The sequence below is a fragment of the Oncorhynchus keta genome, chromosome 5 (genome assembly GCF_023373465.1).
Source record: "Oncorhynchus keta strain PuntledgeMale-10-30-2019 chromosome 5, Oket_V2, whole genome shotgun sequence".
Classification (NCBI taxonomy): domain Eukaryota; kingdom Metazoa; phylum Chordata; class Actinopteri; order Salmoniformes; family Salmonidae; genus Oncorhynchus; species Oncorhynchus keta.
Window position 1 is genome coordinate 20,682,998 of NC_068425.1, and position 123,049 is coordinate 20,806,046.

At 44.4% G+C, this 123,049-nt stretch overlaps 6 protein-coding genes, 1 long non-coding RNA gene and 1 pseudogene across 17 annotated transcripts; 6 read left to right on the forward strand and 2 right to left on the reverse strand.

The window, feature by feature from the left end:
• Positions 1-19,797: 19,797 nt before the first annotated feature.
• On the forward strand, positions 19,798-28,009 carry pecam1a (platelet and endothelial cell adhesion molecule 1a). 2 transcript variants are annotated; one of them, XM_052519040.1, is made up of 15 exons: positions 19,798-19,952; positions 20,092-20,115; positions 21,312-21,605; positions 21,907-22,188; positions 22,362-22,622; positions 22,766-23,053; positions 23,786-24,085; positions 25,009-25,290; positions 25,425-25,557; positions 25,732-25,802; positions 26,121-26,174; positions 26,273-26,362; positions 26,521-26,577; positions 27,470-27,498; positions 27,705-28,009. In XM_052519040.1, exons 1-15 carry the CDS (start codon positions 19,895-19,897, stop codon positions 27,819-27,821), a joined length of 2,340 nt encoding a protein of 779 aa, XP_052375000.1. In that variant the 5' UTR covers positions 19,798-19,894; the 3' UTR covers positions 27,822-28,009. The 2 variants fall into 2 exon arrangements, with proteins under 2 accessions (XP_052375000.1, XP_052375001.1); XM_052519041.1 differs by lacking the exon at positions 27,470-27,498.
• Positions 28,010-53,581: 25,572 nt separating this feature from the next.
• On the forward strand, positions 53,582-56,398 carry LOC118384693 (protein phosphatase 1 regulatory subunit 27-like). 2 transcript variants are annotated; one of them, XM_052519044.1, is made up of 4 exons: positions 53,583-53,995; positions 54,382-54,466; positions 54,845-54,995; positions 55,239-56,398. In XM_052519044.1, exons 2-4 carry the CDS (start codon positions 54,403-54,405, stop codon positions 55,357-55,359), a joined length of 336 nt encoding a protein of 111 aa, XP_052375004.1. In that variant the 5' UTR covers positions 53,583-53,995; positions 54,382-54,402; the 3' UTR covers positions 55,360-56,398. The 2 variants fall into 2 exon arrangements, with proteins under 2 accessions (XP_035627317.2, XP_052375004.1); XM_035771424.2 differs by having other exon boundaries at positions 53,582-54,466.
• A 7,270-nt stretch (positions 56,399-63,668) lies between these two features.
• On the forward strand, positions 63,669-66,679 carry LOC118384694 (mapk-regulated corepressor-interacting protein 1). Of its 5 annotated transcripts, XM_035771427.2 has the most exons (6): positions 63,669-63,982; positions 64,279-64,394; positions 65,065-65,159; positions 65,353-65,471; positions 65,673-65,777; positions 65,883-66,679. In XM_035771427.2, exons 3-6 carry the CDS (start codon positions 65,155-65,157, stop codon positions 65,945-65,947), a joined length of 294 nt encoding a protein of 97 aa, XP_035627320.1. In that variant the 5' UTR covers positions 63,669-63,982; positions 64,279-64,394; positions 65,065-65,154; the 3' UTR covers positions 65,948-66,679. The 5 variants fall into 5 exon arrangements, with proteins under 5 accessions (XP_035627320.1, XP_035627323.1, XP_035627322.1 ...); XM_035771429.2 differs by lacking the exon at positions 63,669-63,982 and having other exon boundaries at positions 64,082-64,394; positions 65,031-65,159; XM_035771426.2 differs by lacking the exon at positions 63,669-63,982 and having other exon boundaries at positions 64,082-64,394.
• A 3,624-nt stretch (positions 66,680-70,303) lies between these two features.
• LOC118384695 (THO complex subunit 4-like) lies at positions 70,304-73,580 on the forward strand. 2 transcript variants are annotated; one of them, XM_035771431.2, is made up of 6 exons: positions 70,304-70,682; positions 72,140-72,286; positions 72,408-72,555; positions 72,782-72,848; positions 72,940-73,114; positions 73,267-73,580. In XM_035771431.2, exons 1-6 carry the CDS (start codon positions 70,440-70,442, stop codon positions 73,279-73,281), a joined length of 795 nt encoding a protein of 264 aa, XP_035627324.1. In that variant the 5' UTR covers positions 70,304-70,439; the 3' UTR covers positions 73,282-73,580. The 2 variants fall into 2 exon arrangements, with proteins under 2 accessions (XP_035627324.1, XP_035627325.1); XM_035771432.2 differs by having other exon boundaries at positions 70,539-71,718.
• A 974-nt stretch (positions 73,581-74,554) lies between these two features.
• Positions 74,555-88,937, forward strand: LOC118384696 (rho GDP-dissociation inhibitor 1-like). Of its 3 annotated transcripts, none has more exons than XM_035771433.2 (6): positions 74,555-74,703; positions 83,881-84,076; positions 85,596-85,682; positions 86,393-86,469; positions 86,689-86,752; positions 87,178-88,937. In XM_035771433.2, the coding sequence occupies exons 2-6, from the start codon at positions 83,887-83,889 to the stop codon at positions 87,375-87,377; spliced, it is 618 nt and encodes a 205-aa protein (XP_035627326.1). In that variant the 5' UTR covers positions 74,555-74,703; positions 83,881-83,886; the 3' UTR covers positions 87,378-88,937. The 3 variants fall into 3 exon arrangements, with proteins under 3 accessions (XP_035627326.1, XP_035627328.1, XP_035627327.1); XM_035771435.2 differs by having other exon boundaries at positions 85,599-85,682; XM_035771434.2 differs by having other exon boundaries at positions 74,557-74,703; positions 83,884-84,076.
• Positions 88,897-102,333, reverse strand: LOC127930045 (cerebellar degeneration-related protein 2-like). Of its 2 annotated transcripts, XM_052519043.1 has the most exons (6): positions 99,494-102,333; positions 94,413-94,594; positions 93,548-93,660; positions 92,367-92,515; positions 91,904-92,068; positions 88,897-91,727 (listed from the first exon to the last, which is right to left on the reverse strand). In XM_052519043.1, the coding sequence occupies exons 2-6, from the start codon at positions 94,468-94,470 to the stop codon at positions 90,740-90,742; spliced, it is 1,473 nt and encodes a 490-aa protein (XP_052375003.1). In that variant the 5' UTR covers positions 94,471-94,594; positions 99,494-102,333; the 3' UTR covers positions 88,897-90,739. The 2 variants fall into 2 exon arrangements, with proteins under 2 accessions (XP_052375003.1, XP_052375002.1); XM_052519042.1 differs by lacking the exon at positions 94,413-94,594 and having other exon boundaries at positions 99,494-102,322.
• An 838-nt stretch (positions 102,334-103,171) lies between these two features.
• Positions 103,172-117,133, reverse strand: LOC118384697 (ATP-dependent DNA helicase Q5-like; annotated as a pseudogene).
• LOC118384699 (uncharacterized) lies at positions 108,131-112,813 on the forward strand. Its single transcript, XR_004825871.2, has 3 exons — positions 108,131-109,109; positions 110,832-111,021; positions 111,726-112,813. It is a non-coding gene; the product is annotated as an uncharacterized LOC118384699 (long non-coding RNA).
• Positions 117,134-123,049: the final 5,916 nt, after the last annotated feature.

Genomic DNA, 123,049 nt, shown 5'->3' on the forward strand with positions numbered 1-123,049 from the left:
GAGGAGCTGTAAAGCAGGCCAAGGTTTGACATTTAGAGGGTGACGTAGCTTTAAATCTGAACTGTCTGTCCTGCTCTGTGCCCAAGCTAAGGGGAGAGACAGGAATAGCAGCCCCACACTACAGAGATAAAAGGAGAGAATGCAACAATAGAGGAGCAGAAAGAAGGGTTGCGGAGAGAATGGTGGGATGTGAGAGAAGAGAGATTGATGTGGGGGCTGTGCTTTGGCAAAGTGGGAGGGGTTATATCCTTCCTGTTTGGCCCTGTCTGGGGGTGTCCTCGGATGGGGCCACAGTGTCTCCTGACCCCTCCTGTCTCAGCCTCCAGTATTTATGCTGCAGTAGTTTATGTGTCGGGGGGCTAGGGTCAGTTTGTTATATCTGGAGTACCTCTCCTGTCCTATTCGGTGTCCTGTGTGAATCTAAGTGTGCGTTCTCTAATTCTCTCCTTCTCTCTTTCTTTCTCTCTCTCGGAGGACCTGAGCCCTAGGACCATGTCCCAGGACTACCTGACATGATGACTCCTTGCTGTCCCCAGTCCACCTGGCCATGCTGCTGCTCCAGTTTCAACTGTTCTGCCTTACTATTATTCGACCATGCTGGTCATTTATGAACATTTGAACATCTTGGCCATGTTCTGTTATAATCTCCACCCGGCACAGCCAGAAGAGGACTGGCCACCCCACATATGCTCTCTCTAATTCTCTCTTTCTTTCTCTCTCTCTGAGGACCTGAGCCCTAGGACCCTTCCCCAGGACTACCTGAGTAGTAGGCTGGGTTTCAGGACTACCTGGGTTTTAGGCTGGGTTTCTGTACAGCACTTTGAGATATCAGCTGATGTACGAAGGGCTAAAAAATACATTTGATTTTATTTGATTTGATTGGCGTTTTAAGTTAATTGGAAGCTATGGCAATCCTCCATCTTCTCTATCTCTCTACTCTCTTTCTCTCTCAGTGAGGGTCTCGTGGCTCTCTGGAGTTGAAAGACCCCCCGGGCAGAAGCGTTTTCCCACAATCCCTCAGTGAACTCAGCCCTGGTATCAAACAAAATAGCTGAGATTAAAGTCTCGTGTCAGTCATGATTCCCCCTCATTTTTCTCATTGGGGTAATGGCGTCATCTCTCCCTGTTGTCTCTCACTCCATGTCTCTGTCACGCTCTCTGTCTCTCCCACTCTATTTTTTTCCTAGCTATCCCTTTCTCTCTTCCCTCACTCACACAAACTTATTTCCACCACTTTTTCACTATTTGGTTCAATGAAAGGTGCTGAATCAAATTAATTCATATTTTCATCCTGCTACAATATTCAGCCTGCTACAGTGTGAGAGACAATGGATGTGGCATATCACTCGGTACCCAAACAGTTACTATGGTTAGTCTGTCAGTACATTCTGGTAAAAATGTCATGTTCATAGACATAGTCTGAGAGGGATGGGGTGCTCTTAACACTGAGGACAGAGTGAATAGGCGGTATACAGCGTTGGGCAGACATTCCAGTAGCGGGAGACTATTTGAATTCCTGTTCTGTGCATAAGGTTTTAACAGGACTGCCACAGCTGTTAGATAATTGTAGATCCCCATGTCCTCCCAATGTGCTTAATTGTTCGCTTGGCTATTTTGGCTTCAGAGTTATTAGTCTGCTTGGATAATCACTTTTTTAGGAGCGGGAGTCTAGCATTAACATTAACAAACTAAAAAATACGGCTTTGGCCAATAATGTTAAGTGGAATTTCATTCCATGATGGGTAAAGTCTATTGAATAAAACCTTGCCATTCAACATAAGTCTGCAAGTTTGTAACTGCTCGGCATCTGACCATAAGGCACTACAGAGGGTAGTGCGTACAGCCCAGTACATCACTGGGGCCAAGCTGCCTGCCATCCAGGACCTCTATGGACCTCCATGTCAGAGGAAGGCCCAAAGAATTGTCAAAGACTCCAGTCACCAAAGTCATAGACTGTTCTGTCTGCTACCGCACAGAAAGCAGTACCTGAGCGTCAAGTCTAGGTCCAATAGGCCCCTTAACAGCTTCTAGGCCCAAGCCATAAGACTGCTGTAGACCATACTATTTATCAAGAGAGTTTTGACCTATATGTTTTGTAGTTGTCTATTTACCACCACAAACTGATGCTGCCACTTAGACTGCACTTAACGAGCTGTATAAGGCCATAAGCAAACAAGAAGATGCTCATTCAGAGGCGATGCTCCTAGTGGCCGGTTGATTTTAAAGGTGGAAAATGAAATACGTCTTCCCTGTATTCTACCAACATGTCACCTGTGCAACTAGAGGCTTGTCACCTTTATTCCACACACAGAGATGTATAAAAAGCTCTCCCTTGCCCTCAATTTGACTAATTTGACCATAACTGTATCCTCCTGATTCCTGCTTACAAGCAAAAACTCAAACAGGAAGTACCAGTGACACACTCGATACGGAAGTGGTCCCATGAAGCAGATGCTAAGCTACAGGACTGTTTTGCTAGCTCAGACTGGAATATGTTTCAGGACTCATCCGATGGCATTGAGGAGTTTACCACATCAGTGACCGGCTTCATTAATAAGTGCATCGACGACGTCGTCCCCACAGTGACCATACATACATATCCCAACCAGAGGCCATGGATTACAAAAAATATTGCATTGAGCTTCAGGCTAGAGCTGCCGCTTTCATGGAGCAGAATACTAATCTGGATGCTTATAAGAAATCCCGCTACGCCCTCTATAGAAACATAAAAACAGGCAACATCGAATCCTACTACACCGGCTCTGATGATCGTTGGAACCCTTGCGAACCCTCATGGATTACAAAGGGAAACTAAGTCGTGAGTGGCCCAGTGACGCGAGTCGACAACACAAACTTAATGCCTTCTATGTTAGCTTCGAGGCTTGCAACACTGAACCATGCATGAGAGCATCAGCTGTTCCGGACAAATGTGTGATCCCTCTCTCCTTAGCCGATGTGAGTAAGACCATTAAACAGGATAATATTCACATGGCTGCAGGTCCAGACGGATTACCAGGACGCATACTCAGAACATTCACTGGCCAGCTGGCAAGTGTCTTCCTTGACATGTTCAACCTCTCCCTGACCCAGTCTGTAATACCTACATGTTTCAAGCAGACCACCATAGTCCCTGTGCCCAAGAACGCCAAGATAACCTATCTAAATTCCAATCACCCCGTAGCATTCACATCTGTAGCCATGAAATGCTTTGAAAGACTGATCATGTCTCACATCAACACCATCATCCCAGACACCCTGGACCCACTCCAATTTGCATACCACCCCAACAGATCCACAGATGATGCAATCTCTATTGCACTCCACAATGCCCTTTCAGCTTGGACGAAAGGAACCCCTACCTGAGAATGCTGTTCATTGACTACAGCTCAGCATTCAACACCATAGTGCCCTCGAAGCTCATCACTAAGCTAAGGATTCTCAGACTGAACACCTCTTTCTAAAACTGGATTCTGGACTTCCTGACGGGCAGGTGGTGAGGGTAGGCAACAACACATCCGCCACGAGGCCCCTCAAGGGTGCGTGCTTAGTACCCCCTCCTGTACTCCCATGGCTGTATGGCTGCGCACGACTCCAATGACATCAATAAGTTTCCTGACAATACAACTTTTGTAGGCCTGATCACCGATGACGATGAGACAATCTATAGCAAGGAGGTCAGAGACCTGGCAGTGTGGTGCCAGGACAATAACCTCACCCTCAATGTCAGAAAGACAAAGGAGCTAATCAACAAGGAACTTGAAGCTCGCTCTCTCTCTCTCTCTCTCTCTCTCTCTCTCTCTCTCTCTCTCTCTCTCTCTCTCTCTCTCTCTCTCTCTCTCTCTCTCTCTCTCTCTCTCTCTCTCTCTCTCTCTCTCTAATCATGGACTAGAGGAAACAAATATTTTAATCTTCCTGAGAGAGAAGAGGCATTGTTGTGCCCTCTTCACGACTGTGTTGGTGTGTTTGGACCTAGATCCTTAGTTATGTGGACACCGAGGAACTTGAAGCTCTCGACCTGCTCCAATACAGCCCTGTTGATGTGAATGGGGGCATGCTCAGCCCTCTGTTCCCTGTAGTCCATGATTAGAGAGAGAGAGAGAGAGAGAGAGAGAGAGAGAGAGATATGGTTTGTGACTACTATGATTCCCCATTGTAGCCAATTCATTTGCAGTAATTCCGTTACGGATTTGTTGGTGAATCCATTAACAGCAGCACGGGCAGACAGCGGACGCCAGGACAGCGGAGTCAATCACCACCTTCCGGAGACACCTGAAACCCCACCTCTTTAAGGAATACCTAGGATAGGATAAAGTAATCCTTCTCACCCCCCTAAAAGATTTAGATGCACTATTGTAAAGTGGCTGTTCCACTGGATGTCATAAGGTGAATGCACCAATTTGTAAGTCGCTCTGGATAAGAGCGTCTGCTAAATGACTTAAATGTAATGTAAATGTAAATGTAGCCTAGTGCTTAAAGCGTTGGACTAATAACCAAAAGGTTGCAAGATCAAATCCCCGAGCTGACAAGGTACAAATCTGTCATTCTGCCCTTGAACAAGGCAGTTAACCAACTGTTCCTGGGCCATCATTGAAAATACTTGTTCTTAAATAACTTGCCTGGTTAGTTAAACAAAATTGACATCGGTAAAATTATTAGAACTAATTGGTAGGTCTTCCATTACTTGTTACTTCTGTGAACTTTCATTATCCTTCCTCCTCATGAGGGAGAGACATTTGAAAATATCTTAAAGATATGTTTGTTTTTGGTAACAGAATTACAAGGCACAAGGCAATATTTCTTAAACTTGAAGAAGGTAAAGAGTTTCTCAAAAACTAAATATAAGCATTAATATTAGTTGGCAGGGGTCTTTACGTCAACATTATTATATTTTGACGTATTTCTGATACGTTTTAAGACGTTTTCTGGCAGATGTACAATACCTCTTTTCCATCTGTTTATCCAGAAATGAGTCCTTAAAAGTAATTGATGGAATATGGTTGAAAAATGTAGACTTTCATTTGACACCCAATTTGATATGCTCCTATGAACTTCCCATGTTGGTGCTCATGGGTCCTTTTCTATGGAAATGCTCCTCTGTAAAGTTACAGAATGAATGTAATCAGTTTTAACTGGCAGCTGTTCCCAGAGCAGGCTCTTGGTTGCTAATACAGAAAGATGGGATGTGTTATTCCTCCCTGATGGAGGGATTATGCTGATGGTAAGGGTTTACATTTCTCTCTCTCTCTCTCTCTCTCTCTCTCTCTCTCTCTCTCTCTCTCTCTCTCATATCGGGTATTTTAGATGAGCTGTGAATGCTCTGTGCGCTCTGAGATGGTAGAGGACCCTGTCTCTTAATTGGTTCCTGCAAGGGCTCCTCCTGTGCAGCTGTGTGAGAGCAGAGGATACTGAGTAGTGGGGCTAGCCTCTCCACAACAAGGGGATTTTGACAAAGTCTTCTGCAATAATTGTTTGAGGAGCTACATTATCAAATGTCTGCTCAAATGTCTGTATCAAATGTCTGCTCCTTAAGGATTTTTGCTGGGCTTTTTCTATTTTGCTGCATTTGTGCCATTTTTAAAGACATGAGGTGTGAACTTAACTTCAACTTGGTCCATTTCTTCAAGTAATTTATGTTTGACAATGCAGTGCATTTCAAATTAAACATATTGTTCTGCCATAAAGGCTAACACTAGCTGAGTATATCTCAGTTGGAGCTCAAAATTACCATAATGTTATGTAACATCTCGCCCTGTCTCACTTAAGAGTCTACCACATTATCAGGCTCCGAAACATTCTGTTGGCATGTGAGTCATTTCAAAGTTCAGCGAGCTGGGCTTTTTCCTCTCCTGTCTGCTTCCACACATATATGATATTTGTATTGATTTGTGAGTGGGCTCTCCATAGAACTCCCCTGGTCGGCGGAAGGGGAACTGTTGGGTTTTAATAAACCTAAAAAGCTAAAATAGTAGAATGTCGCCAGAGAGGATGGCTGACGTTTTATGTGCTACTAACCAACTGTGTTATTTAGTTCGTGTCACGTGTCCCTTTCCGGCCTCTAGGTCACCAGGCTGCTCGTTATGGCACCATCGTTAAGCACACCTGCGATTATCAGACTCACCTGGACTCCATTACTTCCCTGATTACCTTCCCTATATATACAGTCGAAATTGGAAGTTAACATACACTTAGGTTGGAGTCATTAAAACTCATTTTTCAACCACTCCACAAATTTCTTGTTAACAAACTATAGTTTTGGCAACTCTGTTAGGACATCTACTTAGACCTCCACAAGTCTGGTTCATCCTTGGGAGCAATTTCCAAACGCCTGAAGGTACCATGTTCATCTGTACAAACAATAGTACGCAAGTATAAACACCATGGGACCACGCAGCCGTCATACCGCTCAGGAAGGAGACGCGTTCTGTCTCCTAGAGATGAACGTACTTTGGTGCGAAAAGTGCAAATCAATCCCAGAACAACAGCAAAGGACCCTGTGAAGATGCTGGAGGAAACAGGAGGAGACAGGTACAAAAGTATATATATCCACAGTAAAACGAGTCCTATATCGACATAACTTCAAAGGCTGTTCAGCAAGGAAGTAGCCACTGCTCCAAAACCGCCATTAAAAAGCCAGACTACGGTTTGCAACTGCACATGGGGACAAAGATTGTACTTTCTGGAGAAATGTCCTCTGGTCTGATGAAACAAAAATAGAACTGTTATCTGGATATCTTATGTTTCACCGAGTCGTGGCTGAACGACGACATGAACAACATACAGCTGGTGTGTTTTACACTGTATCGGCAGGATAGAACAGCAGTCTCCGGTAAGACAAAGGGTGGCGATCTATTTATATTTGATTTCTAAGGAAGTCTCGAGTTTTCATCTGTATTCTTCACAGCTGTCTACATACGACAACAGACCGATGCTGGCACTAAGACCGCACTCAGTGAGCTGTGTTCAGCCATAAGAAGACAGGAAAATGCTCATCCAGAGGCGGCGCTCCTAGTCGCCAGGGACTTTAATGCAGGGAAACTTAAATCCATTTTACCTCATTTCCACCAGCATGTTAAATGTGCAACCAGAGGGAAACAACTCTCGACCACCTTTACTTCACACACAGACACGAGTACAAAGCTCTCCGTCGTCCTCCATTTGGCAAATCTGACCATAATTATATCCTCCTGATTCCTGCTTACAAGCTCAAATTAAAGCAGGAAGCACCAATGACTCTGTCAAAAATAAAGTGGTCAGATGAAGCAGATGCTAAGCTACAGGACTGAAATACGTTTTGGGATTCTTCCGATGGCATTGAGGAGTACGCCACATCAGTCACTGGCTTCATCAATAAGTGCATTGATGACGTCGTCCCCACAGTGACTGTACGTACATACCCCAACCAGAAGCCATGGATTACAGGCAACATTCGCAATGAGCTAAAGGGCAGAGCTGTCGCTTTCAAGGAGTGGGACTCTAACCCGTAAGCTTATAAGAATTCCTGCTATGTCTTCCAACGAACCATCAAACAGGCAAAGTGTCAATACAGGACTAAGATTGAATCATACTACACTGGCTCCGGTGCTTGTCGGATGTGGCAGGGCTTGCAAACTATTACAGACTACAAAGGGAAGCACAGCCGCGAGCTGCCCAGTGACACAAGCCTACCAGACGAGCTAAATTACTTCCATGCTCGCTTCGAGGCAAGTAACACTGAAATATGCATGAGAGCGTCAGATGTTCCGGACGACTGTGTGAGCACACTCTCCACAGCCAATGTGAGTAAGACCTTTAAACAGGTCAACATTCACAAGGCCGCAGGGCCAGACGGATTACCAGGATGTGTACTCCGAGCATGCACTGACCAACTGGCAAGTGTCTTTACTGACATTTTCAACCTCTCTCTGTCTGAGTCTGTAATACCAACATGTTTCAAGCAGACCACCATTGTCCCTTGTGCCCAAGAACACTAAGGTAACCTGCCTAAATGACTACTGAACTGTACCACTCACGTCTGTAGCCATGAAATGCTTTGAAAGGCTGGTCATGGCTCACATCAACACCATTGTCCCAGAAACCGTGGACCCACTCAAATTTGCATACCACCCTAACAGATCCACAGATGATGCAATCTCTATTGCACTCCACACTGTCCTTTCCCACCTGGACAAAAGGAACACCTATGTGAGAATGCTATTCATTGACTACAGCTCAGCGTTCACCCCCATAATGCCCTCAAAGCTCATCACTAAGCTAAGGACCTTGGGACTAAACACCTCCCTCTGCAACTGGATACTGGACTTCCTGACGGGCCGCCCCCAGGTGGTAAGGGTAGGTAACAACACATCAGCCACGCTGATCCTCAACACGGGGGTCCCTCAGTGGTGCGTGCTCAGTCCCCTCTTGTACTCCCTGTTCACTCATGACTACACGGCCAGAGACTCCAACACCATCATCACAACAGTGGTTGTGTCACCGTCACTCTCTCTTTTACACTGCTGCTACTCTCTGTTATTATCTATGCATAGTCACTTTAATAACTCGACCTATATGTACATATTTTATCAATAACCTCGACTGACTGGTGCCTCCGCACATTTCACTGTCAGGTCTACCTATTGTATTCGGCACATATGACAAATAAAATTTGATTTGATTTCAAAGAGGGGCCTTACCTAATCACAAGCAGTGTGATTAGCGGGGGACGGGCAACCCTGGACCTTAAGGGGTTGACTATGCCACTGCTTGTCTATATAGCGCCCCTCACTGGACGGAGTAGCACATAGCAGGCCACTGTCTGCTGCTGGTCTTTAGAAACTCAAGGACATTAATGTTATACATGATACCACTGTCAGCCACTGATAGAGAAACGTCAATCATTTCTGCAGAGGGAAGAGTTATTATTCCAAATGGCGAGTCTTGACTATTTTGACAGATGTTACATTATATTTGGTGTCCTGCGTGGAAGAGATTTAGTGAGATTTAGAGATAGAGAGAGCAAGAGAAACGGGAAGAGCATTAATCTCTTGCTCCTTGCCCATCTCATGTCGTATGAGGACCCAAAGCCTCTATTCTGGGCAAGTTAATTAGAGACACTCCACTCAGCGCCAGCTGATGATTTTATGTGTTTGTGAATGTGTGGGGTCAACATGGTACTCCATGATACATTTATATCATAGAGTTTATTATTCATGTTTGATTTTCATTGACTCAGTCCTTTGTATGAGGGGGATTTCTCAAGACCGCAACCCTGTTACCGAAACTCTCCACATCTCTCTCTAGGAGAGCTCTCCTGCTCCCTCAAAGCAGGTCAGCAGCGAGAGAAGCTCTGAGTTGGAGATAGACAGTCTCAGTACACAAGCCTTGTTTAACAGCCCCTGTTTATCCGTCCCATCAGTTTAGCATTACATTGCCGGGTGACGTTGGATCACACAGCCCAGCTCTCTGTGACAAGTGTGCTCACAGCTCATAAACCCCTGTGGAGACTCAGGTGGAGCTGTCTGTGTAGCATGTGTGTTTGTGTTGGGTGTGTGTGTGTGTGTTTATCGTAGTGCCCCTCTGTTTTCATATCGCCAAAGCCCTATGTGTGACCCCCAAATGTTTTACTTCAATTGTTTCCCTGTTGCCGAGTTGCAGAATTTGGACTTGGTGCATTGTCTCAATTCTTCCTGACAACCATCAGAGAGCCAGAGAGGGAGAGAGAGAGGGAGAGAGAGAGAGAGAGAGAGAGAGGAGAGAGGGAGAGAGAGAGAGAGAGAGAGAGAGAGAGAGAGAGAGAGAGAGAGAGAGAGAGAGAGAGAGAGAGAGAGAGAGAGAGAGAGAGAGAGAGAGAGAGAGAGAGAGAGAGAGAGCCAGAGAGAGCCAGAGAGAGCCAGAGAGAGAGAGAGAGAGAGAGCCAGAGAGAGCCAGAGAGAGAGAGAGAGAGAGTGAGAGAGAGAGAGAGAGAGAGAGAGAGAGAGAGAGGCTATGTATTCTAGGATGAAACCGAAAAGCAAGAAAAAGAGGGTAGCAATGCGTTGATGAAAAAAGCAAGGGAGGGAGAAAAAGAGTCCAGATAGAGAGAGAAGTAGCATCCACACTGTAACAGCATCATCCTACAGGTGGTTGTGTGGGTGGGAGGCTGTAGCCATGTCTCATAATTCAGTGGTTGAGTCCCATGTCACGGTGAAAGAACATCCCCAGTCTACGGTTACTGTGCCTGGGAAGAGTGGCAGGCCACTACATGCTCCGGAGACAGAAGTGGACACTTACTGTCATAACAGACTAGACTCAGGAGGAGATGGACAGAGTGTGGCTTAGCCCGCTGAGTGGGGCTGTGTGTGGGAGAGAGGGAGCGAGGAGAGAGGGATGAGAGAGAGGAAGAGGTGGAGATAGGGCCATCACACAGAGATGTTCTGTAGTGATGCCATATAGAATTTTGGTTCATCATATCCAATGTGCATTATTAGATATTTGTGAATGGATGTCCCATCAAATGAGCACATTGAAAGCTTGGGACTATAAGGTTCTATCTGCAAAAATATGATTCTAAGGTAATTGGCATTCAATTCCGAAACACTCATTGGTTTGAATGGTGTCAGCAGTTTTTTTATTGTATTCTTTTATACTTAACAACATGAATTGGGGAAGACATTGAACCCCCGCCTGCACCAGGGTGCAGAGCGGTTGACTAGGTACATAGAGCCACGCAAGGGTCTTGGGCGAGACCCAAGCGCTTGATATTGGAGACCGAGGTGGGAATACTCAATTCACCGGCAGCCCCGATCCCCTTCGTACGCGGCTGGGCAGATGCACCATGCAGCCGTGCCTAACGGGGAAAGGGGGGATGGAGCCGATCGGGCGCAATCCAGGCGACATGGAGAAGCGGGGAACTAAGCTTGGACGAGAGCCACCCTCCCGGCCCAGAACCACACACAGAGGGAAGGGGGAACTAAGGTTGGACGAGAGCCACCCTCCCGGCCCAGAACCACACACAGAGGGAAGGGGGAACTAAGGTTGGACGAGAGCCAACCTCCCGGCCCAGAACCACACACAGAGGGAAGGGGGAACTAAGGTTGGACGAGAGCCACCCTCCCGGCCCAGAACCACACACAGAGGGAAGGGGGAACTAAGGTTGGACGAGAGCCACCCTCCCGGCCCAGAACCACACACAGAGGGAAGGGGGAACTAAGGTTGAACGAGAGCCACCCTCGCGGCCCAGAACCACACACAGAGGGAAGGGGGAACTAAGCTTGGACGAGAGCCACCCTCCCGGCCCAGAACCACACACAGAGGGAAGGGGGAACTAAGGTTGGACGAGAGCCACCCTCCCGGCCCAGAACCACACACAGAGGGAAGGGGGAAGCCTCTTCAGAGAGTCATAGATACTCCCGCCGTTTACCCGCGCTTCATTGGTCTGTTTCGCTTGATAGCCCTCCGATCTGCACTTGTTTCATGGCCCTCGGACCTGCAGACATTTTTTACGGTTATATATTTGTTCCCTTTCTTGAAGTTTAACTTATTGCCCGTTTTACTATCATCCTGGGCTGATTGGTCAAGGCAATCCCGAAGTTACAGATCTGACTTGCCAACCTCCCTTACCTACATTGTTCCAACATGCCAGAGGCTGTTCAGCTTGGAGGCCTGCAGCGGTTAAGGGTACGGCCCGGCGCGAGATTTACAGTGAGAGCTCACCGGACGCCGCCAGAACCACAACACTTTCCACTGTCATCCAGGACCTCTATACCAGGCAGTGTCAGAGGAAGGCCTAACAAATTGTCGAAGACTCCAGCCACCCCAGTCATAGACTGTTCTCTTTGCTATCGCACGGAAAGCAGTACCGGAGTGCCAAGTCCAGGTCCAAGAGACTTCTAAACAGCTTCTACCCCCAAGCCATAAGACTCCTGAATGTCAAATCAAATGGCTACCCAGACTATTTGCATTGCCCTCCCCCCTTTTACACCACTGCTATTCTCTGTTATTATCTATTCATAGTCACTTTATAACTCTACCTACATGTACATATTACCTCAATTACCTCGACTAACCGGTGCCCCCGCTCATTGAGTCTGTACCGGTACCCCCTGTATATAGCCTCCACATTGAGTCTGTACCGGTACCCCCTGTATATAGCCTCCACATTTAGTCTATACCGGTACCCCCTGTATATAGCCTCCACATTGAGTCTGTACCGGTACCCCCTGTATATAGCCTCCACATTGAGTCTGTACCGGTACCCCCTGTATATAGCCTCCACATTGAGTCTGTACCGGTACCCCCTGTATATAGCGTCCACATTGAGTCTGTACCGGTACCCCCTGTATATAGCCTCCACATTTAGTCTGTACCGGTACCCCTGTATATAGCCTCCACATTTAGTCTGTACCGGTACCCCTGTATATAGCCTCCACATTGAGTCTGTACCGGTACCCCCTGTATATAGCCTCCACATTGAGTCTGTACCGGTACCCCTGTATATAGCCTCCACATTGAGTCTATACCGGTACCCCCTGTATATAGCCTCCACATTTAGTCTGTACCGGTACCCCCTGTATATAGCCTCCACATTGAGTCTGTACCGGTACCCCCTGTATATAGCCTCCACATTGAGTCTGTACCGGTACCCCCTGTATATAGCCTCCACATTGAGTCTGTACCGGTACCCCCTGTATATAGCCTCCACATTGAGTCTGTACCGGTACCCCCTGTATATAGCCTCCACATTGAGTCTGTACCGGTACCCCCTGTATATAGCCTCCACATTTAGTCTGTACCGGTACCCCCTGTATATAGCCTCCACATTGAGTCTGTACCGGTACCCCCTGTATATAGCCTCCACATTGAGTCTGTACCGGTATCCCCTGTATATAGCCTCCACATTGAGTCTATACCGGTACCCCCTGTATATAGCCTCCACATTGAGTCTGTACCGGTACCCCCTGTATATAGCCTCCACATTGAGTCTGTACCGGTACCCCCTATATATAGCCTCCACATTGAGTATGTACCGGTACCCCCTGTATATAGCCTCCCTATTGTTATTTTGCTGCTGCTCTTTAATTATTTGTTACTTTTAATTCTTATTCTTATTTTTGTAGGTATTTTTTACAACTGCATTGTTGGTTAAGGGCTTGTAAGTAAGCATTTCACTGTAAGGTGTATTCAGCACGTGACAAATAACATTATATTTTTATTTGATTTCTTTAGAGTACTAAATGGGTAGAGAACATTGGTATAGGTAGAAAGCTATGCCAATACCTAAAGTTGGACTAAAATGCAGATAGAACCCAAATAGTCCCAGCTCTCGACATGAGAACCGTGGCTGTCAGCCTCGCTTGACTACACTGTTGAGGTGATGAGGAAAATGTTGTTTATGATATATATGATATATATGATATATATTTTTTTAAGTTAAGTCCTTGTTCTTCCTGTAGAGAAAGACCTCTGAGGTGTTTCTATTTGAATACTCTGATTTCTGACTTAATATATAACCTTAGATTCCAGTACAGCTTTTCCACGTCTTTTAAAGGGCTATTGGTCTATAGGGCACCAGAAACACAATTAAAACGTGAGAGCACAAACTAGGGAAACGAATGATTCAAAATGTGCCAGACTAACTTACTGTAAGAATGACTGATTGGCATCATTGTCTCTACTTCAGTGTGTCAGAAGCAAGAGAAATTTGGCAACTTCATTTGCTTTAGGAAAATCGTTAATGTCTGTGAAGTTGTTGACTCAGTAAAGGTTCACCTGTTGGTGGGAACTGTCAAACCATGGAGTAACGGTGTAATAGAATATCACTGCTTTCCGATAGCTGCCTATGTGAACTATAGTGCCACGTATTGATAAAAGGCTGTAGCTAGCGGTGGCTACATTGATCCTTGCAATGATTTATGTATATATCTGTGTTATTTTACTGTGTTACACCAATTCAATAATGACAATGTCAATAACAATTCACTCTCATACCAGTCCTATTGGACAGTAGGAAATGTTTGCGTTCAGCTAGAGATGTGCTCTACTGCTTCAAGGCCCAAACGTTGTCGTCATGTGTCATGCTACGTCACTAGTTGATGTGCAGAACCTATGAAAAAAATGTGATTTAGAAGCTTGAAATGAGGCTAGTACATTACAGTTTTTGAAGGTTGAATCTAATACAAGCTAAATTACAGTGCCTTGCGAAAGTATTCGCCCCCCTTGAACTTTGCGACCTTTTGCCACATTTCAGGCTTCAAACATAAAGATATAAAACTGTATTTTTTTGTGAAGAATCAACAATAAGTGGGACACAATCATGAAGTGGAACGAAATTTATTGGATATTTCAAACTTTTGTAAAAATCAAAAACTGAAGAATTGGGCGTGCAAAATTATTCAGCCCCTTTACTTTCAGTGCAGCAAACTCTCTCCAGAAGTTCAGTGAGGATCTCTGAATGATCCAATGTTGACCTAAATGACTAATGATGATAAATACAATCCACCTGTGTGTAATCAAGTCTCCGTATAAATGCACCTGCACTGTGATAGTCTCAGAGGTCCGTTAAAAGCGCAGAGAGCATCATGAAGAACAAGGAACGCACCAGGCAGGTCCGAGATACTGTTGTGAAGAAGTTTAAAGCCGGATTTGGATACAAATGTGTGTAGAGCCTGAGCCAGTCAGAAGAGAGGAGGGGAGATTTGGCAATGCCGCCCGGAGCTATGACATCAATCAGACCTCTGTACCCACGACCCACAGAGAACTGACCGCCTCAACAGCAGCGCTACAGGGCACCATCAATCACTCTCATATGTGAATGCTCTTTAATGGCGAATACAAACACATGCAGCCTGTCACTCTATTCTCTTAACAACACTATCGTCAGTTTTGGAGGTCATTCACTGAATGTAATGTATGCCTGATAAGAGAAACCATGAGAAAATGTCAAGTAGACAGACATTCTGCTCAAATAACACCCCCACCACCTCCCTGCTGCACTCAGCCCTGCCTCTGCCGCAGCAGGCGGGTGACTCTTCCCCTCCCTGTGGGACCTGTAGGATGATTTCCAAGTGACTGAGCATCATGACGAGGAGCTCAGCCAGATCCATTCAGACAGTCGGCTCCATCTCTACTGTACATCAGCCACAGTCAGCTGTGCACCTTCGTGTGGACAGACAGACAGACTGGCCATGGGCGCCAATTACACACAGCAGCATCCTGGGTAGAAGAATGTTTGACAACTACGCTGTTAATGACAATCTAGAGCAGCGAAACAGTATGTTTTAGTTTAAATTAGGTGCACAAGGAGTCTGTGTTAATATACAGTATGTGTAAGGCAGGTGACTTTGAAAAGTCTGTTTGTCCAATGTGTGAAAACTTAAAAGCATGAGTGCAAAACATGAAATAAGGCATTTTATGTAAGCAATGTAAGCAAATGACTGCACAGGGGATGTTACATCTATATATGCATGCTAACTTCCAGCTATATTGCAACATTGAGTCTGAAGGACTTAGGGTACAGTATGTGGGTGGGTGCTGGACCCCTCAGTGAATTTGTGAGAAAACAAAGCTTTTTGACACTAACCCATGAGCCAGCGGGTCAATTAAACACTGACCTGTCCCATGAATGTTTAACGAATACAGGTCGTAACTCAGGTCCTGGGTCATATGGAGATGCAAAGACACACACCACACCGCACCACAACACACCACACCACAACACAGCAGAGTAAAACATAACAGAAAACAACACAGCAAAACAGAACACAACACACCACAACACAACACAGCACAGCAAAACAGAACAAAGCAGAACACAACACAACACAGCACAGCAAAACAGAACAGAACACAACACACCACAACACAGCACAGCAAAACAGAACAAAGCAGAACACAACACAACACAGCACAGCACAGCACAGCAAAACAGAACACAACACAACACAGCACAGCACAGCACAGCAAAACACAACACAACACAGCACAGCAAAACAGAACACAACACAACACAACACAGCACAGCAAAACAGAACACAACACAACACAACACAGCACAGCAAAACAGAACACAACACAACACAACACAGCACAGCAAAACAGAACACAACACAACACAGCACAGCACAGCAAAACAGAACAGAACACAGCACAGCACAGCAAAACAGAACAGAACACAACACAACACAACACAGCACAGCAAAACAGAACACAACACAGCACAGCACAGCAAAACAGAACAGAACACAACACAACACAACACAGCACAGCAAAACAGAACAGAACACAGCACAGCACAGCAAAACAGAACACAACACAACACAACACAACACAGCACAGCAAAACAGAACACAACACAGCACAGCACAGCAAAACAGAACAGAACACAACACAACACAACACAGCACAGCAAAACAGAACACAACACAACACAGCACAGCACAGCACAGCAAAACACAACACAACACAGCACAGCAAAACAGAACACAACACAACACAGCACAGCACAGCACAGCACAGCACAAACAGAAGCAAACAGAACACAACACAACACAGCACAGCACAGCAAAACACAACACAACACAGCACAGCAAAACAGAACACAACACAACACAGCACAGCACAGCACAGCAAAACAGAACACAACACAACACAGCACAGCACAGCAAAACAGAACAGAACACAACACAACACAACACAGCACAGCAAAACAGAACACAACACAACACAACACAACACAGCACAGCAAAACAGAACACAACACAACACAGCACAGCACAGCAAAACAGAACAGAACACAACACAACACAACACAGCACAGCAAAACAGAACACAACACAACACAACACAGCACAGCACAGCAAAAAACAGAACAGAACACAACACAACACAGCACAGCACAGCAAAACAGAACAGAACAGAACACAACACAACACAGCACAGCAAAACAGAACACAACACAACACAGCAGCAGCAATTAGGGCAACACCTCAGGCTCTGTACTGGCTTTGGGTTTCATTACATGACTCCTGTAGTAATACCTACAGCAAAGGTATAATTCCAGAATGTTGGCAGGTTCATTCCAGCTACCCCCAATTTCACTTAATATTTCAATGCTACATAACCATTACAGGCTACGGGCATATGCAGATATGGATGCGGTGATAAGAACGTAAAGTAGGTGATGTTGCTGCTGTAGCCCTTTCCATGTGAGCCTTTAGCACCTCTTAGTGGTGAGATATGAGAATTGCAATCAGGACTGAGCAGGAATTCACACTACAATGTGGACAGACAGACAGTTTGTGTAAAATGCCCCTATATGCTCTTTGGACAGAGTGGTTATTTCAGACATTCTCTGTTTGTCAAGTCCCTATTAGTGTACTATGTAGATCTCATCAGAACCACACTAGCCCAAGGCTTTTGTCTGAGGGGGAGAAAAGAAGTTGTCCTCACAAGGTAAGCAGTAATGAAGCACAGTCTTTCGGTTTGACTTTCTCCCACTGACTGTAAAATTGAATTTCCTGGCTACAGACATAACCTTTTAGGTTAACCCTTTATGTGTTGTATGGTCATACTGCCTTAAAACCTAGCGAGGGTTTTGTTGGAGTTGCCAATCATTCAGAAACAATAAGCACATGAGCAAAGTACATTTTGGTCTGTATTTGGGGATATCTAATTAAAAACTCAATTTCCATTAGCAGACATGAGTGATGGAGAGTTGACGTTAATGACGAAGATGATATTGATAAATGACTTAAATGTAAATGTAAATATTGCTAAGAATATCTTGAAGGAGTTCATCTAAGGATTCGTGTCATCTTTCATTATTTTGAACAACATTGTAATGAGAGGTTAGAATAAGATTCAGATCGTACTGTATGAGCCCCTGCTGTGTTGCTGGAAGATTAACAGCAGGTGGTATCAAAGGTTACATTGAGTAAGTGAGCAGGGAGGGCCAGGCGGGATGAACGCCTCGATACACTCATCACACTCCTGCATGGGTTTGGCTTCAATGTCAACACTCAGACTCATCACATCGTAGCATCATATCATGTCTGCCAATCAACCAGGGTCCTATCTACTGGCTAAAATCCACACTTGTTGAAGTCATGACTTTGTCCCTCTATGTACACTAAAAAACAAACAATAACAAATACAGTGCCTTCAGAAAGTATTCATGCCCCTAGACTTTTTCCACATGTTGTTGTGTTACAGCCTGAATTTAAAATGGATCAAATGTAGATGTTTTTGGTCACTGGCCAACACACAATACCCCATAATGTCAAAGTGGAATTATGATTTGAATATATATACACAAATAATAATAAATAAATGAAAAGCTGAAATGTTTGAGTCAATAAGTATTCAACCCTTCTATTGTGGCAAGCTTAAAAAGTCCAGATTTGCTAAACCAATCACATAATAAATTGCATGGACTCACTCTGTGCAATAATAGTGTTTAACATGATCTTTGGCTGACTACCTTACCTCTGTACCCCACACATACAACTATTTGTAAGATCCCTCAGTCGAGCAGTGAATATCAAACACAGATTCAACCACAAAGACCAGGGAGGTTTTCAAAAGCCTTGCAAAGAAGGGCACCTATTGGTGGATGGGTAAAAATATAAATAAAGCAGACATTGAATTCCCTTTGAGCATGGTGAGGGTATTAATTAGACTTTGGAGGGTGTATCAATACACTCAGTCACTACAAAGATACAGGCGGCCTTCCTAACTCAGTTGCCAGAGAGGATTTTACCATGAGGACGAAGGTGACTTTAAAATAGTTACAGAGTTTAATGGCTGTGATAGAAGAAAACTGAGGATGGATCAACAACAGTGTAGTTACTCCACAATACTAACCTAATGGACAGAGTGAAAAGAAGGAAGCCTGTACAGAATAAATATATTCCAAAACATGCATCCTGTTTGCAACAACGCACTAAAGTAATACTGCAAAACATGTGGCAAAGAAATTCACTTTTTGTTTAGGGCAAATCTAATACAGCACGTTACTGAGTACCACTCTCCATATTTTGAAGTATAGTGGTGGCTGCTCATGTAATGTGTATGCTTGTAATCGTTAAGACTGGAGAGTTTTCAGGATAAAAAAATTAACTGAATGAAGCACAGAAAAAATGCTAGACGAAAACCTGGTTCAGTCTGCTTCCACCAGATACTGGGAAATTAATTCACATTTCTGTAGGACAATAACCTAAAACACAAGGCCAAATCTACATTGGAGTTGCTTACCAAGAAGACAGTGAATGTTCCTGAGTGGGCGAGATAGTTTTTACTTAAATCTGCTTGAAAATCTATGGCAAGACCTGAAATGGTTGTCCAGCAATGACCCACAAATAATTTGACAGATCTTGAAGAATTTTGAAATGAATAATGGGCAGATATTGTACAATCCAGGTGTGCAAAGCTCTTAGAGACTTACCCAGAAATACTCACAGCTGTAATCACTGCCAAAGGTGATTCAAACATGTATTGACTCAGTGGTGTGAATACTTACGTAAATTAAATATTTCTGTACTTAATTTTCAATCAAATTTGCAAAAATCTCACTTTGCCATTATAGGGTATTGTGTGTAGATGGGTGAGGGGGAAAAACAATTTAATTAACATTGAATTCAAGCTGTAACACAACAAAAATTTGGGGTAAGTCAAGGCACTTTACATTTAGGAACTTGCATATCCTGAGGAAGCAGCCGTCATTTCCTGGTCAATGAAACAAAAAGAAGGCCAATGATAAGACGAAGGCGTAACACACACACATAGACAATTATGCCCCGCCCTCTCCGCCTTCCTGCTCCTTGCGTACTCCACCTCTCATTCCCTGTGGCCCAGCCCGTCTTTTCCTTCTTCCCCTGTCCCTATGTGAGCGCCTGCCACTCTGGCTCCTGGCTGTGGTGCTGTATCAGTGTCATCACTCAGGATGGACTCCCCACCACTCTACCTGCCTCTGCTGCTGCTGACCTGTCTGCTCACCCTCTGTAAGGATCCAGCACTCTACTCTACTTTCTGAGCTCAGATAGGTTACCTTTAGTTCATATGTGTGTCTGTCTCTCACATCACTTGCTTTCTATTCTTATTCCTCCTCCTCTGTCTCCCACCACTTATCTCCACTCACAGGGCAAGGGGCAGGAGCTCAGTCATGTAAGTATGAGATACAATTACTTTCTGTGTTTGATGCCACTTTAATAAATGCACCATAGAGCTGGAAGAGTCCCAGCATAGAGACAGTTTGAGGGCAGTTGGTCCTCTCTACGGTTGATAAGCGGCTATTTTTATGCCTCACACAAAATAGTTATTTTTGTAGGAATTGGGTATTGTGAGCGTCTGGCTTCCTTGACATTTTCATATTTTTCATTTGATTTATTGAAGGTATTTTAAGCGGAATACGCAGTTGGTTTCATTGTTTTGTGTCAGCATGTGAACAAGCTTCTGAGATGTTGAACCTCTTTGATCCACCTACATTCTCAGATACTGTAATGGTTTTATTTTTCTCAGCAACTTAGTTCATTCTGAGCTCTTGGTGGGGTATTGAGAGGGAGCTGGTGGCATATAACTGTAATAACAGACCGTATCTATTCCCCGAAGGCTGAGTCACAAATTTGGCTCCAAAGTACTTTTGGCTCAGGTCTCAGCCTTTTCTCCTACATGGCTGAGCTGTCTGTGTTACCTATTCTAAAAGCATTACCAGGGAGGATGTGGAACACTTTGTTGTGTCAGCTCAGGCCCAATAATGTTGTTGGTATTGAGTGCGAACAGGAGCCAAGGTAAGGCCACAGACCTCCCAGGGGACAGTTGGTCTGTGTTTGTTAAAGTGTTTTCCTCCTTTCCTTCCTCCTCCAATTCCTGCTTACTGGGAGGGCCACCAGGCACACCTCCTGCTTACTGTGGAGGGCCACCAGGCACACCTCCTGCTTACTGTGGAGGGCCACCAGGCACACCTCCTGCTTACTGTGGAGGGCCACCAGGCACACCTCCTGCTTACTGTGGAGGGCCACCAGGCACACCTCCTGCTTACTGTGGAGGGCCACCAGGCACACCTCCTGCTTACTGTGGAGGGCCACCAGGCACACCTCCTGCTTACTGTGGAGGGCCACCAGGCACACCTCCTGCTTACTGTGGAGGGCCACCAGGCACACCTCCTGCTTACTGTGGAGGGCCGCCAGGCACCAGGGAAGGGCCTTCCTCTGTCGGGAGGACTGGAGTAAAACACAGAGGGAACTCCCTGGCTAGTCTTGAAGAATAGTCCATTTAGCCTTGGTTATTTTGCACCCCAAATAGTAGTTTGCATTAGCCTTGGATGTCATTGTGTCTTTGTGTGTCTGTGTGTGTTTGTCCAGTATTCACCATAGATAGTGTGACACTCAAACTGGACCCAAGTGGTGAGGTAACCAGTGGAACCTTGATGAACCTGAACTGTGAGGTCAGCGTCAGCCATGACCAGTCCCACCCCATGACACACAGCTTCAACTTCCTGCGAGACGATGTCCTGGTCTACTCCAAAAACACCACCGAATTTGCGGCACTTCACCAACTCAACCCGGCCAGGGCTGCCAACTCTGGCACTTACAAGTGCCAGGTCATAGTTCAAGACAAGAGCAAAAGCAGCAGAACCCACAGACTCACAGTCACAGGTACTGCTGAAATGGATCCATGATTATATTGACTTTCTGGTAAAACTCTCTAGATCTCTAGATCCCGTAGGGCGGTGCACAATTGGCCCAGCTTCGTCCGGGTTAGGGTTTGGCCGTCATTGTAAATAAGAATATGTTCTGAATTGACTTGTCTTTTTAAATAAAGGTTAAATAAAATAAAATAAAAAAATATTTCATTCATAATCCATTATATGTAGGTACATACAGTATCAAGTATTTTCCTCCTGATGATGCATGGTATGTGACATCCTAGTGACTGACATTGATTGTTCGACCACAGGCTTGCAGACGCCTGTGCTGCAGGTGACCTCCCAGATCCTGTTTGAGGGGGATGAGGTGGCAGCTACCTGCAGCGCCCCAGATGAGTCTGGCTCCCTGCTCTTCCACTTCTACCAGGACCAGGATAAGATCAAGCAGGTGAGGGCCATTGGGAACTCAGTGGGGACCAGGCTGGAGCTGAAGCATGCTGGGGACAAACACCTGCGCTGTTACTTTGAAATCACCATGCTGCCTGACGCTGGGAGGTCCAACAACAGTAACACTGTCAAGGTCATGGTCAAAGGTAAGTGTGGGGTTGAATGCTGACTATAACTGTTGCATTTGTTATTGGAAGGTACCGGTTCAGATTTACAGTAGCTATGGGCATTATGCTTCTGTGTGCTTCAATATTTGATCACCTGTGAGAAAATACATTTTGGGTTAAAGTGTTTCCCTGTTCTTCTGTTGTATCATTAGAACTTTTCATCACACCTGTCATGAACATTCTTCCTGGTAAAGACGTGATTGAGGGTGACATTGTCGAGTTTGTCTGTCGAGTGGTGAACCCCCCATCCAATGTGACGGTCTTCCTGAACAAGGACAAGAGGGTGCTTAAGACAGCCTCCATTAGTCTCAGTCATTCGCTCAGAGTTCTGGCAGAGGACTCTGGGGAGTATGTGTGCAAGGTGGAAAGAGGCAATGTGCAGAAAGAAGCCTATGAGAGCATCAAAGTCAAAGGCAAGTATTGGATGTCTGACTGTGTTGTAAAAGGTTGGGCCACAGCGTGTGAGCGTTTTCTAACTTAATTTAATGTTTCGCCATGCCAAAGTGTCTTTGAATTTAATGTTTGACACTCTGCTTTTTCTGTCTGATTCCCACAGAGTTGTTTTCCAAGCCAGTCCTGGTGATGAAGCCCAGAGAGGTGTTTGAGACAGAGCGCTTCACACTGAACTGTTATACTGACCGCTATTCCCATGAGAGAATCAACATTGAGGACGTGAAGTACTCCCTGTACAGGAACCAAGTCCTACTGACATCAGGAGGGAACTACAGTGCCACAGCACACCCCTCCCTTAATGGAAATTACTCCTGCCAGGCCCAAGCCCAAGGAAGAGGCCAAACCAAAAAGATCTTCAAAAACAGCACACAGATTGTCCTCAAGGCAAAAGGTGAGTCTCGTTGTGTGGTGTGGTGGTTAATTTCTTTACTTTCAATTGAGGAGAGACAAACTTATCACACAAGTCAGAGATATGCTTAAACTGAATCTTTATTCACTTATTAATAAGGGAGCATGTCAATACAACACACACATATAAAGTGAATCGATTGAGTGCCCTAAGATAATGATGGCTGGTTAACGAATCAACCTCAGATGATTCGTTGAGAGCCTCGAGACAAAGGTACAAAGGTCTTTTATAACCGAGATACACCCCCTTCAGTCTACATGACAAACAACAGATGTATGGAATGGGTTACAAGTTTAAGATTGGTTTGAAAGATACTGTCTGCTGTGAATTATAAGTATCTGCTGTAAAAACTTCTCATTGTGTAGAAACCAGGGTCTGGCCCCGAGCCATCTCTCCCTGGTAGCTTCCAGTCAGGCACACAGACACTAATCATGCTATGGAATGCGGCCTTGTTAGGTTTAACACACACAGATAGATGAGTGTTCTAACAACCCCTTATTATGTTGGATAAAACAACCATTTGATGCAATAACAGCCTTATAACAATCGTGTAATTTCTGTTGTGACAGTGGATGGGGTCAAAACACTCTTAAAAACACTCTCATTCAACATTCTCAAACATTGCATGTGCTTGATTTTCTAACGTTTTTCTCTTCTCTGGTCGCTTTCTGTCTTATTCGTTCTCTTTTTTTGTTCCCCCTCTCCCTCTGTCAGTGCCTGTGTCAGTCCCTCTTCTGAGCGTGGTAGGGGGCAGGTTGATCCTGGGCAAGCCCTTCCAGCTCCAGTGTCAGAGTGACAATGGTAGTCTGCCCATTACCTACACCCTGCTGAGCCCCCACAGACAAGCTGAGTTCAGGGTGGTCCGCAGACCCTGGGATCTGGCCCTCTTCAACATCACCTCCATCCACAGGAGCTCTGACATCCACAGCTTCTCCTGCAAAGCCGAGAACAACCCCAGTCAGCCCTACATGGAGAGCTCAGGAGATCACCTCCGACGCACTGCCACCATCATAGGTGAGTTGGCCACACCACCTGTTTATAACAGAACCAAATGTATACATACATACATACATACATACATACATACATACATACATACATACATACATACATACATACATACATACATACATACATACATACATACATACATACATACATACATACATACATACACACATACATACATACATACATACATACATACATACATACATACATACATACATACATACATACATACATACATACATACATACATACATACATACATACATACATACATACATACATACATACATACATACATACATACATACATACATACATACATACATACATACATACATACATACATACATACATACATACATACATACATACATACATACATACATACATACATACATACATACATACATACATACATACATACATACATACATACATACATACATACATACATACATACATACATACATACATACATACATACATACATACATACATACATACATACATACATACATACATACATACATACATACATACATACATACATACATACATACATACATACATACATACATACATACATACATACATACATACATACATACATACATACATACATACATACATACATACATACATACATACATACATACATACATACATACATACATACATACATACATACATACATACATACATACATACATACATACATACATACATACATACATACATACATACATACATACATACATACATACATACATACATACATACATACATACATACATACATACATACATACATACATACACACACCTACATATGGCTCTGGTTTATAAAAGGGAGATGCTGGTACAGTCAGTCTAACTGGTGACATAGTAGATTTACTGTAATGACTCAACAACATTAATTCCCCACAGAGCCAGTGTCCAGGCCAGTACTGACCTTGACACCCAAAATGGGGGACGTGGCTGAGGGGGAGGACCTGACCCTAACCTGCACTGTCCAGCGGGGCACGCCCCCCATCACCTACACATGGTATCACACAAAGAGTGCCCTGCCCCTGCTGTCCAAGACCACCAATGACATGCGATTATCCCACTCGGTTCAAGGTGTCAGTAGAGAGCATGGAGGCGGATACTACTGCGTCACTAACAACCCATCCAATGACAGCCAGAGGAGTGCCATGGTCACTGTTGGAGGTGAGAGAGGAAGGGATCTTGCAGATGAAAGTCTTATCACACAAACACACTGGTGTGTGACTACAAGTCATTTAGTTAAATCCACTGTGGCTGAACTTGACCTGAGGTAACCTTTGTAACCTTGCTGTCTGCAGTGAAGTTGGCTGGCTGGAAGAAGGGGCTGATCGCAGCATTCTGCATCCTGCTCACAGTGTCTCTCATCATCATCATCCTCGTTAAGAAATGCCTTCTTCCATTCAGAAGAGAGGGAACAGTGGAACTGTCAGTGTGAGTAGGCCTGACTTTGACTTCATCATACTACCATAGTCTATTCACAAACCATTGAATGTTCAGTGATGCACAATTCTTTGTTTGGGAAGATGTGAATATTAAAACGATAAAGGCCATATAGGACTTTCCTGTTTCATTGTTCATTGTGTTTTCTTGTTCCCCCTCTCTCAGGAAGCCAGCAAGCACTAAAACAGACGAGACTCTGAGGCTGACCCATGGAGAAGTCAATGAGGCTGCCAATGGTAAGATCTGTCTACTGATTTACTGTACAGTAGAACCTATATTTGCTGTCAGGACTTCACACTACTAAACCATTGGCCCATGATAGAAAGTTTATAGAGTCTTGCAGACCCCTACCATCTCAGCCCTAACCTTGCTCCAACCCTTCATCCTCTCAGGATGTCATATTTCCATTCTGTGTGTTCCTTCCTCCTAGCTTGGCTATGGGTAAAGAGCAGGTGAGGGGATGCATACCTAATATGGCAAAGCAATGAATGTTTCATCCAATTGGATGTGACCGGTGTCCTGTATGACTGACCCCTGGTCTCTGTGTTTTGCAGTCACTCCTGGGGTCATGGGAAGGAGCGTCTGGAGTGATCACGTCTCAGGCTCAGGTGAGTGTACCAGAGTTCATGAGGTCAACTCCTTCATTTCAACAGTAGGATCATTAACTATGTGACTATTCATGTCTAACATTAAGTGTGACTTGTAGAGTCTGACGACCAGACCAGCGAGGAAACTACTGAGGTACCTGAGCCACAATACACTGAGGTCCATCCCCAGGAGGTAGACCCCACCAGAGGTAAGAGACTGACCCATCCTCTTAGCTGGGAGGTGCTAGGCTTCAAATACGCATGGAAACATTATTATTGATCTATTGCTTAATGTCAAATAATCATGAGCTGTCCACTTGCATTTTTTGATTATGTCCCTATGAAGCATTTGTTTTTGCATTTCTAGCCCCCGTGAAGAAAGGCACAGACACTGTGTACAGCGAAGTGCGGAATTCGAATCAAGGTAAGACTGATATCCTGTTCAATGTTCACTGAAGCCCTATATACACTGAGAAACAGCAAATTAGATGGGCTTCTTCTCTGGGGTTTGAGAAATGTGCCATGCAGGAAACCAGGCCAAGCCTAACTCTAAACATCTGCATTGTCAGTGAGAGAGGGTGCCGTTAAGCCGGTCGCTTAGCCAGCTGTCCACTTCCTGCTCTCGTCAAAGGGAACTTCCTGTTATTACAATCCAACCCAAACACAGGGTGCATCTGTCAAGTGGAGTCAGAGGACAGACTGCTCCCTTGTTTACCCCTGAAATAAGAACCCACACGCCAACCATATTGTCCATTGTTGAGTAATTGACCTACTCCTTGCAAATGTCAATGGTATTTGTATCAAACAATGTTGCAGCGCAGGGGAAGAGAAAACAATCATGGGCTTTGGCCTGCCTCTATATTGTCAAACAATGGGCTTGTCGGCAGGGAAACTGACTAGTAACACACACATTAGTGGTTGTAATGCGATAAGCCCAAGGCGTCAGTCTTGAGGAGACGTAGAGGTTCTGGGTGGAGGGTGTTGTTTTGGGAAAGGAGGAGGCTCTGGGTGGAGGGTGTTGTTTTAGGGAAGGGGGAGGCTCTGGGTGGAGGGTGTTGTTTTGGGGAAGGAGGAGGCTCTGGGTGGAGGGTGTTGTTTTGGGGAAGGGGGAGGCTCTGGGTGGAGGGTGTTGTTTAGAGGGAAGGAGGAGGCTCTGGGTGGAGGGTGTTGTTTTGGGGAAGGGGAGGCTCTGGGTGGAGGGTGTTGTTTTGGGGAAGGGGGAGGCTCTGGGTGGAGGGTGTTGTTTTGGGGAAGGGGGAGGCTCTGGGTAGAAGGTGTTATTTTCCTGAGCTTGTCTCCTGCTCTTGTTTTTGTAGGTGAGTCAGCGTCCGAACAAGCTGACGGCGTAAGTAGAGCAATGTACTAACAAATACACTCATGTACGTAACAGTACTGTTTTACACACAGTACATAGACCTTATGACTGTTTTGTCTTAGAGGGACCCCTTATGGAGAAAATCAGATTCAACACAGGAGGAGGAAACTGCTGGAATACACAGAAACAGACACTGGCTTCTTCTTGTAATTTTTATTTTATTTTGTCTATTTCAGCAAGGCTCAGTTGAGTATGCCCAGTTAAACCACAATGACCATGAGTCAGAAGAACCAGAGCACGAACCCCGGCCTGAACCAGAGCCAGAACCAGAACAAGGATCAGAACGAGACTGACAACTTGAATGACCACCATCAATATTTATTCTCTGATTTATTCAGCCCATTGAGCTGTTATTGATTTGAATGCATTTGTATATTTTCTATATTTTTTACACCTCTTCTTCTTAACCTTTTGTACAGTCTTTAAATGCCTGTAATTATGCCTTTGTGAATTGAGAATAAAACAATGCAGCAGAATGGGAGACCTTGTCCTGTGTCTTAATGAGAAAAAAAATGTTATTGACGGTTTCCGTCACCTCTCCTGAGAACGTGCACATAGGATGTGTGTTGTTACCTAGAGGAAAATACACACAAATACATTTTCCTCCATTGTGAGCTGAGCTCCATGGACAGGAAGGAAACCTTTTGAAGCCTGCAGGATGTAGTGACAGTCATGCGCTGTGACACCCCCGTAGAGAAGTGTGACAATATGAGAAAAGAAAGTCTATACCCCCTGGTGGGTCACCAGGCAAACCACTCTCTCTCTCCTGACCAGAGGAGGGCAGCACCTTGCTTACGATTCAGTAGGAAAACTTGGTGCCACACTGCTGAACTCATGTGAGAGGTTTCCACTGTGTTTTTGCATCAATGCATATCAATTTCAGTTTCCATACTTTCATTCCTTTTCTCAGTAGTTGGTTACCAGAGGAGATTAAAAACAGACAAACAAACATTAAAGTGTAGGCTATATTGTCTTTGTACAAAGGTGTACACCGAACTGCAGTACTTTCTGAACCTCTCTTCAGTCCGGAAGGCTAGTGGAGTCATCATGCCCAAGGGAACACAACAACATTACATTAGTAAGGTCTGTGCCATCACATATCCTTGAACACAAAATCTAAACATCTATATTAGCTATATTGTATTTGTTTATTAAAAAAGCTTAATGAGACATCACCAAGGTGATCTGAACAACAAAGGCCTATAGCCCACAAGAGATTGATTCGTTCATTAATGTCATGGCACATGTTGTTGACAGTCCAGCTCATGTGGATTTGAATTTTGACAGGAAGCTCTTAGGGACGTTGAAAGACTGACCAACCCTGTGTGAAATGCCATAAAACCCCGACAACACAGCTAAACACCCTCAGCCTGCCACCCACTTAAATGCTCTCAACTACATGCCCAGTTCAGTTTAACGTATATACTATATACCACAGCCCTTAGGATGAAGCATTTATCTTCATTAGAGATAGCCCAGTCCCTTATGTTTCAGTTATTTGTGTGTGCATGTTTCAGCTGTGTGTATGTTTGTGTGCACACCTGTGTGTGACAGAGAGGGAACAGTACAGCAGAGGGGGAAGTAAGGGTGAACCCAAGAGAGAGAGAAAGCGAGAGCTCTAGTGACAGTGTGTCTAAGCTAGGGCTCCTCCTTCCCCACCTCAGGTCATGTTGAGTTTTAATCGTCATCCTAGCAACCATAAATGTAAGGAAAAGTTCAGCCACCTTTAGTGTAGTCAAACTATTCACTATTGGTTCTCGTACTGGGAAGTTCAAAATGTAACAAAACACTATAATATTTCATGTCCATGCAAATCTATTTTGTTATATGATACGGTAAGAAATAAAATAAGTACTGCTATGTTAGATAATCCCCCAAGGGGAAGACAAAACTATCGACTAGCCTTGGGTCCAAAGAGCCATCTATGAATGGATAGTTTTCCAAAATGCGTTCCAAAATGAAAACCGAATCCATCTCCATGTTTCAGCAGTCTGGATCTCTGCAGGTTGTTATTACTGTATCGTTACATCACACGCTGCAGTTTCAGCTTTTAGAGTGTGGGTGAATGAATCGTATGACTTAACAGGTCTGCCCTGACAGCGGTTAGCAGCATATTTTGAGAACTGGCAGCGGGAGGTCATGTGCCGCTATGGAATTAAAATGACTGTAGCAGAAGAAGAATAAATAAGAATATGGTGGCTGGGTATTAATGAGCGGGTTTTTAACCTGTGCAAGCAATTTTTCGACGACATTTATTATAGCTCAGATTGGCTTTTTAATTTTCAACTGCACAATAATAAAGCCAAAATGCTATATGTTTACACCCTGTGTCCTATTCTCTTTTCCTCCGCAAGGACACGACATACAGAAATAACCCCAAGTTTGGTGAATCTCCTGCATACCTCGCAGCGTCAACCCGGCCACCCTCCTCTCCAAACCCTGACATATCCTGGCCATGGATGGTGCTGTCCTCTTCAGAGGGCCTGGTCTGATGTTTGAAGAGCCTGTCTACCCTGTCAAATACACGCTGCTGCATTTACCATGTTCCTGCATCCATCATGTGAGGTCATGTGCTGTCATAGACGCTGTGGATTCCTGTTACATGTCATCTGCCCATCTGCACAGGAGAAGACCAGACTGTATGTCCTCCATAGTCACAAGACCACTGGCGTGGTAACTAGATAGGACAGGTTTTCTTAATGTCTTTATAATGTTGATACAGTAGGAGAGAGTGATAAATGTGTCTTTGGGACTTTTCACATTTAGAAGTGTGGGACGCTGTGTCCCTTTATTTTTACTGCCTGTGTGTTCGTGTCTCAGCAAGGAAACCTGATCTGGCCCCTCCTGTATCTGAAGCAGGATTCCAGCTACACCATTGGCTACGCTGCTAAAATTGGCACGTTGACCCCTATGAATATTATGTTTTTTCACTTGGCCTTATGGGGCCAGTGTTGTGCACTGCTGAGACTCAGTGGTGAGGTCATTGCGGCAGCAGGTTCATTGTTTTTAGATTTGCTACTATCACAAATGTAGACGTTTCCAGGTACTTATGAGTTTGTGCTTTCCAGTTGTATACAGTGTTCAAGTTTACTGTGTTTTACAGATGTCGCAAAATACTGCTATTAGCAGACACCACAGTTACAGCTAAAGCACCTATTAGTAATGTACTTGATAGATATCTGCCCACAGAAGCACACTAAGCACTGCCTCTGCAAGACATGTTTTCAATTTAAAAAAAAGAATGATTATAATCAAAGACCTGAGGGCAGATTGTCAACATGATACACTGACACAGTCTGTAGACTAGAGGAGGGTATAGAAAGGATCCATCAAACACATGTGTTGTGTCATCATAGTGGTCTCTGACTTGTGGTCAGACTCAATCAGGTGAAGCAAACTTACACTTACACCTTTTTTGCTTCCTATCATTAGACACAAGTCACCAGGAAACGTGGAGATTCAATCATCTCTTCTCTAACTCTTCTCAGTACAACTGCTCCTTCAATTTCTACCCTGCTCTCCATATTCCCTGGTATTCGTGTTTCCATGCATACATTTTTGGATGTAAACTTTATGTTCATTTTCCCCCTTTCATGAGTAATGGATCAGCTCATCTGATTCAAATCTCAGACAGTAATTTAAGTCATGTAAACAAGCAACAAGGTATGTCATACTGTATAACACTACATACGGAAAATAGAGCAGGTTTACACAAACAAGCCCAGCTCCCATAGTCCTACATTTGTAATTTACACATATTTATCCTAACATTGACCTCTTGTCTCATACCAGAACAGTGATCATATAACTCCTGCAATGTTAAACAGGTGGCTACTATCTATTCCCCCATCTTCACTGAACAAAAATATAAAATGCAACATGCAAAAATTTCTAAGATTTTTCTGAGGTACAGTTCATATAAGGAAATCAGTCAATTTAAATAAATGAATTAGGCCCTAATCTATGGATTTCACATAACTGGGAATACAGATATTCCTTAATAAAAAAGGTAGGGGTGTGGATCGAAAACCAGTCAGTATCTGGTGTGACCACCACTTACCTTATGTAGTGCGACATCTCCTTCGCATAGAGTTGATCAGGCTGGTGATTGTGACCTGTGGAATGTTGTTCCACTCCTTTTCAATGGCTGTGTGAAGTTGATGGATATTGGCGGGAACTGGAACACGCTCTCGTACATGTTTATCCAGAGTATCCCAAACATACTCAATGGGTGACATGTCTGGTGAGTATGCAGGCCATGGAAGAAGTGGCACATTTTCAGCTTCCAGGAATTGTGTGCAGATCTTTGCGACATGGGGCCGTGCATTATCATGCTGAAACATGAGGTGATGGCGGCGGATGAATGGCACGACAATGGGCCTCAGAATCTCTTCACGGTCTCTCTGTGCATTCAAATTGTCATTGTTAAAATGCAATTGTGTTCATTGTTCGTAGCTTATGCATGTCCATACCATAACCCCAGCGCCAACATGGGGTACTCTGTTCACAACATTGACATCAGCAAACCGCTCGCCCACACGACACCATCAGACATCTGTCCGGAACAGTTGAAACTGGAATTCATCCGTGAAGAGCAACCTTCTTCTACTTGCCAGTGGCCATCGAAGGTGAGCATTTTCCCACTGAAGTCGGTTACGACGCCAAACTGCAGTCAGATCAAGACCTTGGTGAGGACAACGAGTAATGTACTTGATAGAGCTTTGTGCAGAAATTCGATGGATGTGGAGGTCCTGTGCTGGGGTGGTTACACATGGTGAGGCCGGTTGGACATACTGCAAATTCTCTAAAATGACTTTGGAGGTGGCTTATTGTAATGAAATGAACATTCAATTCTCTGGTAACAGCTCTGGTGGACATTCCTGAAGTCAGCACGCCAATTGGACGCTCCCTCTAAACTTGAGACATCTGTGGCATTGTGTTATGTGACAAAACTGCACATTTTAGAGTTGCCTTTTATTGTCCCCAGCACAAGGTGCACCTGTTTAATGATCATGCTGTTTAATTTAAGATGACATATGGAATTGTTTTAAGATGGTAATACCATGGATTATTTAGGTATTTCATTTTAAATTCTGCTTCTTTTTTTTATCCGCTTCTTGATATGCCACTCCTGTCATGTGGATGGATTATCTTGACAAAGGAGAAATGTTCACTAACAAGGATGTAAACAAATTTGTTCACAGAATTTGAGAGAAATAAGCTTTTTGTGAGTATGGAACATTCCTAAGATATTTTATTTCATATCATGAAACATGGGACCAACACTTTACATGTTGTGTTTATATTTTTGTTCAGTATAACTACAGAGGGTAAAGCTTTGATTTAGATCATTCGCATGTTCAGATACTGAATATATCATACTTGTGTAGCACTTTTTTTGCAGCACAGTTATTTACATAGTAAAATGGTAATTACTTAAGGAATCTTTTTTTTAACCTTTATTTAACTAGGCAAGTCACTTAAGAACAAATTCTTACTACAATGACGGCTTACCCCGGCCAAACCTGGACGACGCTGGGCCAATTATGCGCCGCCCTATGGGACCTCCAATCACGACCAGATGTGTTGCATCCTGGATTTGATCCAGGGACTACAGTGCCGCCACTTGTGCTGAGATGCAGTGCCTTAGAACACTGCACCACTCGGGAGTCCTGTGGGGTAGACAACCACCGATATAACATGTCATTGGAATCCTATTAACACCCACTATGTACGTTGCCCCTACGTTGACAATGGGCCGTGTGGTGCATTCTGGGTAAAGTCCGACAAGGAGAACTCTCCTTCAAGGAGTCAATTGGGCGCTAGCACAAAAACCCAACACGAGCAAGAATTACATGAACAAGAAGCTCAGCATTACAAATCTTTTCCAGGATTTAAGATAATTAACTTGTTCTCTGTAATATCGTATAGCTTTAGGCGGGTTTCTCGACTCCTACCCCAAATCAAATCAAATTTTATTTGTCACATACACATGGTTAGCAGATGTTAATGCGAGTGTAGCGAAATGCTTGTGCTTCTAGTTCCGACAATGCAGTGATAACCAACAAGTAATCTAACTAACAATTCCAAAACTACTGTCTTATACACAGTGTAAGGGGATAAAGAATATGTACATAAGGATATATGAATGAGTGATGGTACAGAGCAGCATACAGTAGATGGTATCGAGTACAGTATATACATATGAGATGAGTATGTAGACAAAGTAAACAAAGTGGCATAGTTAAAGTGGCTAGTGATACATGTATTACATAAGGATGCAGTCGATGATGTAGAGTACAGTATATACGTATGCATATGAGATTAATAATGTAGGGTAAGTAACATTATATAAGGTAGCATTGTTTAAAGTGGCTAGTGATATATTTACATCATTTCCCATCAATTCCCATTATTAAAGTGGCTGGAGTTGGGTCAGTGTCAATGACAGTGTGTTGGCAGCAGCCACTCAATGTTAGTGGTGGCTGTTTAACAGTCTGATGGCCTTGAGATAGAAGCTGTTTTTCAGTCTCTCGGTCCCAGCTTTGATGCACCTGTACTGACCTCGCCTTCTGGATGATAGCGGGGTGAACAGGCAGTGGTTCGGGTGGTTGATGTCCTTGATGATCTTTATGGCCTTCCTGTAACATCGGGTGGTGTAGGTGTCCTGGAGGGCAGATAGTTTGCCCCCGGTGATGCGTTGTGGAGACCTCACTACCCTCTGGAGAGCCTTACGGTTGAGGGCGGAGCAGTTGCCGTACCAGGCGGTGATACAGCCCGCCAGGATGCTCTCGATTGTGCATCTGTAGAAGTTTGTGAGTGCTTTTGGTGACAAGCCGAATTTCTTCAGCCTCCTGAGGTTGAAGAGGCGCTGCTGCGCCTTCTTCACGACGCTGTCAGTGTGAGTGGACCAATTCAGTTTGTCTGTGATGTGTATGCCGAGGAACTTAAAACTTGCTACCCTTTCCACTACTGTTCCATCGATGTGGATAGGGGGGGTGTTCCCTCTGCTGTTTCCTGAAGTCCACAATCATCTCCTTAGTTTTGTTGACGTTGAGTGTGAGGTTATTTTCCTGACACCACACTCCGAGGGCCCTCACCTCCTCCCTGTAGGCCGTCTCGTCGTTGTTGGTAATCAAGCCTACCACTGTTGTGTCGTCCGCAAACTTGATGATTGAGTTGGAGGCGTGCGTGGCCACGCAGTCGTGGGTGGACAGGGAGTACAGGAGAGGGCTCAGAACGCACCCTTGTGGGGCCCCCGTGTTGAGGATCAGCGGGGGGGAGATGTTGTTGCCTACCCTCACCACCTGGGGGCGGCCCGTCAGGAAGTCCAGTACCCAGTTGTACAGGGCGGGGTCGAGACCCAGGGTCTCGAGCTTGATGACGAGCTTGGAGGGTACTATGGTGTTGAATGCCGAGCTGTAGTCGATGAACAGCATTCTCACATAGGTATTCCTCTTGTCCAGGTGGGTTAGGGCAGTGTGCAGTGTGGTTGAGATTGCATCGTCTGTGGACCTATTTGGGCGGTAAGCAAATTGGAGTGGGTCTAGGGTGTCAGGTAGGGTGGAGGTGATATGGTCCTTGACTTTTATAAGGGATTTCTGCCTGTCTGTCTAGTCCAGACTCTAGTGACCATGTGTATGTTGTCTAGTATATCATGGACAGGATAGACTCTAACAATGGGAATTCCAAACCACCCATTGTATAAACAATAATAACCAATCAATGATCAATTCTTATATGATTTGTATCTAAAGTAGTCAATACTATGAAATTGTATTTAGAATAATGAATATAACTAATTGAATAACTAACTATTTGGCCTAATAATATCTGTCTCTTCATAATATCATGCATTATTTCATCCCTAATGGCAACTAATTCGAAACTGGTGGTAGGAACTTTAAATTCTCAAATCAACTCTTCATATGACCTTTCATAGGTTGGTCTCTCTGTCCACTGGTAAACGGTAGACATGATGATTGAAGAGCAGAGCTGAGGTTTGATAAGCATGGATGGCTGCAGGGCAGAGATTGACTGTGTGTGGTTGTCATCTTTAATAGGACTAATAAGTCCTGTCAGCTTGGCTATAGATAGGTGTGTATATTTTACATAACCTCTGTGTTTCCTTGAAAAGCTCTCTTGGCAGGTGCATGACTGAAGACAGCACAGCCCCAACCTGCTGTCCTGCAATAGGTCAAACTCCAGCTGGAAATTCTATTTGTGTTATGTAATTAAGTCACGCAGCTTCCCCCTTTTTTTTACCATCCAATCTTTTGCCCGCTGGCTACTCAGTTGAATTCATTCCTGTCATGAAACCTCCACAGCTACTAACGAGGAACGGTATGCCAGAGATATGCCAGAGATATGCCCCAATGGTGTGACAATAAGAGGAGGTCACAGGGGCGAGAGCTCCTGCAGGCTGATCCTCCATGATGGGAGCAGTGTTGATAAGGGCACACACTACATAGATATTGTGTCAGAGATTAAGGAGGGATTCGTTTTGAGGTAAGTTTCAATAAGTCCATTAGTTGTCACGGTTATTATGGACCTGTGTGTCCACCATGACACGGGATCTTATATTTTGCACTTATGTCAGTGTCCTCTCCTAGGTAGGTAGTGTCCTCTCCTGAGGACGGCTCACCTCTCACAGTTCTGGGCGACTTTAACCTCCCCACGTCTACCTTTGACTCATTCCTCTCTGCCTCCTTCTTTCCACTCCTCTCCTCTTTTGACCTCACCCTCTCACCTTCCCCCCCTACTCACAAGGCAGGCAATACGCTCGACCTCATCTTTACTAGATGCTGTTCTTCCACTAACCTCATTGCAACTCCCCTCCAAGTCTCCGACCACTACCTTGTATCCTTTTCCCTCTCGCTCTCATCCAACACTTCCCACACTGCCCCTACTCGGATGGTATCGCGCCGTCCCAACCTTCGCTTTCTCTCCCCCGCTACTCTCTCCTCTTCCATCCTATCATCTCTTCCCTCTGCTCAAACCTTCTCCAACCTCCAATCTCCTGATTCTGCCTCCTCAACCCTCCTCTCCTCCCTTTCTGCATCCTTTGACTCTCTATGTCCCCTATCCTCCAGGCCGGCTCGGTCCTCCCCTCCCGCTCCGTGGCTCGACGACTCATTGCGAGCTCACAGAACAGGGCTCCGGGCAGCCGAGCGGAAATGGAGGAAAACTCGCCTCCCTGCGGACCTGGCATCCTTTCACTCCCTCCTCTCTACATTTTCCTCCTCTGTCTCTGCTGCTAAAGCCACTTTCTACCACTCTAAATTCCAAGCATCTGCCTCTAACCCTAGGAAGCTCTTTGCCACCTTCTCCTCCCTCCTGAACCCCCCTTGTCCCTCTCTGCAGATGACTTCGTCAACCATTTTGAAAAGAAGGTCGACGACATCCGATCCTCGTTTGCTAAGTCAAACGACACCGCTGGTTCTGCTCACACTGCCCTACCCTGTGCTCTGACCTCTTTCTCCCCTCTCTCTCCAGATGAAATCTCGCGTCTTGTGACGGCCGGCCGCCCAACAACCTGCCCGCTTGACCCTATCCCCTCCTCTCTTCTCCAGACCATTTCCGGAGACCTTCTCCCTTACCTCACCTCGCTCATCAACTCATCCCTGACCGCTGGCTACGTCCCTTCCGTCTTCAAGAGAGCGAGAGTTGCACCCCTTCTGAAAAAACCTACACTCGATCCCTCCGATGTCATCAACTACAGACCAGTATCCCTTCTTTCTTTTCTTACCAAAACTCTTGAACATGCCGTCCTTGGCCAGCTCTCCCGCTATCTCTCTCAGAATGACCTTCTTGATCCAAATCAGTCAGGTTTCAAGACTAGTCATTCAACTGAGACTGCTCTTCTCTGTATCACGGAGGCGCTCCGCACTGCTAAAGCTAACTCTCTCTCCTCTGCTCTCATCCTTCTAGACCTATCGGCTGCCTTCGATACTGTGAACCATCAGATCCTCCTCTCCACCCTCTCCGAGTTGGGCATCTCCGGCGCGGCCCACGCTTGGATTGCGTCCTACCTGACAGGTCGCTCCTACCAGGTGGCGTGGCGAGAATCTGTCTCCTCACCACGCGCTCTCACCACTGGTGTCCCCCAGGGCTCTGTTCTAGGCCCTCTCCTATTCTCGCTATACACCAAGTCACTTGGCTCTGTCATAACCTCACATGGTCTCTCCTATCATTGCTATGCAGACGACACACAATTAATCTTCTCCTTTCCCCCTTCTGATGACCAGGTGGCGAATCGCATCTCTGCATGTCTGGCAGACATATCAGTGTGGATGACGGATCACCACCTCAAGCTGAACCTCGGCAAGACGGAGCTGCTCTTCCTCCCGGGGAAGGACTGCCCGTTCCATGATCTCGCCATCACGGTTGACAACTCCATTGTGTCCTCCTCCCAGAGCGCTAAGAACCTTGGCATGATCCTGGACAACACCCTGTCGTTCTCAACTAACATCAAGGCGGTGGCCCGTTGCTGTAGGTTCATGCTCTACAACATCCGCAGAGTACGACCCTGCCTCACACAGGAAGCGGCGCAGGTCCTAATCCAGGCACTTGTCATCTCCCGTCTGGATTACTGCAACTCGCTGTTGGCTGGGCTCCCTGCCTGTGCCATTAAACCCCTACAACTCATCCAGAACGCCGCAGCCCGTCTGGTGTTCAACCTTCCCAAGTTCTCTCACGTCACCCCGCTCCTCCGCTCTCTCAACTGGCTTCCAGTTGAAGCTCGCATCCGCTACAAGACCATGGTGCTTGCCTACGGAGCTGTGAGGGGAACGGCACCTCAGTACCTCCAGGCTCTGATCAGGCCCTACACCCAAACAAGGGCACTGCGTTCATCCACCTCTGGCCTGCTCGCCTCCCTACCACTGAGGAAGTACAGTTCCCGCTCAGCCCAGTCAAAACTGTTCGCTGCTCTGGCCCCCAATGGTGGAACAAACTCCCCACGACGCCAGGACAGCGGAGTCAATCACCACCTTCCGGAGACACCTGAAACCCCACCTCTTTAAGGAATACCTAGGATAGGATAAAGTAATCCTTCTCACCCCCCCTTAAAAGATTTAGATGCACTATTGTAAAGTGGCTGTTCCACTGGATGTCATAAGGTGAATGCACCAATTTGTAAGTCGCTCTGGATAAGAGCGTCTGCTAAATGACTTAAATGTTAAATGTTAAATGTTAGGTAGGAATGATGACTGGTAAATGGTCTTGTCTGCACTTTGCTATAGAGGATGCCATCTGAAGATTGTCCAGAATGCCATTGTTCTTTGATGTGGAGGGTACAAGTTTGTAAAGGTTAGTTACTGCATGTTACTTGTTTTAATCACGATCTGTCCTCTTATCCATTGGTTGCTGAATGCCAACCATTCCCAGGACAAAACTCAGTCACATGCCCCCATTGTGTAATCAAACATCTACTATTTGAAATGCCCACACGGCTGGCCTTTCACCCCACCCTCATTTTCCATGGAGGCCCGGCTCGGGTAACCCTATCCCCAGACAAGCAGGCCTGCACCCTGGCTCTCTTCCCTCCGTGTGAAGTCCGGACACTCCTGCTCTGGCTGTGGACTGGACAGCTGCTGGCCCTGTTTACTGCTGTGGCCCTTCACGGGTTAGCATTCTTCATACCTGATCACTGTCAGCAGCTACAGCCCCTCACTGTGGCCCGTGTCTCCAAAGGGAGCACACAAAGCACTGTTCTAAACATACTAAACACATAATACTATTGATCCCCCTTTGGAACATTTTTGGCTTTGTGAAGCGGGAAGCCTTTTTACATTGGTTTGCTTTCGGTCATAGGAAACTATTAGGGGAGCGGTGTTAATGGGGTGATATGTACGGTCAGTATGTTCCCAGGGTCAAATGTTCTGCTCCATTATACAGTGCCTTGCAAAAGTATTCATCCCCCTTGATGTTTTTCCTATTTTGTTGCATTACAACCTGCATTTTAAATGGATTTTTATTTGTGTTTCATGTAATAGATATACACAAAATAGTCCAAATTGGTGAAGTGAAATGAAAAAAAAATTACTTGTTTCAAAAAATTCTCAAAAAACAACAACTGAAAAGTGGTGCGTGTATATGTATTCACCCCCTTGGCTATGAAACCACCTGTGTGAAATCTATGTGTCACATGAGTATATACACACCTGTTCTGAAAGGCCCCAGCGTCTGCAACACTACAAAGCAAGGGGAACCACCAAGCAAGCGACACCATGAAGACCAAGGAGCTCTCCAAACAGGTCAGGGACAAAGTTGTGGAGAAGTACAGATCAGGGTTGGGTTATAAAAAAATATCAGAAACGTTGAACACCCCACGGAGCACCGTTAAATCCATTATTAAAAAATGTATAGAATATGGCACCACAACAAACCTGCCAAGAGAAGGCCGTCCACCAAAACTCACGGACCAGGCAAGGAGGGCATTAATCAGAGAGGCAAGAAAGAGACCTAAGATAATCCTGAAAGAGCTGCAAAGATCCACAGCAGAGATTGGAGTATCTGTCCATAGGACCACTTTAAGCCGTACACTCCACAGAGCTGGGCTTTATGGAAGAGTGGCCAGAAAAAGCCATTGCTTAAAGAAAAAAATAAGCAAACACATTTGGTGTTCGCCAAAAGGAATGTGGGAGACTCCCCAAACATATGGAAGAAGGTACTCTGGTCAGATGAGACTAAAATTGAGCTTTTTGGCCATCAAGGAAAATGCCCTGTCTGGCACAAACCCAACAACTCTCATCACCCAGAGGATACCATCCCCACAGTGAAGCATGGTGGTGGAAGCATCATGCTGTGGGGATGTATTTCATCGGCAGGGACTGGGAAACTGGTCAGAATTTAAGGAATGGTGGACGGAGCTAAATACAAGGAAATTCTTGAAGGAAACCTGTTTGTCTTCCAGAGATTTGAGACTGGGATGGAGGTTCACCTTCCAGCAGGACAATGACCCTAAGCATACTGCTAAAGCAACACTCGAATGGTTTAAGGGGAAACATTTAAATGTCTTGGAATGGCCTAGTCAAAGCCCAGACCTCAATCCAATTGAGAATTTGTGGTATGACTTAAAGATTGATGTACACAAGTGGAACCCATCCAACAGGTTTAAATGTCTGTTTTTTAAACTTATTTCTTCTTTGTTTCACAAGTAAAAATATGTTGCATCTTCAAAGTGGTAGGCATGTTGTGTAAATAAAATGATACAAACCCCCCAAAAAAATTAATTTTAATTTCAGGTTGTAAGGCAACAAAATAAGAAAAATGCCAAGGGGGGTGAATACTTTTGCAAGCCACTGTATCCCTTAGCTTGGAGAGGGCCTCAATACCTTTACCTCAGAACAAATAACATACTCCCACTCTCTAATATCTGCTATATGGGAATAAAGGAAAGGTATGGCTTGTCAAGTGTTTGGCCAACTTCACACTTTACATACTAAAAATAATGAGCCTCATTGAAAGTGTTCACTAACTGTCACGTTCCAAATACCTCCTTTTTGTTCGCGCCTTGAGTTCACAAATCCAAATTCACAACGTGCAGGGCAGACGAAAAGTCCAAAAATTCCATTACAGTTCCTAGAAACGTGTCAAACGATGTATAGAATCAATCTTTAGGATGTTTTTCACATAAATCTTCAATAATGTTTCAACCAGAGAATTCCTTTGTCTTTAGAAACTAAAAAGAATGCAGCTACCTCTCACAGGAGCGCTCATGATCAGCTCAGGGCAGACACCTGATTGAAAGAGCTTTCATTCCCCCCTCCTCACAGTAGAAGCCTGAAACAAGGTTCTAAAGACTGTTGACATCTAGTGGAAGCCTTAGGAAGTGCAATATGACCCCATAGACACTGTATATTCAAAAGGCAATGAGTTGAAAAACTACAACCTTCAGATTTCCCACTTCCTGGTTGGATTTTGTCTCAGGTTTTTGCCTGCCATATGAGTTCTGTTATACTCACAGACATTCAAACAGTTTTAGAAACTTCAGAGTGTTTGTATCCAAATATACTAATAATATGCATATCTTAGCTTCCAGGCCTGAGTAGCAGGCAGTTTACTCTGGGCACCTTATTCATCCAAGCTACTCAATACTGCCCCCCAGCCACCAAGTTTTAACAGTCTGATGGCCTTGAGATAAAAGCTGTTTTTCAGTCTCTCGGTCCCAGCTTTGATGCACCTGTACTGACATCACCTTCTGGATGATAGCGGGGTGAACAGGTAGTGGCTCGAGTGGTTGTTGTCCTTGATGATCTTTTTGGCCTTCCTGTGACATCGGGTGGTGTAGGTGTCCTGGACAGCAGGTAGTTTGCCCCCGGTGATGCAGACCTCACTACCCTCTGGAGAGCCTTACGGTTGTGGACGGAGCAGTGGCCATACCAGGCGATGGTACAGCCCGACAGGATGCTCTCGATTGTACAGTTGTAAAAGTTTGTGAGTGTTTTTGGTGACAAGACGAATTTCTTCGGACTCCTGAGGCGCTGCTGCACCTTCTTCACCACGCTGTCTGTGTGTGTGGACCATTTCAGTTTGTCCGTGATGTGTACGCCGAGGAACTTAAAACTTTCCACCTTCTCCACTACTGTCCCGTCGATGTGGATAGGGGGGTGCACCCTCTGCTGTTTCCTGAAGTCCACGATCATCTCCTTTATTTTGTTGACGTTTAGTGTGAGGTTATTTTCCTGACACCACACTCCGAGGGCCCTCACCTCCTCCCTGTAGGCCGTCTCGTTGTTGTTGGTAATCAAGCCTACCACTGTAGTGTTGTCTGCAAACTTGATGATTGAGTTGGAGGCGACATGGCCACGCAGTCATGGGTGAACAGGGAGTACAGGAGAGGGCTGAGAACGCACCCTTGTGGGGCCCCATTGTTGAGGATCAGCAGGATGGAGATGTTGTTTCCTACCCTCACCACCTGGGGCGGCCCGTCAGGAAGTCCAGGACCCAGTTGCACAGGGCGGGGTCGAGACCCAGGGTCTCAAGCTTAATGACCAGTTTGGAGGGTACAATGGTGTTAAATGCTGAGCTGGAGTCGATGAACAGCATTCTTACATAGCTATTCCTCTTGTCCAGGTGGGTTAGGGCAGTGTGCAGTGTGATTGCGATTGCGTCGTCTGTGGACATATTGGGGCGGTAAGCAAATTGGAGGGGGGCTAGGGTGTCAGGTAGGGTGGAGGTGATATGATCCTTGACTAGTCTCTCAAAGCACTTCATGATGACGGAGGTGAGTGCTACGGGGCGATAGTCATTTAGCTCAGTTACCTTAGCTTTCTTGGGAACATGAACAATTGTGGCCCTCTTGAAGCATGTGGGAACAGCAGACTGGGATAAGGATTGATTGAATATATCCGTAAACACACCAGCCAATTGGTCTACGCATGCTCTGAGGACGCGGCTAGGGATGCCGTCTGGACCGGCAGCCTTGCAAGGGTTAACACGTTTAAATGTTTTACTCACGTTGGCTGCTGTGAAGGAGAGCCCACAGGTTTTGGCGGGCCGTGTCGTTGGCACTGTATTGATCTCAAAGCGAGCAAAGAAGTTCTTTAGTTTGTCTGGGAGCAGGACATCGTGGTCCGCGACAGGGCTGGTTTTCTTTTTAGTCCATTGACTGTAGACCCTGCCACATACCTCTTGTGTCTGAGCCGTTGAATTGTGACTCTACTTTGTCTCTATACTGACGCTTAGCTTGTTTGATTGCCTTGCGGAGGAAATAGCTACACTGTTTGTATTCGGTCATGTTACCGGTCGCCTTGCCTTGATTAAAAGCATTGGTTCGCGCTTTCAGTTTTGCATGAATGCTGCCATCAATCCACGGTTTCTGGTTGGGGAAGGTTTTAGTAGTTGCTGTGGGTACAACATCACAGATGCACTTGCTAATAAACCCGCTCACCGAATCAGCGTATTCATCAATGCTGTTTTCTGATGCTATGCGGAACATATCCCAGTCCACGTGATTGAAGCAATTTTGAAGCGTGAAGTCAGATTGGTCGGACCAGTGTTGAACAGACCTGAGCATGAGCCTTTCCTTTTTTAGTTTCTGTCTATAGGCTGGGAGCAACAAAATGGAGTCGTGGTCAGAAACATCTGCATTAATCTATGTGATCATAATTAGCATGAACTATATATCCCTGTATCCCTGTATTAAGCATATGCTCATGTTTAATAGCCTGCTCTAAACCATTGTTCAGACCATGGTATAGGCATACACTTCAGAGTACCAGTGAACCTCCTTGAAAGTCAAGGTGATATATTTCAGCCATGAATTGTGACCACAAATAGTCACAATTCTAACTCTCTTTCTTTCAGCTTAAATTACCTCAAGGAATACTCTCCAACAATCTTTGGAGCCTTGACTTTTAAATTGATTGATGCGTTTACACAGAAAGGGTGTTATTTAAAACTGAGCCCCAACTAAATATAGCCTTGAAATTCCCATGGTGCCCTCCTTGTGTGATGGGTGCAGCAGCAGGCCTACTGTTTGTGTTCTTGAAGACGTGTGTCTTAGTTTCTCTGGGTCTGAGCACATCATATGATAAGCCTACCTATAACAGTTTTCAGGCAAAATGTCCACAATCGAAGTGCCTCCAAGCCAAAGTACACAATTAATTTTTCTATGTGCTGTTAAATATGCCATAACTTTCCTGTCTCTTTTATGTCAACTTAAAATAAGCAAAGGCAACACTGAAAGTCAAAGAAGTTAATTTATCGTTGAGATTTTTCCGGGCAACACTATTTTGGTCGTCTCTCTGTAAGAAAATATTGACCAATTCCCATGGAAACTATGCCCTTGTGCCTTGAGGGCTCAGCAACTCTAGTGTCCAGAGGCATGGGAACCATGATGGCCATGCCATACATCTCGGGCCAGGTGGTGGACGCCGGACGCTCCCATTTGCAGAGCAAATAGCCCGATTTAGTTTGGGGTGGTCTGCCTTCCGTGCTAGGAGCAAGCTCTGAAAGCTGTCAGATCATCCGTTTGTGGATGCCTGCCACAGCATGTTCAAAGACACGCATAGAGGGCAGTGCTGATAAGCAGTCAATGGAAATTTGCCACATTATGTGATGCACAGCAAACTTTGTAGCCTCCATGTTTTGCAATAGTTGATGCCTATAATGAAGGCACAGAAATGTAGGTGTAACTGTCGGTCACCACTTCCATGGGCTGTGAGAAGGGTCACATATCCAGGGTACCTTTGGCCTTGATTATTACAATCCTGTAAACTCATCAAACCAGAAAAGAGGATGGCCGTGTCTGAATATGTGTACTTGCATTCCAAATAATAAGCTGATTGAATATTCGAAAATAGAACGTTTGAGAGTATGTGATATTCCGAAAATTAAGTATGCTTTAAAATACCAGCATCTCATACTGATTTCGGCTTTTCATCAACACTGAACAAAAATTTAAACCGCAACATGCAACAATATTACTGAGTTACAGTTCATAAAAGTAAATCAGTCAATTGAAATAAATTAGGCACTCATTTATGAATGGTAATATTCCCATTATGAATGGGAATACTGATATGCATCTGTTGGTCCACAGATACCTTTAAAAAAAGTAGGTTTGTGGATTACAAAACCAGTCCTTATCTGGTGTGACCACCATTTGCTTCATGCAGCACGACACGTCTCCTTCGCACAGAGTTGATCAGGCTGTTGATTGTGGCCTGTGAAAGGGTCCCACTCCTCTTCAATGGCTGGATATTGGCCGGAAATGGAACACGCCGTCTTACATGTCAATCCAGAGCATCCCAAATATGCTCAATGGGTGACATATCTGGTGAGTATGCAGGCCATGGAAGAACTGGGACATTTTCAGCTTCCAGGAATTGTGTGCAGATCTTTGCGACATGGGGCCGTGCATTATCATTATGAAACCTTGAGGTGATGGCGGCGGATGAATGGCACGACTGAATGGCATGAATGGCAGTCGGGTGGCTGGTCTCAGACGATCACGCAGGTGAAGAAGCCGGATGTGGAGGTCCTGGGCTGGCGTGGTTACACATGGTCTGTGGATGGAGGCAGTTTATGGTAAAGAAATTAACATTCAATTCTCTGGCAACAGCTCTGGTGGACATTCCTGAAGTCAGCATGCAATTTGCACACTCCCTCAAAACTTGAGACATCTGTGGCATTGTGTTACGGGACAAAACTGCACGTTTTAGAGTGGCCTTTTATAGTCCACAACACAAGGTGCACCTGTGTAATGATCATGCTGTTTAATTTAAGATTACATATGGAATAGTTTTAAGATGGTCATACCATGGATCATTTAGGTAGTTGATTTTGAGTTTTAGGACCCCTTTAGGTATGAAAAAGAAATATAAACAAATGATTTGGCCATTACTACCACCCACAGAAACACATTGAGTAACACATTCATAAATGGCAAAAAAGACAATCCAAAATAAATCATAAGGAATAAGGTTTTGAAGTGTCTGTCCTATATCTAGGAGATATAAGAAAGGAAATATGTATATACAGTACCAGTCAAAAGATTGGACACACCTACTCATTCAAGGGTTTTTCTTTATTTGTTCTATTCTCTACATTGTAGAATAATAGTGAAGACATCACAACTATGAAATAACACATTTAGAATCATGTAGTAACCAATTTTTCTTTTAACAAATCAAAATATATTTGTATTTATATACCCTTTGTCTTGATGACAGATTTACACACTATTGACATTCTCTCAACCAGCTTCATGAGGTAGTCATTTGGAATGCATTTCAATTAACAGGTGTGCCTTTTTAAAAGTTCATTTGTGGAATTTCTTTCCTTCTTCATGCATTTGAGCCAATCAGTTGTGTTGTGAGAAGGTAAGTGTGGTATACATAAGATAGCCTTATTTGGGAAAAGACCAAGTCCATATTATGGCAAGAACAGCTCAAATAAGCAAAGAGAAACAACAGTCCATCATTACTTTATGACATGAAGGTCAGTCAATGCAGAAAATGTCAAAAACTTTGAACGTTTCTTCAAGTTCAGTAGCAAAACAAATTAGGAGCTATGATGAAACTGGCTCTCATGAGGACCGCCACAGGAAAGGAAGACCCAGAGTTACCTCTGCTGCAGAGGATAAGTTCGATAGAGTTAACTGCACCTCCGATTGCAGGCCAAATAAATGCTTCACAGAGTTCAAGTAACAGACACATCTCAACATCAACTATTCAAAGCAGACTGCGTGAATCCGGCCTTTATGGTCGAATTGCTGCACAGAAACCACTATTAAAGGACACCAATAATAAGAAGAGACTTGCTTGGGCCAAGAAACACGCCAATAGACATTAGACTGGTGGACATCTGTCCTTTGGTCTGATGAGTCCAAATGTGAGATTTTTGGTTACAACCGCCTTGTATTTGTGAGACGCAGAGTCTGTTAATGGATGATCTCTGCAAGTGTAGTTCCCACCGTGAAGCATGGATGAGGAGGTGTGATGGTGTGGGGGTGCTTTGCTGGTGACACTGTCTGTGAGGCAGAGTTAACCATCATGGCTACAACAGCATTCTGCAGTGATACGCCATCCCATCTGGTTTGCACTTAGTGGGACATTTACTTTCAACAGAACAATGACCCAACACACCTCCAGGCTGTGTAAGAGCTATTTGACCAAGAAGGCCAGTAATGGAGTGCTGCATCAGATGACCTGGCCTCCACAATCATCCAACCTTAACCCAATTGAGATGGTTTGGGATGAGCTGGACCGCAGAGTGAAGGAAAAGCAGCCAACAAGTGCTCAGCATATGTGGGAACTCCTTCAAGACGGTTGGAAAAGCATTCCAGGGGAAGTGCCACATCAGCAGATGCGGTAGATTTAGATTTAGATTTAGACCCCCTTAAAAGATTTAGATGCACTATTGTAAAGTGGCTGTTCCACTGGATGTCATAAGGTGAATGCACCAATTTGTAAGTCGCTCTGGATAAGAGCGTCTGCTAAATGACTTAAATGTAAATGTAAATGTAGATTGAGACGCATCCAATGGAAAACTGATTTCTCTAGCTGAAACTAACTGATTTTTATGGGGATTTTGTTTAAATGTCACTTAGATTGATGCACCGATGCGTCAACCGACTCTAGGGGGATATATTCAGGGCCCTAAATGTGTGGCTCAACCAGTTGTTGGGGGAAAATCGAGAAGTCATGGACATGCTTTCTCATCACTTTTTCTAACATGCAAACTTCCCTACTATAAATGACCTCATGTCTGCTGTCGATTCAGTCTCACCCTTCTGCCACTGTTACTGGTGACTGCAGCTGGCATGGTGGAGGCTCCCTGTGCAAGGACTGAGGATTACTGGCTCCTGATTTAGATGTAGGCTTCCTATTCTGGCCTAGCCACACGTGCCGTAACTGGATCCAGCCGGCCTGAGCGTGTATCTCCCACTGGGCCTGGAGGATCCAGACTGAGATCCAGTCCCACAGTTTTCACTGTCCAGTAATCCAGGTGTGTCAGTCTGCTCCCTGTCTCTGCCCCCCTGATGAGAGCATAGTGCTGCCACCAATGGGGCTCACTGTGACCGGAGCAGGCCAGGCTGTTCTGAGAAGAGGCTCATCACGCCATGCACAGGAAGCACGCGGTACCTGGCACCCCATCATCAGTACAAGAATGCTGTCTGCCAACTTTGCAATAGGTATGCATTTTGCAGACAGCCCCATGCCCTAGTCCTGCTCAAAATCTGTTAGGAAATTAATCAAAGCTCAGAATATGCTCTGAGTGTACAAAACATTAGAACACCCTTTTTCCCTCAGAACAGCCTCAATTTGTTGGGGCATGGACTCTACAAGGTGTCGAAAGCGTTCCACAGGGAAGATGGCCCATGTTAACTCCAATACTTCCCAAGTTGGCTGGATGTCCTTTGAGTGGTGGACCATTATTGACACACAGGAAACTGTTGCGGGTGAAAAACCCAGCAGCGCTGAAGTTCTTGACACACTCAAACTGGTGTGCTTGGCACCTACTGCCATACCCGTTCAAAGGCACTTAAATCTTTTGTCTTTCCCATTCACCATTTGAATGGCATACATACACAATGTCTCAATTGTCTCAAGGTTGAAAAATACTTAACCGGTCTCATCCCTTTCATCTACACTGACTGAAGTGGATCAATAAGGGATCATAGCTTTCACCTAGACTCACCTGGTAAGTGAGCAGGTGTTCCTAATGTTTTGATAACTCTGTATGTATGCTCATATCTAAGGATGATCCTGAAAATAATGTGTATGTCAATCATACAATGGAGTGCAGCAGAGGACTCCAGTGTTGATCCAGGAATAGCCAATATTCCATGAATACTTGTGAAATCTTTGCTGACATTGGTTGTTTCACTGTTCTTGTTTCTATGGCTTCATCTCACCTTGAACATATTTAGAGAGTGAGTCACCAACTGTCCAGCTACCAACTTGATGAAAGTCAACATCAAAGTGTTTTGGAATCCATAGCTGTCCGGTCAACATGATAAGCCTATTTGACAGGTTGTTAACATCACGATGCCTCTGTCTGTCCTAGGCTGTGTCCTAAACCTTTGGTCTGTTATTGAAGGTCTGTCGTTATAAGGATCCTAATACTTTGCTGTGGGTACAGATACCTGACTGTTTCAACCGCTTATTTATAGAAGGAAAATGTGCATTGCCAGATAATTTATAACATAGATCTTAAACTATACAGTGCATTTGGAAAGTATTCAGACCGCTTGACTTTTTCCACATTTTATTACGTTACAGCATTATTCTAAAATTGATTCAATTGTTTTTTTTCTCCCTCCGACCAGAAATGTGGAACTACCAAGAGTCTTCCTAGAACCGGCCTCTTCCTAGAGATGGGGAGAAGGGCATTGATCAGGGAGGTGACCAAGAACCCGATGGTCACCCTGACAGAGCTCCAGAGTTCCTCTGTGGAGATGGGAGAACCTTCCAGAAGTACAACCATCTCTGAAGCCACTTCTCAGTAAAAGGCACATAAGGCTGCATGACTGGTTGGAGTTTGCCAAAAGGCACCTAAAGACTCTCAGACCATGAGAAACAAGATTCTCTGGTCTTATGAAACCAAGGTTGAACTCTTTGGCCTAAATATCAAGCATCACTTCTGGAGGAAACCTGGCGCCATCCCTACGGTGAAGCATGCTGTGGGGATGTTTTTCAGTAGCAGGGACTGGGAGATTAGTAAGGATGATTGGAGGGATAAACGGAGCAAAGTACAGAGAGATCAATGATGAAAACCTGCTCCAGAGCACTCAGGACCTCAGACTTGGGTGAAGGTTCACCTTCCAATAGGACAACGACCCTAAGCACACAGCCAAGACAACTCAGGAGTGGCTTCGGGACAAGTCACTGAATGTCCTTGAGTGGCCCAGCCAGAGCCCGGAATTGAACCCAATTGAACATCTCTGGAGAGACCTGAAAATGGTTGTGCAGCGACGCTCCCCATCCAACCTGACAGAGCTTGAGAGGATCAGCAGAGATGAATGAGAGAAACTCCCCAAATACTGGTGTTCGAAGTTTGTAGCGTCATACCCAAGAAGACTTGAGGCTGTTATCGCTGCCAAAAGTGCTTCAACAAAGTACTGAGTAAAGGGTCTAAATACTTATGTAAATATCGTTTTTAATATTTTTTTTATACATTTTTTGGCCAAAAATAAATAAATTGTCATTATGGGGTATTGTGTGTAGATTGATGAGGAATTTTGTTTATCCATTATAGAATAAGGCAGTAACGTAACAAAATGTGGAACAAGTCAAGGGGTCTGAATACTTTCCAAATGCACTGTATACATAAGTCATGACACAGCTGCAATTGGAAAACATGGACTGTTCTCTCTTTTCTCATGGACTGTTCTCTCTGCTCCCGTCCGGCAGGCGGTACCGAAGCATTGGGTCTCGGACCAAAAGGCTCAGAGACAGGTTCTTTCCCCAAGCCATAAGACCTTTCAATAGACAGCTACCACTGTACTACCTGCACGGACTCTATGCTCATCCACAGGTATTTATTATGGATCCTCATTAGCTGCTGTTATCGTGTGTGTGTGTGTGTGTATGTGTATGTGTATGTGTGTGTGTGTGTGTGTGTGTGTGTGTGTGTGTGTGTGTGTGTGTGTGTGTGTGTGTGTGTGTGTGTGTGTGTGTGTGTGTGTGTGTGTGTGTGTGTGTGTGTGTGTGTGTGTGTGTGTGTGTGTGTGTGTGTGTGTGTGTGTGTGTGTGCCTATGTTTGTGTCTACCCACTAAGGCACACACGCCTACAGGCATACACTAAGGCACACACTGACACTCTTCTCACACACACATGCACCCACACTCACAACTGACACCACACACTTACACTCATCACCATGCACAGACCCACTCACCACATACGCTACTGCTATGGTGATTATTGTGATCACTAACTTGAAACACTACAGCGATTCACACACCAGGAAGCTTTTAACATGGAACTGCTTGGTGGTAATTGACAGTATGCAATACTGTATGTGCCCTATAAGGCATGCGGGAGATGGGCCTGTATCTATCTATAGCGCACTGAGTGGAGGATGATTCAACCCCTACAGATACGTGAGCAATCCTTTTGGCATGTACCCAAGGGTGATGCAAGAGGACAACAAACAAACAACTCCCACCAAATGAGGCCCTTCTCGGTCTTGGGTGGGGCTTTGGGAAGGGGTAGCACCATAGTTCATGGAACTCCACCACCCTCTCACCACACGTCTTTATGAGAGACTGGTGAACTCGATAATCAGTCCATAAAGTCTCTTCCCCGAGCTGCGGTTATAAATGACTCTCACCTAAATTTGTCTAGACATGAGCTCTAAGACTTTTCCACCAGCTCCTCTGTGCAGAATGGTCAGCTGCGCTGGGTGGAGACAGTGCAGGGCTAAAAAAGGTTTATGTTCACGGCTGGGGTCAGTTCTAATCCGAAGGTAAAGTCACCCATACAGTTCCAATCCCAACGTTGTCACGCCCTGACCGTAGAGATCTTTTTATTCTCTATGTTTGGTTGGTCAGGGTGTGACTCGGGTGGGAAACTCTATGTTCTGTGTTTCTATGTTTTGGCCAGGTATGGTTCTCAATCAGGGACAGCTGTCTATCGTTGTCTCTGATTGGGAATCATACTTAGCCTTTTTTCCTTTTGTATTTGTGGGTAGTTGTCTTTGTTAGTGGCCTGTGTAGCCCTAGTAAACTTTGTGTTTGTTGTTTGTTGGCAACATTTCATAATAAAGACAAATGTACGCTCAACACACTGCACCTTGGTCAGGTCATTTTCAAGACAACGGTCTTGACAAATGTGGATAATCATAATGCGTTTAAAGGGCCCCTCCAGTTAGGTAATGGATGGAGTTAATGGATGTATGTAACTTCATGTATTTGTAACTGAATACACAAGCCTATTATACCCCTAATTACAATCAACAGTTCTAGAAGAAGGATGGTTTTGCAACAAGCTTATATCTCCTCTCTCTTTGTAATACAATTTGCCATGATGAGATATAACATAAGCCTTGACATCTTGACGGTAAGTGAGCCAGTGGATCCTTATAGTGGAATTGTACCTAATGACAGATGCAGGACACACATAACAGGATGTACATTGCAGTATAATGCACTGCTTCTCAAGCCAGGCCTGATAGTAAAATGAAGCCTATGTTGTGGATTCTAGTCAAACATAAAGGTTGCCCCTTAGGGCACAGTAAGTCTACCCTGCGAGACCTTCGTAAGAGAAAACCAGTGGAATGGTAGCCATGCTATTTTCGTTGGCTAGCATGGAGCAGCTCCTGTGAAATGTCCAATTGAAATGAAATCCAGCTTGAACCAGCTCTGCCACTTAGAAGTTCCTGCCTGTCTGATGAGAACAGCTGGCACTGGCACAATGTCCCAGCTGTCACGTTTCACATGCACAACTTCCAACTCACAAAATCATATGACATGAAAATGGAGTAACCACAGTACCAACTTTACTACATTTCAAAACATTGCTTTGGGATTTGAGCTAATCAGATTGTCCAATATGATTGAAGGTCACACAGATTGAAAGATCACTGCACTGTAAAGGGCCTTCTTTTTTTACACCAAAACCATCTGATCTTTTAATGCCATCTAGAGAAATGGGTTACATTTCGCAGCATAGATTTATGTCCCTATGACACAACTGTTGGCCAAGACTGCGCTCCTGCACTGAACTCCCTGAATGGCTGGATACTATTGGCCCAGTGGTTCCTGAACGTCCTGTATGGCAAGTTACTATTGGTCCAATGGGTCCAGGCAAATGAGTGTAGATCAGATGTCAACAATGTGATGGGGTTACTGTTTGCTCTAATAGCAGAGATGCTACGGTCAAAATATTGATCCTTCCAAAGTTTCAAGACCGGTCACAATAAGAATAGATACAGTAGTTGTTCAAGTAACCAAAAAGTATGTTATCCTTTCATTGCAAATAAAATAACTTTTGAAGACCTTGTTTGTCTGCTATTTTCTTAATGTCAAATAACGTGTCCTAAATTCTCGTACATTACCTCTGTTGAAATAGTTCAAGTATTCAGGTTTTTGTTGTTTTGAGGCGGGAGTTCTTGAACCTTTCCAAAGTAACAAAAACGAAATGTCACTAATTCTGAAAATCATATATAAGCCATGTGACTCGACATGTGACTCTCACACTGTTGACCACCATGACCATGTGTCAGTGCTGTCCCTTGTGAAATTCCAAAAAAGGCTGCCTGACCTGAAACCAGGGGCCATAAAAACACATTTGCACTGAACTGTAAACATTTCATTTCCCTCAACTGTTAATGACAGTTTGTTCCTCTGCTGATGTTGATCATGGACATTTTGATGTGATGTGGTATTAGACATGTTGGGCAAGCTCAATAAAGACCCCAATGTGTTTGTGCTATGGGGATAGGGGTGGAGGCAGTGTCAGGGGTCATGTGACCGCATAGTGGGAGGAGCCTGGCCTGGCAGAGACCACTCCGTTCCAAGCTAAAGTCACTCGATATGAGGGAGTGAGGGGGCACCAAAATAGCCCTCCAGAGTGTATATAGGGACCCTCTCCCACCGGCTCCATCAGACCACCAGCCTGTACAAAGCCAGAGGAAACTGTAGTGACATACAAAAGGACGGGAGAAACAAGACAGGAGGCACGAGGGAGAAATCCAGAGAACCAGAAGGAAAGAAAGACATAAAAAGAGGAAGTTTGGCCAGTGAGAATTGACTTTGGGAAAGTTTTGGTACTTTGCAGAGAGAGTAGCGGTGCTACTCTGGTTGGAAACTCAAGGATCAGAAAGAAGTCAAGGACGATAAGCGTGAAAAGGACAAAGGAAATTGTTTCCCCTGACTGGATTGCAAAGTTTTCTTGGATTTCTCCCACCCCTCCTCCTGGGCTGAGCGCATAGGGGGAGGAAGAACCGTGTTGACCGCAGGGATGAAGTATAGCTACCAGCTACCAGTGTCATCGTACACCACGCGATATAGTCAGTACACACCAATGACGTACACACCAACACACTACACCCCCAGCAATTACACACCTACGCACTACACCCCCAGCAATTACACACCTACGCACTACACCCCCACCAATTACACACCTACGCACTACACCCCCACCAAATACACACCCACTTCATATACCCCAACAAAGTACAGCTCAACTCACTACACCCCCACAAGCTACACCCCATCACTTTACACACCTACACACAAAACCAGTTCCAGTTACACCCCTTCGTACAACAAAGGAACACGCTACAGTGCTGCTGCACGTCACACAGCACACATACCTGCACAGCAGACTCCTGCACCTCTACCACTCAAGCCAGTCCGGGCTGTACACTTCTCCAATGACATTATCTTCCAGGACCTTGTCCGACATGGTGAGATGGAGCAGATTGGACGCTTTATGAGAGCGAAGAAAGTACGTCTGCATACCCTGTTCCCATCTGGTGAGTGAATCTACAAATACATAAAGACAGAGGAAAAGTGTTGAGAGATTGACAGGAGTTACCACAGCAGGCAATGGCACCTACAACTGTCTGCATGAAAATATAGTCACTAACTACAACAGCTTCTTTTTCGGAGTGATATTGTGTTGACAAATATAAAACTACTGAGAAGTTAAAGGGTCTCAAATATTTATTTATATTCTAAACCAGTAAAAGTATAAAAGCTTGAAATAATTGTTTGACAAATGCATAGAGAAAGTTCTGAAAAGTTCTGAAGTTAAAAGCAGAGGTTGAAATGACAGAAAAGCAGTGTAAGAGTATGTACAGTGCAGCTGAGCCCTCTTCTGACTGTGCCCATATATGGTGCTCTGTGTACAGGTATGGCAGCACTCCATGAGGCCGTACTCACAGGGAACCTGGATTGCGTGAAGCTGCTGGTGAAATATGGAGCTGATGTCCACCAGAGAGATGAGGACGGCTGGACGCCGCTGCACATGGCCTGCAGTGATGGCTTCCCCGAAATCGCCAGGTTGGTGTACAAATGAAACACAAACGTCCACAGAAATATTTCCCTACAGTACAGAGACCACAAAACACAACATTCAATTTATCTATCATGCAGCATTGCAGCTTCTTTGAGAAATAACCATACTGACCTCGGTGACCTGATTGAACCAGACATGCAGCATTTCATAGCCAGTGTGAATATAGACAATGAAGATGCCTTGAATGTGACTTGTGCTGAACAACACTGTATTTTGTCCCTCCTTAGCTACCTGCTCTCTCTTGGTGCCAGTGCATTTGCAGAGAACGAGAACGGGGAGAAGCCAGTGGACCTTATTGACCCAGACTGTAAGGAGCTGGTCAATCTATTTGAGGCAGGCTGTGTGTAACTCACTGGCCACCTACAGAACAGGACCTGAAGGAGCTTGATGTGGACAGATGGATAGTGTACCCTGGTCCTGAGACTAGCTTCTTGGAATGGAAAAGCCCAGCCAGAGAGAATTAGAAAGTCTGGGACAAGGGACCAGCCCACTTTTCCTGCTACAGAGCACTTGTAGCCTATTCTTTGCTAAATGCATAATTGTGACTCACAATGCTTTTTGGAGCGGTTTTGTATATCAAGGTGGACAATGCTTTGTAAAGGTTATTATTTTTTGTATCTTTTTCATTCTTTGCTTAAAAAAAGTTGGCTACTTTTTGTTTGGTGCTTTTCCACAAAAACATGCAAACCAGTCTTGTCACTTTAGTTGTCACAAACAGCATCTCAGGCTGTTCATAGCACCAGCAGCTTTCAGTTTCCCAGATCATGTAGCACCACATACCAAAAAATACAGTGTGACACACCACAGTAAACAGTTATTTAATCTGTGTAATGAATCAATAGGGTATGTCTTCATTCTGATTACCCAATGAGATCATCCAGCCCAATTCTGTGATCAATCTTATAAAAATCTGACTGTCCATTGCTTGAATTTTCCACAAAACTACGCAGCATTAAGGATAGTTCCTGCATATGGGCAGAGACTATTTTCAACTCACTGCTTCCAAAATACAGATAGAGTACAGACTGTATTTTACATTGTTCTCTGCACTTAGCCTGTGTGTTTATGGCTTGGGAAAAGTTGTGTGTATCATCTCTGCTGAGCAGAGAGAGGGCGTCAATAGCAATTCACATCAAAAATTACATTTCATTTGGTAGGCCAGAGATCATTGGAAAATAGCTACTATGTCATACATGCACTGGTGCTGCTGTATTGGCATTTTTCCTATTATGCTTGGCAGTTGTTATTTTCTGAAATAGCTAACAGTGTATTCTGCCCATTTCAACTAATCTAATGAATTTCACCAATGAAAGTCTTATTTTTTTACAAAATATTTTCATAAATAAAGGTGCTTTTTATAAATATTGATTAAATTAATTGGTGGGGACGCAACTCTTTTCTATCTCACTGATTGACCCTTGATGGAAAAATCTATGTAGCCTATTATAGGCCATGATAAGGATCACCTAGAGAAAAAGGGTAACGAGCTGCTAATTTACATCATTTCATTAAAATAATGTTTTTATGTTTTTTGAATAGTAATTTCATATCAACCTGAGGTTTATGTTTAGGCTTAGTGTGGCGTTCACATGCTGTCAGAAATCTCTGAAGTGTGGAGTTCTGACTTGGAAGTTTCACTTGAACGACCCTCAAGTCGTACGGGGAATCCCAAACCAAGCCCTCACCCCTACTAACTAACTCATTTATAGAGCCCTCAATTTTACGTGTTACTGATCAAATTCCAAGTGTGACTTCAAAAGTGGCGAGGGGACCAAATAAACCCATCAACTTCGGGACACAGTCATGACTTGAATGATGCAATTACACAGGTATATAGTAATACAAGCATACAATTTTAATGACAAAATTCCATCATGTTTCTTCCAATGAGAAAACATTTATTTAGTTTAGGGTCAAAGTAGTCGGATGGGGTGGTGGATTTTGGGGGATAGTGTATAGATGTGCAGGTTTAGATGGTGGTGCAATTTAAGATTTTCCCATTCCCTTTTCCCTTTTTTGTTTGTGATCAAAATGTGCAATCTGCACTCCGACCTGCGAAAGGCAGCAATACACAACACAGAGTCTACTCTGCTGGAAACCACACGGTAACACACCTTTGTCGGAGGACTGGGCGAGCAAGAGGATGGATGGCGAGAAGAAGCGAGTCAGAAAGAAGTGTGCGAGGTGCAAACCTGAACTGAAGGTGAAATACAAGCTGAGTACTTTCTCCTTTGGGTCAAGTACAGGAGAGAAAAATGCATGTTACGCACCTGAAGATCCTGAGCAGTCAACAGATAATGAACTTGAAATTGATCCTGACAAAAGTGAGGTGAAAGAACCTGCGTCATCAGGTGAAGTGAAGACTTCCAAGCCTCACCTCAATGATCAGGAAAATGCATGAGATGACTCTGGCTCAGTGGGAGTACAATTCATGGAGAAAGTGGATCCATGCCTTTTAGCCAATCCGTTTGTGGTATCAGGCTGGGTGAAGGAGTGGGGTTCTGTCAATTCGGTCAAAGTATCCAGAGATGGACATGTGTTGATTTTTTTGTGTGTCTGCTGCTCAGAGGGAAAGGTCGTTGCGCATTTCTAGTCTGGGGACTGATCTCCGGAGCAGACCGCCGCTGACAGGAGTGATAGCTGGGGTGGGGTTGAGTGAATCAACTGAAGTTGGGGGTCCCCGGTGTTTGTGACATATGTTGTTTAGTGCGGTGCAGACTAGAGTGTTTGCCGGATAAAGTCATGCTAGGGTATATACATTTTCCGGGTGAGAGCTTTTGTTCCGAACCCACTATGGTGTTTCAGGTGCCAGGTTTATGGTCATGTTGCAGCAGTATGTAGGAGGGAGATTCCTAAATGTGAGAAGTGTACATATGGGAGTGGGCTGGGGGAGTATTTCAATTGTGGGGGTGGCCATGTTGCTGGGGATCATAAATGTCCTGTGCAAGTGAGACAGATTGAAGTTTCCAGGGTGAGAGCAGTGCATAAAGTGTCATATGCTGAGACAGTAAGGAAACTAGAGGTTGATGGGCAAAGTATAAGGGAGCATGAGAGGATCCCTGTGAGTATTTCTATTTACTACAACAAACCGATGCTGGCACTAAGAACGCACTCAACGAGCTATATAGGACCATAAGCCAACAAGAAATAGCTAATCCAGAGGCAGCGCTCCTACTGGCTATGATTTTAATGCAGGAAAACTGAAATCTGTTTTACTTCATTTCTACCAGCATGTCACCTGTGCAACTAGAGGGCAAACAAATTGCCATCACCTGACTGGAATATGTTATTGGATTCATGGCATTGTGGTGTTTTACCACATCAGTAAACAGCTTAATTTTTTAATTGTTTTAACCTTTATTTAACTAGGCAAGTCAGTTAAGAACAAATTCTTATTTTCAATGACAGCCTAGGAACAGTGGGTTAACTGCCTGTTCAGGGGCAGAACGCCAGATTTGTCAGCTCGGGGGTTTGAACTTGCAACCTTCCGATAACTCGTCCAACTCTCTAACCACTAGGCTACTCTAGTGGTTAGCCTAGTGGTTAATAAGTGCATCGATGACGTCGTCCCCACAGTAACCGTACGTACATATCCCAACCAGAGGCCATGAATTACAGGCAACGTAATCAAATCAAATCAAATTTTATTTGTCACATACACATGGTTAGCAGATGTTAATGCGAGTGTAGCGAAATGCTACACTGAGCTAAAGGCTAGAGCTGCCACTTTCAAGGAGTGGGACCATAACCAGGATGCCCTCCGATGAACCATCAAACATCAATAAAAAACTAAGATTGAATTCTACTACACCGGCTCTGACGCTAGTTGTATGTGGCAGGGCTTGCGTACGTACATATCCCAACTAGAAGCCATGGATTATAGACAACATCCGCACTGAGCTAAATTCCAGACCTGGCACTTTTAAGGAGTGGCGCACTAACCCGTATGCTCTCCGACAAACCATCAAACAGGCAACGCGTCAATAAAGGACTAAGATCGAATCCTACTACAGCAGCTCTGATGCTTGGCAGATGTGGCAGGGCTTGCAAACTATCACGGATTACAAAGACAAACACAGGTGCGAGCTGTCCATTGACACGAGCCTACCCGACGAGCTAAATATATTCTATGCTCGCTTTGAGGCAAGCAACACTGAAACATACATGAGACCACCAGCTGTTCCGGATGACTGTGGGATCCCACTCCCCATAGCTGATGTGAGTAAGACCTTTAAACAGGTTAATATTCACAGGGCCAGACGGATTACCATGATGCGTACTCCGAGCATGCGCTGACCAGGTGACAAGTGTCTTCACTGACATTTTCAACCTCTCCCTAACCCAATCTGTAATACCTACATGTTTCAAGCAGACCACCATAGTCCCTGTGCCCAAGAACGCCAAGATAACCTGTTTAAATGACTATCGCCCCGTAGCACTCACAACTGTAGCCATGAAATGCTTTGGAAGGCTGGTCATAGCTCACATCAACATCATCCTCCCAGAAACTGTGGACCCACTGCATTTCGCATACCGCCTCAACAGATCCATAGATGATGCAATTCTATAGCACTCCACACTGCCCTTTCCCTCTTGGACAAAAGGAACACCAATGTGAGAATGCTGTTCAGCGTTCAACACCATAAAGCCCTTGAAGCTCATCACTAAGCTAATGTCCCTGGTACTGAACACCTCCCTCTGCAACTGAATCCTGGACTTCCTGACAGGCCGTCCCCAGATGGTGAGGGTAGGCAACAACACATCCGCCACGCTGACCCTCAACACGGGGGGCCCTCAGGGGTGTGTGCTTAGTCCCTGTACTCCCTGTTCACCCACGACTGCAGATGACACGATAGTGGTAAGCCTGATCACCGACGATGATGATAGGGAGCCTATAGGGAGGCGGTCAGAGACCTGGCAGGACAAGAACCTCTTAGGAGCTGATCGTGGACTACAAGAAACGGAGGGCCGAGCCGAGCATGCCCCCATTCACATCGATGGGGCTGTAGTGGAGCGGATTGAGAGCTTCAAGTTCCACGGTGTCCACAACACTAAATATCTATCATGGTCCAAATACACCAACACAGTCGTGAAGAGGGCAAGACAACGCCCTCTCAGGAGGCTGAAAATATTTGGCATGGGCCCTCAGATCTTTCAAAAGTTGGACAGCTGCACCATTGAGATCACCTTGACTGGCTGCATCAACGCTTGGTATGACAATTGCTTGGCATCCGGCCGCAAGGCGTTACAGGGGGTAGTGCGTACAGCCCAGTACATCACTGGGGCAGAGAGCTTCCTGTCATATGAGGCGGTGTCAGAAGAAGGCACCAAAAAATGTCAAACTCTCCAGCCACTCAAGCTGACAAGCGGTACCAATGCACCAAGTCTGGAACCAACAGGACCATGAACATCTTCTAACCCCAAGCCATAAGACTTCTAAACGACTGCTAAATAGCTAATCAAATGATTACCTTGACTACCTGCATTGATCCTTTTTTGCACTAACTCTCTTGCACAGACTTTACACACACTCACACTGACACCCCAACACATAGACACTACATACGCACACACACACACACAACATGCACGCACATGCCTACTGACGCCATACACTCGCTTTCACACTTACCACAAACCACAAGAGGTTGGTCGTACCTCAATTAGGGAGGACGGTCTCGTGGTAATGGTTGAAGCGGAATCAGAAGAATAGTATGAAATACATGAAACACATAGTTTTCATATGTTGGATGCCATTCCATTTTCTCAATTTCTGACATTATTATGAACCAGCCTCCTATGCAGGAAGGAGACGCGTTCTGTCTCCTAGAGATTAATGTACTTTGGTGCGAAAAGTGCAAATCAATCCCAGAACAACAGCAAAGGACCCTGTGAAGATGCTGGAGGAAACAGGTACAAAGTATCTATATCCACAGTAAAACAAGTCCTATATCGATATAACCTGAAAGGCTGCTCAGCAAGGAAGAAGCCACTGCTCCAAAACCGCTATAAAAAAGCCAGACTACGGTTTGCAACTGCAAATGGGGACAAAGATCGTACTTTTTGAGAAATGTCCTCTGGTCATGCTGGTCATTTATGAACATTTGAACATCTTGGCCATGTTCTGTTATAATCTCCACCCGGCACAGCCAGAAGAGGACTGGCCACCCCACATAGCCTGGTTCCTCTCTAGGTTTCTTCCTAGGTTTTGGCCTTTCTAGGGAGTTTTTCCTAGCCACCGTGCTTCTACACCTGCATTGCTTGCTGTTTGGGGTTTTAGGCTGGGTTTCTGTACAGCACTTTGAGATATCAGCTGATGTACGAAGGGCTATATAAATACATTTGATTTGATTTGATGAAACAAAAATAGAACTGTTTGGCCATAATGACCATCGTTATGTTTGGAGGAAAAAGGGGGAGGCTTGCAAGCTGAAGAACAACATCCCAACCGTGAAGCACGGGGGTGGCAGCATCATGTTGTGGGGGTGCTTTGCTGCAGGAGGGCCTGGTGCACTTCACAAAATAGATGGCATCATGAGGAGGGGAAATGATGTGGATATATATTGAAGCAACATCTCAAGACATTAGTCAGGAAGTTCAAGCGTGGTCACAAATGGGGCTTCCAAATGGACATTGACCCCAAGCATACTTCCAAAGTTGTGGCAAAATGACTTACGGACAACAAAGTCAAGGTACTGGAGTGGCCATCACAAAGACCTGACCTCAATCGCATAGAAAATGTGTGGGCAGAATTGAAAAAGTGTGTGTGAGCAAGGAGGCCTAAAAACCTGACTCAGTTCCACCAGCTCTGTCAGGATGAATGGGCCAAAATTTGCCCAACTTATTGTGGAAAGCTTTTGGAAGGCTACCTGAAACATTTGTTTCAGGTAGCCAAATACTAGTTGATGTATGCTATCTTCTGACCCACTGGGAATGTGATGTAAGAAATAAAAGCTGAAATAAATCCTTAACTCTACTATTATTCTGACATTTCACATTCTTAAAATAAAGTGGTGATCTTAACTGGCCCAAGACACTGAATTTTTACTAGGATTAAATGTCAGGAATTGTGAAAAAGTGAGTTTAAATGTATTTGGCTAACACAGAACCCAAACCGGCTGCGCGCGTGCTCCATCGTGCGCTATCATGCATACATTTATTTTGTCCCCCTACACCAAACGCGATCACGACACGCAGGTTAAAATATCAAAACAAACTCTGAACCAATGACATTAATTTTGGGACAGGTCGAAAAGCATTAAACATGTATGGCAATTTAGCTAGTTAGCTTGCACTTGCTAGCTTATTTGTCCTATTTAGCTAGATTGCTGTTGCTAGCTAATTTGTCCTGGGATATAAACATTAAGTTGTTATTTTGCCTGAAATGCACAAGGTCCTCTACTCCGACAATTAATCTACACATAAAACGGCCAACCGAATCGTTTCTAGTCATCTCTCCTCCTTCCAAGCTTTTTCATCTTTGAACTTATATGGTGATTGGCATCTAAATTTTCATAGTATTACCACGACAACCTGCAAAATATTTAGTCTTACAATCACCCACGTGGGTATAACCAATGAGGAGATGGCACGTGGGTACCTGCTTCTATAAACCAATGAGGAGATGGGAGAGGCAGGACTTGCAGCGTGACCTGCATCAGAAATAGGAATGACTTCTATTTTAGCCCTTGGCAATGCAAACGCTCTTGAGCAGTGTGGATGCAATAATTGAATAACATGGATTTCTAAATGTATTTTGCGACGCTCGTGCACGCCACACGTATGGTCTGGCCAGCATGTATGGTGTATGTAAACATCCGACTTAAACTGTAGCTACCTCATATCCTTACACATCTACTAGGTACTGGTACACCCTTTCAGTGTTGCCAGCTATTGGCTGTCCTAAAAGTTGCTAAATGATGTTATCGCCTAATTTGCATAATTGGCCATGTGCATGTAATTGTGATGGATGCTGTAGGAGAGAGGAATAAAGTCGTGGGAGAGACAAAAGGTGAGTAAAAAACCCTAAATATGTTTAGAACTACAAATGAACTTTCTTCTGTCATTCTTGTTTTTTTTTATGTCACAATTCCAACCCTCCCTTATTCGGGGTTGGGACTGGCAAAAGTGAACCAAAAGAGACACTCTGACGGAGTTACTTCGTTTAAATTATATTTATTTATTTATTAAAAAAAAAAAACTTTTACATTTACATCCCGCCCTGAATATAAGCCAAAACTCTAGATTTGTCGCTAGTCATTTTTTTGAAAATGTGTCGCTAGAGGGGTCTGAATACTTGCTACATATAGCGACAACGTCGCGAAGTTGGCAACACTGTTTAGAAGCCCCACAGTAGAGGTGTCATAATACCCATAAAACCTAGTGGTCAAACAGGGAAATGGTGTGGTGCTCTATATAGCCATGCTATTTTTTTTAACTTGTTATCGTTAACTCTTCATTGTTGGAAAAGGACCTATAAGTAAGCATTTCACTGTTGGTCTACGAAGCATGTGACAAATCAAATGTAATTTGAGTAGTAGGCCACTACAGGGGTAATATAGGGTTACATGGCGGTTTAGTTTCCTTTTATTGTGAACAAATGTGCAATGCACTTTCCAAACTGTGAAAGGCAGCAATACCCAGTCTGCCGGAAAACTACACGAAGAAGAAGAAAGCAACACACTTTTCTCAATCAATGAGAAAATATTTTAAACAGACAAGATGGTGGTGTACACACTTTTTTGATTACTTCATGGAGCCACAAAAAAAGTATTTAACATAATATTGGAGCAATTTCTAAATTCAAACGAACCCCCCTGCAACTACACATGGACATTTAGAAGAAATTAGTTATTCCAAGTCGGGAACTGAGGAAGCATCGTCAAGTTGGCCGAAAATGATCTGTGCTACACTTAACATTACCTACCTAATAACGCCTATAAGCCAGCTGGAACAGTAATGGTCTGACTAGGTCTTGGTGATATTTTTAATAACTAAGGTGCATTATGATGTTTTTAATTGCTAGGGTGCATTTTGTTCGGGTCTATAATCTCGGGTAAGGGTATTTTTAGCCAATGCTTTTTCTAACTTATTCGCAACCTGGTCCATGGTCTGTTTTATTTAAACAAGTACTAAAAAGATCAGAGCAGAGAGGGTAAATGTTGGGGAGAAGGCATTCATAGAAGCATTCCTTTGGGATTTTAGCATTATTTTAAACCAACAAACCTATTAAGTTTTGTTGACTTCCGTTTGAAATTACTTGCCCAGAAATGATTGGTTGGCATTGGTAACCGTTTTAGCCGATGGGAGGCCTAGCTCGCTAACGCTAGTTACATCTTGTTGGCTGAGTAAAGAAAGGGAAAGGAAGCCGAATCTAAAGACAGGTTTGTAAACAGTTTACATCTTGGTAATTTTCGGATTATTTCAAGATGGCTATAGCGTTATTAATTAATATGACACTGCTGTTGGAAACATTTCATTTGTACTATTGTCTGGATATATTCAGCTAGATAAAGTTAAATGGCTTAGCTAATAATATTAGATGTTAACGTGTAGCAAACATTCGCTAGATAGCTAACGTTATGGTACCGAATAAGCTGACGTTAGCTTGCTAGTTAGCTAACGTTATCCTTTATCTGTCACCCACTACTTCAACCGCAAGCTAATTTCTAACCAACAAAAATGTCGATTTAAAATATACGATATTGGGTAACGTTAGTTAACAAGGTAGGTGCTTTATATTTTACGAGTCACTGATCTATGGGTTGTCTAGTATAATTTCTTGTTAGCTCTCTTAGCTAACGTTAGCTAGCTCGCTTGTGTAACGTGAAGTGTCAGATACAAACATGTAAACATTGAAGCATAAGTAACATCAATAAGCAAGCTAATGCCGATAGTGTTGCATCCAATGTGGCTTTCTGCCTGTATAGTTAAGCAACTGTATTTTGCAGTCTGTTTTAGCTAGCTAGCTTTCAAATGTCAACATTACTCTATTGTTTGTGATTTGTGTCTTTATTTAGAATGAATCATGTCACGCCTTGTTTCCACCACTAGCTATCCAACAGAGGATAAAGAAGTTTCATATTCTCTCAACCCCCCCCCAACTATTCATTAGAAAGGAGCAAGAGACAGACTGCACACAGAATGAGGTTGGAAGAGAGTTGTTTACCTGTTATGGTTGTGTTGTGTGCTAACTGTATATCAAGCTGTATCTTGTAGAATCAGGTATACTGCATGCATGCCAGAAAAACGTATGTTCTATTTTCTAGCCTGTCTGTTCTGTTTTTTTTTTTCATTCTTTCTTGCTGTTTGTTTTTTATTTGTATCTTTGCTGCTTTACAGCTCATCTGCTCCCAGGATGGTGAACAACTACAAGCGGACTTCTAGCCCTCGGTCTCCTACGAACAGTGGGGAGCTTTTCACTCCAGCGCATGAAGAGAATGTGCGCTTCATCCACGACAGTGAGTCTGCCTCATAAGGCCGATCTCTTACTAAGACTAGCCCTTAACGTCTCCCACCTGAGTAGGCTTATATGTTGGCCATCAACATGATCCAAAGCTCCTTACAGAGCCCCTGTACCACTGAGCTCAGCTGAGCCATTTGAATGGAATGTGGTATGTAAGGAGATGGTTGAAAGCTGGCATGTGTATGCTTCTTTACAGCCTGGCAGTGTGTGCTCAGAGACATCCGGTCACCACAGAGCAGTGAACGCAAAGACCGTGGACCACAGGAGTATGTGGAAAAGAACCCAAATCCCAACTTAAATTGTAAGTGACTTGATGGATCTGAGTATGTTTGTCATTTAAACAGGCTATTTACTAGATTTGTCAAAAAGACAGAGTAGTAATGTTATTTTTGATCCTTTCTTGCAGCTTTCACACCAGTTGACCTGAGTGACCTCAAGAAACGCAACACACAGGACTCCAAGAAGTCCTAGTCTTTCTCTTTATAGTCAACAGCTTTTTTTCTGCACTAATTATCCTTGAGAACTTTCTCCTCCTCTGTCAGCCAGCAAGTCAACCTTTTGGCCAGTCCTGCCCAGAATGCCGGTCCTCTTTCTGCCCACCTGGACTAACAGCCTGCCCATTCAACAGCGGTGGGCTGATGTCCTAACAACCAAAACATTTTTGGAGTCCCTTATCCACCCCCCCCCGCTCTTTCTCTGTCCGGGCTCAATATTTTCTTACCCTTACCTCTCATCTGGTTGACGTGGAAAGCTGGCATTTGTTTTCCAGGGATTCTCTCTTCCGGCTCTTAGTTTTACAGCCATTAATTTTTCTTTTTCACTCTATTTTTTTTGTATGTGAATGGGACTGATGCAGAGTTTCAATGAAATATGCTGACATCCTGATGCCGAAGTACAGACTGTGTACAAATTCTTCATGGGACACTTTAAAGGACTGCGGTCTTAAATATAAACTGTTTTCTTTTCAATCTACAAAGGATAATGCTGAAGGGCTGACGTTCTTTTTTTGGAAGATAGTTGAATTGTAGATATATTGGAATGGAATCCGATTGTACGGGCGAGTTTTGGAAACCAAAAATTGTTTCGGATAAATGCCAACATTTTTCATATAGATTCATGCCCCTAAAATGGACTTAAAGTAGACATCTCCACATTGACTTCCCAGCCTTGAAAAAAAATATTGAATAAAATAATTTTACAATATTTCACTCTCAAATCATTGGTCATAGATGTTCTGACCTAAATTCTCTTTTTGGATGTGTTACCTGTATACTCCCCAATGATGTATGTACAAACATCACAGAACCTACAGTAGGATGGTAAATTGTTGTCTCATGCTCTTTGTTTTGTTTGTGCATTGTTACTGAAAACAGTGCAATAGGCTACTGAGCAAAAATATAATTGCAAAATTTTCAAAGATTTTACCGAATGCAGTTCATATAAGGAAATCAGTCAATTTAAATACATCAATTTGGCCCTGATCTATGGATTTCACATGACTGGGCGGGAATGCAACCATGGGTTTTTCCCCACAGAAGGGCTATTATTACAGACAGAAATACTCCTCAGCAACCCCTCCACACCCCCCTCATCCTGTGGCGGACTGCAATAGCATCGAACAGTCCCCGCGATATGCAACTGTTCAGGGAAGTCAGGAACCAATACACGCAGTCAGTCAGGAAAGCTAAGGCCAGCTTCTTCAGGCAGAAGTTTGCATCCTGTAGCTCCAACTCCAAAAAGTTCTGGGACACTGAAGTCCATGGAGAACAAGAGCACCTCCTCCCAGCTGCCCACTGCACTGAGGCTAGGGAACACGGTCACCACCGACAAATCCATGATTATCGAAAACTTCAACAAGCATTTCTCAACGGCTGGCCATGCCTTCCGCCTGGCTACTCCTACCTCGGCCAACAGCTCCGGCCCCCCCGCAGCTCCTCGCCCAAGCCTCTCCAGGTTCTCCTTTACCCAAATCCCAAATAAATCAGCTGGGCTTGACAATCCGGACCCTCTATTTCTGAAACTATCCGCCGCCATTGTCGCAACCCCTATTACCAGCCTGTTCAACCTCTATTTCATATCGTCTGAGATCCCCAAGGATTGGGAAGCTGCTGCAGTCATCCCCCTCTTCAAAGGGGGAGACACCCTGGACCCAAACTGTTACAGACCTATATCCATTCTGCCCTACCTATCTAAGGTCTTCGAAAGCCAAGTCAACAAACAGGTCACTGACCATCTCGAATCCCACCGTACCTTCTCCGCTATGCAATCTGGTTTCCGAGCCAGTCACGGGTGCACCTCAGCCACACTCAAGGTACTAAACGACATCATAACCGCCATCGATAAAAGACAGTACTGTGCAGACGTCTTCATCGACCTTGCCAAGGCTTTCGACTCTGTCAATCACCAGATTCTTATCGGCAGACTCAGTAGCCTCGGTTTTTCGGATGACTGCCTTGCCTGGTTCACCAATTACTTTGCAGACAGAGTTCAGTGTGTCAAATCGGAGGGCATGCTGTCCGGTCCTCTGGCAGTCTCTATGGGGGTGCCACAGGGTTCAATTCTCGGGCCGACTCTTTTCTCTGTATATATCAATGATGTTGGTCTTGCTGCGGGCGATTCCCTGATCCACCTCTACGCAGATGACACCATTCTATATACTTTCGGCCCGTCATTGGACACTGTGCTATCTAACCTCCAAACGAGCTTCAATGCCATACAACACTCCTTCCGTGGCCTCCAACTGCTCTTAAACGCTAGTAAAACCAAATGCATGCTTTTCAACCGATCGCTGCCTGCACCCGCATCCCCGACTAGCATCACCACACTGGATGCTTCCGACCTTGAATATGTGGACACCTATAAGTACCTAGGTGTCTGGCTAGACTGCAAACTCTCCTTCCAGACCCATATCAAACATCTCCAATCGAAAATCAAATCAAGAGTATGCTTTCTATTCCGCAAACAAAGCCTACTTCACTCAAGCTGCCAAGCTTACCCTAGTAAAACTGAATATCCTACCGATCCTCGACTTTGGCGATGTAATCTACAAAATCGCTTCCAACACTACTCAGCAAACTGGATGCAGTTTATCACAGTGCCATCCGTTTTGTCACTAAAGCACCTTATACTACCCACCACTGCGACTTGTATGCTCTAGTCGGCTGGCCCACTCGCTACACTGGCCCACTCGCTACATATTCGTCGCCAGACCCACTGGCTCCAGGTCATCTACAAGGCCATGCTAGGTAAAGCTCCGCCTTATCTCAGTTCACTGGTCACGATGGCAACACCCATCCGTAGCACGCGCTCCAGCAGGTGTATCTCACTGATCATCCCTAAAGCCAACACCTCATTCGGCCGCCTTTCGTTCCAGTACTCTGCTGCCTGTGACTGGAACGAATTGCAAAAATCGCTGAAGTTGGAGACTTTTATCTCCCTCACCAACTTCAAACATCTGCTATCTGAACAGCTAACCGATCGCTGCAGCTGTACATAATCTATTGGTAAATAGCCCACCCATTTTCACCTACCTCATCCCCACAGTTTTTATTTATTTACTTTTCTGCTCTTTTGCACACCAATATCTCTACCTGTACATGATCATCTGATCATTTATCACTCCAGTGTTAATCTGCAATATTGTAATTATTCGCCTACCTCCTCATGCCTTTTGCACACATTGTATATAGACTCCCCTTTTTTTCTACTGTGTTATTGACTTGTTAATTGTTTACTCCATGTGTAACTCTGTGTTGTCTGTTCACACTGCTATGCTTTATCTTGACCAGGTCGCAGTTGCAAATGAGAACTTGTTCTCAACTAGCCTACCTGGTTAAATAAAGGTGAAATAAAAAAAATACGATCCTGCAGGTGAAGAAGCTGGATGTTGAGGTCCTGGGCTGGCGTGGTTACACATGGTCTGCGGTTGTGAGGCTGGTTGGACGTACTGCTGCATTCTCTAAAACAATGTTCGAAGCACCTTCTACAGCATCAATGTAACATTATAACTTTAGTCCGTCCCCTCGCTGCGAACCAGGGACCCTCTGCACACATCAACAACTGACACCCTCGAAGCATCGTCACCCATCGCTCCACAAAAGCCGCGGCCCTTGCAGAGCAAGGGGAACCACTACTTCAAGGTCTCAAAGCGGGTGATGTCACTGATTGATATGCTATTAGCGCACACCACCGCTAACTAGTTAGCCATTTCACATCGGTTACATATAGACAGTATGGCTAGTATACGGTATGAACAGGAACAGTGTGTACAGCGGTTATAGGATGATTCTGGACTAGAATACAGTATATAAACGTTATTAAAGTGACCAGTATTCAATGACTTATGTACATAGGGCAGTAGTCTCTAAGGTAGCTGGCTAGTAAAAGTGCCCTAAGTTCAGGGCAGTGTACTGGGTGAAACTGGCTAGTGCTGACTACTTAACAGTCTGATGGCTTGGAGATAGAAGCTGTTTTAAAGTCTCTCGGTCCCGGCTTTGATGCACCTGTACTGTCTCGGCCTTCTAGATGGGTGACCAGGCCGTGTCTCGGATGGCTGAGGGGCCAAGCCGAGTTGCACCAACTATCAAGGAATATGTCAGATCTATTTTTGTATAACCAGCACTACAGTAAATTCGAGACCATTGCGCTGTTGCACTGATAATTGCATCACAGGTCTTGACTCAAGGGATCAATTTCAAATGGTCCCTTCTTGATTTGACAGCATAACCTGAGTAAACTGGAAGGGGCGGCGCACAACAAGCGGACACTGACAGCGTCATCCGTGCTCACGTAACGAGGGCACGTGGCTATAAAGACAGCTTGCGCTCCATTTTAGCGTTTTTTTTCTCTCACGCAGCCGAGTAGTACCGCAGGGTTATATCCAAGGTTTTTACTTAAGGCAGGGCTCAGTCAGGCTAGTTTTTAGTTCGCTAACAGTTCTTCTTAGCGTAATTGAAACTTCATAATGGCCGATAAAATGGATATGTCGCTAGACGACATCATCAAGCAGAACAGGCAGCAGAGAGGGGGCGCAGGAGGCCGTGGTGGTGGAAGAGGCCGTGGCCGGGGAGGCTCTGGCGGGGGCCGAGGTGGTGTTGGCCGTGGAGCAGCTGGTGGAGGCTTTGGGGGCCGAGGTGGAGGATCGGGCCCCATGAGGAACCGACCGAACCTGAGCCGTGGCAGAGCAAGACCTACGCCATACAGCAGGGTATGAGAAATTTAGAGGAATGGGCTGAGAAAAAGGAAAACGCCTCGTAACCTGAAAATGCCTGCTCGACGTCCTCTAATCTTCAGGCTTGCTAGCTGCTCCCAATGCTATCAATGGCTAGCTTGCTAGTCGAGAGGCACTTAGGTAGCTAATCGAATTTCTCTCGAATTAACGAAGGGAAACCCTTTTAAATTGTGGTTGATATGGAAATATAATGCACATAACGTGTCCTTGTCCACCCAAACCCGTGTCTGTTACCACTTTTTGAGAATAAGCTTTTGGAGCAGGTTAGCTAGTTGCTAACTCTGGAATAGCTGCTTACCTACAAGGCCCAGACAGCGCCATTTTGAATTCAGCATCTTCAATCAATGAAATATTTATTTCATGGTCTGTCGCAGTATCTTTCGTCCCAGAAAGTCACTTGTTTGACCACAGAATGGCACTGCATCGAATAATATCGTTGCAGTTGGATAATTTTTGTAGCAGAGGCAACTTTTGGGGAGTTTCATCCTACACTCCTTTCTTTTTGTTTGGGAGTGGCTGGCGGGTTAACACAATCCCCTTTGAGCAGCACCATATCAACACAGAATGGTGTCCTTTATGGATGGAGCAGTGGACTTTTCCCCTCTTATTATTACATATTTTTATCTCTACATTTCTAGTTGTTACTCGTCACAACTCAATCAAAATGGCGTGGTTTCAAAATGGACGCTCAGATGGTTGCCATCCATGTTCAGGCCAGGTCGTTGGTCTACTTTATTTTGCTAGTTGTCTCTTTCAGAAAATGGACACGTAACTCATCAAAGCTAACTCATGGCTTTTAAAGAACAATTTAAGCAAATAACCACACAGCTGGAGTCGACACTGATGCAAAGTACTACAGCGCCATACGGATGGATGACTTTCTTCAGCATACTACTCTCGCTGGGGGATGGCCGCCTGGAGAGCCTTTGGTGGAGGAGCAGATGACAAGAGAACAGTGGGCGACATTGCTAGCCTAGTTAGCCAACGAGGGGGTGGGAGCGGAGTGCAGATGGTAGCGAGTAAATGTGTACTGTTATTGACTTGTTTACTGCTAAATGTTGCTCAAAATAGCGTCAACAGACGTCAATGCATACATTTCTTCATTCTAGTATGGGAAATGTTTCATTTTTTTTTTTTACAATTAGGGCCCATCAGTTTTAGCTAAATGCTTTATGGCCTGTTAGCTTGGTCTAGTGTCTAGAATTGATATGCTGCCATGTGTCCTGTTTTTGCACTGGTTTACTTGCTTGTAGTAATAGGGCGGGGAATGCTGGGAATCTCCACAGGGTAGTAGTGTGCCAACCACCTGGCCCTGTTGGCTGTGTAGTCCCTGATCTCCCCAGCACCTACCCAGCTGTGTGGACTGGACTCTGTGATTGGCAGAGACAGGGGAGCCTGAAGTCAGCAGGTTCGTTCTCTTTCATCTGTTGCAGCCCAAGCAGCTTCCTGATAAATGGCAACACGACATGTACGGCAATCATGGCTTCAATGCCAGTGTTGGGGGTGGCGCTGGTGTGGAAACCGGAGGGAAGCTTCTTGTCTCCAATCTCGACTTTGGCGTTTCAGACGCAGATATTCAGGTACAGCTTATTTTCTTTGACTTGGTTGACTCTTTAGAAATTGCATATTTACCGTGGCTTAGCATTTCCAAAATGGCACTTGAAATCACTTACAATCACTACATGGTTTCTCTCACTACAGGAGCTCTTTGCAGAGTTTGGTACACTGAAGAAGGCAGCTGTTCACTATGACCGGTCGGGCAGGAGCTTAGGCACTGCAGATGTCCACTTTGAAAGAAAGGCAGATGCTCTAAAAGCTATGAAACAGTACAACGGTGTACCACTTGATGGTAGGATTCTCAAGTGGCTTTGGCAGTTGCTGTTTTGCTAGTTCTCTTTCAGAAAATGGATGTTTAACTCATCAAAGCCAGCTCGTGGCTTTTAAAGAACAGTTTAAACAAATAACCACACCGCTGGAGTCGAAGCTGATGCAAAGAACTACAGCGCCATATGGATGTTTATCTTTCTTCAGCACACTACTCTTGCTGGTGATAACCTGAATACTTTCTCTTGCAGGGCGTCCCATGAACATACAACTTGTCACATCACAGATCGACACACAAAGACGACCACCCATGCAGGGGTAAGTGTTAAGATTTAGCTGTTTTCCAAAACAACCTGAGCCAATGATAAGTGTCATGAATGGAAGGTGCTAATGTTCAGATGTTCTACAGTATGAACCGAGGAGGTGGTGGCATGAACAGGGGTCGTGGTGGTGGGTTTAGAGGGATGCAGAGAGGACGTGGAGCAGGACGTGGAGGAGGCAGGGGCCGAGGTGGCCGCGGGGGAAGCACTAAGCCACTTTCCGCTGAAGAGCTGGATGCCCAGCTAGATGCCTACAATGCCAGGGTGAGTCTCGGTTTGAAAATGAGAAAGGGGTTATAGTTTTAAAAACCAAATATTTGTCTGCCTACATGTATATAGTGTTTGACATTACTGCTGGGACAGGCCTACTATGGTAGCATGCGTCTTATCTGATGCGTTTCCTCCACCCACCCCAGATGGAAACAAGCTAAGAGCAAAGCCTAGGTGAATCCTCCAGGCTGCATTACACTCCAGGCTGAACATGAGGACAGTCGCAGTTGTTACAGCGTTGAAGATGCAGGACATTTTACACTTGGATGTCTTCTGATGTGATTTAAATTTGTGTATCAATCCTTTTAAATGCTCCGATGTGTTTTTTACCAATTTGTTTTTTTGAAAAAAATATTGGTTTTGACTGTAGGTTTAAGGGGGTGGGTGGGGCTTTCCCTGTTGATCTGATTCCTTTCCCCATAGATCATTGTAATAAACCCTGCAGTACATTTTAACCATACTCTGGCGGCTTTGTTTTTATTTTCAAGTGCACAAGTACAGTGAAATCCCTTGCATTGTTGGGAGGGCCTTCACATAGTCTACACCTGTTTACAAAGCATGTGACAATTAAGATGTGATTTGATTGCTCATTTAAACAATGCAGTGATCCAATATCGGTACAACACATAACAAAGGTAAGCTTTCTACGGGGTTAGTGCCAATACCATATTTACAATGTGCAGGGAATAGGATCTTAGTGGTAGATATGTAGAGTTACGGTGATTAGTCATCAGGGTATATGATAAAAAGCAGAACGTGTCGGGTCAGTGTGAGCAAGTAGTGTGCATGGAGCTAAAAATATAAGGGGCCATGAAGATGGTCAGTGTAGTCATAACTATTTTGCTTTCTTATGGCTTGGAGGGCTCTACGCCAAATAGTTTTGCAGTGCCAAATGTCTTCCCGGTTCCAAACATTGTGTAACAAAGCCGGACACAGAAGTACTGAGGTTGTCATGCAAATCTTAGCTGAAGTGCACTGCACCCAACGGTGCACTAGGACATGGGAAACTAAAGACTTGTCATTTGGCGACGTAAAGTATCCTGTCGGTTTACTAGAATAAGGCCAATTGACGCAACTGCGAACAATTTGATTAGCAAGCTGTTGCATGTCGCCCAGATATATGAGTGACTGGATTACCTAGGCTAAACCACTAGATGGCCGCATAGTTCATTGATTGAAAATTGCTTTGTTAAGGCTACTTTGTCAATTTTGCAGTCTGTCCATTACTGATGTTTAAAAACTTGGTCTGTTCTTACTCCGTGTACTTGGTAAGGTCATTCATGTCCCGTCTGAGCTCTCAAATGACGAGATTGGCTGCGAATTGTCATACTGTTAAGATAATTGCGTTAATTTACTATACGTGTATTCTAGTCTACAAATACATTTGCGAGTTTATTAGTAACGAGCATTTACCTGACTAGTGCACTTTACACCAGGCTTGTTGCTGAGCGCCCGCCTACGTTCTTACAGACTTTGTAGTGCGAGTCAATATTCCCGGAAGTGTGCGTGCGTTTGATTTGAGCTGCTCCCTCCTCGCCATTCTGTGGCGCGTACTCCAGTGTAGCAGCAGCAGCAGCATAACGGTAAAGTCCGAGAAAATATTTAATCAACTTTTCAAACATTTGTCTATACATTTAAGTTAAAACGCTGATAGCTCATTTGTACGTCAATTTTTGGTAGTACAAAGTCGCGAGTTCTGGTTACTAGTGCAACTTGTTACATGCTAACTAGCAACTTCATGATGTGTAGTATAATTCGACGAGTGTAGATTACTCATTTTAATTGTGACGCAGACCAGAAACTGATGTCAGTGATGTTTGCTCTGCGGTTGCTACAAGTTTAATTATACAGTGATAAGTCATCTCTTTCCATGGAGGTAGGATATCCTTGTGAATATCCACTAAATTGATCTGTGATTAGATCCTGTTGACTAAGCAAGTCAAATGAATTTCAAAACAGCACTATTCAAGAGAAAAAAGTTGTTTATCAGACTCAATGAATGGGTATGTATAGGCTAACTTTTCATCGCATGAAAGTTGCTCACGTTCTGTCAGCAGACGACACTTCCTGGAATGCAAGTTCATTTTCCGCGGTGATTCATCATTGAACATGTTTTTCTTAAACTTGATTGAAGGGAATAAGCGAATCCTGTAAATTGCTACAAATATTTATATACCCTCTCTGAAAGTGAGTTTGATACAGATGTGTATTTAAAATAGGCCTCGTGAAGTTCGGATTTGACTGACGGATCCAGGAGGACTCACCAACTGACTGACACACTTCAAATAATGCAACTTTTAAACCCAGTCAGCCTATCTGTTAGGACGTGTTTTTATGGCATACAAACGTGTGCATCTTTTCTGAAAATCATTAGGCCCAGTAACCCGATAGACTGGCGGTGACATGCTTGCAAAACTACGGGGGCTGGCTTTTTCCTAACGTGAAGCCTCCCTTTCCTTCCTGTTTCTGACGCATGGCGCGGTAGAGTTCTAGTTCCTTCTGTTGGAGAGTAGGCCAGGGCGAGTCTTAGGTCTTCACCAAACTTAACCCGTTCCTCCTAGTATTATCCATTTACAGGTAGTTCACTCACTAAGTAAAACGATTTATAGTGTCTGTAAGGTAAACCAAACATACCAACATTTCAACAGCCTGGCTGCTCCAATTGTTGCTCTTATCGACCTATATAAGAATACTATGCTGGATGTTCAGCAGCTCAAAGGTCCCCTTAGCCTTGTTTTTGTTAACCTAACCAGTTTACAATGTTCTATTCAACAGGAATAAAAACATTAACTCTACATATTAATATTTATCTTTCCAGAGGTCCGGGGACATGTAATGTTGACTTAATTGATTTACACTTCAAGCCAAATAGCGTCCTCATATTTTCATCCTTAGGGCTTCACTAGTCTGTTATTCAGTTCATGTGACATATTGTATTTCCCTGTCAGTTTGTGGCAATGTAAAGAGAGGGGGTTATTGATCCATAGAGATACTTTGGGCATCTGTCCCCTTTACCACTATCCAATCAATGGCAGCTCACCACTGCAACTACCATTGCTTTCTCATCCGAAATGCTGTTTTTCTACAGGCTTTTTTTTTTTTTGAGTAGGACTAGAGATTTGAAATCTGATGTGATGTTTTTCAGTACACCCCTTTCAACAATAATTGGTTTCATGTTTTCTAAGCTATGTTATTTAATATGACTTTTTAGAGAATGTTCCAGCCTCTGGATTGATGCAAGTTAACTTCTCATTCGACAACCACATGCCTTGGACATTATTCCACATGATTCCAGGAACCAATCTTAACCTGATTTTTGATCATGATGCACAGCTATTTTTCTTCTTCTTCTTAAAAAAAAGGGAAGCTTCCATCTATCTCCTAGCTGATTTCTAACCTCCATTACAGGATAGGCTACATGGCTGTGGGTAATCACTACGCTTCTCTCTCCTTGTCTCTACTTCCCTGTCACTGCATTAAGGCAGGGTATCTGGCTGGGAAATTGTAGCAGACCAAAGGAGATTAAATTCAGGGCTGAGCACAGCACCATCTGATGGCCTACTTTACGTAGCACACAGTCTACATAAAGACAACTCGCCACAATGAAGGTATGGAGGCATTTAATGACGCCTCCCACACATTCCACCCCCTCCTATAGCCTGTCATGACAAGAACCAGGCCTGATGGTGACTCCTTTTCTCTCACAGCCATTTGGCTATCTGCCCTCTTACTGCCTTTAAGTGGCACGTCGGTCCCTTCTGTTTTTGCTGTAACTTGCAAGGGACTAGAAACGAGGACACTGGCCAGCATCTCCACACATACAGCAGTGTTAAAGATTAGCTCTTCTCTTCTGCTGTTCCTCCTCATTGTACTGTGGCTTAGACTGAACAACAGACCACACAACCCCCAAATGTCCCCCAGGGGATATCAGCCTTCACATACACCTCATTCAAAAGGAAATGGCTTCAATTCATGCTGGATATGTCCTTATTTAGTCATTGCTATCATCCACCAGAGGACAAACGTTACACTGCATACTATTTAGTTTCTTATTGTAGATGTTGAGATGTTCCTCAGACCACATGACTAGTGCCATCAAGTGTACCACCCATCATCAGGTCAATGACGCCACATTAAAAAGCCCAACTGAATGGAGCCACCATACAACAGTAGGCTTATTACTGTCCATAGTGGATGCTGTTGCCTTGTTACCAAGGGAGGCAGACATAATCTGGGCATGTGTTGCTACTCGCTAAGCCCCCCCACCATGCAGGGAGAGAGCCCTGACCTTTCAGCTGGCACCTTGGCACTCCCGTTCACTCTCAGCTTCCTGCTATGTCTATACAGAGTGATTTCTCAGACGGCTATTTTTAATGCTCAGACCGTATTTATTCTAGCTTTCCCCCCTTGAGGGAGAATATTTTTTCTCTTTCGTCTGATACTTCCTCAAATTTTGACTCCTCTCTGCTCTGTTTATTCATGTCTCACTCTGTCGAAATGAGTGCCTCATGCATTGCATCATCTCTGCGAGGCACAATCCTCCTTCCGGAAGGCACTGTTCTGCATTTAGCGCTGCATCCTCTGCTTTGTGCAGCAGCCCAGCGTGTCTGACATTACATCAAGCCAGTGTTGCTTACCTGAGTATCTGCTAACAAATCAAGACTGCAATGGGGTTTACGTCAGGTGGAGAAAGGCTTACAGGGGAAGTCAAGGGGATCATTTAGAAGCCTTTTGCATTACTATGTGTGTTTAAGTGCAGTCCAACATGTAGTTAAACACAGTCCTCTTCTCTAACTGGCGGATGTGATTCATGTTGTCGGCAGAACATGAAGGAAACATACAATCACAGTTGACAAAAGTGCTGCAGAGCACAAGGAAGTCAAGCACTCTGGTGAATGGCACATAAGTCTAGAAGGGCGTCACAAAGCTACATCACAAGGACACATGAAACGGTGCGTCCTGTGGGGAGGAAAGGGAGAAATGCTAAAGTTCACTCTCAGAGCTAGGTCTATGGCAGGGAAGGAGACAGAACAGAGAGGATCAAACTAGCCATAGATGTTTTTTGTGTGTAACATGAGGAGTAAAAAGAGTATCCAGGCTGCTTGCCAAATCTAAGGTTGGTACAGCACAACGTTCCTGGAGGCGGTTGTGTCAGTGATTAGGTAGGTTTATCAGAGACCAGCCTGGAGCTGGAGTTCAGCCCAATGAATGATTACGTAATCCCTGATTTCCTGATTGCCATTTCTCCTCCCCCTATGTGGTTTAAAGCTAATTGTAGCTTTTGGACAATGCCAGCTGTTCTCTATTGCAGAATACACTTGGGTGATCACTTTTTATTTTATATTCTACCCTGCCTTAGAACTGGGACATGGCTGAGACACTAGATTGCAGTAAATGCTTATATTTTAGCATTTGTAATGTATCTTGTCATCTATCAAAATTCTGTTCAAATCGCTGTCAGCCTTGTGCTGTCCTTTTCCTGTACTCTTCCCTGTGAAATGTCAAAGGTGAAGTCCTATGAGAGTACACAGTGAATGGGTTAGTTGGACAAAAAAATAAAAGACAGCTATGAGACCTTTACTACAGAAGAATGATTTATGAGCTGGAAATTTCTTGAGGAACCCTTTCTTGTTTGCCTTTTTTGGGGGATTAAGAGCTGGTTTCTGACCAAGAAATCTTCTGATTTTAAGATTAAACGGATCTAACTTTGAAGGAAAAGATGAACTTAAGGCGTTGTCTTTGAGTTCCTGTCAATTTTGCCTCTAACTCTGACCTGTGCTGAATTTCTTTATGTTTGTGTCCTGCTTACAGAAAACCTCCATCAACCACAATATCTTTAGCCATTTTCATCAACTCAGGAGGCGTGTCTCGCCCTTGTTCAATTTGGTAATGAAGGCCCTTGAATCTCTAGTACACCAAAGAGGTTTGTCAGTGGAATCCTCTTGATGTGTCACCACTTACAACCCCAAACACTTCCCCTTTGCTATTCCCCAATGCCTTATTAGCAGTAATCTCTGTCACAATAATCTTACTGCTCTAATTGTAGCTAAGGAATCTGGGTGTCAGCTACTCTAGAACCTGATCAAATGGGGATAATCCTCCAATTAAAGCTATTGATATTTATTTAGCAGCCAGTAAGAACCAGTGTGAGGGGTTCAATGTTGACACATAAGCCGATCACTACCTGTATTTATACTTCAGTTACACCAAAACATGTCACTTAGCAGTGACGAGTGAACAAGGCCTTATTTCCGTAGTCACCCAGTATTTGTGTAATGTCAGCTGCTGGATAAATGTGTATTGGGACTTATGCTATTGTTGAAACTAGGCCTAATCTATTTAGTTGAGCTCAGTGGACCTATAATTGACCCAATCATCCATTTCGTGCTTAGTGAAGATCGCATATGAATCATTATCTTGACGTGGTTGGTCAAGCCAGAAACTGAACGTGCTCCAATAACTTATTCTATGCAAGCCAAACTGTGTTGAGAATGAGATGGCTGCCAACCATTGAACAGTGTTTATAGTCTACTTGTTTGCCTATGGGCATTATGCAGTCATACCAAGCAATGGCCACACTGATAAACGTGTGAGACTGAAGTGGGTCACTGCTCGGATGGTGCCTCACATCCGTTGTAACTTTCTACTAAAATATGTATTTCTTTAAGGTTGTCATAATAATTGTTCCATTGTACTATTTTTTAAAAACTCTAGCCACCCTGACTCACAACCTAGTACTCTCAACAGTATGATTTCTGTTTTTCACCCTCTTGTTTGTCACTATTTCCTTGTGTCCCCCACCTCACCCCCTCTTTTTATCTACCCACTTATTCTGAAGCACACATCCCCTCCAGCTGAAGCCGCTTGACCCAACAGCAGGCCAGTCATGAGGGGCTGTGTTGTGGTGTGAGTTAGCAGCAGAGAAATATAGCACTCCTGAAGTATGTCCCTCTCATTTATCACCACACCAATCGTGGGGGACAACTCGGTATGTAGCGGCAGTCCACCAAGGCTCAGGTCTGGATCTCGGCTAGCACATGAGGAGGAGCGACTAGAGATGAATAGAGATGACATGAGAAAGATGGCACAGTATCCCTGAATCTGGTCCCGTCCTCCCACTCCTAACAACCAGTCCTTCTCGCTATTTCTCCAACTTCACACACATTTGCACAGCTGAGCTACCAAAACACACTACTGCTAACAGAAGAGGAATTTCTGCTTTAATGAGAACGTGGAGAGGCCCTGTTTGCGGAAAAACGGTGCAACGTGCTCCCTGTTCCTGCTTGGCGCAGGTCCATCTGTCAGGCGCTATGCAAAACAGAGAGGGGCAGAGGGAGGGAGACGATTACAGAGCGAGGAGGGGGGTGGAACTGGTTAGTGTGGTGAGAGGTTTGAGAGCCAGACAGGAGCCCTTGTTTGCAGTGGTGTGATTTTAAACTATTGATGGGATTGCGTGTTGAGCTGGGGTTTTTATGGTGTGTTATCTCACCAAGGTAATACCGGCGTCTGTGTTCAACATCTGGAGCTTTGCTCATGGCACAACAATCAATGTTGAACTTGTTTTTTTTCTCTTTGCAGTTGCGCGTTTGTGTGTAGCCCAATAATACCATCTTTCACACATCCCCCAAGGCGTTCTACATTGCTTTTTAGCCTGTTTTTTTATGTTTTTCTACCATTGCTAATTTTTCTCTCGTTATATTGGAAAGTGTGAGCTACTACGGTCCTTGAACAAGTGTGTTTCAAACTCGACTGCTGCATGAGCATGACAGTGTGTGATATATAGCATAGCCTAGGCTTCCTGTCTCGTTGTTGGTTAGGTGGTTTCCTGTGAACCGACTGACATCCATAAACATACTGGCATTGTTCTGTGTTGTGGAGGTCTGCCAGGGCCCTTTGTCAAAGTAGTATTTTTGCTCTTGCCATTTTCTGTTTTACAATTTGTCAGAGATACTCAATGTTGCTCAGTTAATTAATTGTATTACACTAATACAGAATTGTGTATTACGGTGTAATTACACAGTGCTACAGCACAGGCCAAGTTGATTAGCTTTTTCCCGAGTTGATTTGCTTTGTTGCAATGTAATTGGGGCCAGCTGGTGTCAGTTCACCAGTAACACATTGAGTCAATGGATTTACAGTCTCTCAGTTGGAATTCCACTTAACAAAGTACAGTAAGCTGATACAAGCACTAGAAGTAGCCTTGACCTGCCCTGTCAGTGCAGAGTTTAAGATTTTTACCCTGTCATTTATTGCTGTGGGGAAAAAACTATTGGTCTGTGGTAAAGTGAAGCTTTTAAAGTATTAGATGCAGTACTGCAGTAAATCACTAATGCATCAGTAGAAAATGCAGCATGGCATTGGCGCCATCACGCTGAACTGCTACCACTGAAGACTACGCTGCTGACTGTCTGTGGTGTGTACACGGATACAGAGAGGCGCTCTGTGCCAATCACTCACAATACCACGAAGAACAAGAAGGCCTGTCTTCATGAAGGGAGACAGAATGCACAGAGCAGCAGTGTTATGAAATCATCTCGGTGTAGCAGAGGTATTACACCAGCTAGACATAGGCCTCTATTTTACTACAGTACTTAACCGGCAGGTAGCCTAGCGCAGTGGTTCCCAAACTGTGGGGTAAGGGGTGTCCGCTGTAATAGTACAATGCACAAGGTGCGGTTTCGAAATTGAGTAGAGTATCATCAGTTTTCCTCAGTCATTGTATACCTTGGAGAGCTATTTATAACTTGGCAGAAATGTCCAAAGATCAACTGTGCCATGTCGGCTAAAGATTTTTTAGCTAAGTTTTTTAGCACATAGATTTTGTTGTAATGTCTGAGTGACTCAAATAACACATGAATAAACATTAGACAAAATGTATAGAATTGCAAGAACATTAGCTTTAAAACTCCAACAACATTTTTGTACCCATGACCAAATGTGTAGAATTGCAGGAAATTAGCTTTAAACCAACAAAAATGTTATCTTTGCTAACTAGAGGGGTGTGAACAGTTTGTGTCATGAATAGTGCTTGTACCCATAGAAATAGGGGTGGTGTGGGATGTTCCCCAATGTTGGAACGGGGCCTGAGTAAAAAGTGAACCCATAGCCTAGTGGTTGAGTTTTGGGCCAGTAACCGAAAGGTCGCTGGCAAGGTGGACATATCTACCCTTGAGCAAGGCAGTTAACCCCCAACAACTGCTCCTGGACGCCGATGACAGAGATGTTGATTAAGGCATCCCTCCCGCACCTCTCTGATTCTGAGGGTTTGTGTTAAATGCAGAAGACACATTTCAGTTGAATGCATTCTGTTTTGCAAGTGACTAGGTATCCCCTTTCACTTCCCCATCTGTGGGGAAAGGTTGATTTCAACACCAACTGCTCTCTCCTCACGACACCCACCTCTCTGGCAAGAGGACCCTCCCTCTAATATCATTGTCCTGATTCCTGCGTAGCATCACTCTCCCCAGACCCTAATTGCTGTTGACTGGTAATGCAGTGCAGCTGGGTGCTGCTCCCCACATTAGCATGTAGTTATCTGCTTTATCCACAGAAGCTTGACTGTAGCTCACTACAGCGTGGTAGAGGAGGGAGGCAGAGGGTTTGAGTTGAGATGAAGCTCTGCTTTTCGACCAACCAGCCCACCGCGGTTCCCCCCCCGCGTGTACAGCGCTGGCCCCTCTCTGGTATGACCTCCATGCTGGGACTGTGTCCAATGAAGTCCAAGTCAGGACGTGTGAGTCAGGCCCAGAGTTCTTTATTGCAATAGAAGGTTCTGGTTAGGCTCAGTCACATGCCCTGGCTCTGTGTGTGTGATTGGGTATTGTTTCAGAGCAGCAATGAGGCTGCTGAGGTCAAAGTGCAATGAGAGAAGGATGTAAATCTATAATCATCTACCAGGACACCCTATTAACCTGGTACCTGCCCCACAATGCATGCAAATCAGATTTATTTAAAGGATCCCAATGAGCATCTGGGAAGTGGCGTGTTGACTGCTACCACAGAGTTTCTAAACCCAGAGGCCCAATATTGCACGACTTCCGGGAACCCATGTGAAGCAGACTGGAGGCCAGACTAGGGTTTGAGAAGTGCAAAAGTATTCCTTAGTTGTTACTCGACAAAGTGACACGTTTTCATTTTTGTCAAAAACAACTTTATATCGAAGGAGTGCCTTTGATTTGATGGCCTGCACATCCACGCTAGACGACCGCTAGACCTGATGACGTGTTTCTGCGCATGAGCTTAGCTAGCCAATGTCGCCATGACATCGCCTACAAGCGTGATCTGGGATTTTTATTGGTTCATACTAAACCATCTTTGCTGCTACCATCTTTCAAACTCTAGCCCTGCTTGAATAGTTTGGAAATACATCCTTACCTCCTCCCTCCCTTGTAAAAGTAACCAATCTCGCATGATTCATTAGTTGGTACCATGTGAGGTCTCTACTACACGTCTTTTACCAATGCAGTTATTTCAGACCAGTGGTTTACCTGAAGACGAGGTACTGTAGGGAGGACCAATTTTTCAACCTTCACAAAGTATTCAGGGAGTACGCTCAGGTGTGCTGTTTTTAATCTTGTCCTCCTGCAGTGTAACTTAAAGGCTTTTAAATGTTTCTGTAAGACAGTGCCTTGCGGGGTTTTTCAAGTGTTTTGTGCTCACTACGCAACAACAGTGTTTTACAGTGTTTTGCCTTGCAGTTTGTTGATCTATTTTCAACGTATTGGACCAAACCTCCTGCCCTGTGTCTCTCTCGCTCTCAGTAGACTATGGCAGAGCAGGATCCCACCCCGGAGCAGCTGGCGGCCATCGCAGCGGCCAACGAGGAAGCGGAGGGCGGGGTCAACTACAAGCCCCCCGCTCAGAAGAGTCTGCAGGAGATCCAGGAGCTGGACAAGGACGACGAGAGCCTGCGCAAGTACAAGGAGGCCCTGCTGGGGAACGCCGCCGCGGCTGCAGGTTTGTGCTGCTGCTCCAATTACACACGTTGTAGAGACACACACACATACACACACTCTGCAGACACACTCATGCAATTTGGAAACACCAGCCCTGCAGACTGTTTCTCTCTCTCCCTCTCAAACTGATTAACAAACAAACCCACATCCACAATGCACATCTCGTGCAACCATCTTTGTTTATTTTCTTATAATTCCCTCCTACTTTCATGTCCTTCAGCAGGCTTTCTTTTCAGGGATTTAATTGAATGAGTTTGCAAATACCATAAGAGAGGGTGGGAGAGGGCAACAGGCTGGCAGTCTTGGTGCTCAGTGGGTACAGCAGATACAGGCTGCTGACTGGAAAGGAGGCCAAGCCGCCTGGGCTTTAGTTAGAGCTGCGGTATCAAAGACTGCGATGAACCACAGATCGCTGGTAGAAATATTTTCACGTTGTTTTATGTCTGATACTCACTTCCATCTGTTGCAAATGTCATTATTCACAGTTGAACTGTTCTTCATGAACTGTTGTAGTTTTCTGCTTTAGCCTATTGATTTAACCCCCTTGAGTTGATTGACGCACCGATGCATCACAAAACAAATCCCCATCAAAATCATTCAATTTAAGCCAGAGAGAAGGTTTTTGCATTTGGATGCATCTCAATCCACCACATCCTCCGATGTCGTACTTCCGCATCTGAACGTTGGCACAGCTTGAACAACGTTTGTCAGACCATGAGACATCTGGAAAATGTCTTCTCATGTTAAATGTCTGTAGCGTCGGAACAGTTTGACCTAGAAATTATTATGACCACTCTTTTTTTTTTTTAACTAGGCAAGTCAGTTAAGAACAAATTCTCATTTGCAATGACTGCCTACCCTGGCCAAACCCTAACCCAGATGACGCTGGGCCAATTGTGTGCCGCCCTATGGGACTCCCAATTACAGCCAGTTGTGTTACAGCCTGGAATCGAACCAAGGTCTGTAGTGACGTCTCTAGCACTGAGATGCAGTGCCTTAAACCGCTGCGCCATTCGGGAGCCATTGAAAGGGGAGATTCTCCATTAAAAACAAATGGAAGTATGAAGGTAGTTTTGTGCCAACTCATAAAAATGGTTAAATATGTAAAAAATATGTATATATATTTCCAGTTTTCATTATTTTATTTTAATTTTTTTCATTATTTAAAAAAAAAATCTATCTCCTTGATCTAGGACTGACACTTTAAAACCTCATTTCTTATGATTTTATTTTTGACTGACATTTTTTCCATTCATTAATGTGTTATTCAATGCGTTTCTATGGGCTTTAGTATTAAAGGCCTAAATCAACATTTTATTTTTAAAAAATTATACCTAAAGGTGTCCTAAAATTCTAAATCAAATAGCTAAATGATCCATAGTATGAGCATCTTAACCCCACAATGTCTTAGACTCTAAAGAATTAAACACGCACTGCTTATAATAGTCAGTGTTTTTTGTGTTTACTATGAATTATTTTTACATTTTTGTACTTTGCTTTGTTTTTTCCCTTTCTCCCAGTAGACCCCAACGCTCCCAATGTCCAGGTGACACGCTTGACCCTGATGTGTGAGACGGCGCCGCTGCCCCTGACCCTTGACCTACAGGGTGAGTAGAGCAGCACAGTGGTTGTACTGGTATTTAGAGTGCGTGTTTCAGAATAGACTGAGGTGCACTTTTTGAGAAAAGGCTCCATATTGAAAGACTTCTAATGTGTTTTAGTGTGAAAAGAAGCCTTTGTAGTGAGCACATGTAATATTTTCCATATGAATGTGTGAGGGTGGAACTTAAGCTTACCATTGGGGGGGACAAAAGACATTGCCTCATAGCAGACGCAATTGTGCATAGTAGCCGCAACACCTGGCCACCTATGGTTTACAAACATACGTTTTCCAGTAGACATATCAGGCATGTTCCATGGGCCATTCCTAATGGATTGGTTTTATTATTCGAGTTAATGAGGCATTTCATCTGCTGGTTTGAGACTCTTCTGCCCTCATATGGCCTGTAGAGCCACCAACAGGGAAGAAACCAGGGCCATAGAGCTGAACTCACATACAGGGAAGCGCCATCTAGTGGACACTATAATAGCAGGCTACAACCCTGTTGGAACACTTAGAAAATCCTGCCTTTGTGCTCACATTTTTAAAGATGCTGAATCACTGATCTGACACCTTTCACCCATCAAGTCTAACACGATTACTTCCAGGGGAGAACTTTGTACATTGCATATATTGGAACAAAATGATAGACTCCTCCTGCATTCACTCTGCCTGAGGGTCTCTGACATTCTCTTTCTCTCTGCTCGACCTCCTCAGGAGACCTGGAGTCCTTTAAGAAACAGTCCTTTGTCCTGAAGGAAGGCGTGGAGTACAAGATAAAGATCAGCTTCAAGGTGAATGAGTCTAGCCTTTTTCAGCAATGTGTTATGTCTGTTTATCCAATCGAACTAACATGACCAGTGTCAGCTTGGCCACTATCAAGCTATTTTGGACACTGAAATTCAATTGTAAGCTGAATACACACCATGTCCCATCATGAAAGGGCTGCTGTCTTATCCGAAAGGTGGATGTGTAAAGAGGACCTTATCACTGACGGTTGTCTCTGTCTGCAGGTCAACAAGGAGATTGTGTCGGGACTGAAGTATGCCCAGCAGACCTACAGGAAAGGAGTCAAGGGTAAGTTCTGCTGTTTCATTTTCTTGCTCTGTCTACTGTGAGGATTTGAGAATGCCGGATAAGGTTAAGCAATATAGTGTACCTTCCATCTAGAGGACAACATGGGGATATGACCATATTGCTTATACTTATCTCAGATGTCCACAACAAGTGCATCGGAGACAGGGGTTATGGATGTATCTGGGATTGGATGTTGGGAGCGGCTTGGTCAACTCAGGTGACTGTATTTGCCTGTGCACAGTAAATAGGTCAAGTTAGTAGATGAGGTATTTACATTGGCATTCCTAGACGGTCATTAAATGACTTGTTAATAGTTCCGGAGTGGCCATAGAATCTGTATTTGATGACGCAGAGAAGTTTTTGTCAAGAGGCAACTTTGGAAAATAAATCTACGCCCCTCCTCTCTTTCCTCTCTCTCTGTGTAGTTGACAAGTCAGACTACATGGTGGGGAGCTACGGGCCGCGGCCGGCAGAGTATGAGTTCCTGACTCCTCTGGAGGAGGCTCCTAAAGGCATGCTGGCCCGCGGTACCTACAACATCAAGTCCAAGTTCACTGATGACGATAAGCACGACCACCTCTCCTGGGAGTGGAACCTTAACATCAAGAAAGAGTGGAAAGACTGAGGCCAAGTCAACTTAATTCTTCCCCCTCTTCTTATTCCCCCTCCATTATTTTGAATTCATAATAATGTGATAAGTAATTAAGGCAAATTATTCTCTCGTCCACCCCAATCCCTGCAGTCGTTTCATTCCAATCACGTTGTCATGCCATTCATCCCCCCCCACACACTCCTTGTGATGCTGAGTATTGAATATGTGGAGAAAGCAAATCATGTGCACAATCATGAATATGTTTTGGTTAGCTTGTATATAAACTTTTTTTTTTTGTAATGAAAGATTGATTTGTTAATGCTCTTCATATGGATGTCAATCAACTGTGTGAATTCCATCCTTTCCCCTTCATCCCCTCTTTACCCCCCTTCCTGCTGATTGTTTTATACAACCATGATCTGCCTTGTAAAGGTGTTGCTGTGTGTTAAAGGCTGTGGTCCACACTCTGTACTCTTTGTTGGGGACGTTGCCCTCTGTCAGTGGAAAGCCTTTGAGCAGATTATATGTACCAGAGTCCACACAATTAGTTTATTCTGGAACTAGTGTGAATTCCTAACCATTAAGAGGTGGCATTGAACAGCACTTACCGGCAGTCCACCAGAGGCACTGTGACCACCTGCTGAAGGTGCAAGTGTGCCTCTTCCTGTTCAGGGTTTTCACCCCCCTACCTAGTTCATTCAGCAGCCATGTGGCCTTAGAGAGGATTCCCGTAGAACTAACGATGAAGGAAATGATCACAAAGAGCCATTTGCCTTTAGAACAGAACTGTCAGATTGTTACGAGAGCCTCCTACAGGGTTTGAGTAAAAGAGTTTTAGGCTGAGTGCAGGTGCGAACAGATGATCAGACCATTGAGATTCTTGTACCTTCTTTCCAGATTAGCCAGTAGAAGTAGACGATGAAAGTGAACAGCAGCCATCTCTGCTCCCTTCCCTCACGGCATCAGGTCTCAGTGCAGACCACCTGATGGTGCAGTTTGCTGACGTGAATGTGGTTTTGTTAACTAAGAAATGAGCTCCTTGTCAAATGCCCTCTAAGCAGACCTTGAGGCCTTCTTCCAGTCACTAACTCCATTACAGTAGCGTCTCATATGGGCCCTTGCTGGTGGCCCTTGTGAGCAGAGAGGAATGTCACAAGGGTTGTTAATCTGCTCACCTTGAGTATGAATCAACTCCAGGATTACCAAAACTGGCTGTGCCTCTAGCCTTTACAACCACCAGCTGCTCTCTGCTAAGGTCTGTTGACTTTCAGAATGGGAGCTCAACATCAAATAGTTAATTGAACCTGATGTTTTAGGTCAGGTCTAACTTGTGCACAGAACGAGAACAGCCAAGACCTCTTACTAACTACATAACCGTGTTATATTTTTCTACACTCCATTTTTCAACGTCATAACCTGTGATGTCAGGCTCGGGCTTTGTTTGGTTTCAATGGATCGTTGTTTCAGTATGCGTTTGATTCTTTGTATCTACTCCTCTGTGCCACCTGGAGAACACTGTTCACCTGTCACATGAAAGTCTTCAGACTGGAGGTCCCGTTGTCTTTTTAATCAATAAAGTCATGTTACTTTTTACACTTCTGTTATTGATCCAGCTCTAAAGTACAATGTTCTGTAAACCATCTTTACCCTTCTATCAGGCTCCATCTAACACACCAGCAACCGTTCTCATTAAACAGAACCATGTTAGACATTTAGATGGTCGTCTACAAATGCATAGAAGACCATATCACATGACGTTTGTACACAATGAAGAGCAAAAGAGAACAAGGAAAATATTACATTGAAAAGCCAAAGTACTGGAGGGCAGCTAGAGCCCTTTGTGTACTTGAAATAAGCAGTCCAGAAAAGAAGGAGTCATGGAGATGTACCCATGGCCTGAGAGCACAGTTACAGTAGCTTAGTCTGCTAAATGACTTAAATGTAAATGTTAGTCAAGTGTGGTTGAGAGTTCCATTTCTATGCAGTGCATCATCAGGAGGTCCTCAGTTCTCTAGCTTGGACAACCTAATTTACAAAGGTAAATTCACAGTTTACATACAGTATTTATTTTAGAACAAGTTACTACCATGGACTCCCTCAATTGAAGTCTACTGGCTTCACCTACTGATTTCAAAACCAATGTGTATGTTGGATAGATGCATACATGAAGCCTAAGATGTTAAGGCAACAGTGTTATTGAGATCAGGAATATTTAACTAGATTGTTTTTGAAAACATTTTATGAATAGATCTGCACATATTATTCATTGTCAGTCATCAAAAACATTAAATAGCAATTATTTATACATTTTAAATAGAATTAGTGCAGTGTCAGTATACACGCTCAGTCATTTAAACATTGTACCGGATTGTCTTGAACAAAGACAGGGCAAACAGATTTTAGTGCACGACTAGGTTGTCAAATTAACTTAAATTAGGTCAAGAATCAAGGCATTTCATCTACCCAGATGATTAATGTCATCAGCTGAAAATTCATTCATATTGGGATGGATAAAACGTGTCAGTGTCCAGCGAGATGGATAAAACGTGTCAGTGTCCAGAGAGATGGATAAAACGTGTCAGTGTCCAGCGAGATGGATAAAACGTGTCAGTGTCCAGAGAGATGGATAAAACGTGTCAGTGTCCAGCGAGATGGATAAAACGTGTCAGTGTCCAGCGAGATGGATAAAACGTGTCAGTGTCCAGAGAGATGGATAAAACGTGTCAGTGTCCAGAGAGATGGATAAAACGTGTCAGTGTCCAGAGAGATGGATAAAACGTGTCAGTGTCCAGAGAGATGGATAAAACGTGTCAGTGTCCAGAGAGATGGATAAAACGTGTCAGTGTCCAGAGAGATGGATAAAACGTGTCAGTGTCCAGAGAGATGGATAAAACGTGTCAGTGTCCAGAGAGATGGATAAAACGTGTCAGTGTCCAGAGAGATGGATAAAACGTGTCAGTGTCCAGAGAGATGGATAAAACGTGTCAGTGTCCAGAGAGATGGATAAAACGTGTCAGTGTCCAGAGAGATGGATAAAACGTGTCAGTGTCCAGCGAGATGGATAAAGCGTGTCAGTGTCCAGCGAGATGGATAAAGCGTGTCAGTGTCCAGAGAGATGGATAAAACGTGTCAGTGTCCAGAGAGATGGATAAAACGTGTCAGTGTCCAGAGAGATGGATAAAATGTGTCAGTGTCCAGAGAGATGGATAAAACAGCTGAGGGATCATCCACAGTAGATGGTATCATTTCCCCAGTGCAGAAGTACATGTAACCTGTCATCAAGTGACCACTTTCAACAAACACGGTCAAACAAAGATAAACTAATTCAGAAAGAAAATTTGTGGCTTTTGTACCCATTGTTTTCAGTGCATGTTCACTAGTATCATGAAAGCAGCTCATTTGTCTTTGGACTTTCTTCCCTTAGGACTTCCAACCCGTGGGGACTTTCTACCCTTGGGGACTCCCTTGGTGGAGTTCACTTCACGCTTGGTCTTCTGCAGGCGGGAGAAGATCTCTTTGAACAGGGCCTTGTACTCTGGGGTGTTCTGGCCCAGCCTCTTGTCCACCTGGTCTACCTGCCGGCTGATGCCCTCCAGGGCCTCTGGGGTGGAGGGTGTCTGGGGCGGGGTGGGGGGTGCAGCAGCCATGGCTGAGGGGCTGGGGGTGGCCATGCCGTAGTCCTTCATGGAGGGGTCTCTGGAGACAGGGCGTGACGTCTGCACCCCCGCGTGGCACATGCCCTCCTCGTGGCGCCGGCACTTCCCCAGCAGCTCCTCGTATTTCTCCAGCAGGGCGTGGTACTGCTCGTCCACTTCCCTCAGGATGGACATGCCCCGCTTGCGCACGCCGTTGGCGTGGATTGCGTAGCTGCCCTGTCGCCTGCCAGAGGCGTCGCAGGCCGAGATGGCGTTGAGCGCCGTGTCGCTGCAGCTCTTCCTCACTGGGCCTCCCTGCTGCCCCCCTCCTCCTGTCCCCCCGGACTCCCCCGTCCCCTCCCCTCCCTCCTTTTGCCCCGGTCCCTCCTCGGGTGTGTCGGTCTCAGGAGCATTGTTGAGCAGGGTCTGCTCCAGACCCTCATCCAACAGACAGACCCGGGACCTCCTTAGCTGCTGCATCTCCTGAAGCTCCGCCTCCAGCTCCTGCACTCGCAGCTGGCAGCCCTCAGCCCCCAGGAGGCGTTGTTCCATAAGCTCAAACTCCTGCAGCACAGCTGTGCACTCCCTCTCTGCCCCCTCCCTCCGGCCCCGTTCTGCCACCATGGCGGACCTCAGGGAGGAGACCACACCTTTTAGACGCTCGTTCTCCTCGTCCAGCGGCCGGCGCTCACGCTCAGACACCAGGTCCACACTGCCGGGGTTGGCCACCAGAAAGCCATCCTCATATCTGTAGAGCGATACACCACACAGAGGAGCACAAGGATACAGCAGAGAGATTGAATTCTTATGTAATCTGAACACCATACATTCAGGTCATTTGTCAAATGTACTCAGCATATTTTCACATACAGTACTTTGGACTTTTTAGAGAGAGACTACATAGAACATTGCTCTTTACTGTACTTTGGTGCAGTGCAGAGTTCTTTAAGGCAGGGGAAGGAGTGGACAGTCTTGCGTCGCTCCCGCTCCTCTCTGTGGTTCCTCAGCTCCTCTAGTGTACGTAGTTCCTCCACACGAGCTGTCATGGTATCCACCTGAGCCTGCAGTGTCTCCATGGTACCCGTCAACCTGTAAGCGCACGCACACACACAAACGAAAGTGGACTAAAGCTTATTGACATCACAACATAATGTACAAGACTATACTGAGCCTGTGTTACAAAAACAACGGTGAGACGCATTCATTTACTATGAACAGTAGGAACCATTCAAGAACTAAGCTTGTTAACACTTAAACCAAATATTTCTTACAAATCCTTGGTATAAACACAGTGAAGAAAGAGGTCATGGTACAGTCTTACATAGAGTGAATGCTCATATTGTAGATCATAGCAGCGAGAACTACTCGGGAGAGTATTAACCCTCACCTGTCTACCTTCTGCTGCGAGGCCTTGCTCTCTATAACCAGTTTCTCATTGGTGATCTCCAGCTCTCTGGCCGTCACGTCTAGCTGCTCGTAGACCTTGGCATGCTGCTCGTTCATCTCCCTCAGCATCTCCAGCTGCTTGGACAGGTACTGCAGGGGGAATAGACATGTGAATGAAGACATGGACCTTACAGGGAGACAATCTAAAGAGTCTAAAACGGATAGAAAATAACTGGACATCTATAGGTTACATCAGTGCAGATGGAGAGGAAGCTGTTTTAGACTACTGAGACACGCCCAATCACACATAGATATGACAGTATTCCATGATGGTTAAGCAAAATAGCATCACAGTTTCCTAATTCCGGTCTACACAAACAAGTGTGGATCACCTCTATTCTTCTTCTCCAGCAGATTAAAGTGTGTGATTGGTTGAGTCGGCCATTAGCAGGCAGCTTTGTTGTTGCCTAATAAGGAGGCCAGTGTTTGTTGTCTAATGAGGTGGCAGATCTGGCTCAGAGTCAGAGGGTTTCCCTCTCCCACACAGCCACACACTAAGTAAACACACACACACACACACACACACACACACACACACACACACACACACACACACACACACACGCTATCCCTCTCTCATGCAGCTGCACTCTGCTCCACTCCTATCAGAGCTCTGCAGGGTTTAATTGGCTTGATGGCGCATCAAGGAGAATGTAATTGTGCTAGCCTAGTGAGAAGAGCCACTTTGCAGGATCATGAAGTGCACTGTCGGTAGTTTAAAACCCATACTCTCCAGCTAACACACCAGTCCGGTGACATGCTTGACAATATGGCCTCTCAGCAATTCAACATTTAATTGTATTTTTACATTTCAGTCATTTAGCAGACGCTCTTATCCAGAGCAACTTACAGTTAGTACATTCATCTTCAGATAGCTAGGTGGGACAACCACATAAAGGCATAGAAAGTAAATGTTTCCTCAATAAAGTAGCCATCAGTAGTCAGAGCTAGAAAGGGGGGTCAAGTGCTGGTTCAGTTTTTTTTTTGAAGGGGAGGGTAATTTAAGATACAGTTTGAAGAGGTAGGGCAGGGCACTTTGCAGGATCATTCATGACATCAGCATCAATCATGACATGTACACACACTCACACATAGTTAGTGAAAGTGGTAATGATGCTGTACCTCGATCTCCTGCACCTGTTCCTCATTGTTTATGTACATCTGTTGTAGGGAGTCCTCCAGCTCCTTGTTGCGCTCCAAAAGAGTCTTCCCCAGCTCAGCTGCCAGGTGCAGGTCTGTGAGGGGACAGAGAGGAGGTCGAGAGAGTACTGGTCTGGATAAACAACTATTTTAACTCTTTCATTAACTCTTTCATTCACATTTCATCCACCAGTAATATTGGCAGTTGCTGCATTAGCCCAGCTCAGTTAAAGTGTTGCATCAGATCATTATGGAATGTTAACTCCATTAATGCAATGCTTTCTGGCTTTCCTTAAATTCATCACTTTAAGACTTTGCCCCCTCATTTCAAATTCAATCAGAACAAGCAATAGAGAAAATCCCCTCATTCAATTCCCCCTGCTGGAGTAAAGAAAAAAAAGAATCCTCCATCTTCTCTTATTAAGACCAGCTTCTGTGATCTCTGCCAAGATCAGCTCAAGAAAATGGAGTCTGACTGCAGGGGAAAGGAGGAGGATAAGGGAGAAAGCCTGTGCTAACTAGGTTCCGTCTGGATTACACAAGGCAAAACACCAATACAGGTCATCTCAGAACTCTTTTACCATTACTCCTGGTCAGAATGACAGAGATATCCCTCTTAGTTCGTATTACCCCACTCCAAAAAGAAGAGCGGCTGTACAGTCTGTACATACAAGCGTAAAGGTTTTAGCTGCACTGGTTGCTACACATACAACTTTATTGTCACAACAAGATTGTTTAACATTTTCCCCAGAAACCAATCAACTCCAGCACATCTCTGCTCTCAATCTGCTTTGAGACAGACATTTCCTCAAATAAACACACATACAAACATGATCCCATTTTAGACCTGGGAGGGATAAGGGCAGCGAGTCACTTGGTTTCCACAAGCAGCTTGATGGATCCATTATTCATCGGGTGCTGCAGTGACGAGGCCTACTTGGACAGAGTAAGGATGAAGAGGGGAGCTGTGCCGGCTCCTGGCTCCTGGCTCCAACATGCCTGCCCCATGGCTCCAACATGCCTGCCCCACTACTCAGAGCCCATGACAGTACAGTGGGAGGAGAGGGAGTGTTAAACGGAGAACAATTGACCTCCATTACAGAACATGAATGCAGCATTTTAAATCAGCACAGTGCATGGTGTCAGCACTAACAGGAAAACAACAGTGGGGAACACCATGCTGCTGCACAGTACACATCTAAGAGTTGAATTATAGTATGGCTGTCTGGAGCAGTAGCTGTGTGTGTGTGTGTATCAGAGATAATGCAATGAATGGCAACAGGAGTTAACGATTCAAAAGGGACAGAGGCAGAGGACAAGAGGCCCGTCTTCAACACGTACAGTACCAGTCAAAAGTTTGGACGCCTACTCATTCAAAGGTTCTTCTTTATTTGTACTATTTTCTACATTGTAGAATAATAGTGAAGACATCAAAACTATGAAATAACACATTTGGAATCATTTAGTAACCACAAAAAAAACACCCTTGATGACAGCTTTGCACTCTTGGCATTCCCTCAACCAGCTTCATGAGGTAGTCACCTGGAATGCATTTCAATTAACAGGTGTCCCTTGTTAAAAGTTCATTTTGTGGAATTTCTTTCCTTAATGTGTTTGAGCCAATCAGTTGTGTTGTGACAAGGTAGGGGTGGTATGCAGAAGATAGCCTTATTTGGTAAAAGGCCAAGTCCATATTATGGCAAGAAGAGCAAAGAGAAATGATAGTCCATCGTTAATTTAAGACATGAAGGTCAATAAATATGGAAAATTAGTTTTTTCAAGTGCAGTCACAAAAACCATCAAGCGATATGATAAAACTAGCTCATGAGGACTGACACAGGAAAGGAAGACCCATAGTTACCTCTGCTGCAAAGGATACGTTCATTAGAGTTAACTGCGCACCAGATTGCATCCCAAATAAATGCTCCAGAGTTCAAGTAACAGACACATCTCAACATCAACTATTCAGAGTAGACTGCGAGAGTCAGGCCTTCATGGTCAAATTGCTGCAAAGAAACTACTACTAAAGGACACCAATAAGAAGAAGAGACTTGCTTGGGCCAAGAAACACAAGCAATGGACATTAGACCGGTGGAAATCTGTCCTTTGGTCTGATGAGTCCAAATTTGAGATTTTTGATTCCAACCGCTGTGTCTTGTGAGACGCAGAGTAGGTCAACGGATGACCTCTGCATGTGTGGTTCCCACCGTGAAACATGGAGGAGTGGTGATGATGCTTTGCTGGTGACACGGTCAGTGATTTATTTAGAATTCAAAGCACACTGAACCAGCATGACTACAGCGATACGCCATCCCATCTGGTTTGCGCTTAGTGGGACTATCATTTGTTTTTCAACAGGACAATGATCCAAAACACACCTCCAGGCTGTGTAAGGGCTATTTGACCAAGAAGGAGAGTGATGGAGATCTGCATCATATGACCTGGCCTCCACAATCACCCAACCTAAACCCAATTGAGATGGTCTGGGATGAGTTGGACTGCAGAGTGAAGGAAAAGCAGCCAACAAGTGCTCAGCATATGTGGGAACTCCTTCAAGACTGTTGGAAAAGCATTACAGGTGAAGCTGGTTGAGAGAATGCCATGTGTGCGAAGCTGTCAAGGCAAAGGGTGGCTACTTTGAAGAATCTCAAATATATTTTGATTCGTTTAACACTTTTGGTCACTACGTGATTCCATATTTGTTATTTAATGGTTTTGATGTCTTCACTATTATTCTATAAAGTAGAAAATAGTAAAACAAATAAAGAAAAACCCTTGAATAAGTAGGTGTCTCCAAACTTTTGACTGGTACTGTAGCTAAAAATGTAATTAGCTCATCTGTAGGCTACCATATCTTCCTGTTTTAACACAATGGACAGACCATTAGAGAGAACTAGAAGAGTGATAAGGGTCTGTATTATAAACAGTACCAGCTCTTGTGTGTGAGACAATAGAGCGAGCATTCCAAATAAATCACTACAACAGACGCTACGTGACCAACACAAAAGTGCCTGGTACACATTGTCTTAAGCTTAAAAGTTATGTAATCTTATGGTTGTGCCTTAATCAAAACGCTGCCGCACAACAGTTGTTTGTGCTGGCAAACGGATAAGAATCAGAGTTTGCTGAGATGGTAAGAGATATCCCGGTAAATAAGAGAAAGTGTGTACCCACTTCATTGAATACAAGTGAATAACATAAGAATTGTAACAGGACAAAGCAATGACACTGAAACTGACATCTCCCCAAGGCAACCTTGGCACACACACAGCTCATGTGGACTGCAGCCTTCTGCACGTGTGGCTATGCATCATCATTATGCCCTCGGATGTGTATAACTCAAATACCATCTAGTGAAGCAAATCACAACCAAACTGCACCAGCTGCTACAACTATGACATCATACCCTACCACCTGGACAGACAGGATACACATGTTGAGCTGATGATTATGACCACTGAGTGCAATAGGTGAGCAGACCTGAATACAGATACTTACACTTACAGACACTTACATAATAATCACATATTCACTCTGTGTGAAAGTGAGTGGAAATAGACCATAGCAAATACAATATGACCCCTTTTTATTTATTTATCCGTTATTTTACCAGGTAAGTTGACTGAGAACACGTTCTTATTTGCAGCAACGACCTGGGGAATAGTTACAGGGGAGAGGGGGCTTAATGAGCCAATTGTAAACTGGGGATTATTAGGTGACCGTGATGGTTTGAGGGCCAGATTGGGAATTTAGCCAGGACACCGGTGTTAACACCCCTTCTCTTACGATAAGTGCCATGGGATCTTTAATGACCTCAGAGAGTAGGACACCCGTTTAACGTCCCATCCGAAAGACGGCACCCTACACAGGGCAGTGTCCCCAATCACTGCCCTGGGGAATTGGGATATTCTTTTAGACCAGAGGAAAGAGTGCCTCCTACTGTCCCTCCAACACCACTTCCAGCAGCATCTGGTCTCCCATCCAGGAACTGACCAGGACCAACCCTGCTTAGCTTCAGAAGCAAGTCAGCAATGGTATGCTGCTGGCTGTTTTAGCATGCTGTTCCCTAGGTTGGAACAGCATGCTAAAACTGTACTATTACAATTTTACATGCCGTGTTGCCTCAAATCCCTCTAACCCCCAGGCTGAAATCTCCGATCCCAGCCTGAGAGGCCATGTCTGAGGCCCCCCTAAACAAATCATCCAGCTGGGCTTAATGCTCCGACTCTCCATTTTGGAAAACGCTGTGAGATGAGATAGAGCCTGCTGCTGGCTGCAGAACCCACCTGGTTCCCAAACCCTGACCAGGGAATCACTGATGAGACGCAAAGCTGCTTTTATTCTCTGGGTCATCAGTCAATGGGGTGATGTGGAGGACGAGGGCTGGGGAAGGACATATACTGTACCTCATCCCACCATCTGGAACTCACACCGCCTACTATCCTAATATACCAACCTTACCCTTTACAATGACTGATTGCTAGGAAAATACGGCTTTGACCTACATAACTTGTGGGGACATTTAAAATGCTAAAACAATAGCTTCTTTCCCGTTCTGTTTCGAAATATGTGGATAAGACCAGAGGTGGGAGACACTGCTCTGCCAGATCAATACACAGGGAGTGAGAGCAGAGACTACACAGATCCTCATCTATGTCTATCTAGCCATTAGTGGAGGAAGAGACAGACGATTGGGGTCCAATTGAGTTAACTAAATCAAACAGTTGAGGAAGAGATACAAAGGGGTGTGTCACTCTATAGGAGGGATGTATTATCAGACTAAGCCCTGGGTGAATGGAAAAGTTTGTGTGTATTATGTGCCTTTTCAACAAGCATCTCCAAACAGATTATTTGGGAGCGTCTCCATTGTTGATCCCTATGATTTATCAGAGCACAGACATGAGGTTAGTAAATGTCCTGTGTCTTCAGTCTAGCCAGTAATAAATAAATAAACATATTTAAAAAACAGAACTGACATTTTCCTCACTCAGAGATTGCAACTGCACAGGATCTTTGTTCAAAATTCCACAGAATCCTGCAAATGTCAACCAGTGGTCTCCCTGAATATCCCACTTGTTTTAAATCATCTCTCAGTCTGTCAGCCTGATGTCAGGCTCCATCACCTAATACCTCACCAGCACATCCCCATGCAAGAGAGAACCACAACTCAGCATTTTGGTGACTTGAGGAAAATAACCGAGGACAGAGGCTTGGCACGTGACCATTCATCATTTATGATGTGAGAGATGGAGGGTGAAGTCAGACAGACAGCAGGGTTATTCTGAGAACGCTGCACGTCACTGACAAGATCAGAATAATTGGCGAAGAGCTCAATAATGGATAAAGGGGAAGTCTAGAGCAGTGACTATACACAGAGGTGGAAATGAGAGAAATGGAAGTAGGCCTGTGTGTGTGTCAGAGAGCAACGCAACACACACACACACACAAACACACGAGAGAATAACAGAGTGTAACATGGTCTGACAGGTGAAACCTGCAGCAGAATTTCGATGGATCCCACGCCTCATTCTCAAATGTATGGGACTTGTGGTACGTCTTTAACGTGCATGAGCGCAATCAGAAAATTTCAGTTTGATCATATCAAGGATAATATCGACAATGAAGACAGTAGTCCGTTCCAGACACGCACGCTTGTAATATCGAGCTAAAATTGCAGAACATGTCATATATTCTTCAAATGAACAATGTCAATATTATTGTCTTTTCTTGAGGGGTCAATTAGCATCCTTTGATACATCTTCAGGTTGTTGCATTAAATGACAGTGATGAGGTCGGTAGCCAGCATCAGCTGCTTTTTGCTGGGGATGTTTTTATTGTATCGGAATGATTCGCATACAAGGCTAAACCTGCAAAAAATATAACCACAACCGCCACAAAGTAACAACAATGGTGTGTCAGTCTACTCACCCTGCTCCAAATCCCGTTGGTCGTACCATGGCTCATCTTCCTCCGTAACAAACTCCTCCATCCTGACTGCACGAAGCATCGATGCTCGGTGTATCGTTGTGGCTGTTCACGGTGCGCTCTGTAACGTCTCTGACTGCTCGCCCGGAAACATGCCTCGTATGATCAAGAAATCTCGAACAGCGCAGCCTCCCAAACCGTAACCCATTCAGCGACCCTTATCATTCACTAGGAAAGCCGCGGGCGCACCTGGCTCCGACATTCTGCAATGAACCATTCGAATGTGACAGATGCATCAATTTACCGCACCTGACACTAAATTAATATCTCAAGGCCGACAAAATGCACGCACAAACTGAACACTGTAACCAAGTCCCTATACGCAACGACAGCACGTTCGGCCTACAATAAAAATAGAGAATAACGTAGGAAATATTTGTACAATATCGACACGTGTACGTTCACTGAACAAATGTGTGACACTGGCAAATGCCACTCATAATCTCCCGCCCCCGCCATTGTGATCTACGTAGGCCTCCAGCTGTTGTTACAAGTCCCCACTCACTCGTGCTTTGCACCGATATCTCCCCAGATCCATTCTGCAACGATCCCCAACCCCCTTCCCTATACAGGGGATGATGCTGCTCCATAAAACAGTCTTTCCACTTAATCTAATTGTATACAGCCCATGAGCCATTTAGTACCAGCCACTAGACATTCAGTGTTAGAGATTTTATTGTAAACAGGTCTCACATGGAGCAATAGTGTGTGAAGGCTGGGTTTTTTGGATACATTTCTGTGAAGGCTGGGTTTTTTGGATACATTTCTGTGATGGCTGGGAGTTTTGGATAAATTTCTGTGAAGGCTGGTTTTTTTTGGATACATGTCTGTGAAGGCTGGGTTTTTTGGATACATTTCTGTGAAGGCTGGGTTTTTTGGATACATTTCTGTGAAGGCTGGGTTTTTTGGATACATTTCTGTGAAGGCTGGGTTTTTTGGATACATTTCTGTGAAGGCTGGGTTTTTTGGATACATTTCTGTGAAGGCTGGGTTTTTTGGATACATTTCTGTGAAGGCTGGGTTTTTTTGGATACATTTCTGTGAAGGCTGGGTTTTTTGGATACATTTCTGTGAAGGCTGGTTTTTTTTGGATACATTTCTGTGATGGCTGGGAGTTTTTCCCCATTGGTGCATCAAGTGCTCTTTGGATTCCATCATGTTTGAAATGACTGACTGTTTGAAAAGGCATCCACCCAGTCACCAACCTGCACAGGCAGACATGGCCAGCTCTGATCTTTTTCGACAAGATAACTTTGTACCATATGGGCAAGAGAAAAAAATAATTAATATTTTTGGGGATTCCTCAGGATAAACAAAAGTTCTCATTGAGAATCTCATGAAAACAACTAATAACAAACTAACAACAAAAAAGACATGAAATTACAGCTCCTAAATCAATCAAGGATAGAGTGTGGTTGTTACACATCCAGCTGGCTGTCCTCTTTAGTCATGCAGAATGACAGACCGGGTAGCAGCAGGGTTTGGCCTGGTATAGCAATAGCATCCATGTCCTATTCACATGGTGCTAACATCAAACAAAGAGCCACCTCTGTTCGGCGTTGAGCAGGGATGACTACTTGTTCCATAGCAGCAGCAGCAGACGTGCTGTATATAGTACATGTTTAATAGCCGCCATTACAGCAGCTCTCCAAGCCACGACAGCATGAGCCTGGAGTTGACACAGCATAGCAGCATATCATCTCTGTAACGGCTCAGTATCTTGGCCTGGGAGAGATGTGAGGGAGGGAATCAGTTGGAGAGAGAGAGTGGAGGAAGGGATCAGACCCCCAGGTTGTTATCCTCCTCCACCTTTCTGTTCATAGTCCCGCCTCCTCCCATCCCTCTGTGTTCAGAGGTCTCAGTGCTGTGTGGTCCCTTCAGGTGCTTCCAGTCTGCTTCACTCTCACAGCGCTTCACACCGCTGAAGAACTTCTATATCAGATTCCTGGCCTGCAATTTCACTGTGGACACAAATATAGTTCATTATTAGAAAAGGCAGCTTGCGCTAGTGAGCATCACACAATGTTTGTCTTCCTCACCTTGACCTCTTCCCCTACTCCTCCCCTCTGCTAGTAGATGAGACAAGTAGCGGAAAAATTACTTGAATAGCTCCTACAACAAGGAAGATTTCACATTTGGAATAATACAATTTGAAAAAGTGACAAATTAAGAACTAAATATCTTCATCACAGCTTATGCCCCTTCCCTCTCTCCCTCAACTTGGTGGCAAACTTGCCCTGTTTTAGAAGGGGTCTAGACAGCGCACCACGATGTCAGCCACCTCCTTCAAAGACACAGGCTTGGGGGCTTTGCTTGGGCTCCCTGGCTCCAGTACAGTCTCCTGGATGTTTGGGTTAAAGGTCACCTTCTCCCTGCTGTCCTGTAGGGGGCAGCTACGTTTGGCTCGGGGGAGGGCCTCCCTATTTGCACTGTCCTCACATAGCTGACACACAGAGAACATGTGGTAGTAGATGTTAACAATGATGTCATCATTACATTACTGTTAAAAAACATGGACGACACAATGTGGCAATATAATATTGATCTCCATACCCTTTGTTTTAGCAATGATTTAGCCTGGTTTTCATGTGCATTTTGCATGTGAATAAGACAAAGGAGTTTAGAGAGAGAGAGGCGCAAAACAGAATAAACCAGTCAAAGGCTATCTACAACTTCCGAGGGACATCTTACACTGTGATAGAGTCCAGGTCCAGTTTAGCTTCCTCTTTAACCTCCTAATCATCATCATTATCCAAATGTAAATGTAAATGTAAGTTGTTGATTTCTGTGGGGATGGTGTCCATAGGGATAGTTTCAATGGGGATGGTTTCCGTGGGGATGATTTCCATGGGACTAGTGTCCATAGGGATGGTATCCATGGAGACAGTAGCAGGGGAGTGACTGGGGTGGTATTGAAAAGGCCTGAGATGACACATCATTGGTTCTTATCCCCACCTCTTGACTCTTTTCAATTGGTTTCTTCCCAAAGTACTGGGTAATGTCGCGGGAGTTCTTAGCAGCCTCCGCTAGCTTCTGCTTCTTGCTCAGGGCCTTGCCTCCTGTCTTGGTGGGACTGTTCAGGAAGGCAGAGACTGCACTGGCTTTAGCTCTGATGGAGGAGCTGATGGTTGGTGCTGTATCTCCAGTCTTTGTCTCCTTCCTCTTTCCCCTCTCCTCCTCACCGGCTGACTCTCCAGACCCAGCCAGGCAGTCAGGGCCCCCGCTCCCTGTCCCACTGTTGGCCCCTGGACCTGTAGTGGAGCCCTCACAGTTAGAGGCCCTCAGCAGCTCACTGGCAGTCTGGAAGGGGATGGAGGAGCCCCTCAGACCTGCTCCTATTCTCTTCCGCTTTAGCTGGTGGAGAGAAGGAGACACAGAAGGAAGGATGCTTAGTTACTAATAGAACCCAGTATGAGGCTGACTCACAATAACACTGACCGCATCCTGTTACTAAATGGGCTGAGGCAGTCTCAATGCATTAGCCAGTAGATACATATTTAGTCATTAGTCATTACTGCTGCTTATAAAGGAGCACTACAGTATTTTCTAAGGCAAAGTAAAAGAGTCCTCTGTGTGCTGTGGTGTTGGGCCTTACTGAGTAGATCTGTGAGACAAGCGTGAAGCCCTGCAGCTCCTCAGTCAAGGAGGAAGAGGAGGAGGCTGCTTCGTCTTTGGATTCAGTCTTTATCTCTGTGGATTCCCCAAAGCCGATGGTCCCTTCTCTTCCTCCTCCTCCTGCAGAGGCAGCCCCTCCCTTCTTTAGGAACAAAAGATAAGTTAGATGAGTGAAATAATAACTTAAAAAGAATAGCTTCCATAGGACTCGATACATAAAGTGACTTTAGTGTTGTACAATAAACCAGACAGTAGTCAGGAACTATTTACTCTCTTCAGAACAGCTGCTTTTTACAGGTTGGAAGACTTGGTGATCTTGAAGACCTCATGTACAATATCCCCTGCCAAGGAGAGTGTGTCAGAGCTGGATGAGGGGCAGGGGGAAAAATGCAAAGAAAGAAATCCAAGTGTGAAATGGCATCAGTGACTTGGTATTTTAGGTGCATGTGGTTAGTAGTGACTGGTACCTGTGTGTGTGTGCTGCTGCCACCTGGTGGTTATTCAGAGCCTCCTGTAACAGAGCCACACAGTGCTCCCGGGCCTAGAAGTGATGCACACATTTGGCACACACTCTCCTCAAAACTATATATTTTTTAAAGGCAAGTGAAGAAGTATTCATTTGATTTCATCCTCTATTTAAAAGGAAAGTGTCATTGAGATTTAAAGCATGTCTTTACAAGGGAGAACTGGTCAGTAGCAGCTCCAGAATAAAATCAACATTATACATACATTTATTGAAACTTTTTAAAATCATGACATACAATCACCGCTAAAAAAATACAAATGGGGCTACGTTTTTTCCTTGAAAATGGCTATTCTTGTAATACATGTATGAACCACAGTGGTAGTACAATCCCCTTTCTGTTCCCTTGATCTGCAAACATAGATGTTCAGTGCTCTGTGCATCAGATCACAAATTGAGAGTGGGACCCCGAATAAGCCAGCATCTTGTTAGGTGAACGATTTAAAGCAGAATTTAATTATGGATGAATAAATAAATAGTTTCTAACAAGCTCATGATGGTGGAGACACTGAATACACAAGGACATATGCATTAAACATGAAAAACATGTGAGTGTTCATATTGCTTTGCAAGTACGTGAGCATGCATGTGAGCATGCGCGTGTGTGAGACGTTTCCATACTAGAGCTGTACCTTGACAGTGAGCCTGGGGATTTTCTGGCTGCTGGCCTCCCTGAGTGGGCAGTTATCATCTGCAGACACAGTTGAACACAATATCCAAACCCATTCAGTCACATAACAGTATTATTAGACAGTCACTTAGCTTGTCTACACTGATATTACAACAGTAGAGAACCCACCTGGGGGGATAAATGAATCTTTGTGTCCCTCAGACACCTACAGAGGAAAGAGAGAGAAGTAAACAAAGGGAAATAAGACACCCCCTCACACTTCTATTGTCAGTTAGAGCAGATAACCTACAGAGGGCCCCTCAAATTCCTCACTCCAGCACTAGACCGCTCTCTCTCTCTCACCTAGTTTCTAATATTTTCAGTGTTCCAAGCCCCATGCTGTTGTTGGCAGCATCTCAAACCAACAGTCTCAAAATAATGGCTCAACTCAACACGTCTTTTGTTTGTCAGGATTAATAGTATGGATTTGAATAGCCCTGTTGTGCTGATTTGACTCCACATATGGGAGAGATTTACCACATGGTGCCTTTACAGGGGCCCCTAGCCCCGTAGCCTCCTTGCCTGGCTGGCTGGCCACAGCTGGAACACAGATGTGGAGAGAGAGGAAGCTGCTACAGTGTATGAAGGTTTGTTTACTGAAGCAATGGAATGCTTATGAGTCAGATGTTGCATATAACAGTATGACAGCAGGGCTGTCCATGTACAGCATGTACACTGTACATGAATGCGAGGTTTCACCTTGCGCAGGTTCATTTGTTTCTTGAAGAGATCTCCGAACTCCTTCCTCCGATGCTCGGAGCCATCATCATCATCACCTCCACTCTCCCAGCCCTCCCTCATCATGCCTGAGGAGATGACATCACCACAGACCTCAGCATTCCTACTGTACTGTCTATGAGTGACAGCTGGAAAACACATTTTAAAGTCAACAATACATTTGAAAATAATTCTAACCCAACCAAATAGTGCAACCAAAACATGAATAGCAAGTCAGAAGGAAAGACCCCACCCCCATCTCAAATCAAAGTTTATTTGTCACGTGCACCGAATACAACAGGTATTCTTACAGTGAAATGCTTACTTACAGGCTCTTGCCCTGTTAGCAACTAACAACTACAACAAATGTTAGCCTGGATGCCAGTCTGTTTCTACTTTAACCAACAGAGTTAGACTGGCCTCCAGGCTACTAGACCGTTGCATTTCTGACCTCTCAAAGCCGTAGCCCTTCCTCCCCCTGGCGTCAAACCCAAACGGGCCCCTGGGCTGTGTGCTCCGAGCTGCTCCAGTCTTGGTGCACAAAGTAGCCCCCTTCTCCAGCTGGGCCCGCACAGCCTTGGGGTCACGACAGTAGTCACAGGTCCCCGCACAGTCTGGCTTCTGGTCCCCAAAGAACTTGGAGATGGTGGCAGGGCGGCAGCTGAGAGAGCCCAGAAATACAGGTGTGAGAGAGACAAACATATTGCACAGACATGCTAGAGGTCAAACCCCTAGGAGGCCTAGCATTTACAGAATAGCTCAGTAGAGCCCACAGCGTCTCAAAATGCTCAGAGCCAAGATATTGTGCATTCCTCATTAAGACTCACAATACAGAAAAGTGTACATGACATCAGAAAAGTAGCTAATGCTGCTGATAGGAGGAATTATAAAATGATTGTGTCATGGAGAAATGACAAAAGAGGATCATCATTGATCAATAGCTACCATTGTGTAACAGATTCCCCATTACTGTCTATGATCGATGTGTGTGTGTGTGCATGACGTGTGATCAAACAAGGTCACACTCAACTGGCCAAATAAGGCTTTGACACTACTCGCTATCACTAGATGTTAATCACACTTGAGCAGAGAGGGGTCGTTCCATTTGATTTGAATGCCTTTTTGACCACACCCCTTTTGATTTGAACAAACCTTACTATACATATTTGCCCATGATAGAAGGGGTCAGAAAGTGACTTTTTGGCAGTGGTGGAAAAAGTACCCAATTGTCATACTTGAGTAAAAGTAAAGATACCTTAATAGAAAATGACTCAAGTAAAAGTCACCCTGTAAAATACTACTTGAGTAAAATTATTTGGTTTTAAATATACCTAAGTATCAAAAGGAAATGCAATTGCTAAAATATACTTAAGTATCAAAAGTAAAAATAATTTATAATTTCCTTATATTAAGCAAACCAGACGGCACAATTATGATCTTTAAAAAAAAAAAAACTTTAAGGATAGCCAGGGACATGCTCCAACACTCAGAAATAATTTACAAACTAAGCATTTGTGTTTCATGAGTCCACCAGATAAGAGGCAGTAGGGATGACCAGGGATGGTCTCTTGATTAGTGCGTGAATTGGACAATTTTCCTGACCTGTCCTGCTAAGCGGTCAAAATGTAAGGAGTACTTTTGGGTGTCAGGGAAAATGTAAAGATTAAAAAGTACATAATTTTCTTTAGGAATGTAGTGAAGTAAAATAAAAAATAAACTACTTAAGTACTTTAAAGTATTTTTACTTAAGTACTTTAGACCACTGATTTTTGAAACCTGAATGCCAAAACATTTAGGCGATATATGTGCTCAAGTTGACTTATTTTGCATACCCCACCATAACATGAGAAATAATCAATGTCTTAAAATCACTGGAAAAGATAAACAGTTGAGTTTTAAATAATTTAAAAGATTACAAAAAGGGTTGTCAAACTATTTGATTATTTGTTCCCAAAACATTTCTTACCTTTGATGTCAATCATCTAAAAACGTGTAAACTCAACAGCAAAAACAGATTTTCCCGTATGTTGAAGCGTAGACCCTATTTTTCCTCATCTGAGGTTTTTGTGTGTTGTGCCTGCCATCGGTTGAGACACAGCATATTCTTGAATACAGGGTGGTTGTCATGTTTGGGCTGATACATTTACTAAAATGTGACTAAAATAAAAATGTCAACTTTTAAAATGGTTGGAGGTCCACACATCAGAGAATGTTGACTTGAATGGGAATATCAGTTTGTTTAAATAACACTGTCAACCTTCCATAGGAAACCTATTGAAATCAAAGAAATATAGAGCATGGAATAGACATTCCCATTTAAGTTGACATTCAATGGTGGGTGGACCAGCAGCCATCTTTATGGTATTAATTGGAAGTAAACATTTGAATTACATTTAAAATGTCAATGGTGTATCAGCTTAATTGCAAGGGTCTGAAGGGATAGGCACATTCTATGAATTATATTTCTATGATTGAAATGACACCCACCCTGTATTCAAGAGCATGTTGTGTCTCAGCCGAAGAAATGATCAAATATATTGACAACCCTTTTTGTAAGCTTTTAAATTATTTAAAACTCAACTGTTTATCTTTTCCAGGAATGAAGACATTGATGACTCACTTTGAGCAATGGGTAACTTTGAGCTAGAATGTTTTGCCATTCAGGTCCCCCAAAAAAGACACTTTCTGACCACTTCTACCATGGGCAAATATGTATGGAAAGTTTCATTCAAATCAAAATGGGTGCGGTCAAACAGTTATGGAAATCAAATGCAGTGACTCTGCAGGAGTGTGAAGTGTATTCTCCAGTAAAAGAACACCCGTTTATCAATACGTCTGTGAACTGGATGCGTATTCTGATCACTCAGACACACCACTCCCTTCTATTCTGAAAACTCGAATGATGAGGAGAAAAAGGGGTTGTGGGTGTTGAATGACTCGTTTGAATAATGTGAAACAGAGACGAGGTTCTATAAAATAACTGCTTCCCTAGAGTCTAGTCTGAATAACAAACCAAAATGATCTACTTTTAGGAGACTTGTAGGTGAGTGAGATTGGTCATGGGTGGTGGTTGGTGAGGATGTTACTGTTCTAAATGACTTTTAAATAGATTAACATCTGAATGTCTATTCACTCTTTAGAGTATGGCTGTTCCGCTTCTTTGTATAACAGCTGGCTCTTTCACGCAATACACAATATTATGTAATGTATACACACACACACATTCATACAGGCTAGTGTCTCTTGGAAGAATACTAGTCAAGACACCTCCATAACACACAAAGTAAGACTACCTCGGATGGAAACACAGTCTCCACAGTTTTCAAAGAAGGGGGAAAGAGGCAGTCTCACCAAGGGAGGAGGGGAGAGAGAGAGAGTGAGAGTGAGAGAGAGAGACAGAGCGAGAGAGAGAAAATGAGAGCGAGAGAGAGAACGAGAGAACGAGAGAGAGAGAGACAGGGAGCGAGAGAGAGACAGAGAGACAGAGCTCATGAAGCAGCAGAGACTTTCCAGAGGAGGAGTGAAGGAAGAAGAAAATGACCCACAGCAGAAGGAGCTGATGAACTAGCCTATATTAATACAACAGGCAGAGAGCACAAAAACACAGCAGGAGTCCTTTGTAAGTGGAGATAAACAGCGTTGATATTGCACAACCGCTGCCTTTTCCACTGGCACCAAGAGATGACAACAGCTACTACTAACTGGGAGAGAAGCAAGAATAAAAGGAGAGGGTAACAGTGGAGAGAGAGACGGTGGAAAGCAAACCAATGACAGCTGGAGAAAGCTCAAATCAAGCCCGATTTGTTTCCTTTCTGAAACCCAGAACAGACTGTACAGAGGACAGCAGTGCAGCGGATGGGGTTTTGGTCATCTCTTGGCTTCGATGCTAATCGCTACTTGAGGACTTATCTCTGCTAACCCTAATCCTGAAAAGACCGCTGGGTCGAGGAGGCGAGGTCACCACCTCTGTCTCACTGCTGGCTCCAACTCACCCAGCAACACACAGGGAACTCGCTCTCCACACACTCACTCAGGTAGGTGTTGGTGCTTGTGTTACATCACTAACTGATTCGCTTCGTTAGACAAGCACAGTTTAGCACCTTTATTTACTCTGTTGCATATCTGCAAACTACCCATACAGTTCAGGTGAGTGTATGCTGGTTGTGAGTGTGTACATGTAGCCTATATACATGCAAATACAGGCCAGAATAACAGTGTTAGCATACTTTATAGCCTAACCAAAAGAATGTGAAGAGTGTAAATTAGCTGTCATCAGTGTATTCTGTATTAATAGGGAGGCTATTTACATGTGAACACAGTGTGGACCAGAGTTGGAACAGCTCTAGAAGGAGAGCACTCTTCCTGTATGTCATTATCATAATGACATTTCTAACAGCTGAATATTTAGCTAGACTTTACTACTGTGGGAAGACTTGCTCCCATACCCCCCGGCCTAGCCGTGAAACCGGAGACTGGTGAAAGCCCAGTCTGACTGGGATCTATCACCACACCAGCTGGTGGGAGTCTACCTGGGAGAGAGAGACAGAGCAGCTGTGGGAAACAGCACTAAAGTAAAAACTATTGTCAGCGGAATTCATACAAAATACATTGGCCAGAACACATTCCACCACGATGGACTCGGTCTGGTCCAGCAACACAACAGGAACAGAAGCTCTTTAAAAGGGACACAGACAACAGGACAAAGAGACTGAGCCAACAGTCTGGTATCTGTTTTACATGCCACACCTATAGTCAATTAAAAAAATACTGTCAAATGAATTGAAGCACTATTCCATTTTTGTAAAGACTTCCCCTTTAATAGAATCAATACATTAAATTCTATCTTAATCCAAGTCAATCTAGTGTTGTGAGGAAGAGAACTGACATGTAATGTAATCAAGTAGCCTACAGTGTGATCAGGGTTGGGAGAGGAGAAGGTGCATAACTAGAGAGAGGAAGATAAAGAGAGTGTGATGAGGAGGAGAACTGTGAAGGGATGATCATGAGATAATTCATATGAGCAGGATCCTGTTTTGGCATCAATTGTCCAATTACCCAACTGCTATTCACAGTTTATAGGGAACATACTTTCCCATAGCAACAGCAACATATGTCCTACTCATATATGCATAAAGAATAGACAGAAACTTAGAATAATATTTTAACACACAACAAGGCAAATATCAGTGTCTGCCCTTGAAATAACATAGATAAAAGTCCTCCCTTTATACAGTCAGCCAGTGGGACCCTCCTCTCGGTCTCATGACAGTTGTGATAACGGTGGTGTGTCAGTCCACAGCTATGCTGCTGGGAGACCCCTAGAATTACTCTAGTAAGCCTGGAACAGACACAATCCCACTGACCCAGAAAAACTCAATCCTTCACACACCAACATATTACCAGATTATAACACACTTTCTAGATCCTCCTCTTTCTTATAGGAGGAGCTGGAATCCGTTGATTTCGCTCTGTCCTACCTACTCATCAGAAACACATGCACTAGCAGCTCGCCTATATATTCAAGGATGAACATAATGGTTTGTCAACATTCCATTGGTGTCAGGTCATCTACATAGTTAGACAGTAACATACAGCATCTCTGACTTCTAGACTCACAGTCCATTATGGGTGAAGAATAAGGAATGAAACAAATGCCAAGATTCTAATAATTCAAACAATATATTGTAATAATTATCCATTATTAATAATCAATAATCCATCTTTCATCCACTTTATCCTTTTATTTGTGGCTTCAGCAAAGTGGTCACATCACACAACCTGCACCCAGATACTACAGAGTTGCACCCCCCCTCAGTGTGAGGGACATGATGGATGCCAGGGAGGAGATGCTGACCCTGCTACAGAAGCTCTGGGCCAAACTGCAGGGTCTCCCCACCGCCAGCCCTCTGGAGATGGGGGCCTTCGCTGTCCTCGTCCTCTTTATCGGTAAGCTACACCACACACACACACGCACACGTATGTATATACGTATGTATGTATGTATGTATGTATGTATGTATGTATGTATGTATGTATGTATGTATGTATGTACAGTGGGGCAAAAAAGTATTTAGTCAGCCACCAATTGTGCAAGTTCTCCCACTTAAAAAGATGAGAGAGGCCTGTAATTTTCATCATAGGTACACTTCAACTATGACAGACAAAATGAGAAAAAAAAATCCAGAAAATCACATTGTAGGATTTTTAACAAATTTATTTGCAAATTATGGTGGAAAATAAGTATTTAGTCAATAACAAAAGTTTATCTCAATACTTTGTTATATACCCTTTGTTGGCAATGACAGAGCTCAAACATTTTCTGCAAGTCTTCACAAGGTTTTCACACACTGTTACTGGTATTTTGACCCATTCCTCCATGCAGATCTCCTCTAGAGCAGTGATGTTTTGGGGCTGTTGCCCGGGCAACACAGACTTTCAACTCCCTCCAAAGATTTTCTATGGGGTTGAGATCCGGAGACTGGCTAGGCCACTCCAGGACCTTGAAATGCTTCTTACGAAGCCACTCCTTCGTTGCCCGGGCGGTGTGTTTGGGATCATTGTCATGCTGAAAGACCCAGCCACTTTAGATAGTGTGAAATCAATCATCCTGCTACTATAAAAGGTGTTGTCAATCGTGTGTTCTTTCCTAGTGGTCTTCCTGCTCATGCTGCTGATGACCTGTTTGACATGCTGCTGCTGTCACAGAACCAGAACCAAGGGCCAACATAGTCAGCTAACCTGAGACAATCCCCACTTCCCCCAATAATGAGGAGAGACATTATAAACAGGCACTCTACTGACCTCTAAACCCCAGAAGAATGAGGACCCATGCAGAGAGGTGTGAACTGAAAACCCTCTGTCACCACTATATCACCAGGAGAGACATTCTGGAGAAGCACTCTATGGGCCTATTAACCCCAGAGGAATGAGGAGGACCCATGGGGAGGGTGTGGAGCCCGTCTATAAAGGAACCCGGCTCTTGAACAACACACCTCCATACAAAACACACACAGAGCCTCCCTGAGAAGCAGCAAAACAGGCCCGGCTTCCAGGAGTATCAACATTCCATGGGGCATCCCTGGGCTCTGCTGGCTAACAAAGCAGTCTTTGACGTGAGAGATGGACAAGACTAGACCTCTAGGACAGCTTCAACTGATCCACACAACACAAGGACACAAGGAACACAGGAGCATGGAATCACACACACACACAAAGGCATCAAGTAATACAAACAACTGGACATGTAGCTAAAAGATCCCAATAGAAGCACAGGAGATTGCTTGGGAAGATGAATGTCTGTCAGTTCTAGGATGTATGGGTGTCAACTCAACCTCTGCCACTGGCTCAGAGACTCTAAGAAAGAGCCCTCTGCAGTTTCCATCAGCAACTCACTTAAATGGAGGCATCTTGCCAAACACCGTGTGAGAGTGTTGCCATATGTCTTCTATGTAAAGGACTTCCTTTGCTTTATTGCCTTGTTCAAGTGCTAGATGAAACTAGGAAACTCAGAAATGTCCGACTTGCTAACTGGTTGAACGCGGCACGTGTATAACTACAACCAGTTAGCAAGGCGAAAAAGTCTGTTTCCTAGTTTCGACTAGCACGTGAACACAGCATTAGTTCAGCAAAAACAAGCCATTATCTCATTCCTCAGGCGATTCAGAGGACCATGCCTGCCCTCTGCTGTACAAACATGGAACTGAGGCAGTGAGGAAGCCTTGGAATATGCTTCACAGTTATACTCAAAAACTGAAAAAGAGTCATGCTGTCATTTCCATATAGTTGTTGCATAGGTTAAAAATGGCATCTCTTCCTTCTGAAAAAAACATTTTCTTAGGCTGCCTAAAATAGTGCAATACGCTTTTGTATCTCTTGCATGAAATAAAACAAAAATGCAGATGATTATAGTGAGTTATATCAGTGGTTTCCAAACTGTGGGCTGCTGCTGTGCCCCCCACACACACACCAACTCTTGAACATTTAAATAATAGAATGCACAAGTTGCAATTTCATAATTATGTAGTGCATCATCAGTTTCTCAGTCATTGCAGACCTTAGAGAGCCATTTATAACTTGTCAGAAATGTCCAGATCAACTAGCCTGTTGATTTTTTTGTAATGTGAGTCACTTAAATATCACAGGACAAAACATATAGAATTGCAAGAAAATTTGCTTTAAAACAGCAAAGGTTTCTCTGCACACCATTAAAAAATGTGTAGATTTGCAGGAAATATTGTAAAATCTTCTCTCCTCCAACAAGAGGGGTGTGTCATGAACAGTGCTTGTGCCCACAGAAATAGGCATGGCGTGCGAGCGCAGGGGGAGCGAGAGATGTTTGGGAAACCCTGTGTTATATAACACTCACCCCTCTTGCTCACAGAATGACACCATGGTCTCGAAGTCTGTGATGGAAGCCTTGTCCTGATCTTTCTCGGAGCCAAGCTTTGCCTGCAGAGAAGTCACACAATCATTCGCTCAAAGTTAAATAAACAAACATAAAACGATTTGAACACTGTACACACCAATTGCAATCCCTATGCATTTACAGCACCATCATATTTCTATACTAATAACAAGCCTGTGAGGCAGGTTGACAGTGTAGTCTACACGTAACCTGTTTGCGGGCCACCTCGTTGCGGATGAGGAAGTTCAACTGCTCCCGGTCCTTGGGGGAGTAGTATGTCTTGCAGGAAGTGGGCAGCCAGTCTCGCCCCGCACGCCCAGATTCCTGTTAGTAACTGGGGGGAGTAGCACGTCCTGCAGGAAGAGGGCAACCCGTCTCACCCCGCATGCCCAAATTCCTGGTAATAACTGGGGGGAGTAGCACGTCCTGCAGGAAGAGGGCAGCCCGTCTCACCCCGCATGCCCAGATTCCTGGTAGTAACTGGGGGGAGTAGCACGTCCTGCAGGAAGAGGGCAGCCCGTCTCACCCCGCATGCCCAGATTCCTGGTAGTAACTGGGGGGAGTAGCACGTCCTGCAGGAAGAGGGCAGCCCGTCTCACCCCGCATGCCCAGATTCCTGGTAGTAACTGGGGGGAGTAGCACGTCCTGCAGGAAGAGGGCAACCCGTCTCGCCCCGCATGCCCAGATTCCTGGTAGTAACTGGGGGGAGTAGCACGTCCTGCAGGAAGAGGGCAACCCGTCTCGCCCCGCACGCCCAGATTCCTGGTAGTAACTGGGGGGAGTAGTACATCCTGCAGGAAGAGGGCAGCCCGTCTCACCCCGCACGCCCAGATTCCTGGTAGTAACTGGGGGGAGTAGTACGTCCTGCAGGAAGAGGGCAGCCCGTCTCACCCTGCACGCCCAGATTCCTGGTAGTAACTGGGGGGAGTAGTACATCCTGCAGGAAGAGGGCAGCCCGTCTCGCCCCGCATGCCCAGATTCCTGGTAGTAACTTGGCAAGGTTCCCCCATGCCAAAGCTGATGGTGGCCACAATGACAAGCACCTTACCCTGCATCCAATCAGTCTGAGCCTCTGTGCGATCTCCTGCCTTCAACCCTACACAAGCAGGAGTTAAAGGTCAAGAGTCATGCCGCCCACTTTGTTATGTCTCGTCTCACCATCAATAAAATAATCTGCTTGATTCTTGTCTTTATTAAACTTTACCATTTACTATCCTACCCCACAATGTTTATAAGCCCTTGAGGAATGTCTCACCTGCATGGTAAGGCTTGGCCAGGACTCCCAGCTTAGTCAGTTGGTAAGCCACCGTCTCACAGCCTTCTCTGGTTCGACAGTACACAATTCCACAACCCTGAAGAAAGACATACAGATAAATATCCCAAACTAAGTACCATGCACTGATTATAAGGCTGGGTGACATATTGAATTCATTTGAATTTATGTTTTAGCGCAATTTTCCAAATGCCTGTATTGCAACAATCACTTTTTGTATTTTATGACCATTTACGTCTGCTTTTTCTCATGTCTTTTTGGTCTTGTCTCCTTTGCTCCTTCCCATTCACACACACACACACACACACACACACACACACACACACACACACACACACACACACACACACACACACACACACACACACACACACACACACACACACACACACACACACACCACTTCCTCCCTGATAAGTGGTTTCAACTCTCTATTTGCATTTAAGGTTTGTTCCAACAGAATCGGTCATAAGGACACCGAAATACATTACTCTGATTACACCATTCATGATTTTACTGTAATAGAGGAGAAGTTAACCTTTCAACTCCTCAAATTGCATGCAGAGGAGACACTACTAAAACCAGAGAATCAATGAACACTGATTCTGGTAAATTTATGTTCAGTTTGTTGCAAAACGGGCATTTTCAGCCAGATCAGTGAATATTGCAAAATAGCAGATTAAACTATTTTGATAAAATAATTACATTATTAGTGGGTTTTATGGTTGTGGAAGGCTTATATTAACCCTAGGTATAATTTCACAAGCCCTGAATTCATTAGGTTATTGCTGACTGTTTGAAATGCAGTGTATTTGACCTTTAAATATAGATATATATCGTGAATCGCCCATAATAAAAAATAGACTTATGATTTTTAGGCCACATCGCCCAGTCCTAACTGATTACACCATCCATTAGATAGAGTAGGAAGAGATACTGCATATAAGAGAGAGTCAGAGGGGAATCTAGTCCACCAACCTGTCCTTTGGGGCATTCCCCCATGGTCAGGGCCTCCCTGATGAAGGCATGCAGGTGCTTGTAGGGGTCCTCCAGGGGTCCTCCCTGTACACCACCTCATAATGCAGGTTACTGCGAAACACAGGTGTGGCAAAGGACAGCGGTGATCGCAGCCTCAGGACACTTTGCTATGTCCTCCTGCACCTTCTGAGGTGCCGTGGCTGTCAGCGCCACGCAGGGTACCCCGGGCAGACACGCAGACTGCCCAGTTTGAGTTAGTCTGGTCTGAAGTCATGCCCCCACTGGGAGACACAGTGAGCCTCGTCCACAGCCAGGTAGGAGCGGAGGCTCCGGGAGAGTAGGCCTGTAAGGCAGGGCTGGAAGGCAGAGGAGGCCACCATCTCTGGGGTGATGTAAAGCAGCTTCAACCTGGGGCTCTCACTCTCCAGATCGGCCAGGATCAGACGGCACGCCCCTGCAGGGAGCTTGGCGTTGATGGAGCATGCTGGAATGTTCAGGTCCCTTAGGTGGTCCTGTTATGGTGGATACAGAGAAAGGGATCATCATTGAAGAAACCTACAGCTAGCTATGCAGTTAAGGATAGCTCAGTCTATATCAGAATCAATCATGTAATCAGGACAAATTACACAACAGAAGAAAATACTAAAGAAGAGAGACTGACCTGGATGAGAGCGATAAGAGGGGATATGACCAAGGTAATACCCTTAGCCAACACTGCGGGAAGCTGGTAGCAGAGGGACTTCCCTGCCCCGGTGGGCATGCACACAAAAACATCCCTGTCACCTGCACACAACTGGGGCAGTAATTTACAATATTCCATCGACAGTCCGATTTGTGCAACGGCATTACTCAGATATGTTTAATGACAATAACTGATCATGCTAGTTAGTAGTAGGTAACAGCCAATGAGCCGTTCATAGGTAAGTTATTGTAAGTTCAACATGTCTATTATGGTGTCACCTTTAACAACTGCTGTAACAACGTCCTCCTGCTTCTGGGATTGGGACTTATCGAACCCAAAATAGGTTTTTAACGCCTTTTTAATGGAAGTCATCTCTTATCCAGAAAAACGTCCAACTTGACAACAAACTTCATTCTCTCGTCGTCGCGTATCGATGACATCGTGCCAGTCGGCACATAATAAAGGAAGCCATATTTTAACCAGTGAATCTCTATAAACATATTTTATTTACGGTTTTCTTTTAAATATTGATGTTTATTTAATGTCAAATGCCCGAAACAGATCTGTTTATGTTTTGTGCAAAAGAACATTAAACACACACAACTCTGATTGGATTCATCATCCATGGGTACACGCCTTTGTTTTCCTGGCCAATGAGAGTCGAATGCGCTGTGATTAGCACCTGATTAGCACGACCCAGGCCAGGGGCCTGTTGCACAAAACTAGGATAAGGGATTAAGCCAGGATATCTTGGTGATCCTGGCTCAATTGATCCGTAATCCGGTTGCACTAAAGATGGATAGGGGGCAGGAGGATATGTTATGGTATAAATTACCATGGAGATTTATTCTGTGGAGCTAACCTGCTCCAGACCAGGCTAAATTCCAGGATCTATTTAATCTCATCCCTAATGTCAGTCAGCATTCACCACAAATGGAAACCAATAGTTATTTCACTGCTCACTATACATTGTTATCACATATAACTAGACCCACTGTCATTATTTAAACGTTTGTGATCATTAATTTCAATGATTTTGGATAAAAAATTATTTTTAGATGTTGCTATCATTAGATAATTTACAGTTTCCCATAGACTCTATATAAAATGATAGAATATTAGGGCCACAGAGGGAAAAAAAAGACAAGTCATAATATTGTAACCAGTTGTTTTAAAGGAGGACAGTTGTTAAAATGACAGATGCGGGGCATTTCGTGAAATTGTACTTCAGTATGGTTTCATAAACAAAGACATGCTGATGTGCCAGAATATTAAGTATCACATTGTCATAAGTATCAAAACTGTAAAAACAATATGTAGCTTTTCTGCAGAAAGAACCAGCCTCATAAATTTATGACTTTATCCTTTTTCTTCAGTGTGGCCCTAGTACTCTGTCATATAAACAAATACACATTCCATATGAATATAAAAACACAATGTGTAACATTATGTTCCTTTATTGAATAAGGACAAAACAAAGCAGGTAAACCATCAGCTCCTTTCGAAACTGAAGTCACAGTGACTCTACAAGATGGAAAGCACAGAATCCAAGCATATTATACAAAATGATACATACACATTCAAAGGTCTGTATATAACACACCCTGCATGTCTGCACACTAAAATAAATGCAGGACAAATCCATACACATCAACTGAACAGACAAATGAATGGATGCAGTAGCCTCCCTGCAGCCTTGTATTACACACAGTATACCGCACAAACATCATAAGAGGCCAAATTCGTAAAAACGAACCCAAAAAACCCAAATTCCTCTGCCACCGCAGGACATATTTAACCAAAATTGAAAGCACATATACTAACTAAAATAATTCAACACATATTGGTCCCTCAGCAGCCGACCACTGTCGTCATCAGGGAAGATTGCCGGATTGTCCCAGTCCATGGCTGGTGGCACTCTGGGGGCCCTCTCCTTCCTCAGGCAGGCCACATTGTGGAGGACAGCACAAGCCACAGTAATATCACATGCCCTAACAGGGCTGACCCTTAATTTGTGAAGGCAGTGAAAGCGTGCCTTCAGGAGGCCAAAGGTCATTTCAACTCTGGCCCTGGTCCTGGCATGGGCATGGTTGTAGGCCTGCTGTGCTTCCTGGGGGTCTGTGAAAGGTGTCAGGAGAAAAGGCTGGCAGCCATACCCCCTGTCTCCCAGCAACACACCAGAGAATTCAACTTTCTCACGGTTTCTGGAAGGAAATGCTGTAGGAACGCTCAACCGGTGTCGCTCATTCAGCAGACAGAAACTTTCAACCGGTTTTCCCCATTAAGCAGCGGGTGTCAGAGGCCGAGTCTTCTCTGGTCTCTACTCCTCCCGTTACGGGGTCTGAGACGCCGAAGCTTCCCACCATTAGCTCTGACAAATTGAAAACTCTAGTCATTGGCGACTCCATTACCCGCAGTATTAGACTTAAAGCGAATCATCCAGCGATCATACATTGTTTACCCGGGGCAGGGCTACCGACGTTAAGGCTAATCTGAAGATGGTGCTGGCTAAAGCTAAAACTGGCGAGTGTAGAGAGTATAGAGATATTGTTATCCACGTCGGCACCAACGATGTTAGGATGAAACAGTCAGAGATCACCAAGCGCAACATAGCTTCTGCGTGCATATCAGCTAGAAAGATGTGTCGGCATCGAGTAATTGTCTCTGGCCCCTCCCAGTTAGGGGAGTGATGAGCTCTACAGCAGAGTCTCACAACTCAATCGCTGGTTGAAAACTGTTTTCTGCCCCTCCCAAAAGATAGAATTTGTAGATAATTGGCCCTCTTTCTGGGACTCACCCACAAACAGGACCAAGCCTGACCTGCTGAGGAGTGACGGACTCCATCCTAGCTGGAGGGGTGCTCTCATCTTATCTGCCAACATAGACAGGGCTCTAACTCCTCTAGCTCCACAATGAAATAGGGTGCAGGCCAGGCAGCAGGCTATTAGCCAGCCTGCCAGCATAGTGGAGTCTGCCACTAGCATAGTCAGTGTAGTCAGCTCAGCTATCACCATTGAGACCGTGTCTGTGCCTCGACCTAGGTTGGGCAAAACTAAACATGGCGGTGTTCGCCTTAGCAATCTCACTAGGATAAAGACCACCTCCATTCCTGTCATTACTGCAAGAGATCATGATACCTCACATCTCAAAATAGGGCTACTTAATGTTAGATCCCTTACTTCAAAGGCAATTATAGTCAATGAACTAATCACTGATCATAATCTTGATGTGATTGGCCTGACTGAAACATGGCTTAAGCCTGATGAATTTACTGTGTTAAATGAGGCCTCACCTCCTGGCTACACTAGTGACCATATCCCCCGTGCATCCCGCAAAGGCGGAGGTGTTGCTAACATTTACGATAGCAAATTTCAATTTACAAAAAAAAAATGACGTTTTCGTCTTTTGAGCTTCTAGTCATGAAATCTATGCAGCCTACTCAATCACTTTTTATAGCTACTGTTTACAGGCCTCCTGGGCCATATACAGCGTTTCTCACTGAGTTCCCTGAATTCCTATCAGACCTTGTAGTCATTGCAGATAATATTCTAATCTTTGGTGACTTTAATATTCACATGGAAAAGTCCACAGACCCACTCCAAAAGGCTTTTGGAGCCATCATCGACTCAGTGGGTTTTGTCCAACATGTCTCTGGACCCACTCACTGTCACAGTCATACGCTGGACCTAGTTTTGTCCCATGGAATAAATGTTGTGGATCTTAATGTTTTTCCTCATAATCCTGGACTATCGGACCACCATTTTATTACGTTTGCAATTGCAACAAATAATCTGCTCAGACCCCAACCAAGGAACATCAAAAGTCGTGCTATAAATTCACAGACAACACAAAGATTCCTTGATGCCCTTCCAGACTCCCTCTGCCTACCCAAGGACGCCAGAGGACAAAAATCCGTTAACCACCTAACTGAAGATCTCAATTTAACCTTGCGCAATACCCTAGATGCAGTTGCACCCCTAAAAACTAAAAAAATGTCTCATAAGAAACTAGCTCCCTGGTACACAGAAAATACCCGAGCTCTGAAGCAAGCTTCCAGAAAATTGGAACGGAAATGGCGCCACACCAAACTGGAAGTCTTCCGACTAGCTTGGAAGGACGGTACCGTGCAGTACCGAAGAGCCCTTACTGCTGCTCGATCGTCCTATTTTTCTAACTTAATTGAGGAAAATAAGAACAATCCGAAATTCCTTTTTGATACTGTGGCAAAGCTAACTAAAAAGCAGCATTCCCCAAGAGAGGATGACTTTCACTTTAGCAGTGATAAATTCATGAACTTCTTTGAGGAAAAGATTATGATTATTAGAAAGCAAATTACGGACTCCTCTTTAAACCTGCGTATTCCTCCAAACCTCAGTTGTCCTGAGTCTGCACAACTCTGCCAGGACCTAGGATCAAGAGAGACGCTCAAGTGTTTTAGTACTATATCTCTTGACACAATGATGAAAATAATCATGGCCTCTAAACCTTCAAGCTGTATACTGGACCCTATTCCAACTAAACTACTGAAAGAGCTGCTTCCTGTGCTTGGCCCTCCTATGTTGAACATAATAAACGGCTCTCTATCCACTGGATGTGTACCAAACTCACTAAAAGTGGCAGTAATAAAGCCTCTCTTGAAAAAGCCAAACCTTGACCCAGAAAATATAAAAACTATCGGCCTATATCGAATCTTCCATTCCTCTCAAAGATTTTAGAGAAGGCTGTTGCGCAGCAACTAACTGCCTTCCTGAAGACAAACAATGTATACGAAATGCTTCAGTCTGGTTTTAGACCCCATCATAGCACTGAGACGGCACTTGTGAAGGTGGTAAATGACATTTTAATGGCATCGGACCGAGGCTCTGCATCTGTCCTCGTGCTCCTAGACCTTAGTGCTGCTTTTGATACCATCGATCACCACATTCTTTTGGAGAGATTGGAAACCCAAATTGGTCTACACGGACATGTTCTGGCCTGGTTTAGGTCTTATCTGTCGGAAAGATATCAGTTTGTCTCTGTGAATCGTTTGTCCTCTGACAAATCAACTGTACATTTCGGTGTTCCTCAAGGTTCTGTTTTAGGACCACTATTGTTTTCACTATATATTTTACCTCTTGGGGATGTTATTCGAAAACATAATGTAAACTTTCACTGCTATGCGGATGACACACAGCTGTACATTTCAATGAAACATGGTGAAGCCCCAAAATTGCCCTCGCTAGAAGCATGTGTTTCAGACATAAGGAAGTGGATGGCTGCAAACTTTCTACTATTAAACTCAGACAAAACAGAGATGCTTGTTCTAGGTCCCAAGAAACAAAGAGATCTTCTGTTGAATCTGACAATTAATCTTAATGGTTGTACAGTCGTCTCAAATAAAACTGTGAAGGACCTCGGCGTTACTCTGGACCCTGATCTCTCTTTTGAAGAACATATCAAGACCATTTCGAGGACAGCTTTTTTCCATCTACGTAACATTGCAAAAATCAGAAACTTTCTGTCCAAAAATGATGCAGAAAAATTAATCCATGCTTTTGTCACTTCTAGGTTAGACTACTGCAATGCTCTATTTTCCGGCTACCCGGATAAAGCACTAAATAAACTTCAGTTAGTGCTAAATACGGCTGCTAGAATCCTGACTAGAACCAAAAAATTTGATCATATTACTCCAGTGCTAGCCTCTCTACACTGGCTTCCTGTCAAAGCAAGGGCTGATTTCAAGGTTTTACTGCTAACCTACAAAGCATTACATGGGCTTGCTCCTACCTACCTCTCTGATTTGGTCCTGCCGTACATACCTACACGTACGCTACGGTCACAAGACGCAGGCCTCCTAATTGTCCCTAGAATTTCTAAGCAAACAGCTGGAGGCAGGGCTTTCTCCTATAGAGCTCCATTTTTATGGAACGGTCTGCCTACCCATGTCAGAGACGCAAACTCGGTCTCAACCTTTAAGTCTTTACTGAAGACTCATCTCTTCAGTGGGTCATATGATTGAGTGTAGTCTGGCCCAGGAGTGGGAAGGTGAACGGAAAGGCTCTGGAGCAACGAACCGCCCTTGCTGTCTCTGCCTGGCCGGTTCCCCTCTTTCCACTGGGATTCTCTGCCTCTAACCCTGTTACGGGGCTGAGTCACTGGCTTGCTGGGGCTCTCTCGTGCCGTCCCTGGGGGGGTGCGTCACCTGGGTGGGTTGATTCACTGTTGTGGTCGGCCTGTCTGGGTTGCCCCCCCCTTGGGTTGTACCGTGGCGGAGATCTTTGTGGGCTATACTCGGCCTTGTCTCAGGATGGTAAGTTGGTGGTTGAAGATATCCCTCTAGTGGTGTGGGGGATGTGCTTTGGCAAAGTGGGTGGGGTTATATCCTTCCTGTTTGGCCCTGTCCGGGGTGTCCTCGGATGGGGCCACAGTGTCTCCTGACCCCTCCTGTCTCAGCCTCCAGTATTTATGCTGCAGTAGTTTGTGTCGGGGGGCTAGGGTCAGTTTGTTATATCTGGAGTACTTCTCCTGTCCTATTCGGTGTCCTGTGTGAATCTAAGTGTGCGTTCTCTAATTCTCTCCTTCTCTCTTTCTTTCTCTCTCTCGGAGGACCTGAGCCCTAGGACCATGTCCCAGGACTACCTGACATGAGGACTCCTTG

Bases quoted from the DNA above. Each gene is read 5' to 3' on its own strand.
- pecam1a (XM_052519040.1), top strand. From the start codon at position 19,895: ATGGACTCCCCACCACTCTACCTGCCTCTGCTGCTGCTGACCTGTCTG. The intron at 26,578-27,469 runs GTAAGACTGATA...TTGTTTTTGTAG, and splicing joins AGTGCGGAATTCGAATCAAG to GTGAGTCAGCGTCCGAACAA. The intron at 27,499-27,704 runs GTAAGTAGAGCA...TGTCTATTTCAG, and splicing joins CGTCCGAACAAGCTGACGGC to CAAGGCTCAGTTGAGTATGC.
- LOC127930045 (XM_052519042.1), bottom strand. From the start codon at position 99,572: ATGCTTCGTGCAGTCAGGATGGAGGAGTTTGTTACGGAGGAAGATGAG. The intron at 93,661-99,493 runs GTGAGTAGACTG...GTCCCCTCACAG, and splicing joins CCAACGGGATTTGGAGCAGG to ACCTGCACCTGGCAGCTGAG. The intron at 92,069-92,366 runs GTGAGGGTTAAT...GTGCGCTTACAG, and splicing joins TCGCAGCAGAAGGTAGACAG to GTTGACGGGTACCATGGAGA.
- LOC118384694 (XM_035771425.1), top strand. From the start codon at position 65,249: ATGCCAGAAAAACGTATGTTCTATTTTCTAGCCTGTCTGTTCTGTTTT. The intron at 65,472-65,672 runs GTGAGTCTGCCT...GCTTCTTTACAG, and splicing joins TGTGCGCTTCATCCACGACA to CCTGGCAGTGTGTGCTCAGA. The intron at 65,778-65,882 runs GTAAGTGACTTG...CCTTTCTTGCAG, and splicing joins CCCAAATCCCAACTTAAATT to CTTTCACACCAGTTGACCTG.
- LOC118384695 (XM_035771431.2), top strand. From the start codon at position 70,440: ATGGCCGATAAAATGGATATGTCGCTAGACGACATCATCAAGCAGAAC. The intron at 72,287-72,407 runs GTACAGCTTATT...CTCTCACTACAG, and splicing joins TTTCAGACGCAGATATTCAG to GAGCTCTTTGCAGAGTTTGG. The intron at 72,556-72,781 runs GTAGGATTCTCA...TTTCTCTTGCAG, and splicing joins CAACGGTGTACCACTTGATG to GGCGTCCCATGAACATACAA.
- LOC118384696 (XM_035771433.2), top strand. From the start codon at position 83,887: ATGGCAGAGCAGGATCCCACCCCGGAGCAGCTGGCGGCCATCGCAGCG. The intron at 85,683-86,392 runs GTGAGTAGAGCA...CGACCTCCTCAG, and splicing joins CCTGACCCTTGACCTACAGG to GAGACCTGGAGTCCTTTAAG. The intron at 86,753-87,177 runs GTAAGTTCTGCT...CTCTCTGTGTAG, and splicing joins CTACAGGAAAGGAGTCAAGG to TTGACAAGTCAGACTACATG.
- LOC118384693 (XM_035771424.2), top strand. From the start codon at position 53,947: ATGAAGTATAGCTACCAGCTACCAGTGTCATCGTACACCACGCGATAT. The intron at 54,467-54,844 runs GTGAGTGAATCT...CTCTGTGTACAG, and splicing joins GCATACCCTGTTCCCATCTG to GTATGGCAGCACTCCATGAG. The intron at 54,996-55,238 runs GTTGGTGTACAA...GTCCCTCCTTAG, and splicing joins GGCTTCCCCGAAATCGCCAG to CTACCTGCTCTCTCTTGGTG.